Raw genomic sequence first — 144,179 nt, 5'->3', positions numbered from 1 at the left:
ATGAGGAGAGCAGATGATGCTTATCCAATCATTTTGGGTAGGCCATGGATTTTTACCATAGGTGCTAAGTAGGACTGAAAGAGCAAAGTTTTCAGCTTGCCTGACAAAGAGAAGGGGAGATAGATTGGGCTTGATTTGAAAACCAAGGAGAGTACCCCTCATCCTATGGAAGCTAAAGACGAGGGCGACACGACAAGATATGAGTACGAGACAGAGACGGGCTATGATGAAGGCTACAGTAGCACTGAGGAAGAGGAGAACAAGGACAACATGATGAAGATAGATGCAGCATTGTTTGGGTTCACCATAGATGGCTCCCCTCCTAAATAAAAAGGTATGCGGCCTCAATCTCATGGTTTAAGCATAGAGGAGGTTCCGAGCATGTTAAGTGAATATTTGACCAAGGGTGAGAAAGAGAGTTATGTTTAGTTGTGTGAGTGCTATCCAAATTTGTTTTTCACTGAATCTAAGCATGCCGTGGTGGAAAAGGGGTAGAGCACAAGATTGTTATGAAGGAGGGACATAGGGACAAAGCAAAGAAGCTGAGAAGACTAAGGGAAATCTAAAAGGAGGCCCTTGGCAGGAGATCAATAAATTGTTGGATGCAGGCATTTTATACCTTATAAAAGAGTCAGAGTGGGTCTCACCAGTGGTTATAACCCCTACGAAGAATGGGAAATGGATAGTGTGCATCGACTATAAGCCACTTAATGTAGAAACTAAGAGAAATCACTATCCATTGCCATTTCAGGATGAAATCTTAAACCAGATGGCTGGACAAGAGAGATACTTGAATATGGATGGCTTCTCGGGGTACTTTTAGATAGGGATTGCAAACGAAGACCAATTGAAGACCACATTCAGATCTCCATGGGGTTATTTTGCTTACTGTAGGATGCCGTTTGGATTGGTGAATGCATTTTCCACCTTCCAAGATTGGATGAATAGGGTATTTGGTCCATACATGGGCCGCTTTATTAGGGTCTTCATGGATGATATCGGCTACTACAGTTCAAGATTAGAGATCCTATTGAAGCTGCAGTTATGCTTTCAAAGGCTTGATGAAGAAGGAGGTCAACTAAACCCCAAGAAGTGCAATCTACCACATCCTCGAGCGCAGTTGGTGGGTCATCTAGTTTCACAAAATGGAATAGAGTGTGATCCCAAGAAGGTGAAGGAGTTGGTGTTGATGGAGCCACCATCAGATGCCCAAGGTTTGGCTTCATTTGTTTATAAGATAAAGTATATATCACGTTTCTTTTGCATGTTATCACAATATGTGCATCCTCTTCAAAAAAAAAATCAGTAGGTGCACGGTTATGAGTGGGATGAGGAGGCTCAAGAGGCTTTTGATAGGCTTAAGGAGATTTTTTGACAGTTACCAGTGGTGTGTCCTCCCAATTGAGAGGAGGACTTCTATGTGTCTATGATAGTGGGCACGGTTGCTGTTTGAGCAGTTCTATGGCAAACGGTAGAAAGGAGCTACAAGTTGATATACTTTGAGAGCAGGGTGATTAGGCGAGGAGAGGCTACCTACACCGAGGTAGAGCAATGGGTGATGGCTTTAGTCTTCGCTTGCAGAAAGTTCAAGGTGCATTTAATTGTATGCAAGTTTTTTGTGCTAACAACTAACAATCTACTACGTGAGGTGGACCACTGCCTCTTCAAGTTTGTATTTAAAGCTAACAGCTTACCAAAAGTAATGTTTTTGGTGGGATTTTTTATATCCATCTCCACTCCGAATTTGAAGCGGTGGTCCAAAGAGAAAATGTGGACCAAGACCTAAATAATCACCTCAAAACTTTTTGAGATTTTTGCAGTAACCACTGGTGACCTAGGATTTTTTCAGTGGACCCCAGTCTGTCCACTTTTCTCACAAATAGCCCATAGTCTTCTCTCACCTCTTTCCACACTTCTACACACACACACACACACCCATTCTTTTCAATCCCTCACTCAAAATTGCACCTTTCATGGTTTCTCTCACCTTCTTCACCATTCACCTCTCCTCTTACTTCCATGGCTCTCATATGAGCTCTACATGTACATACACCATCTCTATGCTTCTCTCTATTACTTACGAAGTACAATTCCATCTTACCCAATCTCTATATACATAAAATTGAGCATATAAACCATGCTTAACCTCTACAAATTGAGATATCTCATCAACCAAATTTCCATTTTCATCGCGATAATCAACCTTGTCACCGGTGGCGTAAAGAAGAGAAGATGAAGAAGAGGATAGATAGTCATTTTGGGAACCTACACAAGTAAGTCCAAAAATTCTTTGAGCTTCACCATCACAAGGATTTCCTCACTTCATTCAACCATCCACGTCATTCTACCCATTGTAAATATATCATTAGGTTTCTAGTGATTACTAACATTAACCACTAACATACTAACACAAAATCGACATTGACCTAACTATAAAAGACACCTCACCTCAAGACATGTGTATAGTAACTCTCTCTCTCTCTCTCTCTCTCTCTCTCTCTCTCTCTCTCTCTCTCTCTCTCTCTCTGTCACACACACACACACACACACACTCACTCACTCACTCTCTCCTTCCTTAAAACTCTACTTTCACCTTATCTACCATCAATAATGCTCTCTTTTGATCCCACATCCATGACTCAAGCAGACAAAGAAGGCCCTCAATGTTTTGATATTCAGAAAAAATCATAATCCTGATTTTTTAGCTTGTAAATTAGGATTTCCAATAATCATAATGAGGGGTCTCCAGCCTATAAATAGGCCCCTCTCCTTCTTGTAAAAAAACATCTAATATCTTACATAGCACCCCCAACACTCTATGTGTGAGAAGAGACTTAGGCGTAGCAACCACTTTGTGAGCTTCACTTTTGGTGTAAGAGAAGATTTCAAGCTACGCATTGCAAGTGAGAGAGTGTGTGTTCAAAAAATCTCAAAATCCCTATTGTATATGCTCCTTCATCATCAATAAATTGAGTTTTGGTGCATCAAAGGAGTGATCTGATGTTCAAATCTTTGTCCTTCCATTTGTGCAATATGGTTTGGTGAATTCAAGGTGACTTGTGTATCTTGAGTTTTTATCTGTTGACCTTGTTTTTAGAAAGTGTTTTAGTGTGTTTTCATTGCCAATTTTGTGTCCATTGTAATAGGGTATTGTGGTGAGAGGTCTCCCACACCCTAAGACAGTGTGTGTGTTTTGGTAATGTTTAGCAATCACTAAGCATTGAGTGAGTTTTCTACAAGCTCTACGATAGCATCATAACGAACCATCTCCATTTGCAAGTCACAAATAAGGTATTATGCAAGATCCATTTCTCTCTCTCTTCCCTTTACTCTATCTCTCTCTAGTCCGTGTGTCTCTTGGTATGAGGTTTCTTGTGTGTGTTTTGTAGTGCATCTTCTTGGTTGTGACAAAATCTCTCTTGCGTCCTAGTTCACATACCATAACTAGGTGGTGCCCCTATCTTGTTTGGGTTTGGCTGTGGGTTTGTTTTTGTGTTGTGGTTGTGGTTACCCGATGCCCAATTGAGCAATACGGGAGCCTTAAGGGGTGTTTAGAGGTCCCCTCTCTTATTGCTTGCCTCGGACCGCCTCAATTTTGGTGCCCCCACTGAGGACAGCTTGTGTATTTTTGTGTAGGATCAACCTTTAGCATAGTCAAGTAGCTTGCATGAATCACAAGAATTTGCATGATCCTTTCATTCCCATTGCAAGGCAAAAGGTACACATAATTATTAGTACTAAGTTGCAATTTCAACGTGTAATTTGTAGAATTTTAGGTCCTCTTAGGTTGGCCGAGATAAACGCTTCAGTAAATCCTTTTATTTTCTTCTCATTAGATACGACCTTAGTTTGGACGTCTATATTTTTGTTTTGTTTTAACCATTACGTCAATGCATATACAATGGATAATGGCCCAGGAATAGAGGTTTTTCCCCTTCATTTCACTCTACACATTAGAATAAACATAGCAACTAGTAGAGAAATCCATTTTCAACAACGTATTGTGTTCATGTTTGACGCCCAAAGAGTAGGAGAAATTCTCGCGTCACCAAACCCCGTCATCCTATCTCTTATTGATTATCATAGGTCATTTGATGTGAATATTTTTATTTTGTTGTATAATAGATTGCAATTTAGAAAATATTAATGTGTAAATATTTTTAAGAAAGAAAAACAAAAACATGCCGTCACTTTGAAACTGATTCAATGGAGACCCAACACCAAATGTCCGGATATCCTCTTTTCTTTCGAGAGCCTGGAGAGGATGCAAAATTATTTTTAGCAAATTTCAAGATGACTTGCCATATCAAGAGGATAGTAACTGATCAAGAACGTGCAGAAATGTTTGAGGTGGTCCTTAGGAAAGATTCTAGCACTTGGTTTGACTCTTTGTCTGAGGAAGTTAAAGGGAATTACACGGAAGTTGTGAATCATTTCAAAAGATACTTATTGGATCCCCAAAACACTCAAAAGCTATGGCAAGATATTGTTTCTCACAAATAAAAAGACTTAGATGACTACTACATGTATAAACAAGAGTTTCTATGTCTTTGTGCTGTATGGGTGAGAAATGTTACTAACCTTGGTGATTGTGTAGAGTTCCTAAAGAAGGAGAGGTTCATAGCCGATCTCTTTTCCACACTCAAGATAAAAGTTGAGGTGGGTGCACCTGCTACCTTTGACGCAACTGAAACTAGGGTTGTTGAGAAGTATAGGAAACTCAAGTGTATAAGAGGAGAGGTTCCAATAGACGGTCCTATACCTAAGGGAAGATTGTAAGCATCAACATCCAGAGAGATTCCTGAGGTAACGTCTGAAGTGATTGACAAGTTAAATGAATCTTTAAGCAACCTATCAATTCACCTTGCACAAGCTATAGGTCCAAAGGGACAAGCAAAGAAGTAAGAAGAGTGAGAGCCACCACGATCTAGGAGAGTCTTGCAATGTTGGAATTGTGGAGAGTCTGGACATGGGATGTATAACTACACTTGGTCCCGTGGGAAGCCAAGGAGACTTAACTTGAATTACCTAGTGATGAATGCAGGTGAAGGAACTAGTCAACAACCACGGCTTCTACAAAGGCCCAATGGAGCAAGACCACCTCCACGAGGAGTGGAAGGAGTCCACCTTTGCTAGACCAAAATGTGCATGTGGTAGAGGTGACAAATGCCAATCAGGTTGACCTGGAAGAAAATGCAATGAAGTGTGGCCGAGGAAAAGGTAAGGAGAAAGAAGGAGTTATGTCACAAAGTGACCATGGATGAGAAAAGAAGGCAAAGGAGACCAAGGAAACCGAGAGGACGCGACGTCGTATTCACCTCCAAGGCTTTCCTCTTGGACATGGTATAGCTCCGTACAACTTGCTGGAAGACATGAGAGGTAAGGATCCTGATATCTCATGGCCTCAATATCTTGCATTATGTCCACAAGCTAGGAGGGATTTGACAAGGGTATTTAGTACTGAGAGAAAGGTAAAAGAGAGTGTGTCTCTTGTAAAAATTACACAAGCTGAAATGAATGAAGACATTACACATGTGCTAGATTGTTACATCAAAGGGAGATTGGTTAGGAAAGGTCTAGTGGATGGGGGTGCACAAATTTGCATCATGATAGAGGGACTCATGCAAAGACTAGGCATACACATCCATGAGACACCTCAAAACAAAGTCAAGATGGCAAACAATAGCAAGGCTAGGTGTGTAGGCATTTGTAAAAATGTCTTTGTAGAGGTCTTTGGCATTAAGAAGATGGTGGATTTTTATGCTATGTCGACCAAGGGAAGTGGTTATCCATTTATCCTAGGAAGACCATGGCTAATGAAAATGCGAGCTTTGCAGGACTCGGAGAGTGAAAAATTAATTTGCAGGAATGAAAATCATAAGAAGGTTGTCTTCGACATGAAGGAGCAACGCCAAGAGGAGCTCCATGAAGAATCATCTCAAAGTGAGACGAAAGAATATTGGACGATAACACTTCAGAAGAAGAAAGTAGCAGCGGCATTACAGAAGAGGAGTCTTCCGTTGAAGTCATGGGGGTAAGGTTTAATCCAACCAACCAGGAGACCTCTTGCCCAGGCTTGGAAGAGGTAGTTCCAAGAGAACCAAAATGTGCAAGATGAAGGAATTTTAGAAGGTATGTTGTCTACAACACTTACAAAGGATGAAAGAGAGGAGTTCAAATGTGTGCTAAGGAAGTTTCCTAGGCTTTTTGCTAAAGACTACACCGATAAGCATGGAGTAGATGTTGTTCAACACAACATTGAGTTGAAGACAGAGGCCACACCTAAGGCTCAAAAGCTACAAAGGCTAGGAGTCACCAAGGAGCAGGATTTACTCAAGGAGGTAAGAAAGCATCTAGCAGCAGGTTTCATTTATCTAGTGGAGAATTTAGAGTGGGTCTCTCCCGTTGTTGAAAAACAGCAAGTGGAGAGTGTGTGTGGATTACCGTCTGCTCAATAAGGCAACAAAAAGATATCACTTTCCCCTCCCATTTCAGGATGAGATACTAAATGAGGTAGATGGTCATGAGTGGTACATTGTGTGTGATGGCTACTCGGGTTAATTTCAAATTGGTATTGCATTGGAGGATCAATTGAGAACAACCTTCATCACTCCTTGGGGTTGTTATGCTTTTAGAGTGATGCCATTTGGCCTGACAAATGCTCCTGCAACTTTCCAACGCTTCATGAACATGGTGTTTTGAACATTCTTTGGAAAGTCCATTAGGGTTTTTATTGATGATTTTTGCATTTATAGCTCAAAATCATTGCATCTACAAAAGGTAGAAGAAGGTTTAAAAAAACTTTACGACATGGGAGGTCAACTCAACCCCGACAAGTGTCACATAGATGAGGATGAAGTGATCTTGCTTGGTCACAAGGTTTCCTTTAAAGGTATTGAGGTGGACCCTTCAAAGGCAAAGGCTCTTATTGAGTTACCGTCACCGAAGAGTCTTAAAGAGGTCACCTCATTCATCCAAAAGGTGAAGTATATGTCATGCTTCATTCACTTAGCATCGGAGTTACCTCACCCTTTACAAAAGTTGACACAACAAGTCAATTTTGTTTGGTTTCATGAGCTTGAAGAATATTTTTGTAACTTCAAAGTCATTCTGTCAGAGCTGCCAACACTCATGCCTCCTGGTTGGGAGTACACATTCTTTGTTAGCTCTAGGGTTGGGAAAGAAACAATTGGTGTTGTTTTGCTACAACAAGATCCCCATAGTACCAGGATGCGACCCATCTACTTTGCTAGTAGGGTCATGACTGCTTCGGAGAGAGGCTACGCGGAGGTAGAACTCATGATGCTTTCTCTCATGTTTGCGGTGAGAAAGTTAAGGTCCTACTTGCTACAAAAACCTTTTGTAATTCTCACTGCAGAAAATTTGTTCCCTTGGGTGTCATCTCAAATGAATCTTAGTACTAGGATCTCTAAGTGGATTATGAAGTTGTAAGAGTTCCAATACTCTTTCAAGGTAGAAGATAGTGTGCGTGCACAATTGGCAGGGATTCTCACTTATAGGGTACATGAGAAGGATATTATGGTGCCTGAAGTTAAAAACCTACCATTGCCACCACCTAAAAGTATTCCTAATGCTTTTACCTTGTTCTTTGATGGAGCTTTTTGACGAGTCATAGGAAAGCAGGGGGAGGGCTAGTGTTTTTCAACCCAAGTCGCGAGGTGATCATGAAAGAGAAGGTCAATCTACCAGGTTCAACTAGCAACAATGAAGCAGAATACGACACACAACTTCATGGTTTAAAGATGTGCATTAGTCAAGGTATACAACATCTTATGGTAAAGGGGGATGCAATTCTGATTGTGAAGAAAATCTTAGGCATTTGGGCATGCAAGAATGAAAGCCTCAGGACAAAGGTTCATGCCATTTGTAGGTTGTTTGATCAGTTTGAAGAAGTGCAACTATATCATAATCCTAGGAAGCAAAATGAAGATGCCAATTTACTTGCACAACAAGCAGTTACATGTGTTGAGAAAGAAGTGCAGGTCATCATGGTGGCAACAGTTCTCAAGCCACCGAGATACCAGAGATTGGAGTCATTGGCTCCCATTATTGGGTACATTTTGGAGGGCAAGTTTCCACAAGACTTTACTAAAGCTCAGAAGAGGAAACTCATGAAGAAGGCAAGTTTCTATCTCTTCCTAGAAAGATCCATTTATCAAAGAGGGAAGGATCATGTGTGCATAAGAGTACCAACCATCGAGGAAATTCCAGTCACTCTAAAAGGTTTGCATGAAGAGGCATGTGATGGTCATTTTGCCCAAGAATTAACTGTGAAGAGGATTTTCCTGCGGGGTATGTTTGGCCAAGATTGCATGTGGATGTCCAACATTGGTGTAAAAGTTGTCACAACTTTCAAGTAAATGGAAATAAAAGGTTGGTGCATGGTCCAAAGAAAATAGTGCTTGCAAATGGACCCTTTGAAAAGTAGGGCATTGATGCTATGGGTCCTATGCCTAGAACAAAGAATGGTAAACTCTACATTGTAGTGGCTGTAGACTACATGAGTCGGTGGGTAGAGGCTCAAAGTGTGGCCATGGTAAATGGAAAAATAGTGAGCAGGTTTGTCTACACTAATATTTGTTGTAGATTTGGCACACCTCTGGAGATTGTTTCTGATAATGGTCCAGGGTTCAAGAAGGGTTTACTCACAGAAGTTTGTGAAGAGCTTCACATTCTACATCGTCATAGCACACCATACTACCCATAGTCTAATGGTTTGGTGGAGAAGCCTAATGGTGTCATTGCAGACATCATTAGAAAGATGGTGCAAAACAAAACAGTTATGGGATGACTTCTTAGATGGTGCCTTGTGGGAATATCAAACCACATATAGGGAAGCCACGGAGTTCACACCATTTCAATTGGTCTATGGTCAAGAGGCTTTGCAGCCTATCGAGCTCAATATTACAACAATGTGGCTTCATGGAAAAGGTTCACAAGATGATCAAGAGGTATGGATGGATCGACTTCTTACATTAGTGGAGCTTGAGTGGAAAGAGAAGTAGCTTACGAGTGATACAAGAGGAAATTCACACAAGCGAAAGAAAAGCTCGACAAGAAACTGAAGGAAAAAGACATCAAGGAAGGAGAGCTTGTGCTAAGGCATGACAATTGACTTGACAACTGTTTTGATGCCAAGTTTGAAACTAGATGGCAAGGGCCATACGTAGTTAAGAAGGCTTTCAATTCAAGTTACTATCATCTTATGGACTTGAATGGTAAAGAGCACTCCAGGAAGGTAAATGGGTATCGCTTGAAGCCCTATTTGACTCGCCTTCTACCAAAGGATCTACCGAAGGACTGTCAAAAAGCGACTATCTCATGTAAGTTTTGCTGCATGAAGCATGAGTGTGACAAGAAGCCACACAATGAAAATCCTGTCAAGGGACCAGATATCATAGAGAACTCAAAAGCACTCTCTTTGCAAAATATTCTCTATGATGGTACATGAATATACCATCATCCTGGGGGAGGGCTAATGATAGCTGTTTTTTGGCTCTCCATATTCACCATAGTCAGTTACCTCACCCTACCAAAATCACCTAAACACTATGGCTATTCTTACCTTTTTGCTGTACATAGGCGTGTGTGAGTTAGGGAATTTTTTCCATATCTCCTTGAAACCCTTAGCTAGCTAGTAATTTGGGCTAGTTGAGCCAAAAAAAATTTAAATAAATTCAAGAAATAAAATATATTATGGTCCATTTGTATGTAAATATTACATGTGTATATAGGGCCTAAATATAAGGAATTTTTATAATTATTTTGATATTTATTTAAATATTTCTACCTAGATATGCGTTATTTGCCTATGTATGCTATGTACATTGACTCACCATTACCACAATTTTCTTACCATTTTGCATACTCTTAATTCCATATAAAATTACATTCACACAAAATTCTCTTATTTTTGGGCGAGAATCCACTCCAAGGAAAAACCTCAAAAATAGGTCCCCTCATTTGATTCCTTTCATATATCTCTTTTTTCCGTTTTATATTTATATATAGCTGACACTATTCAAGATTCCATCAATTGTTTATATACACTAACCTGTTTTTTCCCATCTTTTCCATGTATTATATTTTGCATAATCCACAACCATGCATATTTTCAAACCCCTAAGAATCAATTAGGTCATGCTCTCATGCAAGGAGGGGCTCACCTTTGGAGCCATATGTAAATTCAACAAAAGGGGGGTCACTGAAGACTTTTTTGTGAAGAAAAACAAGTATTTTGGTGGGATTTTTATATCCATCTCCACTCCGAATTTGAAGTGGTGGTCAAAAGAGAAAATGTGGACCAAGAACTGTATAATCACCTCAAAACGTTTGTTGATTTTTGGAGCAACCACCGGTGAGCTATGAGTTTTTGAGTGGACCCCAGTCTCCCCACTTTTCTCACAAGTAGCCCATGGTCTTCTCTCACCTCTTTCCGCACTTCTACATACATACACACACACATTCCTCTCAATCCCTCACTCAAACCTGCACCTTTCATGGTTTCTCTCACCTTCTTCACCATTCACCTCCCCTCTTACTTCCATGGCTCTCATATGAGCTCTATATGTACATACACCATCTCTATGCTTCTCTCTAATACTTCCAAAGTACAATTCCATCTTACCCCTTCTCTATATACATAAAATTCAGCATGTAAACCATGCTTAATCTTTGCAAATTGAGAGATCTCATTAACAGAATTTTCATTTTCATTGTGATAATCAACCTTGGCGGCGGTGGCATAAAGAAGAGAAGATGAAGAAGAGGATCGATAGTCATTTTGGGAACCTACACAAGTAAGTCAAAAACTTCTTCAAGCTTCATCGTCATAAGAATTTCCTCACTTCATTCAACCATTCACCTTATTCTACCCATTATAAATATATCATTAACTTTCTAGTGATTACTAACTCTAACCATTAGCATACTAACACAAAATAGCCATTGACCTAACCATAAAAGATACCTCACCTCAAGACATTTGCATAGTAACTCTCTATCTCTCTCTCTCTCTGTCTCTCTCTCTCTCTCTCTCTCTCTCTCTCTCTCTCTCTCCCTTCCTTAAAACTCTACTTTCACCTTATCTACCATCAATAATGCTCTCTTTTGAGCCCACATCCATGACTCAAGCAAACAAAGAACGCCCGCAATGTTTTGATATTAAAAAAAACATAATCTTGATTTGTTAGCGGAGAGACTTAGGCATAGCAACCAGTTTGTGAGCTTCACTTTTGGTGTAAGAGAAGCTTTCAAGCTACACATTGCAAGTGAGAGGGCGTGAATTAAACAATCTCAAAACCACTATTGTATATGCTATTTCATCATCAATAAATTGAGGTTTGGTGCATCAAAGGCGTGATCAGATGTTCAAAAATTTGTCCTTTCATTTGTGCAATACTGTTTTGTGAATTCAAGGTGACTTATGTATTTTGAGTTTTTATCGATTGACCTTGTTTTTAGAAAGTGTTTTAGTGTTTCATTGCCAATTTTGTGTCCATTGTAAGAGGGTATTGTGGTGAGAGGTCTCCCACACCCTAAGACAATGTGTGTGTTTGGTAATGTTTAGCAATCACTAAGCATTGAGTGAGTTTTCTACAAGCTCTACGAAAGCATCATAACGAACCATTTCCATTTGCAAGTCACAAATAAGGTATTACACAAGATCCATTCCTCTCGCTCTTCCCTTTACTCTAGCTCTCTCTAGTCCATTTTGTGTGTCTCTTGGTGTGAGGTTGCTTGTGTGTGTTTTGTGGTGCATCTTCTTGGTTGTGACAAAATCTCTCTTGCGTCCTAGTTCTCATACCATAACTAGGTGCTGCCCCTATCTTGTTTGGGTTTGGTTATGGATTTGTTGTTGTGTTGTGCTTGTGGTTATCCCAGCCCCAATTGAGCAGCACGGGAGCCTTGAGGGGTGTTTAGAGGTCGCCTCTCTTGTTGCCCGCCCCGCCGCCTCAATTTGGTGCCCCGACTGAGGACGTCTTGTGTATTTTTGTGTAGGATCAACCCTTTGCATAGTCAAGTAGATTGCATGAATCACGCTAATTTGTATGATCCTTTCATTCCCATTGCAAGGCAAAAGGTACACATAATTGTTAGTACTAAGTTGCAATTTCAACGTGTAATTAGTAGAATTTTTGGTTCTCCTAGATTGGCTAAGATAAACGCTTCCGTAAATCTTTTAAGCCCACATCCATGACTCAAGCAGACAAAGAAGGCCCGCAATGTTTTGATATTCAGAAAAAATCATAATCTTGATTTGTTAGCTTGTAAATTAGTATTTCCAAAAATCTTAATGAGGGGTCTTCAACCTATAAATAGGCCCCTCTCCTTCTTGTAAAACAGCCTCCAATATCGCACATAATACCCCCAACACTCTATGTGTGAGCAGAGACTTAGGCGTAGCAACCACTTTGTGAGATTCACTTTTTGTGTAAGAGAAGCTTTCAAGCTATACATTGCAAGTGAGAGAGTACGAGTGCGAGGTTTGGTGCATCAAAGGTATGATTCAACGTTCAAATCTTTGTCCTTCCATTTGTGCAATATGGTTTGGTGAATTCAAGGCGACTTGTGTATTTTGAGTTTTTATTGGTTGACCTTGTTTTAAGAAAGTGTTTTAGTGTGTTTCATTGCCAATTTTGTGTCCATTGTAAGAGGGTATTGTGGTGAGAGGTCTCCCACACCCTAAGACAATGTGTGTGTTTTGGTAATGTTTAGCAATCACTAAGCATTGAGTGAGTTTTCTACAAGCTCTACGATAGCATGATAACGAACATCTCCATTTGCAAGTCACAAATAAGGTATTACGCAAGATCCATTCCTCTCTCTCTTTCCTTTACTCTAGCTCTCTCTAGTCCATTTTGTGTGTGTCTTGGTGTGAGGTTGCTTGTGTGTGTTTTGTGGTGCATGTTCTTTGTTGTGACAAAATCTCTCTTGCGTCCTAGTTCACATACCATAACTAGGTGGTGCCCCTATCTTGTTTGGGTTTGGCTGTGGGTTTGTTGTTGTGTTGTGCTTGTGGTTTCCCTACCCCAATTGAGCAACACGGGAGCCTTGAAGGGTGTTTAGAGGTCACCTCTCTTGTTGCCCACCCCGGACCCCCTCAGTATCTTTGGGAGGAGGTAGCCACCTTGCTTCCATCTACTCTCTTTTGCTCTCTTGCACTTGAGGGGGGAGGGGGGGGCATTACCGATTTCGCTATTGCCCCTAGGCTGTTTTAAAAAAAGAAAATTTTTTCTCTATTTTTTTTTCCCTTTGGGGAGCTTAGCTTTGTACTCTCCTTTAGATTTTTTCCCATTAGCCACGTCTATGCGGCTCCCACCAGTCCTCTTTTCTCTCTCTTTTTTTCCTTTACCCTCTCCTTGGTCCTGTCATGCTCAACCTTCGAAAGGCTTGCTTAATTTTTCACCTGGTGCCCCCCTATGGCTGCTTGCCCTTGCCTTTGATTGGTTGGCCTTGAAACGGCCCCGCCCTTTGCACTTACCCTGCCTCGGGCGCCCTTGGAATGAGCTCCCCTGGCGGCCCTTGAAATCTCTCTCTTCCTCTCTTTTCTTCCCATGGGACTGCCCGCCTACTTATGCATATGACCATTAGCGATAATGATAATGGTGCCTTGCTTTTTTGGTTCAAAAATACCCTCGCGGTGTGTGAATTGGCCCGCATCGGGCACCTGCCACATCACCAATCGACAATGGCCTCCCCCGCCAGTCCGCACCACTAGCGTAGGGCATCGTCACCTACCCTCTCAAAACTACCACATAGTACGTCCCTGGCTCCACCGATGCAACATTGGAAGCGCCGCCAGTTGTGCACACCATAGCCCATGGGGGGCTCCAATCTCCCCTCTCTCACAGTTATGCTCAAAGGGGCCACATGGCCGAGCCCTTATAGAGTAAGCACCCAAGCCCCGGTTGTGGATATGGGACTAGCCCTCCAACATGTGGCAGTTTGTGGATCACTGAGCTTCAAGGTATTGAAAACCCTTTTAAAAAATGCCTTCACATATTCTCCTTTTGGGCCCACCATTCCCATGCTCCCTCTTACTGCTCCGAGGTCAGAAGCTTGAACTGCCAAGCCCGCCGGATTCCCACCTTGCCGGTCCTAGGCCATGCAAACCTTGCCATCTTCTGTCCCTTTTGATCTCGCTATCCTAGACCGCCAAAAAACCAAGAAAATTACCTACATTGTCCTGCCTAGCACCTGCCGCCCGCCAATTTTGATTCGCCATATCTTACTGACCAATCATCTAATTGACGAGCTATCAATTTATGCTAACTCCACATGATGCATACTATCTTTGAGAACCTTGACAAGGCCAAAAAGATGCAAGATGGAGCATTCCCCAATGCGGTTGACTTGGCCCATAACTAGGCCCTAGAAAAATTTCAATTGACCATAGCTTGCTAACCAGAGCTCTGATTTGCAATTCAAGAAGACATGCATGCTCCATAATTTGAGCTCTATACATTTATCTAGGGACATCTTCCTGGGCCACTTGTTCCCAGTTGCCCTGCCCGTTCGGGATCTACACCACCTTCTAATTTGTACTTCAGTAACGTGAGAAACCGGGTTCCGTTTGATGAGCTTCTGGGACCGGCTTCTAGAGCACGTCAAACACTACATTCCAGAGCACTGAATTGGCACTTTGTACACCTTCACCTTCTATTGCATCTCAGCTCATCTTAAAGCTTTTTTGGCCTAAAGAACTGCTAACATACATTCTCGCTACCCTTTGGCTGCCTAGGACCTTGGTACCTGCCCTAGCCTTCAGCACTGCACCTTCCTGCTACCTCTGCTTGGCATAGACCACATCCTAGCTCATACCCACTTCGGTGGCACCAACATGTTCATAGGAAAATTTTAAGCGACTGATGGTACCAAAGTGAAGAAATCATATTACCAAGAGAGTTGTGGACATTGTACCACCAATAGAGGAAAGTGATTGAAGGATCCAAATGCTTGCAACTAGACACACTCTTTTGACTTCCACTATGAAAAGAATTCCAAAGAGCACACTTGCTAATGAGCTCAATTTAATTCAATGGAAAAGCAACACTACCTGACAAAGATGGAGCAATGGTCAAAGTCAGGATAATGGATGAGACGATAAACCAAACTCTACACATACTAGTAGGCAATCATAACCTACTCCACAAGACCAAGGACATTGAGAATGACAAGGACTTCATAAAGCAACATGGGCACAAGTTCATGTATAAGGATCTCATCCACACCAAGGCTCATCTCTCAACACTTGAAGGTTCATAAGACACCCCATTTACATAGAGCCCAACCTACACATAGCAGTGGTGATGGCTATGAGGTTAGGTGAGCAAAGAGTGATCAAGTGTCTTCTTGATAGTTACAGATTGTTGAGCTTTGTTAAAGAAAATATATAGGGTAGTGACTGCAACAAGTCGTGTATGAACATGGTCCCAATTTTAACAAGAATTGCCTATCAGGCACTAGGCATGATAAATCAACTACCACCTGCAAAGTCACAACTTGATTTACTACACAAGGCAAAGTACTCCATCAAAGCAATGGGCGGGTCTTCTTCTATTCCAAAAAAATAAGGTCAAGAGGATAGAGCTCCAAAGCTAAAATATAGCAAGGCAACAAAATCTGATATAGAGCTCAACGGAGAAATCAAGCGAAAGAACACAAACACTCCCTAAAATTTCCAATCAACAACCAAAGAGGGGGGAGAAGAGTATGACATTATTGTCCCTCTAGTCAAGGACAATTTCATAACCACCAAGCATATACCAATAATGCAAACCCAAAAATCCATGGAAGAAGCAAGGAGGATATGAGAAGATCAAATAAATAAAACGGTTGAAGGAAAGAAGAAATTCAAGGAAGTCGACTCAAACACAGACGACAATTATGATTTACAGTTGGATAAGATGTTCAAGAAAAAGAAATTTAAACAAATGGAAAAGATTTGAGTGTATAGAAGAAGGAAATTAATCAAAGAGAAAGAGCTCGTGAGCACTTTTTGTGAACGCATTCATAAAGGACTCAAAAGAAAATCCACATAGCAGGCACATGAGGACTTCAAAAAGCAGATAATAGAGGATTTAGTGTCTCCATTGGACTCCCCCAAGGGCCAAAACACAACACATGAAGAATCTCCCATGGCAGGAGATAGCTGTCAAACAACCAACAAGACACTCCTATTTAGATAAGGCAACAATTCTCACCAAGGCCAACAACACCACCTACTGCCAATGAGGACAAAGAAGAATCTAAAAGGAAAATTTAAGATCAAGAGGAGACTCAATCAAATCAGAAGGCCTTTGTGCAGGAAGACCACCACCAGACTAAAGAAAGAGATCAAGACCATGCACCTGAGCAGCAAAAAAGTAAAGAGTCGATACTTAGGACCTATCAAAGTAGACAAATCACGATAGAGGCTCAATATAGCTACACACCAGAGGTGTGATTGAAGATGCCGATAGGTTTATCCATGATTTGGACCTATAAGATTATCTAGAAGTGATCAAACTTTAATTCAAATGCTAGCGGACAATGTCTCAACTCAGGGAGATAGATTCTCAAGATGCCAAGAAATAGGTAAATGCGGCAAAATCAAAGAATGCAAGCCTGAAATAGAAAATATAATGCCTCCGAGTGGACACAAAGAACCTACAAGAAGTACTGGAATGAGTGACAAGGGAAGCGAAAGGTTACTTCCGTGATCTACAAGAGCACACTACATTCAATATTGAGATGCACGTGGAGCAACAAAGACTAGATAAACAGTTGGAGAGAGAGAAAAACGAAATGCCAAGCTGAGAAACTCATATGATTCTGTAGAGCATACACTCTCTCATTTTTTTCCAATGCAAGACACATCAACTCCAACCTCTACTTCACAAACACCAATGATATTGTTAGAGAAGCTCAAAATAGTAATGGTAGAGCTAAATCAAGAGAAGTATGATCGCTAGATCATGACAACGGGCCATATGGCCATATTACAGGCTCCAAAGGACTAAGAAATCAAGGCATTACATGAGTATCTAGCAAGGGCACAAACCGATTTAGATGCCCAAGCTAAAAGACATACACAAAAGCTTCAAGAAAAAGAACTGAAAATTAGTGCCCTAAGAGAAAAGACAGTAGTACCAGTTCAACGAGCACCAATACCAATGGTAGAAACAACAAAGGTAGACCTTTTAGTAGATCTACCACATACATCTACTTTGAAGAGCTCAAATGCTAGAGCGAGAGGAAGAATTGGATAGTGTAGATCACAGACCTATCACACAAAGAATTTACACTATACAAGCTTAGCTTAAGAGTAGATAAGTTCAGATTGGTCCCCAAGACACTGGAAAAGATAATTTTTGACTAATGAAGATAAATCCTAAGACAAATCCTGCACAAGGACATGTTATGTCTAGGAAGGAGGGAATGGTATCAGCTAAACCCGAAAGGCACCCTCCTAGTCGGCCACCCCTTCACAAAGCCATCATGTTATGTCTAGGGAGGGGGAAATCGTCTCAGCTAAACCAGAAGGGCACCCTCCTGGTCGGCCACCCCTTCACAAAGCTATCATTTTTTTACTCTTTTTTTTATAAATCCTTGTAATTAATAAAAACTATGATTATTGAGTAGAATGATTACCGAGTCGTAATCCTTGCTCCTCAGTTTTGAGCCTTGTATGCCGGTCACTAGCCAAAAGAGCCCCAGATATAAAGTTCAAATTTTGAAGTTTGAACACAACCGTTTGTTTTGTTATCAAAAGTTTTGGAGCTTTTTAGCATACAATTGAGAGCGGCTACTCTCAAGCACTTTGTAATCGATTTTTTTTGCAAGCAATGGTAATCCGAATTTGATTCAAACAATGTGCGTTATGTTCCTTTTCTTGTCCTCTTTAAGTTAAGTATAATCATTCTCAATTTTGTTGTGACTTGCAACCGCCTTTTGGTGAGCTAAATCTACTATTTTGAGTGCATAAATAGTTTTTTTTTTAATGTCTCTAACATGGGAGAGTTTTCCTAGACCATAGGGCAACCTTTTTGGATAGTTATATTGAAACTTTAAGGACCTTGATCATGATGGATTGTGATTTTGTTACCTTGTCCGATTGCAACTATATTTGGTAGGATAGTGCCCTTAGACCTCTTCTAGCCTGCTCATTCTTAGTCCTTTACTCATCAAGTACATCATGTACATCTACATCAGTAACATGCTGATCTGTAACATTTTCAAAAAACCCCATAGGTTGTGCATTGTTTCCTCATTGGAATCTACATTCAAACTCCCACCACTGAAAAGAGGCAACAAAGTGTCATAAATGTCTTGTGAGCTTACATTGTTGTCTCTAGTACATGACAGCAAGGGCTAAACAAAATATTCCACAAACACAACATCCTGTGAGACGAAGATACACTTTGTTTACGGATGATACAGCCTGTAACCTTTGCTTTCATCACTATAACCAACAAAAATATATTTGATAGATCATCGAGTTTTATGTGCTACATTTGTGGCACCAAAGCGTTTGCCAGATAGTCAAAAACAGACATGTGCTCGATAGATGGATTTCTATCATGCCATGCTTCATGTGGAGTGATAAAATGCAAAGCTTTTATAGGACACCTATTAAGTACATAAGTGGCACACATGATGGCCTCAAGCCAAAATGAATGTAGCAAAGCTTGGCTTTTGACCATACATCGTGCCGTTTTTGTAAGTGACTTGTCTTTCCTCTTGGAAACACCATTTTTGTGAGGTGTATAATGCATTGTACATTGGTGTTTTATCCCACAATTAGCCAAAAATGCATTAAATTCATGAGACATATACTCCCCCCTTGATCGGAACAAAGGGTGCCCACAGTAGATTTCAAGACATTTTCATCCATAGCTTAAGGCATATAAATACTTCGGACTTTGCCTTAAGAAGATAAACCCATGCATTTATAAAGTAATCATCAATGAAAGTCACGAAGTAAAGGTAATTGTTGTACCAAGGATGGAATTTACATGGGCCCACAACATCACTGTGCACAAGCTGCAATTGGCATGTGGCCTTGATCGAATCATCCTTTGAAAACTTTGAACGTTGTATTTTACTCAAAATATAGCCTTCACACAGACGCTTGACAGGTGCTTCAAGAGGTGCCAAAAGAAGCAACCATATCAGAATTTTGCAAACATAGCAAGTTGGTAAAATTCAAATGTCCAAAACGTGCATGCCAAAGTTTTGTATCTAAAATAGCCTTTGAGTCCACAAGTGCATTTGCAAAATTCTACCCACACTTGCCATACAAAGTGATCTTATACACCCCACGACATAAAATTCCATATGCAACAATTTCATCACCAAAACTAAGATCATGCACTATAAATCTATCATCCACAAATTTGACTACTAGTCCAAGTCTAGGAAGTGCAGACATAGACAAAATATTCTTCTTGATCCTAGGTACATATATTGCATCAATAAATGTGAAATAACTGCAATTTGTAGTAGTTGGCACAGTCTTTCCAACTCCCTTGACAGGATAAGAGTCATTGTTGACAGAAGTGACTGAATTCCCATGAGGGGCATCCTTGAGAGAGGTAAACAAGTCACGATGAGAGGTAATGTGGTTTGTAGCACCACTATGAAAGTATCACACTTGAGCATATGCAACAACTGCCAAGCATGCATCATGGACCAAACGATCATAAGTGCATTCTATGCTAAAAAGACCATTTTGCGTCAACATTAGTATCAAAATTGTTGAGCTTATATGTGAAGATACTAAATATATGGCTTCTCTATATATGGCACCCAGGTCCCTTCTATATATACATCATCTCATGTGTGTATTCTACACACTTTGGGGTTCTATTTCTGTGCTCTCTCCTTCTCTCTCAACATGGTATCAGAGCAGTACGTTTTTGTTTTTGATTTTTCTCCTAATTGAAAACGATTTTGCCAAAACAATGTGGTCTACAACTTTGCAGAAGAAAGTTTTTTTAAATTCTGCACCGATTTTGAGTTATCATTTGCGGACTGCGTACATACCAGAAAAGTAACTTTTGTTTTATGTTTTTGATTTTTCTCTTAAATGAAAATGATTTTGCAGAAACTATCCTTGCAAGGCATTGGAATCGATGTGGTCTACAACTTTGTAGAAGAAAACTAATTTAAATTCTGCACCGATTTTGACTTATTGTTTGCAGACTGCGTACATGCCTGAAAAGAAACTTCGCTTTTTGTTTTTGATTTCTCTTGATTGAAAACGATTTTGCAGAACATAGCCTCTATTGGCATCGGAATGGATGTGGTCTACAACTTGGCAGAAGAAAATTTTTCCAAATTCTGCACTGATTTTGAGTTATCGTTCGCGGACTACGTACATGCCTGAAAAGCAACTTTCGCTTTTTGTTTTTTGATTTTTATCCTAATTGAGAAGGATTTTGCAGAAACTATTTGCTTGAGCCATCGGAATCAATGTGGTCTACAACTTTATAGAAGAAAGTTTCTCTAAGTTCTGCACCGATTTTGGGTTATCGTTTCGGACTGCGAATGTGTTTGAAAATCAAAATTTTACCTTTTGCTTTTGATTTTCCTCATAACTGAAAACTTCTCAATTCTATTTTTTATTCATCAATCATATATTTGTTACTGACGAAACTTTGCTGCAGAAGCCAATTACATATCATTTCGATTCAGTCGAGTCGTTGATGATCATCCAGATTCTATCGAGCTACTGTAAGTACATGATCTTTTGTTATATGATATACTCGTTCATTGATTCTCGTATAATTATTATTCTTGATACCATAGTGATTTTGATGGTACCATGATGATGTTTCGTTAGTACTTTGGTCATGGTGATTTTCGTTGATACCATGATGATATTTCATTGATACCATGGTTATTCTCAGTGATACCATGATGTTGTTTCGTTGATACCAGGGTTATTCTCGGTGATGCCATGATGTTGTTTCGTTGATACAATGATTATTCTTGGTGATATCATGATGTTGTTTCGTTCATACCATGGTTATTCTCGGTGATACCATGATGTTTTTTCGTTGATACCATGGTTATTCTCCGTGGTGTCATGATGTTGTTTCGTTGATACCATGGTTATTCTCGGTGATACCATGATGTTGTTTCATTGATACAATGATTATTCTATGATGCTTTTCGTTGATACCATGATGATTTATTTATTTTTATTGATACAATGATGATATTTTGTTAATATTTTGACTATACTCATTGATATCACTATGTTGATAAATGTCATTTTATGTAGTATATACACATGTCATTTGCATCACGTAATCACACATCTTGTACTTTTATGTTCATACTTATATGTTGTCGTGCGTATATATGACGTCAAAAGAGTGGCGTCATGAACCATCTCTTATGGCATTGTGAATGTAATTATTTCACTAACGATGCTAATAGTTTTCATGACTATATATTTTTTTGAGTCTATGATCTATGTAGGATTGATCAAAGAATTGATTTCATGAAGACAAACTTGGTGACAATAAATGATTTATGAAGACATGTTTGGTGATGCCATATTGATGACAAGCTACACAACAGATTCACGGAGACACTTCTGATTACGAGCTAATCGATAGCCTTTACACCTCTTTATTGAACCTTTGTATTCATTATTGTATGTGATAGGATAGGAGTTATGTAACTCCTCATAAAACATTCATTGTAAAAGGAGTGATGTAGCTCCTTATGAACATTTCTACATTCAATGATTTTTATAATATAACGGTGGGTGTATATAGAGCTCTGGGTTTTTCCATTGATCCCCCAAGGGATTTTTCATCCACAGTTAGGGACCCTTATTTGAGCGGAGGTGTTGAGATTATATGTGAAGCTACTCAATATATGGCTTCTCTATATATGGCACCCAAGTCCCCTCTATATATACATCATCTCATGTGTGTATTCTACACACTTTGGGGTTCTATTTCTATGCTCTCTCCTTCTCTCTCATCAAAAATATCCTTTCACATAAGACTCAACAATAGTTGCATTTGTAGTGGAACCAGCATTTGCAGTGGAACCGACCTCTTTCTTCTTAGCCTCTTTGACCTTCAATTTAGGACATTGCTTGATCAAGTTATCATTAGCTTTACAATAATGGCAATGCATCTTCTTTTTGTCCTTATTATAGAATTTGCAGAGGAAGTGCTGCAAGTAGAAGCATTAGGAACATGTGATTTACAACTCACAAAAGGACCATGAGAAGTGGCTAAGTTATTGTTACCACCTTTTCTTTGAGTAGCAATAAAAGCCTATTCAACTACACGCTATCTAGTCTTGTTTTTTTTGGAAAGTGACTCTTGCAATAGTTATGTGCATAATGCATTAAACTTGATAACTTCTAGATCTCCTTCGGTCACGAGTCTCCAAGTACTAACAAAATTTGGGAAAGAATATGACAAATCTTGATGAACAATCTGCACAAGGGATCTGTCTACAATGACCACCTATAGAAATAAGTTTCTCATTTATATCCTTGATACCAGGAAGGAAAGTATCCATGTCATCTTCCTCTTGCATAATCTTTGACTCCAACTCTTTACGCAATAATGCAATTTTTTCCTCATTGTGCGACTTGCATAAAGACCGTTCAAAATATCCCAAGCCTATTTTGCAAATTTTGCTAAAAGAGTGCAAGGAGTATGTCCGTACGATTTCAAAAAATCGTAGAGTAGTTGGAATCTCAAGAAATTCTCATTCTCTCTCTCTCTCTCTCTCTCTCTCTCTCTCTCTCTCTCTCTCTCTCTCTCTCTCTCTCTCTCTCTCTCTCTCTCTCTGTGCATGCTGACTCAGTTAATTGCATGTCGAGAAGAAGAGTATTTTAACTTCGTGGAAAAATATACGGAGAGAGAGAGAGAGAGAGAGAGAGAGAGAGCGCTCTTCACGCATGATCGACAAACTTATAGGGCTGGCTGGAAGAATGGGACGCAGAGAAGAGTTGGGTGCAAAGGATGGCCGTTTGCCAGTGGGAGCAAGGGACGACGACGCAAGGACATAGCAAGGATGGTGGCAGAGAGGGAGCCTTGGGGGAGAATGTAGGCATGGGTGCAGGCGTTGTGGGCAGGATGGAGGGGTAATGGTGAAGGCGATGGTCAGAGGGAAGAGAGCACCTTCGACAACAAGGGGAGGGAATAAGAGAATCTTTAGGTTAATGGATTTTTTTAAAAAGTCTACGAGTATGTCTATAAACAATGTGAGGAGTAATAGTGCGCTTCACTAAGTACACAATCAATACATGAGCTTGCTATATTTTACATCCCAATGAGCTTGCTCAGCCGTAGGCAAAACAGCTCTGGTAGCAACAACCTTGCCACCAAAACCTGCAACATCCTTAACATTGCCTACATCCTTAGAACCAGGACATACTTCTATGCCCTACGAAATATTCCAAAATCCCTTTGACACAAGGAAATGTTGCATCATGTAAGCGCACATAGGGTAATTGTCCCCATCCAATCTATCCTCAACAACAAACATCTTGGACACATCTTTGTTGTTGTCATACATGGTAAATGTTGCACCTGATGTGAAAATTGTCCAAAAAGAGGATAAACAAAGTGGGAACAATACGTGCTATATAGCACAAACCGTACAAGACTATACGAGACCTGTTACGTAAAAAATGACACTCACAAAAATTTTGTACAAAATGATGAAATAGCCTCCACAATACTGCATGTAGTGGAAACGGAGGCCAAAATGAGTCCGAAACAAAGACAGTGAGTAGGCGTGTGCTGGAGCTATTGGTGACTCAGCCCGGGAGGATGAAACCTGCTATGATACCAATTGTTGAAACTAGGATTGCAAGAAAACAAACACAACTTGGAGAAGACAAAGAAATCTCAAGGCACACAAGAGAGAGTACATTACTTAGTGTGCAATGGAAAGATAAGATATCCCTAGAGTGATGGGTGTATATACAATGCATGGGGGGAGAACCTCCTAGTGAGGGAAAAAATCCCCCGACAATCCTAAGTGTGTTCACACACATCACTACCACATGTATATGGAAACAAGATAATGAAAATATTTTTTTTTAGAATTGTTTCTTTTAGGCTCTTGTGTGCCTCTTCTTTAAAGAGAGACATTGAATATTTGTTTTTTATACTAATAATCTAAATAGCAAATTGTTTTTACAAAAGAACATAATATACCACATGTTTTAGAATACTAATTTCACTCTTAGAACATTATTGCCACTTTCCAATTTTCTTCCTCACAAAGAAGTCTCTGATTATGAAATTCTTCTCATGAGATACAGGTCAATGAAATATGCATGCCACCCTACTGGTAGACAAACAAAGCTACAAAACTATCAATGATAAGACTATACAATCCTTCCAAAAGTTTTTTCTCCTCGTTGCATAGATCTTTGGGATAGTTTACTATGATATTAAAATTATTTTCTTCTCAAGTGTGTTTATATGTGTGCTAATAAGAAGAGGAAATGGTATATCCTTTCTATCACCGCAAATTGTGGTAGATTGGTTATGCCATTTCCCACTTGAATAACAAGTCTTGAATTCAACTCTCCTCATCAGATAGATCTTCAAGGTCTCTCGGGATAGTTTTCTATGACGTTAAGATTCTCTTCTTCTTCTTCTTCTTCTTCTTCTTCTTCTTCTCTCTCTCTCTCTCTCTCTCCCTCCCCCCTAGTTGGTGTAATGATACTTACATTTTAGTTTTTCAATAAATACTATCATTGAATACAAAGTATTTTTCATACTTTAAGATAGCTTTCCCATATTCTAAATACTGTTTATAATGTAATCGATCGCACTTGAGATAGCTTCATTTTTGTTAAATAGACAAGCCCCACAATCTTATCACACTACAAAAGGTTCTTCATATTAGCAACACTAGCACTATGACGCTCAAATGTGAAAATCCATGGTGTTGCTATGAGCGTCGCTGTCGCTGTCGGTGTCGTTGTATTGTTTGTTGCATAGTGATGCTCATAGAGACGCACAACATAGAGACGCTGATAGGGCTTTAAAAAAAATCGAGAGCGCCAAAAACTCATATCTCACATCTAAGTTTCGGTGCTCTAAAACACAGGTATACCAGCTCCTCTCCTCTCTTTGTTACCCCTCCCCCCCTCCCCCCCCTCCCACACACACACACACACGAGGAGATGAAGGAGAGCCATGTTACCTCATCTCTCCTCTCTCTCATGTTACCTTCCGCTCTTTCTCTCTCTCCCTCTCTCTCTCTCACACACACACAAACACACACACACACACACACATTGTGTATGAGAGAGAGAGAGAGAATGTATGCACATGCATTAAAAAAAAACATACACACACACATTGAATGTATAAAGAATGTACACACACATGCTGAGGCGGTCCGGGGCGGGCAACAAGAAGAGCAACCTCTAGACACCCTTCAAGGCTCCCGTGCTGCTCAATGGGGCTGGGGCACAACACAACACAAACCAAAACAACAAATCCACAGCCAAATCCCAACTACACAAGGGACACCACCTAGTTTAAGAGCGAACTAGGACACAAAAGAGGAGAATCATTAGAGCAACCCACAAACAAGCAAGGAATTTACACTAACCCTAACACCAATGGAACACTCACACACACTAAAACACGAGAGAGAGAGAGAGAGAGAGAGAGAGAGAGAGAGAGAGAGAGAGAGAGAGAGAGAGAGAGAGAGAGAGATAGTGCTCGGCTGCTTTGAAACGTATCGGCAATAATCAAGCAAACACAACTATATATTTAAGAAAGAGAGAGAAAGGGGGAGGGGGTGCTTGTTGCATTAATACCTTCTTACAAATCTGTCATGACAAATCAAAGTGAGATTAGTATTTGTTCAACATAGCTTGCGTAAATTTCACCACAACACATCACAAGAAAAGCCACCCCAATCACTGTCTTAAGGCCAGGGGAGTCCTCTCCACCTTGTCGCCTTCTTACAGTATGTGGGATTTATGGCTAGATTGATGACAACACCATGAGACAAGCTATCAAGAACTTAACAAAAAACACCAAGACACTTACGCATCATTGTTGTCCATTACTTCACGTTGGAAAGGAGACAAAGTATCCAAGCTTAGTCCAAATCCACCCTCCTTGATTCAGCAAACGTTGGGCTTACACTAGTAGGAGAAATGATAGATTTCCTACTCTCAATTGAATGATCACTCTCTCTCTTAAAATGGCATAGAGTTCCCTTGCTAATCCCCTATTACAACACATGCACATGCATAAGACAATGAGCTTCCACTCAAGAGCTCCTTCTAGAGAGGTTGAGCTTGGCTTCTCAAGCTATAGCATAGTGCTCTTGCTTATGGCTCCCCCTTTTTTGTGCTAGCTACACCCTCCTTTTATAGCAATTTTGAAGGCTAGGGTTACTCCTCTAACCATGGTTGGGTTAGATTTTCCGCAATTTATCTAATTTCTTTTGCTTGGAATTATCAAGAAGTTGGTGGGGAAAGAGAGAGGAGAGAAATGGAGGTGATAGGACTTTTCATAGTGGGTTAGTGTTAGTAGAGTTAGTATTAATTTACAAATGGAATTGGATATTTACAATGGGTGTATCCATGTAGGATACAAATAAGGAAGAAAAACTCTTAAGAGGTAAGAAAAGGTGGATTTCTTACAAGGTTGATGCTCCAAGTGTCTTGAGTAGGGCCAATTTTTGACGCTTGTTGACGGTCCACTAGCTTTGACGGTACATTTTTTCTCCACTCTTGACCTTCCTTGAGAGACAAGGTAATTGAAGCTGAGTAATCAACCACCATGATGCTGTCTTTTAAGAGAAGAGGCTGAATTTGTGGTTTTTTTGATAGATATGGGTAAATTGGAGGAGGAAAAATGAGACTAGGTGGTCAATTTTGGAATGGAATTGTGTGTGGGAGGTATGAGTTCACCATGGTTTCTCTTATTCTTCAAGGTTGAGGAGAAGGTGGGTAGTGTGCAGAGAGGAGTGGTGAGAGAGATGGGGATGATGAGTGGAAAAGTGTGTGTGAAAGAGGAAAATGATAAAGTGGAAGAGAGAGTGTGGCTGCATAGCATGGGAAAACTGGGGTCCACTAAAAAAATCATAGCTCACAGCTCGTAGCTCAAAAAAATATGAAAACATTTGAGGCAAAAGTTCAGCCCTTGAGCTACAACTTTTGTTTCTATCACCTTTTCAAATTCGGAGAGCAAGTGAACTTTCAAAATTCAGCAAAACCGACCGTGTTTTTCCACTGCACAAGGTCCTTGTGGGGTCCTTCTTTGGATGATTCTTTTGAATACCTCCAAGAGTGAGCCCTCCATAGTGCATGTATGCATGCCACCTACCCTTGACCTTATTTGGTAGGTCTATAATTGAAGATATTGTTGAGATTAGGATATAAGTGAATAGTACAACTAAGAAAATCAAATATTGAGGGGTCTAAAAAATATGTACATGTCAAATATAAATAATATAAGTGGAAAAAATATAAAGGGGTCAAAAGAAATCTCTCTCATTATGAGGCTACCATAAAAAGATAAATATTTTTGGTGTTCTAATTTTTTAGAAAAAAACAAAATAGATGTAGGAAGGGAAAAATCAAAATAGTGAAAAAATATACACATAAATAAAACTAGTTTTTTTGGATTTTTGTTGGGGTGGAGTTACACCAAATATAAGAGAAGCTTACATGAAAATATTTCTATATGGAATAAAGAGTATGAAAAATGGTAAGAAAAAATTGTGGTAATGGTGAGGCAATGTACAGAGCATAAATAACACACACCTAGGTAGAAATATTTAAATAAATACCAAAATAATTATGAAAAAAACTTTGATTTAGGCCCTATATACAAAGAAATATTTACATACGCATGGGCCATAATATACTTATATTTTTTATTTTATTTTTTTATTTTTTTTTGGCTCAACTAGCCCAATGACTAGCTAATTGAGGGTTTTTTAAGAAGATATGGGAAAAGTCCCGTGACTCACGCACGCCTATGTACAGTGAAATGGTAGGGATAGCCAGAGTGTTTGGGTGATTTTGGTAGGGTGAGGTAACTCACTGTGGTAATTACAAAGAGCCGAAAAACGGCTATCAGTACATGGATTGCAATCCATGATGGACAAACAAACTGGAAAACTTTTGCACAATTTGTCTCTAGAAATCTTGTATATCCCCTTTTTGCAAGTTTGGTTTAGCTTTGAGGCTCTGACCATCAATTTGTCAACTTTTTAGAGTTATGGCCTTCGGCACCAAAATAAGGTTTTGGAGAGTTTTTTCCCTGATAATTTTGGCCCAAATTGATGGTAGAAATTGTTAACCTACTCCTATAAATTGAAATAGATGCACAATCATAAATGAATTTTTAACAATACAAAAACGACAACAAAGTGTGTGGTGAAACATTCCTTTTCAAGCATTAGAAAATCAAATAACAAAATACTCTCTTGTACTTCACTCACGGCCTTCTTTGCTCGTAAGGAGTAGCACTGGCTAGTTTCGGACTCCGGTCTCTACTAAGCACTAAATTTACGTCTAGATACTTTACTGTCTATGTGTAAGCAAAATGGGTGTCAAAATATTTGGAGGCGATTTTTCATATACTGAGTCACTCACCACCTAAGCATCGACTTCCCCACCAGCGACGCTAATGTTAGCGGGTCGTCACTGATGACGGTCGTCTGCAGTGTAGCTTTTTGGTACTAACATAATATCAATACGCAAGGAAACGACTCGAGATGGGGCATGAATACTTAATGAGAGTGTCAATCTCACCAAAGTAAACTCAGAGGGCTATTCGAACTATAATAAAAGAAAATCAACCACTTCCTAGTCAGAAAATCAGTCTATGTCCGATCTCACCGCTCTAGGTTATCATGCCTTTTCGGCATTCAAACGAATTTGGAATGCAACAAAACTAAAGGAGAGGTATTACCACACCTAAGGGTACAATCCTACCAAGTTCTGCAGCCATTTGGAAAGGTACATAAACCACGATCCATCACAAAAAATGTGTAGAAAATTGAAAGAAAACTATACAAAAGGTCCCCCTTAACCCTAGAAACACTTATGCAAGGTCAAAACATAAAAAACAACCATTTAAATCAGTGCATTTAGCTCACAAGCAAGACTTTGCGAACCAACAAAATTGAGAATGATTATAGTTCGATTGTAGAGCAAGAGACAAGGAACACAATGTGCTATTGGGAAATGAATTCTCATTACCAGACAAGGAGAACAATGGATTACAAATTGTAGCAGCAAGAGGCTCTCATAGTGAACATCCAATCCTCCTTTTTACTAATGATAATGTGTTTTTCAAAAACTAAGGGTTTTGACTTAAAATCTAAGGGGACTTTCCGGCGGCCATTCGGCCACTTACAAGGGGTGTAGACTTAGAGAGGCTAAGAGGGCATGACAAAATATATTACAACTATTAATCCTCATTAGCTAGACTATCCCGCTTCTTTCAAAAAAAATGAGTGAGTATTACAAGGTTGGTGTACATCCACCTTTTACGTGTTAGTCTGCTATGTCCACCAAACACCAACTCTCTGGATATGAAATTGTGAGTAGAACTAGGGTCAAAGAGAATGAAAGCATCATGTTCGCTTACCATTCCCCAAGCATGGCATAGAGGAGATCCTTTGAGATGAGCATCCTCTTCTTAATTGAATTTCGACCAAGGTAGCTCTAGGACGCTCATTACATGTATTCCTGTGGGGGCAAGCACAATAAGCATGCCCTTTCTCCCCGCACTTGAAACAACGGTTATCTTTTTGATAATGCCCTAGCTCTTCATGAGAAAGTTTATTTTTGCCTTTATAAACTCCCTTCTCCTTAGCTTTGTTGTTGTTGGCGTTGCCTTTCTATGTGTGCTAATAAGAAGAGGAAATGGTATAACCTTTCTATCACCGCAAACTGTGGTAGATTGGTTATGCCATTTCCCACTTGAATAACAAGTCTTGAGTTCAACTCTCCTCATCAGATAGATCTTCAAGGTCTCTCGGGATAGTTTTCTATGACGTTAAAATTCTCTTCTTCTTCTTCTTCTTCTTCTTCTTCTTCTTCTTCTTCTTCTCTCTCTCTCTCTCTCTCTCCTAGTTGGTGTAATGATACTTACATTTTAGTTTTTCAATAAATACTATCATTGAATACAAAGTATTTTTCATACTTTAAGATAGCTTTCCCATATTCTAAATATTGTTTATAATGTAATCGATCGCACTTGAGATAGCTTCATTTTTGTTAAATAGACAAGCCCCACAATCTTATCACACAACAAGAGGTTCTTCATATTAGCAACACTAGCACTACGATGCTCAAATGTGAAAATCCATGGTGTTGCTATGAGCGTCGTTGTCGCTGTCAGTGTCGTTGTATTGTTTGTTGCATAGTGATGCTCATAGCGATGCACAACATAGAGACGCCGATAGGGCTTTAAAAAAAATGGGAGTGTTAGTAGAGTTACTATTAATTTACAAATGGAATTGGATATTTACAATGGGAGTATCCATGTAGGATACAAATAAGGAAGAAAAACTCTTAAGAGGTAAGAAAAGGTGGATTTCTTACAAGGTTGATGCTCCAAGTGTCTTGAGTAGGGCCAATTTTTGACGCTTGTTGACGGTCCACTAGCTTTGACGGTACATTTTTTCTCCACTCTTGACCTTCCTTGAGAGACAAGGTAATTGAAGCTGAGTAATCAACCACCATGATGCTGTCTTTTAAGAGAAGAGGCTGAATTTGTGGGTTTTTTGATAGATATGGGTAAATTGGAGGAGGAAAAATGAGACTAGGTGGTCAATTTTGGAATGGAATTGTGTGTGGGAGGTATGAGTTCACCATGGTTTCTCTTATTCTTCAAGGTTGAGGAGAAGGTGAGTAGGGTGCAGAGAGGAGTGGTGAGAGAGGTGGGGATGATGAGTGGAGAAGTGTGTGAGAAAGAGGAAAATGATAAAGTGGAAGAGAGAGTGTGGCTGCATAGCATGGGAAATGGGGTCCACTAATAAAATCATAGCTCACAGCTTATAGCTCAAAAAAATATGAAAAAATTTGAGGCAAAAGTTCAACCCATGAGCTACAACTTTTGTTTGTATTACCTTTTCAAATTCGGAGAGCAAGTGAACTTTAAAAATTCAGCAAAACCGACCGTGTTTTTCCACTGCACAAGGTCCTTGTGGGGTCCTTCTTTGGATGATTCTTTTGAATACCTCCAAGAGTGAGCCCTCCATAGTGCATGTATGCATGCCACCTACCCTTGACCTTATTTGGTAGGTCTATAATTGAAGATATTGTTGAGATTATGATATAAGTAAATAGTACAACTAAGAAAATCAAATATTGAGGGGTCTAAAAAATATGTACATGTCAAATATAAATAATATAAGTGGAAAAAATATAAAGGGGTCAAAAGAAATCTCTCTCATTATGAGGCTACCATAAAAAGATAAATATTTTTGGTGTTCTAATTTTTTAGAAAAAAAACAAAATAGATGTAGGAAGGGAAAAATCACAATAGTGAAAAAAATATACACATAAATAAAACTAGTTTTTCTGGATTTTTGTTGGGGTGGAGTTACACCAAATATAAGAGAAGCTTACATGAAAATATTTCTATATGGAATAAAGAGTATGAAAAATGGTAAGAAAAAATTGTGGTAATGGTGAGGCAATGTACAGAGCATAAATAACACACACCTAGGTAGAAATATTTAAATAAATACCAAAATAATTATGAAAAAACTTTGATTTAGGCCCTATATACAAAGAAATATTTACATACGCATGGGCCATAATATACTTATATTTTTTATTTTATTTTTATTTTTTTGGCTCAACTAGCCCAATGACTAGCTAATTGAGGGTTTTTTTAAGAAGATATGGGAAAAGTCCCGTGACTCACGCACGCCTATGTACAGTGAAATGGTATGGATAGCCACAGTGTTTGGGTGATTTTGGTAGGGTGAGATAACTCACTGTGGCAATTACAAGGAGCCGAAAAATGGCTATCGTCTTCACAGGCTTCTGTGAGCAATCCCTTTCTAAACCCTGGACCATTATCAGAAACAATCTCCAAAGGTGTGCCAAATCTACAACAAATGTGAGTGTAGACGAATTTGCTCACTGTCTTCTCATTTACCTTTGCCACACTTTGTGCTTCCACCCACCTAGTCATATAGTCTACAGCCACTAGAATGTAGAGTTTACCATTTTTTGTCCTAGGCAGAGGACCCATAGCATCAATGCCCCACTTTTCAAACGGTCCATTTGCAAGCACGATTTGCCTTGGACCATAAACCAATCTTCTATTCCCATTTACCTGACAATTGTGACAACTTTTACACCAATGTTGGACATCCACATGCAGACTTGGCCAAACATACCCCGCAAGCAAAATCTTCTTCATAGTTAATTCTTGGGCAAAATGACCACCACATGCTTCTTCATGCAAACCTTTTAGAATGGCTGGAATTTCCTCAATAGTTGGTACTCTTCTACATACTTGATCCCTCCTTCTTTGATAGAGGGAGCCTTCTAGGAAGAGATATGCGCTTGCCTTCTTCATGAGTCTCCTCTTCTGAGCCTTCGTGAAGTCTTGTGGAAACTCGCCCTCCAAAATGTAGCTAATAATGGGAGTCAATGACTCCAATCTTTGGTATCTCGGTTGCTTGACAGTTGCTGCCACCATGATGACCTGCACTTCTTTCTCAACACATGTAACTACTTGCTGTGCAAGTAAATCGGCATCTTCATTCTGTTTCCTAGGAATATGATATAGTTTCACTTCTTCAAATTGATTAAACAATCTAAGAATGGCATGAACTTTTGTCCGTAAGCTTTCATTCTTGCATGCCCAAATGCCTAAAATCTGTTTAACAATGAGAAGTGCATCTCCCTTTACCATGAGGTGTTGTATCCCTTGGCCAATGCACATCTTCAAACCATGAATTAGTGTGTCGTATTCTGCTTCATTGTTGCTAGCTGAACTTGGTAGATTGAACTTCTCTTTCATGACCACCTCTCCACTTGGGTTGAGCAACACTAGCCCTCCCCCTGCTTTTCCTGTGGCTCGACGAAAAGCTCCATCAAAGAACAAGGTAAAAGCATTAGGAATACTTTTTGGTGGTGGTAATGGTAGGGTCTTTACTTCAGGCACCTTAATCTCCTTTTCATGCACCCTATAAGTGAGAATCCCTGCCAATTGTGCACGCACACTATCTTCTACCTTGAAAGAGTATTGAAACTCTTGCAACTCCATAATCCACTTGGAGATCCTAGTACTAAGATTCATTTGAGATGACACCCAAGGGAACAAATTCTCTGCGGTGAGAATTACAAAAGGTTTTGGGAGCAAGTAGGATCTAAACTTCCTTATCGCAAACATGAGAGAAAGCATCATGAGTTCTGCTTCTGTGTAGTCTCTCTCCAAAGCATTCATGACCCTACTAGCAAAGTAGATGGGTCGCATCCTTGTACTGTGGGGATCTTGTTGTAGCAACACAGCACCAATTGTTTCCCTTCCAACACTAGAGCTAACAAAGAATGTGTACTCCCAACAAGGAGGCATGAGTGTTGGTAGCTCTGACAAAATGACTTTAATGTTACAAAAATACTCTTCAAGCTCATCAGACCATGCAAATTCTACTTGTTGTGTCAACTTTTGCAAAGGATGAAGCAACTCCGAATCTAAGTGAATAAAGCGTGACATATACTTCACTTTTTGAATGAATGATATAACCTCTTTGAGATTCTTGGGTGAGGGGAGCTCAATAAGAGCCTTTGCCTTTGAAGGATCCACCTCAATGCCTTTATAGGAAACCTTGTGACCAAGCAAGATCACTTCATCCTCAGCTATGTGACACTTTTCGGGGTTTAGTTGACCTCCCATGTCATAGAGCTTCTTTAAACCTTCTTCTACCCTTTGTAGATGCAATGATTTTGAGCTATAAATGCAAAAGTCATCAATAAAAACCCTAATGGACTTTCCAAAGAATGCTTGAAACACCATGTTCATGAAGCGTTGGAAAGTTGCAGGAGCATTTTTCAGGCCAAATGGCATGACTCTAAAAGCATAACAACCGCAAGGAGTGATAAAGGTTGTTTTCAATTGATCTTCCAATGCAATACCTATTTGAAAGTAGCCTGAGTAGCCATCACACACAGTGTACTTCTCATGACCAGCTACCTCATTTAGTACCTCATCCTGAAATGGGAGGGGAAAGTGATCTCTTTTTGTTGCTTCATTGAGTGGACGGTAATCCAGACACACCCTTCAATTTCCGTTTTTCTTAGGAGTGACAACAACGGGAGAGACCCACTCTGAATTCTCCATTGGATAAATGAAACCTGCTGCTAGAATCTTTCTTACCTCCTTGAGTAAAGCCTGCTCCTTGATGACTCCTAGCCTTCGTAGCTTCTGAGCCTTAGGTGTGGCCTCTGGCTTCAACTCAATTTTGTGTTGAACAGCATCTACTCCACGCACATCGGTGTAGTCTTTAGCAAAAAGCCTAGGAAATTTCCTTAGCACACATTTGAACTCCTCTCTTTCATCCTTTGTAAGTGTTGTAGATAGCATACCTTTTAGCATTCTTTCATCTTCCACTTTTTGGTTCTCTTGGGAACCTACCTCCTCCAAACCTTGACAAGAGGTCTCTTGGCTGGTTGGCTTAAACCTTACCCCCATGACTTTGATGGAAGACTCCTCTTCAGTAATGCTGCCGCTACTTTCTTCTTCTGAAGTGTTATCGGTCCAACCTTCTTCCGTCTCACTTTGAGATGATTCTTCATGGAGCTCCTCTTGGCATTGCTCCTTCATGTCAAAGACAACCTTCTTATGATCGTCGTTCCTGCAAATTAGCTTTCCACTCTCCCAATCCTGCAAAGCTCGCATTTTCATTAGCCATGGTCTTCCTAGGATAAATGGGTAACCATTTCCCTTGGTAGATATGACATAGAAATCCACTGCCTTCTTAATGCCAAAGGCCTCCACAAAAACATTTTTACAAATGCCTATGCACCTAGCCTTGCTATTGTTTGCCATTTTCACTTTGATTTCAGGTGTCTCATGGGTGTGCATGCCTAGTCTTTGCATGAGCCCTTCTGTCATGATGAAAATTTGTGCACCCCCATCCACTAGACCTTTCCTAACCAATCTTCCTTTTATATAACAATCTAGCACAGGTGTAATATCCTCGTTCATTTCATCATGTGCAATTTTTACAACAGGAAAACTCTCTTTTACCTTCCTCCTAGTTCTAACTGCCTTTGTTAAATCCCTCCTAACTTGTGGGCATAATGCAAGAAACTGAGGCCATGAGATATTAGGACCCTTACCTCGCATGTCTTCCAATAGGTTGTATGGAGCCATACCATGTCCAAGAGGGAAGTCTTGGAGATTGATACGACGTCGAGTCCTCTTAGCTTCCTTGGTCTCCTTTGCCTTCTTTCCTTGTCCATGGTCACTCTGTGATGGGACACCCTCTTTCTTTTTACCTTTTCCTCGGCCACGCTTAATGCCATTTGCTTCCATGTCAACCTCATTTGAGTTTGTCACCTCTACCACATGCACATTTGGATCTGGCAAAGGTGGAACTCCTTCTACCCCTTGTGGAGGTGGTCTTGGTCCATTTGGCCTTTGTAGAAGCCTTGGTTGTTGACCAGTTTCTTCACCTGCATTCATCACTGGGTAATTCAAGTTAGGTCTCCCTGGCTCCCCACGGGGCCAAGGACAATTATACATCCCATGTCCAAACTCTCTGCAATTCCAGCATTGCAAGACTCTCCTAGGTCGTGGATCTCGCTCTTCATACTTCTTTGCTTGTCTCTTTGGACCTACAGCTTGTGCAAGGTGAATTGACAGGCTGCTTAAAGATTTGTTTAACTTCTCAATTACTTCCGCCGTTACCTCAGGAAGATCTATCGATGTTGATGCTTGTGACTTACCTTTGGGTCTAAGACCTTCTATTGGAACCTCTCCCCTTAAGCACTTGAGTTTCCTATATTTCTCAGCAGCCCTAGTTTCAGCTGCATCAAAGGTAGCAGGTGCACCCACCTCAACTTTTACCTTAAGGTCAGGAAAGAGTCCGGCTATGAACCTCTCCTTCTTTAGAAATTCTGCACCATCACCAGGGTTAGCAACATTTCGTATCCATAGAGCCCAAAGACGTAGAAACTCTTGCTTGTACAAGTAGTAGTCATCTAAGTCTTTTTGCTTATGAGAAACAAAGTCTTGCCATAATTTTTGAGTGTTTTGGGGATCAAAGAATTATTTCTTGAAACGATTCAAAACTTCTGTGTAATTCCCCTTAACTTCCTCAGGCAAAGAGTCAAACCAAGTACTAGCATCTTTCCTAAGGACCACCTCAAGCATTTCTACACGTTCTTGATCAGTTATTATCCTCTTGATACGGCAAGACATCTTGAAATTTGCTAAAAATAATTTTGCATCCTCTCCAGGCTCTCCAAAGAAAAGAGGATACCCAGACATTTGGCGTTGGCTGTCCATTGAATTGATTTCAAAGTGACACCCGTTTTTGTTTTTCTTTCTTAAAAAGATTTATGTTTTCTAGCTTGCAATCTATTCTACAACAAAATAAAGATATTCACATCAAACGACCTATGATAATCAATAAGAGGTAGGATGACAGGGTTTGGTGATGCGAGAATTTCTCCTACTCTTTGGGCACCAAACATGAACACCATATGTTGTTGAAAATGGATTTTCCTACTAATTACAATGTTTATTCTAATGTGTGGAGTGAAATGGAAGGGGAAAACCTCTATTCCTGGGCCATTATCCATGGTCTATGCATGACCTAATGCTTAAAACAAAACAAAAATATAGACGTCCAAACTAAGGTCGTACCTAATGAGAGGCAAAATAAAAGGATTTACTGAAGCGTTTATCTCGGCCAACCTAAGAGGACCTAAAATTCTACGAATGTCACGTTGAAATTGCAACTTAGTACTAACAATTATGTGTACCTTTTGCCTTGCAATGGCAATGAAGGGATCATACAAATTTTCCGGATTCATGCAAACTACTTGACTATGCTAAAGGTTGATTCTACACAAAAATACACAAGCCGTCCTCAGTGGGGACACCAATTTGAGGCGGTCCGGGGCAGGCAACAAGAAGAGCAACCTCTAGACACCCTTCAAGGCTCTCGTGCTGCTCAATGGGGCTGGGGCACAACACAACACAAACCAAAACAACAAATCCACAGCCAAATCCCAACTACACAAGGGGCACCACCTAGTTTAAGAGCGAACTAGGACGCAAAAGAGAAGAATCGTTAGAGCAACCCACAAACAAGCAAGGAATTTACACTAACCCTAACACCAATGGAACACTCACACACACCAAAACACGAGAGAGAGAGAGAGAGAGAGAGAGAGAGAGAGAGAGATAGTGCTCGGCTGCTTTGAAACGTATCGGCAATGATCAAGCAAACACAACTATATATTTAAGAAAGAGAGAGAAAGGTGGAGGGGGTGCTTGTTGCATTAATACCTTCTTACAAATCTATCATGACAAATCAAAGTGAGATTAGTATTTGTTCAACATAGCTTGCGTAAATTTCACCACAACACATCACAAGAAAAGCCACCCCAATCACTGTCTTAAGGCCAGGGGAGTCCTCTCCACCCTGTCGCCTTCTTACAGTATGTGGGATTTATGGCTAGATTGATGACAACACCATGAGACAAGCTATCAAGAACTTAACAAAAAACACCAAGACACTTACGCATCATTGTTGTCCATTACTTCACGTTGGAAAGGAGACAAAGTATCCAAGCTTAGTCCAAATCCACCCTCCTTGATTCAACAAATGTTGGGCTTACACTAGTAGGAGAAATGATAGATTTCCTACTCTCAATTGAATGATCACTCTCTCTCTTACAATGGCATAGAGTTCCCTTGCTAATCCCCTATTACAACACATGCACATGCATAAGACAATGAGCTTCCACTCAAGAGCTCCTTCTAGAGAGGTTGAGCTTGGCTTCTCAAGCTATAGCATAGTGCTCTTGCTTATGGCTCCCCCTTTTTTGTGCTAGCTACACCCTCCTTTTATAGCAATTTTGAAGGCTAGGGTTACTCCTCTAACCATGGTTGGGTTAGATTTTCCGCAATTTATCTAATTTCTTTTGCTTGGAATTATCAAGAAGTTGGTGGGGAAAGAGAGAGGAGAGAAATGGAGGTGATAGGACTTTTCATAGTGGGTTAGTGTTAGTAGAGTTAGTATTAATTTACAAATGGAATTGGATATTTACAATGGGAGTATCCATGTAGGATACAAATAAGGAAGAAAAACTCTTAAGAGGTAAGAAAAGGTGGATTTCTTACAAGGTTGATGCTCCAAGTGTCTTGAGTAGGGCCAATTTTTGACGCTTGTTGACGGTCCACTAGCTTTGACGGTACATTTTTTCTCCACTCTTGACCTTCCTTGAGAGACAAGATAATTGAAGCTGAGTAATCAACCACCATGATGCTGTCTTTTAAGAGAAGAGGCTGAATTTGTGGTTTTTTTGATAGATATGGGTAAATTGGAGGAGGAAAAATGAGACTAGGTGGTCAATTTTGGAATGGAATTGTGTGTGGGAGGTATGAGTTCACCATGGTTTCTCTTATTCTTCAAGGTTGAGGAGAAGGTGAGTAGGGTGCAGAGAGGAGTGGTGAGAGAGGTGGGGATGATGAGTGGAGAAGTGTGTGTGAAAGAGGAAAATGATAAAGTGGAAGAGAGAGTGTGGCTGCATAGCATGGGAAAACTAGGGTCCACTAATAAAATCATAGCTCAGAGCTCGTAGCTCAAAAAAATATGAGTGGAAAAAATATAAAGGGGTCAAAAGAAATCTCTCTCATTATGAGGCTACCATAAAAAGATAAATATTTTTGGTGTTTTAATTTTTTAGAAAAAAAAACAAAATAGATGTAGGAAGGGAATAATCACAATAGTGAAAAAAATATACACATAAATAAAACTAGTTTTTTTGGATTTTTGTTAGGGTGGAGTTACACCAAATATAAGAGAGTATGAAAAATGGTAAGAAAAAATTGTGGTAATGGTGAGGCAATGTAGAGAGCATAAATAACACACACCTAGGTAGAAATATTTAAATAAATACCAAAATAATTATGAAAAAAACTTTTATTTAGGCCCTATATACAAAGAAATATTTACATACGCATGGGCCATAATATACTTATATATTTTTTTTAAATTATTTTTTTGGCTCAACTAGCCCAATGACTAGCTAATTGAGGGTTTTTTTAAGAAGATATGGGAAAAGTCCCGTGACTCACGCACGCCTATGTACAGTGAAATGGTAGGGATAGCAACAGTGTTTGGGTGATTTTGGTAGGGTGAGGTAACTCACTATGGCAATTACAAAGAGCCGAAAAACGGCTATCAATGCATAAACAAAGAATGCATACACATACGCATTGAGAGAGACAGAGAGAGAGAGACAGAGAGAGAGAGAAGGGGGGGAGAGAAAGCAAAGAGAGAACGAGAGAGAGATAAGGGGAGAAAACAAAGAGAGAGAGAGAGAGAGAGAGAGAGAGAGAGAGAGAGAGAGAGAGCGAAGGGGGGGGAGAAAACAAAGAGAGAGCGAGAGAGAGAGAGATAAGGGGAGAAAACAAAGAGAGAGAGAGAGAGAGAGAGAGAGAGAGAGAGAGAGAGAGAGAAGGAAAAAATAGAGAAAAGTAGAGAAAATATGAGAATAAAGACATATATAGATAAAGAGAGAGGGAAAGAAAGATAGAGAGAGAGAGAGTCGACATAGGTTTAAGACTTAGTTTTTATATTTAAGTAAGATTTAAGATTAGGTTAGATTTAAGACTAGATTAGATTTAGGCTTAGGTTAGATTTAAGATTATGTGAAGATTAAGATTAGGTTAGATTAGATTTAGGTTTATGTTAGATTTAATATTAGGCTAGATTTAAGATTAGGTTAAGATTTATGGTTAGGTTAGACTTAAGATTAGGTTAAGATTAGATTAGGTTAGACTTAAGACTAGGTTAGACTTAAGATCGGGTTAGATTTAGTGAGGCTTGGTGGTGAGGATCTGATGATTTTTCTTCTCAATTTTGAGAAGGCGTACGATAGAGTTGACTGGGAATTTTTGGAGGTCACTCTACAGAGGATGGGCTTCTCAGATGCTTGGATCAGAGGGGTGGCAGCTTCGTACAGACAAGCACACATTTAGGTACTTGTGTCAGACGTTAGAGGTGATTGTTTCATGCTCACACGTTCGGTCAGAGAGGGTTGCCCTCTTGCCCCCTTACTCTTTCTGTTCTATGATGAGGTGATGAGCAGGTTCTTGGTGTTGCAGTAGGTTGGTTTGTGGGGCTTAGCACTTCCTATTTGGGGAGGTAATCTTCTGGACGTTGAGTTTGCTTACGACTCATTCTTGTACTTGGATGGCCAAGAAGCCAAACTTCACATGTGTGAGTAGGCTCTTGAGACCTTCTGTTGTGAGGATCCCTGGAAGGAGTTCTTGCTACAGCGGCTTGGTGCTAAGGTGCCTCACGTTGGAGTCCCCTGGCGACCTTCGAATGGATGGATCTTCACAAAGATGCGCAGAGTTATTTTGAGCAGGAGAGTTATTTTGCACTGTGAGTTTGCTTCGATCTTGGGAGCACTTGCGGCGAGGCGTGGAGCAGTGACAACGTACTTGCACTAAGGAGCACCTACGACATTCCCTTGTTTGGAACCCCATGGTTCGTACTTAGAGAGGCCACCTGGTAAGCATGCTCTTTAGGTCTCTGGTTAGAGTTTTTAGGCTTATTGGAGGAGTTTTAGAGTTTCCAGCTACAGGGAATGAGAAGGGGTGCAGATCATGTGCCAGGAAATCTGAGAGGTGGTTCCAGCTGAGTGGCTCACACCTCTCGAGCCAATAGCACCCTGGTGGATGGGAGCCTTCAGATGACTGGAGATTCTTATCTCAGTCTGGGCCTGCTCAGAGACTATACCATCCCTTTTTTTCAAGTTACAGGGTGAGGGACGCTTACAGCGAGTTGCAGTAGAGGCTCGTAGGTGGCAGAGTGCTATTTTCAAAGGATCCAATGGTGGGCATCTATGGGAGGACTTGTGTCATCGATCCTGCCCCACCAGCTCTTGAGACTCGACATTGCAGACTGTGGTCTTGGGAGTGTTGTCCGCTGGCACGAGTACAATGGGATCCTAGAGAGTGGATTTGGAGGGACCCTTTCTCTTTTGCAGACCATTCAGGTGTCCCATTCTTTCAGTACACTGTTCGACTAGGACATCACATACTAGTAGCATAGAGAGAGGCTTGCCCCGCTGTAGCACCTCATTGGCAGGAGGAGGGTCTCACATCTGAGTTCTTGGAATCATTTTGGGAGAGGTTGTGGGACTCCAAACAGCCGAGGCGAGTCACCTTGTTTCAGTGACTGGTCGCACATATAACTACAGTAGTTGGGAGCTGGCTAGTGCATAGTGGTCTTGCATCCACATGTGCAGCTTGTGACCATCTTGTGGAGAATCAGTGTCACTGTCTTTGGGATTTTCCTTTGGCACAACAGGTGTGGCTTTGTGTTCTTCCGTTGATGCCTTCTCTTTCCATGGCTCAGCAGTTCACTTGGGGAGCAGCGGCTTGGTCCACCCTCATTGCCCCGCACTTCAGTTTGAGCTATCTTCCACCAACAGGGTGATAGTGATGGAGGGGGGGCAACCTACACTCCAGCCTACCACAGAGCTTACTCCAGAGGAGTGGTGTAGTGAGAGAGAGGAGTGTTGGGACCTCATCAGTGGCCTGACACTTTGGTTGATATGGTGGGCCCGTTGATTCCGCATCTTTGAGGCTCGCCCTGTGCTGCCAGCAGAGACTGTTCATGATCTTTGGCTAGAGATGATCCAAACTCTCATAGGACAGCTCAAGAGACTACAGGGCAGCTCCGACCACATGTCGGAGCGCTGAGAGGCTTTCCTTTGACTCTGGCGTCCTCGGCCTTTCTACACCATGGTCAAGAGGGTACTTCAATGGCACTACCGACCACCTGTGTGGCTTTTCCTTCCTTCCATCTCATGATTTAACCTCATTGTAAATATGTTGTTTTCTCATTGGGAGAGTCTCCCTATCATGGTTGTTGTAGCCCTCTCTTGAAGAGGTGGTTGTAGCCCTATGGGCAGTTTCATTAACTAATAGAAGGATCTTTTTCTCAAAAGAAAAGATTAGGTTAGATTTAAGATTAGATTAGATTTAGGCTTAGGTTAGATTTAAGATTATGCTAGATTTTGGATTTAGTTTTTATATTAAAGTTTACCTTTAGGACTGCAGTTTAGGGTTAGAGTTAGGTTTATGGTGATCCCTCTCTTCCTCTCCACGGATGTGGCATTAAGTTGGAAAGCTTTCAATGGCATGATACTCATAATGGAGCCAAACATGTAATGTGCACAGTAATCCCTCGAACAAGGAGTTGTTGTCAAGCTGTTGTGAATTGCTACAACTGAAAAAGAGGCAAAGGGGTTTTGTCCACTACATCCATTTTCATGTAGATGTGGGTGTGTAGATTTCTCATACCCACAAATATAGGCATTGACCAATAAAGACGAGATTATAACCCGATGGTTCTGATCTTCGTGCACCTCTAGACCGAGGTGTGTAGTGATCAGACAAGGCTGGAGAATTTGAGGTAGTTTACAGTGTGATGTATGATTTCTTGATTGTGACGGAGATTAAGAGATGGAGAATGCCAATAGAAGATTAAACTTATTTTTAGGTTATAAGGTTTACATTCATTATGAGTAGTGATGAAGATGTGGGCCGTCCAATCAAAATGCCTATCTCTCAACAAGGATCTAATGTCCTTGAATGAATGCAAACATGTTCTACGACGGACAAGACACGTTTCTTTGCAGCACGTTGTGAAGGATTTGGGGGTGGCCTCTATAACACCTCCATACTCACAAGATATATGAGGAAAAGTAAAGTAGCTCTCACAAGAGGATAGGATCCAATCTCCACTCACAAACACACTCACCCTTGCATGCACAAAACCCCGCCTACACTTGACTAGCTTCCCACCATACTGTCATAGCCCTAGCTATGATCAATTGCAGTCAAGGAAGCAAAAAAGGCACTAAATTTTGGGAAAACAAACCAATGAAAACAAAGAAAAATCTCTGCACTTTTGTTCATAAACACCATACCCTCGCACTATCTCAGCAGCCCTTGCATATGCAGGACGGGGCTCCAAACTCGCTCCCAACTATGCACACAAACCCATCAAAAACCATGCCAATCATGAGTTATAAAAAAACTCATGATGCTCAGCCAAAAAACTCAGAAAAAACCATGGAAAACATGGGGAAACAACCTCCCATTCTCAACAATAACAAGGGGCTTTCACTGCCAAACCTGAGTAGCAGGCACACGCGTACAAGAAAGCGTCGCTTCACGCAGCTTCCATCACCAAAAAGAGAGAAGAGGGGTGAAAGTGCAGAGGTCACCACCCATGTTCATGGCCTTCTTGATGAGAGACACACTCTCCAATCAAGGCTCCATGCCCTCGCACACACACACATGGGCATCTCCACTACACAACCCCCACGCACCACAGCAGACTGTAGCAAGAGAGGCTTTCTTCTTCACAGCTGAAAACTCCCACTCACTCACGACCCAAGATGATAAAAGTTCAGTTTTTATTCATATTTTTAAAGCACTGTGAGCGGGATGAAAACACACACAGCGCCTCTATAACGACCCGACACACACTCTTGGAATGATACACACACACGCTATGGGGCACCACTCGGCTTACACAACACACCTGGCCGAGACAGGGAACACACCTCTGGAGTGAGAGGAGAGAGACTATCCACTTGCCCACTCCACACACAGACACACAGACACACACACAAAAAAAACTCAGCTCAAAAGAGGAGAACTTCTGATGTTTAGATACAAATGAGCTTGGGCCAACACCAATGGGGCAAACAGCTCACACAATATGGGTAAAAGATACCAAATACAATCACAAATTGGAGATGAAGCTTCACTCACCGGAGAAGATTACACAGAAAAACAGCAGAAAAAGAGTGAGGAATTTGGAAAAATGGACAGCGCCATCGCATCCAGAACGGCCCAAAACCCCAGTCTACAATGTCAAAGTGCTCAAATCCGACCTCGGATGAGCAGTTTACGGTCAAAACAGGCTCCAAAATGAGCAAAAACACAGTTGCGGCTGTTCCTCCTCTCTTCTCCACGTTTTTTCTGGTCTTCTCTCAGTTTTTTCAGTTCCCACAGTTAGCTTTATTAGTTGGGCACCCTTGGCCTTTTAGATGACCTGAAACGGACCCCGAACAGGCCAAAAACTGACCTCGCAGTGCATAGTTGTCACCTTTTTGCATCATCCGCAGACCTGGCACTCAGTTTTTTTCCAATAATGCATCTCGCCACCACGTGAAGTGGCCCCAAAAAGTGGTCCTAATGGTGACCTTTCTGCATAACTCTCACAAGAAAACACCCACGTTGTGTCCGTCCTCATCCGCGTGCAAATATTGACCTCGTTCGCCCTCCTGACGCCACTAGATGCCATCTGACGCACCTGCTGACCTCACGTCGTCAGCCCGCGGATAGCTTCCTCGAGAAGTTTTACGCGCTACCAACTCCTCCTTATTGTAGAAAAAACACACTAGTATTGATAATAGTGAAAATCGCTGCACTATGTACATGTTGTCCTACCTGTACACATGTGGGCCCCACATAACCACCTGGCTCTGGAAAATGGGCAATCCTTTATTCCATGCACCATGCATGTGTATGTACATATGCGCAATTCCTTGCTCCAAAAAACTCCTGACATAATTTGCCCACCCCCTAGCCTGCTAGATCATTCATGATCAGCAGCAGCAAAGAGAGATATGAGACTCGCCGCATCAAAGGTCTCCTCATCCCTCACAGACATCACTCGCTCTTCAGAAAACTCATCTTGCTCCACCACCATCAACCTGGCATGATACAACTTAAGACGCAATCCATTTACCCTTGACGTATGTAAAATCCCATCCAGGTTAGCCAACTGATATGTACCATTCGGGAAACACTCCACTACCTTGAAAGGGCCTTCCCACTTAATTTGAAACTTCTTTTGGAAGGTGTTGTCCAGTTTGCTGTTGTAGCGCAAAACCAAGTCATGCTTCTTGATACCCTTACTTTTGACCTTTTCATTTATCTTTGCCAAAGCCTTATCCTGCATCTGCCCATAATGCTCCAATGCACTCATCCTATCCAACTGGACCTCTTGTAACTGTAAGAGCCTCTCTTTGAATGCATCACTAGGCGGCCCAAGCAACTTCTCCAACATTTTGACCGCAGGCAACTCTACTTCCACAGGCAATAGTGCTTCTTTTCCATACACCAAATGAAATGGAGTAAACCCTGTACCTGTCTTCACCGAAGTACGGTAAGCCCATAATGCACTAGGCAATTCCAAATCCCAATTCTTTCCTTGGTGCTCTGTCACTTTCGAAAGAATCTGTACCAACTCACCATTGAATCTTTCATTTAAGCCATTACACTGTGGGTAATAAGGAGTGGTATGCTGGTGCTTAATCTTCATCTTTGTGCATAAGAAGTCTAGCAGTTTAGCTCTAAATCCTGGCCCCTTATCTGAAAGTAGCTCTAATGGCACCCCAAACTTGCAACATATTTCATCATACACAAATTTTGCCACATCCTTTGCAGTGATCTGTTTTACTGCTATAGCCTCTGCCCATCTAGAAAGATAGTCCACTGCCGTCAAAATATAGCTTTTGCCCCTGCTTGTGATAGGTAACGGGCCTATTGCATCAATCCCCCACTTTTCAAACACATCAAACGCCATAATGGTTTTTCGTAGCTCTGGCTTCAACACTCTCTTCCCAAACGCTTGACACCTATTGCAAGACCTACACCAATGGTGAACATCCTTGTGCAAACTAGGCCATACATACCCCTCTTGCAAAATCTTATGCAAGGTGATCTTTAGAGCAAAATGGCCACCACATGCGCCTTCATGATTCTCTTCCAACACTCTGTAAAGCTCCTCCCGCCAAGGTACACGTCTCAACACGAGATCAGCCCCTTTCATGTATAAGACATCACCAATCAATTTGTACCTGTATGCTCTACGCACAAAGCCATACTTCTTAGACTTCTGAATCTCCTTTGGAATGATTCCTGTTAGCAAAAACTCCTCTTCTTGAGCCAAGCTTTCCCGGCCATGATAAAGAGGTAAATTGGTCCTCAACACGAATAGCTCCCCAATCATGCCTTGAGCTCCTTCATGTGCCTCTCCATTTAGAGCACGTTCAATGTGTCTGATGCTCCATGCTTCAAACTTTTTTAACAAGCCTTTAATTCTGAAACACATTTCCTTCAATGAGGTGTTCTTGCTCTTCCACACACCCAGCACTTGCTTCACCACTAACAAGGCATCACCTTTTATGCTCAACCTTCGAACCCCATGCTTCAAACAAATGTGTAATCCGGCTTCCAATGTATTATATTCAGCCTCATTGTTACTATGCGCATCCAATTTTAACCCTCTCTTGCATACTAGCTTCCCCTCTGGATCATAAAGTGCTATACCCCCTGAAGCTGCATCGTGGCTCTTTCTGTATGAACCATCAAAGAACAACACATGTGCATTGCTGATCTGTGGCACTTCTTCAACTACCTTTCTCACCACCTCTTCCTTAACAATAAGGGGATTCTCCTTGTAGGTCAACAAATCAGCTAGGGTAGCCCTTGTACTATCTTCCACTAGAAAAGAGAACTCAAACTCTTGCAGCTCAATTACCCATTTCTTCACCACATTTGACATGTTAGTACCATTAATTAACTGTGCCAAAAAGGCATAACTCGTCAAGAAAACAAAAGGCCGTGGTAGCAAGTAATGACGAAATCGTCGACAAGCAAATATTACACTGGCCATCACTAGCTCTACTTCGGATAACTTTCTCTCCGCTACCAACTTCACTCGGCTTGCACAATACACTGGCCTCATATAATGGCTGCCCTTCTCTTTTTGCAATAGCATGGCTCCAATGGCATCATCCCCTACTGATGGATTTACATAAAAAACTTTCTCCCAATCAGGAGCCTGCATGGCTGACAACCCCCCTAACACCTCTTTCACCTCTTGAAACACTTCTTCACACTTGTCATGCCATTGCAATGGATTATGCTTTGCCACTTGCTGTAATGGATAAAGAAGCTGCGAAGACAATGGAATAAACCGTGCCATGTACTTCACTTTGTGTATAAAGGTTGCCAATTGCTTCGTACTCGTAGGTGATGGAAGAAGAATAATAGACTTAACCTTGTCTGGATCAGCCTCAATGCCATTTTCTGACACCATGTGGCCCAATAACTTCACCCTTGGCTTTAGTTGTCCTCCACATTCATCATATCGAGCCAATACCATCTGCATCTTTTCATGGTGATCAACCCTACTGCTATAGACACAGAAGTCATCCATAAAAGCTTTAACACAACTACCAATGAATGGTTCCAACACCCAATTTGCTCTCTCTTGATAGAAGGAAGGTCCATTTGACAACCCAAATGGCAATACTGTGTAGCAATAGCAGCCCCATGGCGTAATAAAAGTTGTCTTTGTGCGGTCTTTAAGAGCAATCTTCAATTGAAAATAGCCTGAAAAACCATCACACACACTGTACCTCTCATAACCTACCACTGAATCCAAGATCTGATCGATGAATGGAAGAGGATATGGGTTCTTCTTAGTGGCTGCGTTTAAGGGTTTAAAATCCACACAAATTCTCCACTTCCCATCCTTCTTTGGACTAACTACAACTGGACTCACCCATTCTGTGGTCTCCACTGGAACTATGAACCCTGTCTTCAATAACTTGTCCACCTCTACCCGCAAGGCTTCCATTTGCTCTTGACCCATCCTTCTTAGCCTTTGCCGCACTGGCTTAGCACCTTCTTTTAGCTCTATATGCATCTCTTCACCCTTGAACCCTCTGATCTCTTCATATGAAGTAATAAACAAATCAGGAAAGCTACCCAGCATTTCAAAAAATATATCCTTCTCCATAGTTGAGAGGTCTCCACTGATCATTTGCGTCATTAATTCCTGCTTCTTTGACAACTCAACCTTGGTTTGCATCAGCCCTTCAATCACTTCATAAGGCCCTTCACTTTCATCCTCATTCGCAAATGCAACTAAACCATCCTCCTGGATTTCTTTGTCCATAAAAAGAAATGAAACATCAGCGTCCTCATCACTGCTGGTAGTACTATCACTGTCCTCATCTGTCACCGTGGAAGAGTCTTCATCACTAGACTCATCCTCATCTTCATAAAGCTCCTCTAATCGTTTCCTTGTGTCCATATTATAAAGCTTCTTGGTACCTGTCTTTCCATAGAGGCTAATCCTACCATGTCGCCAATCTTGAACAGCTCCCACTGCACGTAACCATGGTCTTCCCAGTATAATAGGATATGCTCCCAACCCTGCTGGCATCACATGAAAATCAACCACTGCCTTTGCATCATATGCCTCCACTTCTAAGATCTTTACAACACCCAAGCATTTTACTTTTTGATGGTTTGCCAATCTGATCCGAAAACCTGACACCCCAGCCACTGTGAGACCCATCTTCTCAACGCATGAGTGTGTTATGACGCATATTTGGGCTCCGCCATCCACATAACCTTGTCCCAAATTTTTCCTTTTATGCCACACATCTACTATTGGACAAATGTCTTGTAGCTCATCCATTGCCAACACCTTTACTGAACCTCTCTCTGGCTCTTTCTCCATTGGGTTAACCATCCTCTTCCACTGTCGCTTTAGCTTAGGCACCATCTCTATAAGCTGCCCAAAAGTAACATCTGCCTTCCTGCTCGTCAGATCCTCCTTCAAGTCATAGCTTAATTGCCCATCCCCTAGTGGAAAATCTGAAACATGAAACTTTCGACGAGCTCTCCTTTTCCTCTTCGCCTTGACATCCTCGCCTTCATGGCTCTTTCCTTTCTTCTTACTAGGACCTGAGGCACTTCTTCCTTCCTTTTCCTTTGTGGTCCTCTTCCCAATAGGCATCACTAATGTATCCTCTAGCTTTGATGCCTTCTCCAAGGTGACTACACTTAGCACTTTTGTCTTTCCCTTTTCCTCCTGGGTCAGTCCACTGGTTCCTTCGTCTCCATTAATTTCGATGCCATAATCATTTGACCTAGTTAGCACCTGTCTTGGCAATGGATACATGTCTCCCCCCATCCTTGGTGGCTTATCACATTGCGGGCTGATGTGACCCAACTCTCCACAATTGTAACATGTGGGCGTCTGCCTCCAAAACCTACCATTGCTTTGTCCAACACCATTCCTAGGCCTTTCTTCAACTCCTGGATGATTTGCAAACCTCCCTCGACCTCGATTATTTCCCACTTGACCTAGCATGTTTAGGCTGAGATTCTTCATCAAATCTACCATTTGCCTCATGTCTTGCCTTAGCCCATCATCTTGCACTGCTGTAGTGACCATTGCTGGCATAACCTGAGTAGTAACAGGAACCACTGGTTCGTGATGAACCCCTGACATGCGACCTTGTAAAGACTCTATAGGCTGAAATTCAGACCTCATGGGCAAAGACTCCACCCCTAACTGGCTCATTTTCCTCAACTTCCACTCTTTGTTCCTTGCTACCTCTAGTGCATCTTCATATGTCCTAGGCTTCTTTAGCTCCACTCTCCAACGTATATTCTCCCAAAGACCAGCCAAGAACCTGTCCTTCTTCATCATGTCAAGCGGGGGTACCTGTGGTGCTAAAGCCTTGCACATTCGCTCCCATGCCAATGAAAACTTACGTATGTACGCATCTACTGGCTCACCTTCCTTTTGCACCAAAGCCTGTACTTCTTGCCACACCTTGTCAGGATCTTCTATCTTCACAAACTCCACTTCCAACCCATGTCGTAGATTGTCCCAACTCAACCTTACAGGTGGATCAGCCACACGCAACTCCTCTTCAAATGCTTTAGACCAAACTCGTGCATCACTCTTCAAACAAATTTGGAGAAGGCGTAACATTTGCGTAGGGTCATGAATCTGGTTGCTAATGCAGGCAACCTCCATCTTTTCCAAAAATTCTTCCACATCTTCATCACTTCTTCCATGAAACTCGGGATAAGAGAAAGCCATGGCTACCCAAATTATGATGCTTTGAGAACCCCTTCAAACACACGTGCAAGAACCCAAAACTTTTCACTACCCAATCCCTAGAAACTTCAATGGAGCTCAGCTTTAGATAAGGACAAACACATGCACATCAAATGAGTTTTCATAGTTGATCATTGGAATTACAACAAGCAATGGACATTCCAGGATCTCTCTCAATCTTCTTGGCCCAAACATAAAGACTATGCGCTGCTGAAAAAAGATCTTCCTAGACACATGAACATGAATCTGAATTCTTTGAGTTAAATGAAAAGGAGTGAACTGAGGGCCATTTTGATCATCCATTAAAGCCAACCATGAAGTTCCCAAGAAAGCACACCTGTCTTATCCTCTGATTTTGCCAAAATTTCAGCAGCATAACAGCATAAAATGGCTCAAAAGACCAAAAGATCAGCCATCATAACTTGGAAAAATTTTGACAGAGTTTCCCCAGAAGTAGAGCAATGAGAACCCAAAATATAGACTGTATCTGTATGCATAAACTTCCAACAATAGAACCCGAGCATCAAATAGGACTCAGTAGTACATAGCCTATGGCGAGGTCACAAAAAGGGTGCTCCAGCTACCTGTATCACCGAAAGGATCTCTACATTTGAGAATCCCCCAGCTCAATAAAAACCTCACGCTATCGACCCTCACACGAAGGCTAATGCAAATCGCGTATAGTCAAGTCTCAGAAATGACTATCTTCCAGACCAAGTCTCAGAAATGGCTGGGACTGCCAAATACAACCAAGTATGGCTCCACAAATGCGTACAATGGCAGTTTCCACAAGTAACGTACAATCCAGCAGACAATGCGCTCAAATAGGCGCGAAGTGATGCATACCCACAACAACTGCAAGTGACATCACTGTTAGTATATCACTGTACTCCAGCTACTTGTACCTGTGTGAATCACTTGTACCTGTACCTGTACCTGTCCCTGTAACCTGTCACCTGTAACCTGTAATCTGCAACCTGTAATCCCGAATCTCGAAGCTTGAAGCTCGAAGCAGAAGGTACTCGAAGAAGATCCTCCGTGGGGGCGCCAAAAGAATGTGAGCGGGATGAAAACACACACAGCGCCTCTATAACGACCCAAAACACACTCTTGGAATGATACACACACACGCTATGGGGCACCACTCGGCTTACACAACACACCTGGCCGAGACAGGGAACACACCTCTGGAGTGAGAGGAGAGAGACTATCCACTTGCCCACTCCACACACAGACACACAGACACACACACAAAAAAAACTCAGCTCAAAAGAGGAGAACTTCTGATGTTTAGATACAAATGAGCTTGGGCCAACACCAATGGGGCAAACAGCTCACACAATATGGGTAAAAGATACCAAATACAATCACAAATTGGAGATGAAGCTTCACTCACCGGAGAAGATTACACAGAAAAATAGCAGAAAAAGAGTGAGGAATTTGGAAAAATGGACAGCGCCATCGCATCCGGAACGGCCCAAAACCCCAGTCTACAATGTCAAAGTGCTCAAATCCGACCTCGGATGAGCAGTTTACGGCCAAAACAGGCTCCAAAATGAGCAAAAACACAGCTGCGGCTGTTCCTCCTCTCTTCTCCACGTTTTTTCTGGTCTTCTCTCAGTTTTTTCAGTTCCCACACTTAGCTTTATTAGTTGGGCACCCTTGGCCTTTTAGATGACCTCAAACGGACCCCGAACAGGCCAAAAACTGACCTCGCAGTGCATAGTTGTCACCTTTTTGCATCATCCGCACACCTGGCACTCAGTTTTTTTTCCAATAATGCATCTCGCCACCACGTGAAGTGGACCCAAAAAGTGGTCCTAATGATGACCTTTCTGCATAACTCTCACAAGAAAACACCCACGTTGTGTCCGTCCTCATCCGCGTGCAAATATTGACCTCGTTCGCCCTCCTGACGCCACTAGATGCCATCTGACGCACCTGCTGACCTCACGTCGTCGGCCCGCGGATAGCTTCCTCGAGAAGTTTTACGCGCTACCAACTCCTCCTTATTGTAGAAAAAACACACTAGTATTGATAATAGTGAAAATCGCTGCACTATGTACATGTTGTCCTACCTGTACACATGTGGGCCCCACATAACCACCTGGCTCTGGAAAATGGGCAATCCTTTATTCCATGCACCATGCATGTGTATGTACATATGCGCAATTCCTTGCTCCAAAAAACTCCTGACAGCGCTTACTGACACTTTGAAGTCTTGACACTTCTATGTACAAAAACAGCAAAACTATGTACCCCGCACAACTGGCCCACATGCGTAGAGACAGCTGGCACACACCGCCTTTGTACACTTTGTACAAGCATGCTTTATGTACATATAAGGCCCCCAAAAGCATTAAAAAAAATATCTCAAAGACTTTGGGGTGGTCCGCACCATTTCGCCAAAACACGTCACATATTGCCCCCTCAACAAGCATGGAACACTTTCAAGTGTTTCATGTGCATACTTTCACATCATTGTAAACATTCTCCTATTTTTCATGCCATAAAAGACCCAAAATATAAGATGAGAGCCAAAAATCACATAGATTCTCTTACCATCCACCTCCATGTTGCATCCAATAACCATATGCATAACATAGTAGGAGCTTCTCCCACCGAAGAAAAATCCCATATGCTATTGACACGAGACACATGTCTTTTCCCTCTATTATACACATAATTTTGCATTGAATCCAAGCCAAAAATTTCATGCTTCAACTCATACAAATCACTGATTTCAAATATATCCATCAAAGCTTCTACATTATCAACCATAATTTGTCTAGTCAAGACATTCAAAGTGTCCTTGCATGCGAAACCACAAAAGAACACTTTCTCTTGCCTATCACAATTAAGACCATAAGGCATGCCATCATCCAGCTTGGAAAGCATATCAAAGGCACTAGCACAAAGCATATGACCATCTATATCATCAATATTTTCAAAGCAAATACCCTCTTTTATTAGCCTCAAAACTTCCTCTAATATTCTCTCGTGGTTGATATTAGAGCTTCCAACAACAAGTAGCTCACCAAGCAAGCCACTAACAGATATGCCATAATCAAGGACCACATCATCATGCAAAAATTTAGGCTGAAAATCAACAATGAAAGCATCCAAGTCATTACGTTTAAGCTCAACATGGGACTTCATAGAACCTTGTGCAACACAACCGTCCACATGATTGGCAACCATATGCATATCATCAAACATGCCACAAATGGAAACAAAGTCTTGGATATCATTCCCTCATCCTCACCAATGGGTTATTTGGTGACATTAAATGAATCCATATTGACGTCATTAACATCCAAGTGATAATCCAAATCACCAAAAGCATTTACATCATCATTGGCAGCCATAGGAAACTCATCAAACAACCTAGGAATAGAGGCATAGTCTTCATCATCAACCACAAGAGTAGCATGAGATTCTTGTAGACCATGAAACTCAACCACATCAGCATCCTCATACTCAAGAGGAGAGTCTATACAACCCACATCACATACATCTTCCATTGTAGATGCTCCCACAACTTCGCATACCAAAGCATTTTCATCAAATAAGCCACCTGTAGACACATAATCTCCATCCACATCAACATCACTCTTAACCATGGGATTTAAACCATTTTACAAAGCACAAGAATCATCATCTCCAACATCAAGAGAAGAATCCATATAATTGTTTATGTCTACATCATAAGCATTCACCACATGCATGTCATTTTCTTCCACGTGATCACATGCTGCAACATTTGCATGCTTTGTTTCCTCCTCATCAATAGAAAGTGTCTTCTCAAGTTCATGGCCATTTTCAACAACTTTATACAATAAATCAATCAAATGCATATCCTCTATCTTAGGTGGCGCATCCAAACCTACCATAAGCCTTATCTTCCTCTCTTTGTTGTAGGCAACCTGTAGTGCTTCTTTCATGCTTTTTGGATTCTTCAATTCCACATGTGAACGCAAGGTAGGTTTCAACTTGCCTATCAACATTTTCAACCTCTCAAATTGCATGTGTGTACCATGTAACTCTTTCACTGACATCAGATTAGCATACTTCACACACTTTTTCCATTGCATCCATACATCATTGAACCTCTTCCAAAAGCAAGAAACAAACTCATCTTCACGCATAGCTAAGCTCTTCACCCTTGACGAAGCTTCATTTGGATTTAGTCTCACTACATATCTTTGAAGAAATAATGCTTCCAAGAGTGGCCAACAACTCTTATTCGCATCATTCAAGCTCTTATACCAGACATAAGCATCACCCTCAAGAAAGAGAGGAAACATACGCAACCATTCTGCTTCACAATCATTCCCTGTCAGTAAACATTGCAATTGTACCTCTCTCAAGAACCTTCTCGGGTCCTTATCATCTTCACCTATAAACCTTGGAGAACTCATGAAAACAACTTACAAATAGAAGGTTGAGCTTGACTCCAGGGAAAGTGTCAACCGAAGAGCCAAAATAGATCCTCAGAAAGGGGGCACCAAAACATGTAAAGGATTTGGGGGTGGCCTCTATAACACCTCCATACTCACAAGATATATGAGGAAAAGTAAAGTAGCTCTCACAAGTGGATAGGATCCAATCTCCACTCACAAACACACTCACCCTTGCATGCACAAAACCCCGCCTACACTCGAGTAGCTTCCCATCATACTGTCATAGCCCTAGCTATGATCAATTGCAGTCAAGGAAGCAAAAAAGGCACTAAATTTTGGAAAAAAAAACCAATGAAAAAAAAGAAAAATCTATGCACTTTTGTTCATAAACACCATACCCTCACACCATCTCAGCAGCCCTTGCATATGCAGGAAGGGGCTCCAAAGTCGCTCCCAACCATGCACACAAACCCATCAAAAACCATGCCAATCATGAGCTATACAAAAACTCATGATGCTCAGCCAAAAAAATCAGAAAAAACCATGGAAAAGATGGGGAAACAACCTCCCATTCACAACAATAACAAGGGGCTTTCACTGCCAAACCTGAGTAGCAGGCACACGCGTACAAGAAAGCGTCGCTTCACGCAGCTTCCATCACCAAAAAGAGAGAAGAGGGGTGAAAGTGCAGAGGTCACCACCCATTTTCATGGCCTTCTTGATGAGAGACACACTCTCCAATCAAGGCTCTAGGCCCTCCCACACACACACGGGCATCTCCACTACACAACCCCCATGCACCACCGCAGACTACAGCAAGAGAGGCTTTCTTCTTCACAGCTGAAAACTCCCACTCACTCACGACGCCAAGCTGATAAGAGTTCATTTTTACTTCATATTTTTAAAGAACTTACTCACACTTTGAAGTCTCGACACTTCTATGTACAAAAACAACAAAACTATGTACCCCGCACAACTAGCCCGCATGCGTAGAGACAGCTGGCACACACCGCCTTTGCACACTTTGTACAAGCATGCTTTATTTACATATAAGACCCCAAAAGAATTAAAAAATATATCTCAAAGACTTTGGGATGGTCCGCACCATTTCGCCAAAACACGTCACAACGTTCGTGAATTTGGCGAGTTTGATTTATCTATTATAGATCCACTTGTTTCCATCATACGTGAGGCCACAAGATATAGCTTTTGACAACTCAGAGGATGATCATGTAGAACACATTCCCAAAAAGGCTATGTTTGAGCCCGAGATGATGAAATGATCGAGACGATCATAGATTCAAAAAGTCTTATCTATGATGACATGAAAAGTGAAGCCAATACGCCATTGTATGGTGGAGCACGTATGTCTAGATTGAAGGCACTCTTGGTTCTTCTCAACATACAGGAAAAGTTTAGATGAAGTGATACTAGCGTCACAACACTTTTCAGGTGATCTATTTCAATGTGTTTGCTTCAATAAAAAACTCTCCATGTATAATGATCTGATAGATTACAAGTGTACTGCATTTTTTTTTCTGTGTAGATTGCTTAAAGAGCACATACTACCAGTTGATAATGTGATTCCACACTCTAGAGAGGAAGCAAGAAAGATCTTACAAAACTTGGGATGGATTACAATTCTATTCACTCTTGCCCCAACGACTGCATTCTTTTCAGAGGGGAATATATAGACATGGAGAAGTGTCCGAAATGTGATTCTGAGAGATATCGAGTAGATATCTCTCCACGAACAAAAAAACCGCATAAGTTTTTGCGGCACTTTCCTCTACTGCCTCACATCAAACATTTCTTTGAATATAAGTCCATAGCCACCCTAGCATCATAACACAAGGAGAATAGATCTTTGGATGGTTTGCTGCGGATTCATGCAAACTGTGCAGCTTGGAAGCATATAGACAATATGGCTTGGAATCATATAGACCAAGGTATGTTTGCAGTGTATGACTCATGGCTTTCTAGATGTTTGGATGGCCACTCATAATATTTATTGGTTGTAGTATAAGTCATACACGGTAGAATGTTGTAAAGGTAGACATTTTAGGGTGCAATGGATTGACAAAAAGCGTTTGACACAAGATTGTGGAATCATGGCAGAATTTGAATAGTTTGGTCGAGGACGGTCCTCTGATGCAGATCCTATGGTGGTGGAACTCACTTACTTTGGCACGCTACAAGAGATTTTGAGGATTTCTCTTGGATGAAAAAGGCAAGAAGGTGATCTCGTGCTGTCGAGAAATTTCCGGTCTTGCAAGGAAAACACCGGCGTTGTGAGAGTTTGTGAGAGAACTCCAAAAACTATATGAAGGAGTTAAACTATAGATGCCTTGAAGTCTAGGGTTTGGAAGGAAGTACATTCAAAGAAGCCCCACTCTTTCTCTCTTGCACTCACACACACAAGGTGTTAGGAAATAAGACGTAGCTAAATAGATAATTGAATAGATTACTTAATGGAGAGAGACAAGTTTAGATACACGAGATTATAGAGTAGAGAGAGAGAGAGAGAGAGTACAAACGATATACGTGGTTCACCCAATGTGGGCTATGTCCACGAAAAAGCAGCCACTCAATGGCTTTAGTACTTCAAAACAAGAAGTAATTTACAAAGTGATTATACCCTTAATGGAGCTCCCGCCTTGCTTCACACTCACCTAGTTACATCAACTTCACACTACAAAATGTGTGTAGAAATGGCCTCCTTTTATAGGCCAAAAGGGCTTCCCTCTCTCATGAGAGGCAGCCATGTGTAGCCGCCCTTGTGTAGATAAGTCCAAATCGGACCCTCCAATCCGCCCATGTGTGGCCGCCCTTGAGAATACAAGTCCGCTTTTGAATTCGGCCCCCGGCCATTGAATTTGGCCACCGGCCACCGGCCATTGACTACCGGCTACTGGCCAACCGACGGTTATTTTCCGACCACTTTCCGGCCACCGTCCGGCCATAATATTCCAGCAAAAAGGAATATTCTGGCGAGGGAAAAAAAAGTCTCGGGGGCTTTCGCCCTCGAGGCCCCTAAAGTTGCCTCTAGTTTTTGGCCATGAAAATTTTGGTTTTCGACGAGTGATTTTCCTTCACGCACGATGGCTTCTCCTCATAATGGGGGCCTTATAAATGTGCGTTTTTACCACAAAAAATTACAAGGGTACTTAACACATACTTAACACAAGGAAAGAACACAAAAGAGAATATCAAAACAACACAAAGATGAAACCTTCCAGGCTATGTTCATATCATATCATGGATAACATGAAAGGGATAATAGATGAGTTAATGGCGTTCAATCTTTGCCGACCAAATAGGCTACAAATTGTTCTTTGGAATTGTAATTTTGTGCTTACCATAATATATATGTTTTGTCTAGTGATTGGGATTAATTGTGTGTAAAAATCTCCTTGGTTCATAGCAAGATAACTAGACTTATGTCAAAATAAAAATTATAGTCTATAAGGGGTAATATGATGGGATTCGATGAAAGAAGTATTTCATTGAGCCTTTCTGGGCCAGAGAGAAACATTATTCTTTGTTGAAAGTGTATTTTACGGCTAATCCATACGTTAATTCTAATAGATCACACAGAGTGGAAGAGATAGAAATTCACATCGTTTGGATTATTCATCTAAGATAGTATGTAAGAAATATAGATATGAGAGAAGTGAAGAGATGAGAAGTTTCCCTTCCAAGCCTTATTCTTGCCCGTAGGTGTAGAAGACAAAGGTAGTTTAAACAAGCAAGAACTATCTTTTGGAAGCCAAATAGTGGATCAGTCACGCGTCAGTAACTACCATGGTATTTACTATAGTAACTTTTGGAAGGATATGAATAGGACCCACTACATTGTAATTGGGCTTCTTATTTCTTACTGTAATCGGACTGCTTGCTTCTGGGGGGATCCACATTCCGAGCAAGCAAAACCGAGCAACACATTTTTCCGAGCGAAACTTGTCAAAAACTTGATACAAAATGCATACTTACTTAAGCTAACCAAACTAACAAAATGTAATAGGTACTACAAGAAACTTTGAAAAATTCTCCACCATAGGTTGGAAGAACGCCATGAAGAACACTAAGAAGAGCTTTCTCATGAAGAAGAACACCTAAACATGTCTCTGTTCACTACTCACGGTGACATCGCTAGTTGAGGGCAAAGCAAACAATTAGACCAAGTAAGCTTGCACGTCATCTGGGTAGATGACTGTGACAAGGTCTTAGGAGCAACAACATAAATGGTTCTCCTGAATTGATAGCTCTATAGCTAGTATGTCATACAATTTTTACAGAATAAAAGTAAGGAGAATCTCAAGAGATTCTGTGTGTGTGTGTGTGTGTGGAAAATGTAGCGGCGGCCACTTCCATGCCTCCCTCTCTTTATATTTTGGTTGCATGGAAGGCTACGACGGCATCTCTCACTCTCTCTCTCTCTCTCTCTCTCACACACACACACACACACACACACATGCACAATCCAACCATAGAAGCCTTTCTGTCTGCTTTCACCTTGTGCAAGATGTTAACCTGCAGAAAGCTGAAGATTTAGAGGGAGCCATGAGCGAGAGAAAGTTGCTTGATTACGAGTTGGACGCCTTCGGAATGCGGTGATTGTAGGACATGTCCAACATGATTTTTTGTGTGTTTGGGGCGGGGGGGGGGGGGGGGGGGGGGGGGGGAGGGGACAATTGACCATTGAGATCCGTTTTTGAGTGCTTAGCATGTAATTTGTCACAAATTTCATCACAAAAAAGGTAATTATGTCTAAAAATAACGAAGTAATTCATCTCCAAAGCCTACATAACCAACTCAAATTGTAGTTTTAGCATCTTGTATGATAGACAATCAGTCTTCTTATGAAGAGCTACAAAAAAAAAAAAAGCACAAAATTTACATTCACAACCATATTTTGGGAATTTTGAAGGGCATTTTGGGAATTTATGACAAAATACGTTTTTGGGAATTTTTGGAATCTAAGGGGTACTTCGGTAATTTTCCCAGAAAAAATGCAAGAGAAGAAGCAATAGCAATTCTGTGTGTGTGCCCGCTCATGAGGTCGGCTCTTTGGCCAATGACAAGAGAACCACTGATGATATTAATGTAGAGACCGGGAATATACGTAGTGGCATTTTGCGAGATGACACACGACGGCAAAGTTAAAGTGGCGATTGATAAACATCTCTCTATAGAGGCTGCACGACGTCGTGGGTTAGCGATGGGCTGGCCTTGGAGCATGCACAATCGAATTGCGGTGCTAGGTGCTATGCGCCCAACTGGATGGGAGAGATCAAGGAGGAGGGTGGTGGAGGGAAGCATCAAAGGAGGACGCGAACGCTGCCGCTAGGGTGCTTTTGCTAAATGTAGCAATTGATCACTTGGCCTTTCATTGCTGCATGCACCCATTGCCAATACCATACTTGCGGCCGCAGCACTTGTAGCACCAGGTATAGCAGCTTCGAGATCTAAGAAAGGATCAAAGATCCAAGAGAATAAGAAATTCAGGTCGTTGAACTGTGACCAACCCCACTCCAACTGAAGCTTCAAACCTTCCAAATGATTTCACTGCAGTGGTTGCACATCATTCAAGAACGAAAACAACAATTGCTACCTGAAAGGGCCTTTCTCAGGCTCTGATTGAAAGCTAGCGAGCTTGGGTGGTAGTCTGTGTGTGTGGCCGCAAGCTTGTGTTGCCTTGCCATCATCTCACCTGCCCGCTCCTTGCTGCCTCTCGCCTCCTGCACCTTCACTATGATCACGCCTGCACATGCATTCTGTCGCTCTGATCCTTCCTTCTCATTCACACTTGGGACAGTGCTCTAAACAGTCCCGCATCGGTGCGGGACCTTTTCGAGCACTATCCCAAGCATGAATGAGAAGAAAATCTGTAAGGAAGGAAAATTCATCTTACTTAAGCATGGCAATTTTCCTACCATGGATGCCTATCAGAAAGCGTGTCGCACCGGCATGGGACCGTTTCGAGCATTGTCCCAAGCGAAGGAAGTTCGTAAGGAAGAAAAAATCATTCTTGTTAAAAGTGACAATTGTGCCTGCCATTATTGCCTATTCAAAAGCGTACCGTGCTGGTGCGGAGAGGTTTTGAGCACGTAACGGGTTTTCCTATAAACTCCCTCTCCTCTACCCTCGGATCATCTCCCCTCCACGCTCCCTCTCACACGTTTCTTCTCCTTTCCTCCTCGCTGATCGCCCCTCTACGATACATCCCTGATTGGAAGCTACTCAATATTTTAAAGGGAAATTACCCAAAAACCTCTAATTTGTGGAAATTTCAAAAATACCCCTCAAATTCAAAAAAAATCCAAAATACCCCGGATATATTGTCATAAATTCCCAAAGCCCTTCAAATCTTCCAAAAATTCCAAAAAATAGCCCTCGTTGTGAGAGTAAATTTCTCCAAAAGTAAATTTTTTTGTAGCTCTTCATAAGAAGACTCTATCACACAAGAGGCTAAAACTACAATTTGAGCTGGTTGTGGAGGCTTTGGAAACGAGTTGCTTCATTATTTCTATACATAATCGTCTATTTTGCAAGGTAATTTGTGACAAATTACATGTTAGTAACTCAAAAACGGATCTCAATTGTAACAACTGAATAAAGATTAGAAAATCTTGAACAATCCAACCAGAATAGATACAAGGGTTTTTATGGGAATTTTCACAAATTGGAGGGGTAATTTGGTAACTTTCCCATAATTAAATGTACTTTTGTGAGGTACATGATTTACCTAAACTTGGGATTGTTCCTACCCATGACCCAAAATCATGTGATAAGCAATCCCCTCCTCAATTTTGATGTTAGAGAGAGAGAGAGAGAGAGAGAGAGAGAGGAGGGTTATCGCCGAAGGCTTTCTTGCAGTAGGTTGACCATGGTCCACCATGCAAGCACTCTTTATCTACCTTCCCTCGTCATCCCTTCTGAAAGACCTACGCAACAACATGCCTTCTCCTTTTGCCTCTAAATAGAGGGCATTGGTTTCTCCCTACTCTATGATCCTTGTCCTTCTTTGTTTCTAGGCTACGACTGTGAGTTAGTAGCTCCTTTCACTTCAATGGGCATCCTTAAAGATTCATGCCAATTTTGGATTAAAAATGATTGGTCCCCCCACTCTCTTGATCCTCAACATGACTTTTCTATTCTCTCTTCTTGTGATATGTTTGAAAGTGTGCCATGTTAGTGATGTAACGTAAAGTGGAGCGCAAAACAAGAGGGATTCATTCCACTTGTCATGGTTCTCAATAGGACTCCTTTTTTTCTCTGTTTCTGTACTCTATCCCAATATATGTTGCATCGGCACGAAGATGTTTCAAGAATAAAACAAGGCAACACTTAGATATCGTGCTTATATGTCTTCTCAGTAACCACTTCATTTCAAGCGCTTGATTAATAGCCTTTCGTGGATAGGAGAGGATGCGTAGAGCTTGTCAAGGGCACTTGAGGTCTAGCTCGGTTTTTCCTTTTGCTCCATAAATTTTGCTCGGTGTATGGTAAGACTCCTTGCTTCTTAATTCTCTTGGCTTAGCTTTCAAGTATTTCTGAGCTACAATCTCTTCGCCTTTAACTTCACCTTGTAATCATTACTGTTGTAACCATTTTGAGCTTCAATCCGTTACATCTTGTACTGATTGTCCATGAACTTTGAATATGAAACTACAAACACTTTTCTAGTTGTCCAGTATGTCTCTCATATCAGTATCTTATTTTAGTTTAGATAACTATTTCAGTCCAGTCTCCGTGCGCTATTGCAATTTCACTAACTGAATTAATGACTTACCAGTAGATTTAAATTCTAACACTAGAATCAGCTATCTAAAGAGATTAGCTCCAATTCCATTTTGGTGATTACGGTAGTTAGAGCTATTTGCTCGCTGACCAGAAAACTCTTATCTCCTAGTTGGAATTTTGAGCTAAAGTGATGGCTACCAAAACCAGCCATGGTTGTAAACCATCACACCGCGTTGACCGTATTCCTGAGGAATGAGAAAGAGATTCTGATCCTAAGAAATACCCGGTGATTGAGACTGAGGCTCGGGAGGAGCACAATTAGGCTGATGAGGCCAAGGACTCTGGTCACTCCAGTCAATTCGGGAGGAGAAGGGATGAGCATGAAGAACGCAAGGCCAGGAGTTCTTGGACCACACACAAGGATGTTGGGGCCAAAGGGAGCAAGGGTAGTCACCATAGTTCTAGTAGAACAGCTAGGGAGGGGACAAAAACTAAGACTGACAAAAAAATTGATTGGGATTCTGATATAGATCATTAGAAAAAGTCTTTAAGACAGAGTCAAAAATCTAAGGTCAAAAGAAGCAGAGACGATGCTGATCAACTTGTTTATACCTCTTCATTGAAATTTTATTTTCCAGTGCTCAAAGGTGGGAAAAAAGATGATCTAGATGCTCATATCCAATATTTTGGATAGTATGCTGAGTTGAAGAATATTGATGAGGATGACTGGGGGGAATAATTTTCTCAGACCCTAAAGGATGCAGCAAGGAAATGGTACTATCACTACCCGGCTTGCCAACTCAGATCATACAACAAATTCCTCAAGGCTTTCTGACTGGAATATTCATATAATAGAGGCGATGAGGCTCTGTGAACTGGATAAGATAAAGCAAGGGAAATTATTAGCCAGAAGTTATGTTGAGAAAATCAAGGAGCTAACCAGGTAGCTGCAGGAGCCACCATCAAAAAAGAGGTTGCGAACATGGTTTTTAAATGGGTTCCATAGTAAAAATCTTAGGGAACAGGAGGTGCCTGCACCAACAAAGATATTCAATGATTTGGTGCAACAATCCCTAAAGCTTGAATATCAGCCAAAGAAGGAGAGGATTCACAAGAAGATGAGGTCTAGTAGCAGCAGTTCTTCCACTGAGAATTTTGATTCCAGTAGCTCTTAAAGCATCTCAGATGAAAAGAGAAAAGAGAAGGCCAAGAAAGGGTCTTGATCCAGAAATATTGATGAGGTGGCCCGACTAAAATCAGCCAGACCAGGTGTTCTAAGTGTAAATCTAAAGATCATGTTTTCGATGAATGTCCACATTGTACCTATTGCAAAGCATATGGTCATTTATTGAACAATTGTGGCATTCACATTCATCACTTCAAGAAGGGAAAATATTTGTTTGTGGAATTTACCAATATTGAACCAACCAGAGCGGAGACATTTAGTGTATCCCAAGAGAAGAAATTAGGTACCAGTGGTATTGTTACTAAGCGTAGCAGGTACTAGGCAGGTACTAGCTGGGGCTTGGGTCGTGGTAATTTCCAGAGCTGAAGCCTAAACTGTTATACTCGTGGTAAGTATAGGCATTTTGCGGCTCATTGTTCAGAAACACCTACTACTATGGCTATTGAGGCAAAGGCCCTAAGCTAGTTCATGTACAAGCAGTTACATGCAGCAAAGGGGTAGTCATTGAGGAAATTCCAGATGAGTTGGCAAAACCAGTTAGTCCTAAAAGTAGCAAATGGGCTTAACAGAAAGAGGGGTGGAAGGCGAAGGGTAAAGAAAAGGTAGTTGATGAATGGCAGAAGTAGAGAGAGCTAGAGGCTAAGATCATGGAAGATTTAGCCAAGAAGCTGCTAGGGCAGCCAAAAAGCTTTGTTGCCTAGGTCATTCAAAAGATAACAGCCCAGTCTTTTGAGAAAGCACAACCAGATCAGTCAGGGTGTAAAATTCGTGAGACCATGTTGACTGCAGTTCAAGGATTGGTCGAAGATAGCCCCGATTCTTCAAGTTCTAATAATAACTCTGATCAAGAGAGAGAAGAAATTCATGTCAAGATTTGTGAAAAAATTCAAAAACTCACAGTTGAACTAGATGACATTATAAAAACTTTACCTGAAGCAGCGAAATTCATCAGACAGCGAAGGAAGGTTGAGGCGAAAGCTAGAGAAGTTGACTTGGCTGCTGTTAGAGATGATGAAGTGCCACTGATCCAGGTAGACTACAAGGTTAGAAAATAGTCGGAGCCACTATCTTGTGTCATACTAGATGGAGGATCAGGAGTAAATATCTTGGGGGCACACCTTCAGCAAAGAATGGGTATTACAAACCTGAAACCTGCACCTGTCAAAGTTTGAATGGTGGATCATCGAGTGGAAATTTGGATGATAGAGAGTATACAGATAAGGGTGAAAAAAGAAAATTTCAAGACCAACTTATTAGTAATAGATGTGCAAGGCGCATATGGGATGCTAATGGGACGGCCATGGTTATGAACAACAGAGGATGTTCACGACTATGCCAATCAAACTCTGACAAAAGAAGGTGCCAGTAGAGTAGGATTAAAGCTCATTCGAACAACACTAGGAGATGGAGAAAAGAGCTACAACCAGCAGAGATTTTTGAGAAGTATAGGGCAAAGAAAATTGAGAGGATGCTGGCAGCAATGAATATTTTTCCACTAGCTGAAATAGATCTCAACGCAGTATTATTAGACAAACACCAGGATGAGAAGCAAGAGAATATATATCTAGATCAGTTCACTTTACTAAATTCTAGGGAATGACCAGCTAAGCTAACTAGAAGGACATAAGTGCGAGTTGATTCTAGTATGCCAGCAGCCTTTGAACAAGAATACTCTAGGGAAGTTATTGAAAATCAAAATAGCAGTTCAAAGCTCAGAGGTCCATCTTGGGATTATGCTGAGGAGTCAACCAAAAGAAAGGATGGTGGGAATAACTGGTTACTTCTAGGTGATCAAGAAATAGAGGAATGGAATCTAGGTTATAAGGAAAATCCTAAATCGATCAAAGTCAACAAGCATCTGAATCTTGTAATGAAAGAGAAGGCCCGACATATGTGTTTTCATGGAAACATATTGATGTGTTTGTATGGGAACATACTGACCTCAAGGGAGTAGATACAAAGGTATGTCAACATTGAGTACCATTGAAACCGGATGCCATACCAGTGCAGTTGCAACAATATTGAATGAATCCAAACTATGCTAAGAAGATCAATGAAGAGATCGATAACCTTTTGAAGTCTTGGTTATTACTGGAGTAGCCAATAGTGACAGGCTATTTCTTATTGTAGTAGTACCCAAGAAGAATGGACAGCTTAGATTCTTTGTGGTCTATCAAAAGCTGAATGCTTAGACCATCAAGGATCCCTTTCCGTTTCCCCCTACGGACATGCTACTTGACTAAATTGCAGGTTATGAGATGTATAGCTTTATGGATGGTTATATTGGTTATAACCAGTTACAGATTGCTCCTAAGGACCGGAGTAAAACTATTTTTATTAGTGAGGGGGGAGCATTCATGTATTTGGTTCTGCCATTTGGTCTCTGCAATGCTCCAATGACTTTTTAATGATGTATGATGGAAATATTCAGTGAATTTATCCACCGATTCCTTGCCATATTTATGGATGACTTCACTATATATTCAGCAGAGAAGAAGCATTTACTTTTTTTGGAAATGGTTTTCCAGCATTGTCAGAAAAAGCGGATCTGTTTAAATCCATTCAAATATGTTTTCTTGGTCTAGAGAAGACAACTACTGGTACATGTAGTGTCCATAAATGATATAGAAATGGCCAATGACAAGATTCAGTGTGTCCAATAGGCCAAGGCGCTCTGCAATGCATCAGACCTAAGTTCTTCATAAGGCAGACTAATAAGATGGATGATGTTTCTGATGGAATTTGAATTTTGAATTTTTCATAAGCCCGGTAAAAACCTATTGTGGTGTTGATTTCCTATCCAGGAGTACCGATGGCTACTCTGAGGCATATTTGAGAGATGAGCCAAAGGGGATATAGAACTGTTTTAGATTATAGGTGGGGACAACTGATCCAAAGTTATATGATGTATATCAGCTCCTTTCTAAGGGAGGATTTCGAGAAAACTGGACTTGGATTCAGAAGAAGTTCCTGATTATTAAGATTCTCAAGCTCACCATCTTTGGTAGATCACTTTACAAACTAGGAGTAGATGGGGTTCTTCAAAGATGTGTGCCTATGGAGTGGAGAATGCAAGTTACTTCAGAGGCAAATAATGGGGATTATGGAGGACATTTATCCACTAATATTACTTCCAAGAAGATTCTACAGGCTGGATTGTGGTGGCAAAGTTTAATATCTGATGTTAGAAGATTTTGTAAAACATGTGATATATGCCATAGGATGGGCAAACCCACAGTAGCAGATATGAATCTTCTAACTCCAGTCCAATCACTGGGGGTATTTATGAAATGGGGTCTAGATTTCATGGGTCCATTCAAGAAAATTACTCCAAGGAAGAATCGGTATGTATTGATGGCCACTTGTTATGTCTCCAAATGGGTGGAAGTAAGGCTCTTCTTGACAAGACCGCAAAGTCCACTTCTATATTTTTATTTGAAAATATAAACTATCGATATCGATGTCCTGTGGAGATTGTGTCTGATCAAGGAACACACTTTATAAATGACACTATGGACATTCTATTGGAAATGCTATCAGTAAAGCATCGTAAATGAACAACATATTATTCTAGATGCAATGGGCAAGCAGAGAACAGTATCAAAACTGTCAAGACTATTCTCACTAAGATTGTGCAAGAAGAGCCACATCATTGGGATTTGAAGCTCCATACTGCTCTCTAGGCATATAGGATAGCCTATAAGGTCACCACTAGACTAACACCATTTAGAATGGTGTGTGGCACTGAAGCTGTCGTGCCCATGGAATTTGTCATACCCAGTCTCAAGATGGCAGTAGAGTATGGATTGGATTTTAATCACAATCTGAAACAGAAACTGAAGGGGTTAACATAGCTGGATGAATTCAGACAGAGGGCTAGACTAGAACAGGAAATTGTTCAGCAAAGAAGGAAACACTGGCATGATAGACAAATCAAAGTCGGGGAGTTTCAAAAAGGAGATTTGGTTCTGCTATATCAATCTAAATTGGGTCCTAATAAAACAAACTTAAAGATAGCTTGGGCTAGTTCATATGAAGTTGATTGGGTGTTTTCCAATTGCACAGTAATATTGAAAGATCTATTTGGATTATTACTGCCAGGTGTTTATAATGGGGCCAAAATCAAGCTATGTTATTCGAATGACAAAGAGACTTCTAGAGACAATGATACTGGTATTTTGGGTAATGAAGGCCAGGAAAATTCAGAATCAGCTATTTTAAGCCTTTTCCATATACAACTAGTACCAGAGCCAGTCAAAGGGTCAGAAAATTCTTAGTGCCAGTGGGATTGTCTGTGGTAATCATTTCAAGGAACATGGAGATTATTGGCCAATGCATGTATGCCATGTCATTAGTGGTGTATAGAACTCTAGGAACGATAAGTAGTGGAGATTTTCTGGCACGAACGGGTATAACAGTAAGGTGAGTAAGCATTTTTCCTCATAAGTCTCTTGCACAATGTTTGCCTGCTATTACACATTCGCCATCACCAAGCTCCGAAGCTTCTTCACTACAGCCACAAACTTCTTCATCCGAATCATCTGTCAATTGCTATCTGTCTTTACCAACAACATCTGGATACAGGATTGAATATTCAAGTAAGTCTTCTTCTTCTACAGATTCATTGTCTTCACCGTGTATGGAGACACTGTAGATGAAACTACGGCACTTATCACTTCTATCAAAGCTTCTCTACCACTTATTACATATAGTAAGATACAACAGTATGTGTTTATCGAGCAAGAAGAAGCATTTTTGTGACTGTGGGATTTTCATGTGGTTGTGCAAGCCACAAGAATCAAGTTTGAACTCCGGACAACATTGCTTATACTTTCAAGATGCCAAATGAGCCGGAGCCAACCATTGCAGCTGCAGAACAAATAAGTGTAGCCCTTAAGGAAGATGAGGCAGCTAAGAAAAAAATGCAAGGCCAATGCACAAGGGGTTCCAATAGTAGGTTTGGATGTCCCCGTTGCTTATCGGTTTGTGGTTGAAGCTGTGAGTCTGAAAAATAATCCCACATATGTCTCGGAAAAACTGGTTGCTATGTTGTTGGCAAAGAGACTAGATGCCACCACTTTGATCAACTTATGTCAGATTCTGTCTCATAAAATGCCTCAACAAACTACGAAGTTAAAGTCTCATACTATTTTTAAAGCCTGGTATGTCTGGCAGTTTCTTTACTAGGAAACTTCTCCTCATGCTCATGACCAGGTACGGATGGCTTGGAGTCAGAAACCCATCCCATTGACTAACAATGTTGACTTATCTTTAAATGAAGAAGCCCGAGGTACTCATTTGGCCCTCACTAGACAGAAGAGAAAAGCCACACATGTGGAAGCTGGTAGCTCAAAGCAACCGAAAACTACATTGGCTAAGAGTAGTGCTTTCCTGAAGGAGTTAGAAAGTCAGGTTAAGCCTTTGCCTACTGCAAAATTTTTGGCTGGACAGACTTCAAAATCTAAGACATCTGAAGAACAAGCTCAAGCACGGATTATTGTTGGGACCAGTCCACCAAGCAAAGAAAAATCTACCAAACACCATTGTTGAAAAAGACCAGCCAAAAAGAACAAGTGCTAAGAAACTAGCAGCTCATACTGATAAAGGAAAAGGTCCAGAACCTGCCAGTAAAATTCCTATTCCTTTTAGTGAATTGGCTTTAGCTTTAACCAAAAAGGACAGATTAACAACTACAAAATCACCCTCTCAAAGGACGATTAGTTCTACAAAAACCTGACTTTACCACATTACCATATATGGCTCATGTTACTGTTTACGAGTTAGTTGCCTCTGACCGAGTGAGAGTAATGGATGATTGCTTAGTGCTTATCAAGTCACCCTGGAATACAATTGTCAATGCTTTGAGACAAATGGTGGATGCCTAAGCATCCATTGATGAAGTGAACAAGTTAAAAGAAGAATTGAGGATCAGTGAGAAGTAAGTTCAAAAGTTGAAAAAGGATATAGGAGCACAATCCTCACGGCATAGTGTTCTTAAAAATCAGTCAGCCACAAAACAATTTAGCCAATGGAAACAATGTTGTCAAAGCTTGAAATTGAGGATAGGAAGCTAACTGAAGACAAGGCAAAATCTGAGAGAGCTGCTGACAAATTTGAGACTATGTTGAGGATAAAGAGAATTGATCTCAACACCTTACTGACCAGCCACACTGCATTAAAAGCCTCGTTAACAGAAAGATACATATATAATAACTTGGCTAATATTCTTAATCCAGAAGGCAATGCCATTTTTAATATCGATAATTTGAGGGATCTTATGGAAACAATGGAGAGTGATTTGCAGGATAAGTGATTTGGCGAATCAAGCCATTCTGGACTACATTGGTAAGCAGAATATCGTTGATGAGGATTCTGAGAAGGCAAAAGAAAAGGATGAAGAGAGGGAGGATGAAGAGAGTGATTTGCAGGATAAGTGATTTGCAGAACAGTGATTTGGCGAATCAAGCCATTCTGGACTACATTGGTAAGCAGAATATCCTTGATGAGGATTCTGAGAAGGCAAAAGAAAAGGATGAAGAGAGGGAGGACGAGGAAGAACCAACAGATAAACATGATGATGATGATGATGACTCCCTCCCATCTCCACCTTCAGGCTCTAGTGTTGGTGGATCAGTTGCCACAGGGGGCCGCCGTCACCCCAACCCAAACCATCCAGACCAGTACAAGGATTAGCAGGCAAGAGACTAGGGATCAGAAACAAGGAAACACTAAAGACTCCCCAGTACAGCAGTCACATCACAATGCAAATGTGAAAGTAAAAGCTAAAGTTGTGACTAAGGCTTTGAAGGGTGATGAACAACACTCATTGTATCTCATCACATTGAACAAGAGGCTAAGACATCAGCAAGATCCTAATACGAGGATGTATCTAGAGGATGATGCACTTCTGTCTGATCAAGAACGCTTTCGACGACTATATTTTGGCGCTAGAGAAATGATCCAAAATTAAAATTTAGCAGCTTTCCATGATCAGTACTTGTGCCACCTATCGGTGCATCCTAGCAGCATCTAGCTGTTTGCCTGAGTGGGCACTAACTTCTGATGACCAGATAGTCAATCCACACTGGAAATGACACTCTAGTGCAGAAAAACACTCTTTAGTCCTTGAATTGGATCTCCTACTTGGGAATAGACCTATAAGTGCATGAAGGAAGGGAGGAATCAACTGAAAGAAGTTCTACTTCAAATGCAAATTTCTGGAGAAGTTATAGACCAGAGGGTACAAGCTATTCTCAAAGATCAAACTTTGAGCAATAAAGGTTTGCAAATTCAAATGATAGTAGGGAAACATGCAACTACTCTCCGAAAACTCTTTAAGTTAGTTTGTGTAACTCGAAAGATGATGCAGCAGGAGAATCAGATTGTAGTTAATTTCTTAGAATTTGTGCTTGATTCACCAGTTCTCCTGTATGCATTACCTTCTAAGGAAGCTGAATTTCCCAGATTTTTCCCAGCAATGTATCCTTAGCATCCAGAACTAGTGGATTGGCTTACATACTTTAACATCACTGATGATCTTCAAGATTGGTATGAGCAAGCCACTACAGAATGGAAAACCTGGAAAACACTGATCAATGATGCTCTCCAACTAAATGATGGGTTGAAACTGAAAGGAGAGATGTAAAGGGTTGATCTTTGTATGGGACAATGGAAGGTCCATTTCAAAGGTCTCACCAAGATCACAAACCTGCTGCTTCAACTTACTGTGGAGTCCTCTAAGATTCCTGAAAATCACATCACAGCTAAACCAAGGCTGGGACCACAGTACAAAGAAATGGTTAAGATCCTTTTTAAGGCCAGGATTAAAAAAAATCAGGCTCTTTTGAAAGAATGGATTCATACAGCTTTGCATTGTCATAAATTGGCTTGAACACGTCTGAGAAAGGGTAAACGCATGCTCTATGATCCCGACACCAAAACCTATAATCCTCTCACGTCTTATGAATTTGAGATGTCCACTGAAAGCATGTTTAGCTTGAGAAGGAGGCCATTTATAGACTCATCCAGAAGGAAAATGCTAGCATTGGGACTTCTGAGGCACCAACATATAAGAAGGGCAAGAGGAAGCAGATTTAGTGAAAGGATACTAGGTAGTTCCATGTCAAAATTAGACGGTGGATTTTGCGAGTGAGGTGCTAGAATTTCTTTGGCTGGGCACTCTTGGAATTACAATTATAGGGGTGTCAAGCACTCAACAAGCATGAAGTAAGGCATAAATCTAGAAATACCAAAAGAGCTAGAAACTCCAGAGGAGTACTATCATGAGGAACATAGGTCAACTCATGAGGAACATCGGCCAACTCACTAAACGAGTGAAGGGATTTTCCTCAACACCAAATGAGAATCAGAGGATGGATTTTTTGGAAATTTTGGAGTTATACCAAAATTCAAGAAAGGAGGGAAGGATGTAGAAGGCAAAGACAATTTCAGCAGGCGAGAACTATCTCATGGAAGCCAAAAAAGGAATCAATCACACGTCAATAATTACCACGACAGTTACTACAGTAACTTCTGGAAGGCTATAAATAGGACCCATTACATTGTGATTAGGCTTCTTGTTTCTTGCTGTAATTGGGTTGCTTGCTTCTTAATTGTCTTGGCTTTCAAGTAATTCCGAGCTACAATCTCTTTGCCTTTAACTTCACCTTGTAATCATTACTGTTGTAATAATTTTGAGCTTCAATCCCTTACATCTTGTACTGATTGTCCCTGAACTCTGAATCTGAAACTAAAAACACTTTTCCACTTGTCCAATATGTCTGTCATATCAGTATCTTATGATAACTATTTTAGTCCAGTCTCTGTTCTCTATTTCAGTTTCACTAACTGAACTGACGACTTACTAGTAGATTTAAATTCTAACACTGGAATCAGCTATCTGAAGAGATCAACTCCAATTCTAGTAGTCAATAAGGATAGTGTGGAGAGAGATGTACCTGTAGAAGCAAGGAGAACCTAGAATTTGTAGAGAGAATGAATTTCTAGAGTGAGAGAGATAGGTTTGGTTAGAGAGCAAGTTGAAATTAGAGATATATGTTGGATTAGAGAAGAAAAATAAAACAACAAGAAATAAACAAGATATCAAAGTACAGCACATCTTACTTGACAAACCCTTTGGGAATTATTCACCATTTTTTATGGAGAGAGAAGAAGAGGGAAGACTTCAAGCCTTGATTGATGCACCAAGTTCAAGTCCTTCTTTGATTAGAGATTATATTCCAAGGATGGCTTACAAGTTTGGCTAGTCTTCCTCTAGGAGTAAGTGTAGGCTTAGGCTTATGTTTATGGCTAAGTGCAATTAGGCATTACTACTCTCACTCCCTCATGAATTGCTTGAATGGTTTTCAAGGAGGAAGAGCTCCCCTTTTATACGTCAAGGGAACCCCCAAGGGTTTACACCAGGAAAAAAGAGCCAGTGTAAACAGAAACTAAAAAAGTTTGAAATGAGTTGTCCCTCCATGATGTGGGCAGACTAGGGTCGAGTATTTTGATCATATCTCCTCAACTATGGCTGCAAATAAAAAAGTAAAAATATGGGAAAAACATTCAGCTCATAAGCTACGAGTCCTATTTTATATACTTCTTTCAATTTAGATTGGAGCCTTGTGTAAACAAATCATCAAAATAGGGTACAGTTTTGGCATCAAAAGTTATATTGTGGTTCCCTTAGCGTAGACTTTCATTTGATTCCAATGGACACCTCATGCAATATGAAAGCATGACATTGCTCCTTGATAAAGTTTTTGTTATCATGCTTACAAAAATGCATTAAAACAGCTGTATCTTTGAGAATCGTGCAAGCTAGTGCTCCACTAGGATTTGATTCGTTCCTAGTAGCTATTAGAAAGAAATATAAGAAAAATATGAAAAATACATAGAGTATATATATATATATTGAAAGTTACCCTAGATATAAGATCTATCTAGGGTGTGAGATAATAATGAGATAGTAGAAAGAAAGAACCAATGATTTTTTACCCCTAGCTAAAGAGGTGGAAGTATTGACGCTTTTTCCCATAGTATTTTTTGATGATAAAGTAAGAATATGCTACCATTGAGATAAAAAATAGGATGAGATATAAATATTTTTATTATATTTAGATATACATATACATATATATATATATATATATATTATAGGAAATATAATTATGTATTTAAAAAGTTGCAAGATGGATCTTATAGCATGCATTCCCACTATGTACGTGTCATAGCAGGATAGCGCATGCGTGATCTTTGATCTCAAGTGTTTTGACACTACATACTAAACACCTAGAGTGAAGTGCCAAATGAATTAAAAGACATAGTCATCAGTATATTGCATGATGAGTTTCCCCTATCAAGTTGGGATGATCGCTTCAATGAAGACCTGATGAAGGTGCGAATGCGCGAATACTGCAAGCACAAGCGTTCTAAAGTACAAAAAACAATAAAGCATGGGTGGGACAAGCCAAGTTGACTAGCTAAAGAAGATTGGAAGAATGCAAAATGAGCAGCGCGTGAGAATCTGGACAAGTGGAAGCAACAAAAGGAGGCAGCCAAAGCGTGAGTAGAGGCAGGGAGCTCGCACCACTTAGGGAGTGCCAAGTGGACATCATTTGAGGCCAATTTTGTAAGTGTTTTTTGATTGAACGTTTGGTTTGGTAGTTATGGATAATTATACTTTTAAATTCTAATATAACATATTCTTTGTATATTTTGAAGAGTGGTTGATGACAGGACGTGACTCCACACTGTACGAGCGCGAGTATGCGGGCAGAAAGGACTTAAACGTCATTATAGCCATTCTCAGTTCTCGCGCCAGCATGGTTAGTATTTCACTTTACTCTCTTACATTTGTTGTATTTTAATGATAAGCTAAGAAAATAGATTGTTCTATAATTATATGTTTATACTTATAGAGAGTCTTATTTCTTTTTCCTACAGAATCCGACAGATACGCCGCTTGGATGCAATGCGACATTTGATTAGACGAAGTCAATCTAAGCGTAGTTAGATAGCACCAGTTTTCTTTTGTCATAGCATGTATAATGAGATGACGTGTATAAGTATTTTCTGTAACTATTAGTCAACGATGTATTTTCTCAATAATGATAATTGTGTTCTAACTATTACATTTTTGTCAAAGCAATCAAGTAATTTTGCCTATGATGTGTATAATTTTTTCATTGTATCACTTTCGTCAATTCACTTTCGTCAGTCAGTTTTGCATCTTTATTTTTGGAAACAATGTTCATTATGGTTGATGGGTGACAGGGCATTCAGTGCTCTACCACCCAATCTTTATTATTCTAGGACGTCGTTATAGGCGTCGTTATTCTTGGACGTCGTTATAGGCGTTGGTGCACCCAAAACATGTTGATGCTAGATATGGGCTCATACAAGGATATGGGTGCATACGGGTGCACATGATGGTGCTAGGGCATGTGTCTAAAGCTGTTGTGGCCAAGTGGAAGCGGAAATGTATGTCCAATGCAGCTTTTTGGGCCAACAAGGCTCCAGACGGGCTGACAGTCAAAAGGTATCCAGACGGTGGCCCGAGCTGGTGCCAGTGCACATGTGTTTAGTGCTCGAGTTGTGAAGCATTCCTGTCCTCTCGGATTGTGAATTGGAGCTCTGAATAGCAATTTATGGCCATTTGAAGATTTTCCGAGGGCCGGGTCTGAGCCCACTTGGCCACATGTGAAGATGTGCCATCTGGCGGTTTTTTAGCCTCGCCAAAGCTCTTGGTGATAGCATGTACCAGGTGAAGCTAGCACAAATTAAAGACACTCCAATCGGAGCTCCGAGCACTGAGATAAAGCAGTTGGAAGCCGAATGTTCGATTCGACCATGGTAGCTGTGAAGTTTTCTTTTCCGTTTTGGCGGCCCCCGCACAAGGCCATTGAAGACCCGGAATGTGGATCAAGTTGGTGGTGTTGAAGCCCGAGATATGAGGCTTTGGCCGGGCTTGACAGAGTGATCATGTGATCATCGAGTAGAGAGTGGCATCAGGGCCAAGCCAAGGAAAAAAAATGTGTTCCAAGTGAGTTTTTTGGTGAACTTTTGAAGCTTTGAGGTGGTCCCTTTATGTGGAGCCGCCACGTTGCTGGGGAGTAAACCCACATGCGAGAAGGAGGGCCGAATTGGCGTAGTATATGAGCTGGGCCGTGAGGCCCCATTAGTATCACAAAGGGAGAGAGGGGCTCCTTGGGAGCTCGTGGCCATGGCGTCCGCGCATTGCGCTATTGTGGTGGCGCTGCAGGCGGCGGCACAGTGGTTTTGGGTGGCTTTGCCCGTGCAAGGAGGGTGGTGACATGGCATCCCACCCATGGGGGGGCCGTTTCCCACGGACAAATTTGGTCCAAAAATTTTTTGAGGACAATGTGGGCCCTTAGGGGCAACGACGGCGCCGTCGTTGCTCCCTAGAGGGTGCTTGTGTGTAGAGTAAAGTGTGAAGCCTCAGGATGAGCACCAAGCTAGTCAAAGTCAAGCTGAGCCTCCTAAGGGGAGTGCCACATGTTGGACTTCCACGAAAAATGCCTAAAAACTCCAAAAACGAGCCCAATAAGGGGGCAAAACTTTTTGTGACAAGGGGCTTCTGAGTTTTTTTGCACTATACATGTAAGGAGGAGAGAGAGAGAAGCTCAGAGAAGCATTGTAATGGGGTTTTGAAGCTGTTAATGAACAACCATCTTGGCCAAGTGTGTCGTGTTGCATCCCCCTTCCCCTTTTCTCTTTGTCGTCTCGTTCGTTGCCAGTCGCGATGCCGGTGAAGCGTGTGTACATCCGGATCATTGGTGCTTTTCAAAAAGAGAGAGAGAGAGAGAGAGAGAGAGAGAGAGAGAGAGAGAGAGAGAGAGAGAGAGAGAGAGACAGAGAGAGAGAGAGTAAGTGTATGTGTGGAGGGAGGCAGAGCAGGTGTAGTGAGTTGTGGAGTCATTTTGCAATCTTGGAAAGCGCGTGTGCGCTTGGGAACTGCGCAAGTGAAACGGATTATGCGTAAATTGTCGTTTTTGAAGGTTTTTTCGAGTGGATTGGGGTGTTGTGTTGACCTTGGGCTATAGAGAGGCGCTTCTGATCGTGCCGGGTATCGTCCCCCATTCCCCCTCTCCAGCGTCTTTATATAAGGTTCTGTAACGTCGTTAAATTAGGACTGTATGCGTGGCTAAATTAGGAATATATTCATAGCTATGAGAATCTCTATTTAAAGACGCATATAACGACATCCCCGTTGCAACGCTTTTTGGGACGCTTTTAGCAACACCGGGGGGTAAAAAACCCATTGTAGTCTCGTCTCGCTACAACCGTCACAAGTGGATCTAACCTCTTGTAGTGTCCCTTGTTTAACACTAGGTTGGTAATGGGACACTTTTATGTCCTGTTAAGTGACCATTTTCCTTGAATTATGTCAAGAGTTTCAAAATGGATTTTGAGGTGCTATCTGTCTAGAAAACTGTCTCATAAGCTGAAAAAAACTTGACATTTTTTTGGAAGATCAATTCCATCTTTAACCTTGTCCTTGCACAACATTTCACAACCTAAACTGTGTGAAAAAACGGGTCCTGTTTTTGGCTTTTTTCAACTTTTTACAACTATACCACTCTAGAATTCATGTTTGTGAGGTCTATAATGCTAGAGAACTATCTTTAGTAGTCCTCAACATGTCCCGATGCTTCTAGGGAGAAATAAATGTTAAAGTTGTAAGTAATGACCAAATTACAAAAATTGTCAAATCCTTTTTTTTAGCCAATTTTAGCTCTTCTATGATTTTTTTGGTGGCTTTCATGATATCCAAATGCAGTTTTGATTTTCTATGTCGCATATTGTAACATAAAGCTAATATTCTTGAGTTTTGGGACACCTAATACCCTATTTTGCATAGTAGAGAACGATGGTTGATTTTTTCAATTATAGAAGAAAACGAAACATTCTAGTATATCAAGTATAGCTTTTTCAATATTGTTAGTTTCTTGTGACAACTACATGCATTTTGTAGGTAGTAACCATATCTAGTCATAAGGATCAAATTTGGCTAGATATTGAATAGTTTCTATGGGATTCTACAACTCATAATGTTGAACCCACGTTTTTCATGTTTGCTGTATTTAGCACCTCATCTTTGTCCCCAAGATTCCCCTTGGTAAGAGATGTATTATTCTGTTGACATGCTCCATGGCTCCTTATGAACCTAAAGGACACTAGGGAACTAAGAAAACATGCATATATTATTTGTATTGAGCGTGGCTATAGAAACTTTGATGATAGGTTTGCAGAATGGTAAAAATTCAACTTTTTTGTACTTATTTCTTTTGGAAAAACAAAAAATAGTGAGTGAGAAGCAATCATATGTTCTGATCACCAACCCATTGAAGTTAACTAGGGAATTTATCTCAAGTCCTACAAAAATCCCTAATCTTATTTTTATGCAACAAAACGTAAGAAATGACTGTTTTGATGAAAATGTAGTGGTCCATCAACTTTGGAGGCTTGGTGTGACCAAAAGATGAGAAATTTTACAACTTTCTTATTTTTTCCATGTGTAGTAGGCCTTGAACTATAACCTCATGAAAGGATTTTACAAAATGAGTGGATCTACTATGGTTTTGGAGGTTTTTTTCAAAACCCTGAAAGGACACTTTTATGTCCTGTTAGGTTACCAACCTAGTGTTAACCTACATAAGGGCTCAATACAAAATTCAACTCTTGAGAGAAATTGTGTATTGTAGATAAAGCTTGGTGATAAGTGTCGCATGGCAAGTTAATGGTAAGAAAAATTTATTTCTTTCTATCTCTTACAGGAGGGACATTAACTAAGGTTGTCTTGTGTAGGCCAACCTCCAAAGTTGGTCATTAAGTAGTGGGTCAACACCCTCTTTCCCATCCTTATATGTAGACCATTGTGATTTTCCACCTTGTTTCATTTTAATGGTGAAACATCATAAAGACTACAAATTATTTTTTGAAACATGGCAATGTTTGATAAAGAATATATATAAAAAAAAGTGTTTGGTGAACAATATTAATGAATTTTATGTTACAAACTGACATAATACGGGTCCAAATAAAACCTTTTCATTATTTTGTTGTGAAGATTCAAGCATTCAGATACAATCACTCACAATTAAGTCTTCCCAATCTCAAAAAAATAAAAATTCTTTCAAAACATATTAAATACGTAAGTGAAAGGTGAGTTTAAGAATTGAAAAGACAAAGGAAAGTGGAAAATCAAATGACAAATGAAGATGGAAAGTCAAAAGATCTCAATTGTATCCATATAAATAGGTGTTTCTATTCTCATTCATTTTTCATTAGGGTTTTTTTATTCGCACGTGCAATGTTGTATCCGTCCTTTCCAGCTAATATTGTTGCAAATCTATGTGCTTCATTATTGCCTGTTATTACATGCTATAGACTAACATGTGTTTTTCTTGTTGTTTTTTTTTTGGTTGCTGAGGGAAATCTTTGAATTAGGAACACCTTTTAAATTTTTTGAAGCCATTAAGAATACCTTTTATTTGTGAGTTTAGTAAAAAATTTAATTAAAATCCTAAGCTTCCACAACCCTCAAGGCGTTGTTCCCACCACCTGCCGTTTGCTACCACTAGACATCGTCGTTCATTACCACCCCGACACCCATGGTTGGCTTCAATTAAAGTGCTTCCTCTATGCAAGGGAAGAAGATGAAGCAATAGCATGCGCTGGTCATTCCCATTCCAGGTGTAGTCACCATGGCAAGCAAGCAAGCAGGCACAGAGAGAGAGAGAGAGAGAGAGAGAGAGAGAGAGAGATTTCTACTCTCTTGTATACTCCTCAACGTCTCGCCCTCCCGTCTCCGGCTTCTTGTGTTGGGTGAGCCCTGCGCACTCCCCACCTGGCTTGCAGCTGCGGCTCCACACAAGACCGTCATGGTGCATTCCTGCAGAAGGTATCGAGCGAGGGCGAGCATGGGAGAGATGCTCAAGCCGCCAGCAATATCGTAGATACAGGGCAGAGCCAGAAGACATGCGGTAGCAAAGTTCAAGTGAGATAGAGGCGGGTTTTTTCGGCCTGTAGACCTCGCGTCGTTCTCTCTCTCTCTCTCTTTCTATCTAGATCTCTCTCCGTCCGCATGCTATCTCCCAGCTCGGCTCTGCCGTCCTCAAATTCTCTCGCTGGAGCTGGCTACTCCTGTGCATTACTTCGCATCGAAGCTTTCCAAATTAGATGATATATGGAAGTTAGACTGACACTGTAGAGCTGGTACCAGACGGCCAAGCCGGAGGTTCAATTTATAGAGACCTTTGTGGAGGAACTGCTTGACAATCCTTCCCTGCTTTATGCAGTCGCACCTGCGATGGAGTGCCCTACCTTGACTACAGCAAACTTGCTTTCCCACTCTCTCTCTCTATATCTCTCTCTCTCTCTCTCTCTCTCTCTCTCTCAAGCCCTTCATAGACAGGCCTTCACCGAACCTCTGCTCCTCTCGGACTCGTACTAACAGGGGGAAAAAAATCTTCATCTCGCTCGTTGCTCACGCTGATGCATGAAACCTCCTCTCTTTTTCCCCTTCAAGCACCCGTCTGCCCTTCCCCTTCTCTCTCTCTCTCTCCTCCATGTGCCCCCCTCCTCTTTTTCTACTCAAAAACTTTACTTTCCCTTCCCACTCTAATCCTTTTCCCTTACTTTTTCTAATGGAATTTGCCTATGATTCTTTCACAACTAAAAAATAAAAAAAATGAATATATATAAATACTAGTACGGTCGACCGCATTCGGCAGCCTCTCTCTGCCTCTCTCTTTCCCCCCGCCCGAAATCCTAAAGCCCAATAAGGATTGGATGGATGATGCCACACTGGAAGCAGAAGGGATCATATATTTCAGTCATCAACATATGCTTAATGACTAGCAATGCATCTCCCTTCACTACCAACCTTGAAATGCCGAATTCTATACACTGTTTTAAACCCAAATGCAGAGTGAGATACTCCGCCTCATTATTGGTGTGGACATCCTCTAGATCATACGCCTTCAAAAATATATCTTTTCCATGTGGGTCATGTATCACCACACCGCCTCCTGATTTTTGTACTACCCTTCGATACGCTCTGTCAAACCACATCGTAAAAGCATCCTGCAAGTCCGGTTCCTCCTTAGCTTCATCTGGCACCACCCTTGGATACGACGGTAGATCGATGGCCTTGCTGACAAGAATGTCTGCCAGGTGAGACTGACTCATGTGAACTACCTTGAACTCGAACTCGAACTCTTCTAGCTCCAACACCCACTTCATACTCCTCCTTCCTGGCTTCAAATGTAGCACTACCTCTGGTAATAGATTATTAGCTGTCAACACAAAAAACTTGCACACAATCAAATGCACCTTGAAATTCCTGCAAGCAACGACCAGAGTCATCACCCATTGCTCTGCCTTGATGTAGGTAGCCTCTCCTGGGCTAATCACCCAGCTGCTCTTAAAGTATATCGGCTTGTAGCTCCTCCCTACCATTTATAGTAGAACAACTCCAATAGCAACTATGCCCACTCTCATAGACACATAGAAGTCGTCCTCTTGATTGGGAGGGCATACCGCTGGGAACTCACACAAAATATCTTTGACCCTATCAAAAGCTTATGGAGCTTCTCCATCCCACTCATAGCCATGCACCTGTTGAGCCCTCTTTTGAGGAGGATGCACATATTGCGACATCATCCAAAAGAAACGTGATAGACACTTCAACTTATGAACAAATGAAGCCAAACCTTGAGCATCTGATGGTCGCTCCATCACCACCAACGCTTTCACCTTCTCAAGATTAGCCTCTATATCATTTTGCCACACCACATGACCTAACAGCTGCGCTCGAGGCTGTGCTAGCTTGCACTTCTTGGGGTTTAATTGACCTCCTTCTTCATTGAGCGTTTGAAAGCATAGCTATAGCTTCGATAGGTGCTCCAATCTTGAACTGTAGTAGCCTATATCATCCATAAAGACCCTGATAAAACGGCCCAAGTATGGACCAAACACCTTGTTCATCCAATCTTGGAAGGTGGCAGATGCATTCACCAATCCGAACGGCATTCTGCGGTAAGCAAAACAACCCCATGGAGATAAGAATGTGGTCTTCAACTGGTCTTCGAGTGCAATTCCTATCTGAAAGTACCCGGAAAGGCCATCCAAAAAGGCATGCTCCATATATAACTCGAGCTCTACACATGTATCCACTGACACTTGCCTGGGCCACCTGTCCCCAGCTGCCCTGCCCATCAGGGATCTGCAACACACTCTGCCTTTAAACTTGAGTATCTTGCACACCAAGGCTCCGTTTTACGAGCCATCTAGATTGTCTTCTAGAGCACACTGAACACTACATTGTAGAACCTTGACTTGGTATTTCGGACATCTTCATTTGTCATCCCATCTGGACCATCTTGCAGCTGTTCAGGCCTAAAAAACCACTTCAGACATATTTTTCCGCTATCCGTGGGTTGCCCAAGTCCTTGGCACCTACCCTAGCCTTCTGCACTACACTTGCATGCTGTCTCTGCCTGGCATAGACCACCTCCTAGCTTCGACCAACTTTGGCTGCACCAACGTATTACATTATTTTTGACTTTAAGAACTTCAAACATTTGTCTTATTACAATAAATAAGAACCGGTGTCACCAATGCATCAAAAAGGTACTTCTTGAGAACCCAACACTTGATGTTTCTCACCTTACACATGTTTTCAAATGCATAATATTCTCTCTTTAATCCCGCTTCCAAATGACGCATAGCACATTCATGCCACTTGCGATTGGACGAAACCTCAAGGCCAAGGTACTTACAACTCTCAACAACTTCAAGTGTTTCATTGTTGTACACAATGCATGGCTTCTCCTTATGGTTGGTTTTCACAAGCATAACGTTTGTTTTGGATTCACCCGCAATCAGCCCACTTTGCAAGAAAAAATTCTCAAGGACAAACATATGCTTTTGTGAATCTTCTAAAGTGTGTGCTAGAAGCACTACACCATCTGCATACAACAAAAGCATGATTACCGCATTGCAAATTGTGACCTCTTCAATGCCTTCTTCTTGCATAAATTCAAGTACCATTTGTTCCAATTAATTGATGCATAGACCAAAGAGATTTGGTGACAATGGACATCCTTGCTTAACCCGAATAGTGCTTATAAAAATTTTCTTCCCATGCGCAAGTGACAAATCACCTTCTCATAGATTCGAGAAACTACAAACATAAACTTGTCACTTGGAGTTCTTCCATCCTTCTCCACAAATTGTTACATGAAATCATATCAAAGGATTTCTTAAAGTCCACGAAACAACAATACAATCACTTGCCTTTCAATCAACTTTCCTCCATGAGAACACAAAGAGTGACAAGATGATCAATGGTGTTATGCCATCGATGAAAGCCGCTTGTACTTTTGTATACTAATCAGTCTGTGCAGCCCAATCACTCAATTGTATCTCCATTATACACCCAAACAACTTTTCCATAAGAGACCCAATCATTATAGTTCGATAGTTGTATATATATTTTACATCCCCTCCTTTATGCAAAGGCTTAACCGAGTTAGTACTCCAAAGATAAGGCATACCATGTTGAAGTGCAAGGTTGAACATATCACACATCCACTCATGGGTAAAATCTCTCGTCCATTTGACCATCTCCACCTTGATACCTTGAAGATCGCCTGCTTTGTGAGTGGCCAGATTTTCAAGCCCACCGCATACATCCTCAATAGTAAAAAAAGAGGGCATACATGGGAGTGAACCATAAAATGACATTTTTTCAGCATTTGCTTGCTCATATAATTGCCTACAATGTTTGTACATATCCACAAGACTCAAGTTACCAAAATTCTCAACCCACTTGCTCCTCAAGTTTCTTAAAAATCCTGCACATGTATGTGCCTTTTCTTGAACTTGAAAAAGCTGTTACTTTACCTCCCATCTTCTTCTCTTATTTTGAATGAATGCCTTGTATGTATGCAAACGACTTTGATAGTTGTCTTTGTCAATAGTTGCATCGAGCTTTATCAAGGACGTTCGAGCATCTTGACATTCTTTATCAAATCACCTTTTGCGTGATCTATCTTTGTTGATACCATGGAGATGCTTTATGGAAAATCATTCTATTCTTCGGCACAAGAGCAACTAACTTTCTTAAAAGATTCCTATTTAGTTTCCAATGGTGCATCATATTGAAGCTTTTTCATCGATAACTTTTGCTCAACCATTTCAATGTACATTGGTGCCGGTTTGAAATCCATACATAGTGATATTTTTTCTTCTCTTTGGCTGAGCCTAATATCATGCTAAGTTGCTTCTCCATATGAAAAGTCAATACATAAGGTCCGATGGTCATATTCTGGGGTCCATTGGCCAAACATAAAACTCTTTAGGTGATACATGATGTCTTTCGAGAGTAGCATATAGTCAATCACACTATCCCCATTATGTTTCCTACATGTAAATCCCTTGGTTCCACTCCACAAAGATACACCATTGTAAATGAGCATACATGTTCTATTACACATGTGTAAAAATAACTTTCCATAGTGATCTGGCTCTTTCTCATCCATTGAAACACGATCATACAAGTGAACTTTCTCCAACTCCCTTGAAATGTATAGCATATCAAATTGTTGAGTATCGTGTTGCAATGTTTTTGTGCGAGCACTCATATCCCTAAATACAATAACATTACCTTCTCCTTTGAAATAAGAAATATCTTCTTCTAAATCAAAAAATGGCTAATCTCTATCCATGCAAGCATAAAAGGGGGAATCATGATGAGGAATGTAGAAACATGCTACAAAAATGGGTGCTCTTTTTGGTGTCATAATTTTCAGTCACACATAATGTTTATACTTGTCATCTTTCACAATTGATACAAAATCTTCCAATCCTTTCTTAACCATACATGCCACCCCTCCTTGCTCTCTTTGTTGCTTAGTATTCTTTGACCACATCAATGAATGCACATTGTAATCCTCCAAGCCATTAATCTTTTGTGTATCATGCTCCCAAGTCTCAACAAGAGGTACAAAATTGGCTTTGCTTGTTAGTTCATCAATGCCAATCCCCGCATTCCATGGATATCCATTACAATTTCTAAAGCATATTTTAAATTTTAACGCCGTCTCATAGGTCATGCATCCCTATTTTATTGAGGGACTTGTCTCCTCCTTGGACAAATTTTCTTCATGACAAGTCTCCTTGTTTTTCTTATTCTTTTTCTCATATGCCTTGCGACGCATATTTTGTTGCTTAATAGTGCGATCTTCATATACAAAACATTTTATATCCCTCTAATAGATCAACTATTATGAAGGATAATCTTTCATTTGGTCTCATCCGGCACGGTGCATATAATTGGCCGTTCTCCCAAGCAAGGAGCTCCTTGCTTACCCACTCTATGTGCTCCATAGACCATAACCCCGAACATTGCAAAGTGGGTTTTGAAGAAATGTTCAATAACAATGTCAAGAGAAGGAGGTATCTCTAACTTCTCTTTGAGAATTCCATGAATAACAATGTTCTTGAAACGTCGCTCCGGTTCCTTTAACTCCTCCATATCCACATCCTCAAAATTCTTTGTTTGAACCATAGCTTGCATGAGTGAGGAATTATGAACCACATTGTTACCACATACATCAGCCTAAGACTTGTTTGTGCATACATTTTTCATGTTGCATACATCGCAGCTCATGGTGTCAAATTTCTCCTCTTTCAATACATGGGCATCCTCTACGTTTCTCATGTGCTCCTTCCAAGCATTCAAGTCCACAAGAGAGCGTTTACATTCCTTGAATTCCTCTTCAAGTTGCATCAAACGTGTTGTTTGCATCTCAAGTGTCCTCTTGAGATTCTCATTCTGAACCACATGTACCCTTAATGTGCCATTGTCCATTGCAAGTGCCCCTAAGTCTTCACCTTGTTTGTTACGGTCTCTTGCAAAGATACCAAGTATGCCATGATCATGGTTTCTGATGTCGTTGGTTGGGTAGTTATGTTGCTATCTCTATACTTAGGAGATTTTGGATCATTTTTCACAATGGTTGAAGAAGAAGAACCCTTGTGAGTGCCGGAAGACATTGTATGTAAAATAAGAGAGAACTCAAGACCTATTATTGAAGAGGAAAATGGCATAACCAATCTACCACGCTTGGCTCATAGAAAAATGGTGGAGATGCACGTGGAGAGAGAGAGAGAGAGAGAGAGAGAGAGAGAGAGAGAGAGAGAGAGAGAGAGAGATGACATGTGCCATGATGTTCGTGGACAGCGGGGTGATTTTCTGTAGCTAATGAGAATTTTCTGTAGCTAAGGTGGAGTTGGCTTTTGTGTGTGTGGGTGTGACGAGGCGACAACCCTATACGTCTACACCCTCCGCCTGCTCCATCCGGATAAAATGGCTTCCATGCTATTAAGCCTTCTGTATTGTGCTCCTTGTTGTGTAAACCCACTATGAAAGAGAAGGCAAAGATGCGGAGAGCAGCCATGTCAACTCACGAGGGAAGGCAGAGCAAGGAAGGTCTACATAGTAGAGATAAGACGGAGGAGCTGAATCTCCAAGCGATGAGAAATTAATTTCTTTTTAAACATAAAGGGAGGCCTCCCTTGGAGAGCGACATTTTCTCTGTGTGTGTGTGTGTGTGTGTGTGTGTCTCTCTCTCTCTCTCTCTCACTGAGACTCTCTTCCTATCGGACCATTTGTCTCTCCCCTGCCCTTGTTTCTTTGTAGATAGTCTTTGAGTGGATATGCAACATGTATCTTTGACCCTCTCGTTTCTCTCCAGGGGTTGTTGTGCGTAGGCCAGGTTGTGGATGGCACGTAGAGAGAGAGAGAGAGAGAGAGAGAGAGAGAGAGAGAGAGAGAGAGAGAGAGAGAGAGAGAGAGAGAGAGAGAGAAATGACATGTGTCAAGATGCTCCTAGAGAGAGATGTGAGTTTTTGTAGCTAAGGAGGAGTTGGCTTTTGTGTGGGTGTGGGTGTGATGAGGTGACATCCTCTACGCCTACACCCTACGTATGCTCCATCGGATAAAATGGCTTCAATGCTATTAAGCCTTTAGTGTTGTGTTCCTCATTGTGTAAACCCACTATGAAAGGGTGGGATAATATTCTGAGAGCAGCTAGGTCAACTTGCGAGGGAAGGCAGAGCAAGGAAGGTCTGTGTAGTAGAGATAAGTTCGAGGACCTGATGCTTAAGGCAATGAGAAATTGATGTTTCTTTTTACATGATGGAGGGCCTTAATTAGAGAGCGACAATTTCTCTCTCCCTCTCTCTCTCTCTCATGCGCACGTGCACATGCGTGCATAGACTCTCTTCCTACCGGACCATCTGTCTCTCCTTTATCTACGGGAAGTCCACGAGTGGATGTGCAACATGTATCTATGACCCTATTGTTTCTCTCACAGGGCTAGTGTGTGTAAGCAAGGTTATGGCAGCTGCTGATCAACCTGCATTTTGCTCACATGTTAGGCCAATGGCAGGTAAAGCGCGATTCTTTGAATCATTGGTTTTTTTCCATCAAGAAGATGCTAAAGTCTTTTGAAGAGGTCCAATTCAAGCATGTGAGAAGAGAGTAGAACCAAGAGGCGAATCAGTTAGATAGCAGCAAAGTACAGGTGCATGTTGCAGGTTTATACGTGGCCCCAGCCACTTATGTAGGTAGGGAGACTCTTAAGGAGATTGAAGGTTTTTTGGGTCCAAGGCAATGTTAAGAGGGTTTGTCCAAGCTGCAAAAGAGAAGAGTGGTGCAAAAGGCCTGCAAATTCACAATGATAGGTGAGGATATCATGAACTATGGGCGTGACGGAGTGCTTAGAGGGTGTTGTGCAAAGAAGAGATAGGAATGGTGTTGGAGCAATGCCACGAAGAAAGTGGAAATTAGGGAAAAGACCAGGTTCTGTTTTGAGTTCTTAGAGAAGGCTTTTGGTGGCCTTCCATTGTGAACGATGTGCATTACTGGTGCAAGACGTGCCACGAGTGTCAAACTATAGGTTAAAGATGAATGGTAGCGGAGTCACAGGACGCCATCATCGCACAAAGTGCTTTTGAGAAGTGGGGTCTGGATGCGATAGGCCCTCTTCCAAAGTCTGCTAGTGGTAAGAAGTACGTGGTGGTAGCCATTGACTACCTTACAAGGTGGGTCAAGGCCAAAGCAGTGAAGGAACTAAATGCTAATGTGGTGGCTCAGTTTGTATTTGATAATATCTGTTGCCGTTTTCGTGTTCCATGGGTGTTAGTTTCTGATAGGGTCAAGGGTTTAGAAGCAAGCTCATGAGTGCATTAGTGGAAAAGCTAAAGATTCAGCATCGGTTTTCCTCACCCTATCACCCCCCAATGCAATGGTCCAGTTGAGAGTGCTAATGGGCAAATTGTCAATTTGTTTACAAGGTACGTGTATAAGCAGGAAGCTGAGTGGGAGACAAATCTAGAGAAGTGTCTGTGGGCGTATAGGACATTCTATAAAGTAGCTACAAATTTCACTCCATTCGAGCTAGTCTATGGTAAGGAGGCTGTGTTGCTAGTGCATGCACAAATAAGTGCTTTGAAGGGTATGTGACGTGTGAATGCCACCCAACAAGGAGTTCTACAAGATCGGATAGCTAGTTTAGAGGCTTTGCAGATGGATAGAGAGGCAGAGGCGGACTACTATGTGAAGCAAAGGGAGAGACGGGTTGCCAAGTTCAGTCAAAACCTGTCGGAAAAGAAGATAGAGGAAGGAGACCTGGTCATGAAGTACGAAAGCTACCTGGATTTCAAATTCCAGAAGAAGTTCAAGAGGAAGTGGACAAGTACGTATAAAGTGAAAAAGGCCTTTCCGAACGGGACCTATCAGCTAGTAAGAGCAAATGGCAAGCTTCTTAGAAACAGGGTGAATGGTGTGCGGCTCAAACTGTATTTTGAGAGGGATTTAGTGTCTGAAGTGCAGTAAATTGTACTCAAGGGGGGTGGGCAACCCACCTAAAGCATACGGTGTGTGAGAGAAAAGGGATGAAGCTCCTGTACATACAGTTATGGTTTTGCAAGTTCTTTAGATCGTCAGTTTGGTGTGCCAGTTTTAAAGTTTTGTACATATGCTTTTGGTCAAACATAAATGTTCAACGAGGGGGTTGGCCAATGATGGTGCAACCAAAGTTGGTCGAAGCTAGGAGGTGGTCTATGCTAGGTAGAGGCAGAAGGCAAGTGCAATGTAGAAGGATAGGGAAGGTGCCAAGGACCTGGGCTGCCCAAGGATAGCGAAAAAGTATGTATGAAGTGATTTTTTAGGCCAGAAGAGTTGCGGGATGGTCTAGATGGGATGATAGATGAAGGTGTCTGAAATGGCAAGTCAAGGTTCTAGAATGTAGTGTTCATTGTGCTCTAGAAATCGGTCCAGACGGATCATCAAACGGAGCCCCGGTGTACAAAATAGTGAAGTTTAAAGGCAGAGTGTGTAGAAGATCCCTGACGGGCAGGGTAGCAAGGGACAGGTGGCCCAGGAAAGTGTCAGTGGATACATGCGTAGAGATCCAGTTACGGACCATGCGTGTCTTGTCGGATTGCGAATCAGAGCTCTGGATAGCAAGTTATGGTCAATAGAAATTTTTCAGGGAACCGGTGGGTCTGAGCCCACATGCCCGCATTGGAGGATGCCCCATTTGGCATTTTTTTGGACTTGCCAAGGCTCTCGATGATAGTATGCATCATGTGGAGCTAGAACAAATTGACAGTGCATCAATTGGATACTCGGTCAGGTAGATGCAGCAGGATGAGGTCGGGAGGTAATGCCGAGAGAGAAATTGCCAGATGTTTTTTCACCTTTTTGCGGCCTCAAAATCGCGAGCATGGGGACTCGGAGTGCGGTGAGCACGGGGAATTTTGAAGTCGGAAACCAGTTCTATCGGTCGGGATTTACAACTCCAAGGTCCAATCATCGGACGAGGCACTGATGGAGATTACAATAAGCATCCAAAGGGAGTATTCTATGAGGTTTTTGAAGTTTTTTAAAATAAATTTGGAGGCCAACAACCCACAGGATGCCACTGATAGCTGTTTTTTGGCTCTCTATAATTTCCATAGTGGGTTACCTCACCCTACCAAATTCACCCAAACACTATGGCTATCCCTACCATTTCACTGTACATAGGTGTGTGTGACTTAGGGGACTTTTCCCATATTTTCTTAAAAACTCTCAACTAGCAAGTCACTGGGCTAGTTGAGCCAAAAAAATAAAAAATAATTAAAAAAGGTATATTATGGCTTCTTTGTGTGTAAATATTTCATTATATATATGGCCTAAATATAGGGATTTTTATAATTATTTTGATACTTTATTTAAATATTTATACCTAGGTGTGTGTTTTATTAAACTTATGTATGCCTTCTTTCATCCTCTTGCACCATAAGTGTATTTTTTGCCAATGTGTACATACTCTAACCTCATATTTTTCTTTTATACAAATCACCCCCTCATTTTCACCCTCACCCTCGTGAAAACAAAAAAATTGATTTCTACTTTCTTAGTCATGTTTATTATATTATTTTCACTTACTTGCATACCTTTTTCTCTTTCACCCAAAATAATACAAAGAGGGACCATATCATATGATTCCAATATCTTTCCATATCCATAATTCCTTCATTTTTTAAAATTTATTTTTACTCAATATTCTAACACCATGTGCTCATTGAGCTAAAATCCATGAATAGTCCATACACTAGTCCCACCATGTATATATTGCTTTATTTACCAATAATCCTCCTCCATGCATGTGTAAAGGGCAACTTGGATGCTTTGTATTATGATATGACAAAGGAGGGGCTCACTCTTGGATGCATTGTACAAATTCAACAAAGAAGGGGGCCACTAAAAGACTTTTGCAGGCATAAACAATAGGCTTTTTGGTGAGATTTGTGGCACCCATCTCCACTCCGAATTTGGAGTGGTGGTCAAAAGAGAAAATGTGGAACAAAATCTGAATAATCACCTCAAAAAGTATGGTGATTTTTGGAGCAACCACCGGTGAGCTATGATTTTTTGAGCACACCCCCGTCTGCCCACTTTTCTCACAAAGTAACCCATAGTCTTCTCTCACCTCCTTTCCCACTTCCACACACATACACTCATTCCTTTCCATCCCTCACTCAAACCTGCAACTTTCATGGCTTACTTCATCTTCTTCACCATTTCCATCTCTCCTTACTCCATAGGTCAAAACATTATCATCTCTACACACATATAGCTCAATTTCTCTCTCTAGAATCAAATTCATATTACCATAACGTCTTCATCCTTTCATAAAAAGAGGAAAAAAAAAAAAACCAAGCTCAAGCCCTGCAAAAGGAGAAGTTTGATCATAGAGCATTAAACTTCCCCATGGTCACAAGAACTGCACCGGCAAAGTTCTACAACCGCTTCATTCACTGGAAGAGAAGGTGGAAAATTTCATTTACATCTTGTAGTTTCCACCAAATTGTGTATATTCTCATCCTTCTCTTACTTTTTATCATTTTATAAATCATATAATGCACCTTGAGTGCATATACCATGTAATTTTACCCCATCGTACTAACTTCAAACTACTCACACTAACTGCTAACCTTTTTTTTGTAAATTGCACCCACTCTACTCTCCCGTGGAGTAGGCAACCTTACACAAAAAATCACTCACCTCTCTAGAATCTTCTCTATTTCACCTCAATAATTCTCTCCTCTTGAGCCCACATCCATGTGACTCAAAAGACAAGAGAGCCCCACTCTCATAAGAACATATAAAAAATTTCATAAACATGATTTTCTATGAAAATGTTGATTAGGTATAATCCTAATTAGGGCTCTCCTCACCTATAAATAGAGCCCTTTTCCCTTTGTAATGGAAGGATCCCTACACTATTGCTCACTACTTTGAGCGTGCCATTCACCATCTTAGTTTTAGGGAGTGAGAGTGAGCTCTCTATGCGCCATTACATGTGGTGTATATGAAAGCTTCTTTGAGCTAGTTGTAACATTGCAAGGGAGTGAGTGATTCATAACTTCCAATCAAGGTTGTACCTACTCTTGTGCATCAATTTAATCAATAAGTTGGGTGCAAATCGCGGGTCAAAACTCTCTTGAGTCTCTCCAATTCACACTTGGCAACCTCATCTCGTTGGTTTAAGGTGACGCGTTTTCATTTTGAGATTCTTTTGTAGTATCTGCTTGTATGTGACTCAAGAGCTCTTGTGTTTGTTTTTGTTGCTTGGGAAAACATTATAAGAGGGTTTTATGGTGAGAGGTCTCCCATAACCCTAATATAATGTGTAGATTGCAACATCATCAAACTTAGTTGTGTCTCTTGACTCTCCTCCAAGTTGTTCATACATCCACGTCAATCATTAGAATTGAAGCTGAATTCTTGCACAAAACTCTCTCTCTCTCTCTCTCTCTCTCTCTCTCTCTGTTTGGTGTGTGTATTTGTAGCATTGAAATTAGTGATAGTGTACCATGCCTTCTCGCTTGTATTGCTAAGGGATTCTCCTCTTTTGCGTCCTAGTTCGCTCTCTAACTAGGTGGTGCCCCTATCTTGTTTGGGTTTGGCTGTGGGTTTTGTTGTTGTGTTGAGCTTGTGGTTGCCCCATCCCCAATTGAGCAGCACGGGATCCTAGAAGAGTGCTTAGAGGCCACTCTTCTTGTTGCCTGCCCCGGACCGCCTCACCACGTGGCATCCCCATGGCCCCACATGTAGATGCTCAGCAGTCAAAATATGGGGTATATAGGCTAGGCGGAAACCCATGTGAGGGTATAGCATTGAGGGGAAGATCTCCTGGTGCATGGCGATGGGGAGTCCTCACGGGTGCTGCGAGTTGGCACTGCGTAGGCGGGCGCGGCCCTGCAGGGCGCAGACGGAGGAGGTTTTTGCCGGCAAGGCGGCACCAGGGGCCTTGCGTCCGCGTGGGGGTGAGCTGGCCTGTAAGGCATGTGATGACATGGCCGCCCAACAGGGGGCCCGATCCCATGGCCACTAAAGGGATCCTTTTGAAGCCCATTGGGGGGAGAGGCATTAGCGACCTCCCTAATGCCCCCCTCCCCGAGACATGAGATAGGGGGAATGTGCTGCGAGAAGGAAGGCACCAGGCGTACAAGGCGAAGCAAGGAAACTCATTTCAAGGGCCGTACGGGCAAAGCAAAGGCCATCCAAGCAAGGGCCAGCAGAGGTAAAACCAAGGCAAGGGTAAAGTCGGGTCCGGAACCAAAGCAAGGAGAGAGGGAGAAATAGAGGAGGGGAGGAAGCAGGTGTGAGCCGGACAGATGAGTCAAAAAAGATCAGTGAATAATGGTAGCCCCAAAGGGGTAAAAAATGAAGGTGAAAAATAGTAAAAAATAAAGATGCCTAGGGGGCAATAGCGACATCGCTAATGCCCCTGCTCCCCAAGTACAAAAGAGAGAAGAAGAGAGCAGATAGAGCAAGGCAGTGCCCCCTTTCCAAAAAAATGAAAATCAAGATGCCAAATAAACCAATGAAAATGCAAATTCCCAAATTAAGCCCCCCCCCCTATAAAAGTCAAAATTGGATCAAATTGGGGGCTTCTTTCTTGGTTTTTTGGTGCTGTTTAAAGACTGCAAAGTGGATTTCTCTAGCAAGCTAGCCCCTTTGTAACTTTTCCTAAAATATGCCATGGGGATGACAATGCAAGGTAATGTACATGTTTTTTGAAGTTCAATAATCAACCCACAATTGCCCTCTTGCTGTTGTGTTCCCCTTCCCCCCTTCTCTTTCTCATGCTTTCATGTTTCCCCTCTGTGCCGTCTATGTGGATGTGTGTGCCCCTCCGGACCGACGGTGTTTTGTGTGAGAGAGTGAGATTGAGTGGCTGTGAGTGTGTGTAAGGGTGGACACTGGCCGTGGCTATAGGTGTGCGCTGTGTGGTGGATTTGTGGAGTGTGTAAGCATTAGAAATTGAGCAAGTAGTGGTGTGCTAGTGTAAAGTGTTTCTTTGAAGTTGTTTTCTGAGAGGATAGGGGTGTTGTGAATACCCTGAGCTATAGAGAGGCCCTTGTGTTTCTGTCGGACGTGTTCTCCCATTCCCCCTCTCCAACGTCATATCTTTCATTAAGCACAATTTGAAAGATTGTTGAATAGTCTATTAGATAGAGAGTATTAGTCTTATATAAATGACTTTAAGATATTGAGAGAGACAATATATTATCTTCTTTTTTAAATAATACACAAAGACATATTTGATAAAGATTAGTGTATAACAGATAGTCTACCTATGAGCAGTACAATAGAAACGTAATTAAATTTGATGTTTTTATTGATATCAATGTTTTATTTTTATGTGTTCTAGCTTAAAATACATGAGTAAGGTTAAAATAAGTGGAAAAATTTGTGGAGATCCAAAAATAGAGGTTTATGAGTTACGACTAAAAGTTGCGTTTTTAGCCAAAGAAAGAGGTTTTTTGCAATTCTGTCTGCGATGCCTTGTAGACCATACTTGTTCCTTTCGTTTTGAGTATCTTGACACTTATATTATGAGTTTTTTTTATAAAGTTATGAAAAAAAGAAATTACCATCAGCACAGGGTAGACTACAAGCAACAACAGGTTAGCTTACAAAAAGATATACATAGGTAATATCTCTTTTATTTCATTCAATCAAGAATTGGTTGCACTCTTTTATGATGGTATAAAATGATGTTTTGAAGTTGATTATCATGTCGAATCGGTTGCACAAGTATGTTCTTTTGGCTATTTTGTAGACGATGCAGAAAAAAGCCAATGTGAGAAACAAAATCAGTGCAAGGTGTCATGATGTTGGGATTGTGATCGTGTTGCGATTTTGATTATGAACGTTGTTGCCATCAGAGTGTGATTGTGATTGAGAGTGAGAGTGAGAGTTTGATTGAGATTGAGATTGAGATAGCTCGGAGGTGGTTGGGAGGTTATGAAGTGAGCTATGGTCTTCTTGTAATTATTATCCATACAGACTCTTTACTTCATCTATTTATCCTGCATACTTTGTAATTTTCATTATCAATGTAGTTCACTCTACCATGTCGCATCACAAGTGGTATGAGAGCAGTTTCAATTCTGCGACATCAATGAAAGAATACGAGAAACAATTGAAGACAGAAGAAGATAAAAGTGGAGGTAAAAGATCAAAGAAGAATAAGTGAAAAAAAAATGATGACGATGATGAGGATGACGACACGGGAGAAGCGACAATTACCAAATCATTCTTAAAGAAGGCTAAGTTTAAAGCGTTTGATGGCATAAGGAATACATGCAAAGATTTAGAAGTGTGGACCGAAGAACTTGAAGATTTGGATTATGCTTTTAATATCGAGAACACACCACTAGAGTTTTGAATGCTTGAGCAAAGTGATCGATAAGGCAACACGTACCAAGATGGCGACTTTTGGCAATGCGGATGATAAAGGTAAGTCAACTATCCCTTCTTTGTGATGCTTTATGTCTTTGGTACGTCATTTGAAAGCTTTTGTGATTAAATTTCTGCGTAAAATTAAAAACTTGAAACTAAATTTCTTAATTGATTCGGGTAGTACACATTACTTCTTGTCCTTTGAATTCACTAAGAAATTAAAAGACTTATAGACTTAACTACTAATAATAAGAGGTTCACAAAAGAACTAACTAAAAATCTGTCTTTTTCTTTGAATGGTCAAAATCATAGATAAATTTTTTATGTTATAGACATAGGTATGCATGATGTAATTATTGGCATTATTTGATGATTACAAATCATCTTTTGATTGATTGTAAAGAAAGAAAAATATATATTCTTTAATCATTTGATGAGGATAGTCACACTCTTCGTGAGAAAGAAAGAGATTCTAAATCTAGTTCTAGCCATGAAATTGATAAGGTGATTTAGACACGAGTATGAGACTTTTATAACTTTTACAAATGAGTTAAAAGATGAACCTAAGAAAAATAATATTAAAAGTGATTGTTTGTATAAAAGGTTCTTAATGAATTCAAGGATATTTTTCTTGATGACCCGCTATATATGCCGCCTCCTAAATCACTAGACCATGGGGTATGTCTGTTGGGTGAAGAAGGGAGTGAGGGAAGCTATAGAGACGCGCACACACACCCGTAGATGCACACACATACACAGCAAGAAGCTTCTTTATACATGGCACATACAAGGCATTCTTGAGAGTCACAACACCCCCATTTGCAGCCGTAAGCTTTATGTTCCCAGCTCCAATGATAGGGTTAGAGGCATTATTTACGCAAACAACATGCCCCCCATTGTTGCATCTTGCAAGGACACAAAAAACTTCTTACATGATGTTATGTGCTTGGAAGCACCAATATCAAATTACCAATCAAGATTAGCCTCACGCACTGTCATACATGTAGAATGTAATGAAGAATCATATGTGCATGTAACAACACAAGACCAAACATCTTGAGCAAGATTAGCTTCATAGTCCTTTGCATTACTCGTGCTCTCAATGATAGACATGTCCGATGCTTCTTCTTATCATTACGCTTTGCAAGTTTTCTATATTCTTCAATGGTATGTCCCAAATTTCGACAATACTTGCATCTCTTCTTTTTTTGTGAATTACCATCACTAGAAGAATCAGTGGAAGAGGGAGTTTGGGGCTTTGGTTTTGATGTGCCCAAAGCTAGTCCGGACTTGCTTTTACCTCTTTGAGAGATAGCAAGTGCCTGAGTTCCCTCAATCAAACCACTTCTATTCATTCTAGATTGCTCTTCTTGTAAGAGAAGTGACACAACCTCATCAGAAGTATACTTGTTGGGATTTTGTTTTTCAACCAAACGAAGAGTAGTAGCAAAGCTTTGAAAAGAATCTGGAAACCCTTTAAGCAAAGTGGAGATGAGATAATTGTCCGAGATAATCTCATCTATGTTTGCCAATTGCTCTTTTAAATCCTTAATTTTTGTAACATACACATCAACGGACTCACCTTTAGACATATGCATTTCCTTAAGTTGCTTCCTCAAGTAAGCCACACGTGCTTCATTGCGCCTGGCATACAAAGAAGCAAAACATTTCAAGCTTGCATGGATGAAGTGCAAGACCGAATGTGCGAAACAATATGACGCTTCACGGAAAGAGCAATCAAAGAATGTGCTTGGGCATCCTTTCTATCCCATTTAAGCTGATCGTGTGTAGGTGGAGAAAATGAAGAAACAGCTCTTGAAGAGCTACTTACATCTATAAAAGTAGAAGTAGAATTGCCAAGTCTCTTATCTACATATGCCACAATGTTTCATAGTTTCTTTGCAACAAGCACATGTTTCATCATGTAAGACCACATCGGATAATTGGTCCCATCAAGCTTATCCTCAGCTTAAAGCATGCCAAACAAGTCATTGTTGCTTGCCATAGCACCCACAAACAATAAATTGGCAAGAAATGCACTCCCGACGAAACCTGTAAATGCTGTTAGAGAAAAGACTTAATGTGTCTAGAAATTCCAATCCATGATATCATTGCATGGTAATTGTTCTTATCTTTGTTTTGAGTCCTAGTTTGAGAAAAACGGACACCTAGAGCACCCATGGCGAGCAATACAGTGACTAGCTGTCATGAGGCTGCACCTCCTGCAAAACCTAATATGAGGTCTGGAGGAAGGAGACTTCTTGTGGGAGCTAAAGAGCCTGCTCTAATAATGTCTATATCCACAACCTGAATCGTACTCTTGATCTCCTTACAGATACAACATAGATGAACTTAAGGAACGTAAACTCAAACTAAAGGACTTGTTGGAAAAAGGCTAATCAGACCTAGTGTGTCTCTTTGAGGTAGCCCTATTCTTTTCCAGAGAAACAAGGATGGGACGTATAGGCTGTCCATTGACTATAGGATCTTAATAAACAAACCATTAAAAATAAATATCTCCTTTCGTACGTTGATGAGTTGCTAGGTCAAGTTAACAGTGTGCAAATGTTTTCAAATCTTGATCTTTGATATGGATACCACTAGATCAGAATCAAGGAAGGAGTTATTTTCAAAATTTCTTTTCGTACACAATATGGGTTCTTCGAGTTTATAGTTGGCTTTTGGTTTGAATAATGAATCTGTGATATCCATGTGTTTAATGAACAATATCTTTCATCCATATCTTGATGACTTTATTTTGGTGTTTTTGAATAATATATTTCTTTATTGTAAGAATGAAAAAGATCATGAATTGTATATATAGGAGCAGTAATCTCCAAAGAGAACATTTATAATGATTTTGATAAGGTCTAGACAATTAAGAAATTGTCAATACCAAAAATTATGAGAGATATGAGGAGTATTTTGGATTTAGTACAATATGAGTGAGCACATATTAAGATTTTTTCTAAGATTGCGAGATGTCTGACTGAATTAATAGAGAAAATTAAGAGATTTGTATAATCTGAATCATGTAAATTTACATTTGAAGCACTGAAAGAAGAGGATTGAAAATTATATTTTGAAGATTCTAGAGTTGGAAAAACCTCCTTTGGTTATATGTGATCCAAGGGGAGAACAATTGAGATGTGTTTTATATTAGAAGAACTGATTTGTGATATATGAATATAGAAAGTGGAGAAGACATGATTTGAACTATCATTGAGAATTAACTAAGAGTATATCTTCACTCATTCATTACTCAGTAATCGCTAGAGGTGATGGCTTAAACTATTATGTGAGTACAATTTTGATTTGAAATATTTGGCTAGAAAAGAGAAAAGGTCACCAATATCTTGAGTCGAAGACCGATATGTAATATAATTGATGTGGTCCGTAGAAATTTGATTGATTAAGTTTCATATGAAGTGAGAATAATGATCATTTCTACTTTAGCACTATCTCTTATCGAAATCCTCATATGGGAGAGATGTTTGAGAGAATTTTTTTTTTGCACGAGGATAACTTATATTATCATGATTGCTTATCATATTTTGTGAGAATGTCAAAAATATTCTTTAGATAATTTTTTTTCCACTAAAAGATATGAGATGGTGAAATAGTCATTCTAAAGGCAGAACTAGAACTCATACTGATTGTAGAGTTAGGCAGCTTAGAAGAAAGACTCTTCTTGTAGTTTTGGTTAAGCGAGATGTATCCTATAAAAGTTACCTTTTCGATTGACTTTGATATTTTGTATGCTAAAAAACTCTCCTTTGAACTCTGAGGAAAGAGTTAATTTTGTCAAGGGAAGAATGTAATAGGACAAAATTTTGAAGTTTTTAAAGTCAAAAAGAATGTAATACGCCATATTTTTCATTAAGCATGATTTGAAAGATTGTTGAATAGTCTATTAGATAGAGAGTATTAGTCTTATATAAATGAGTTTAAGATATTGAGAGAGAATATATATTTTCTTCTTTTTAAAATAATACACTAAAGACATATTTGATAAGAGTAATGTATAATAGATAGTATGCCTATGAGCACTACAATAGAAACGTAATTAAAATTGATGTTTTTATTATTATCATTGTTTTATTTTTATGTGTTTTAGCTTAAAATACATGAGGAAGCTTAAAATAAATTAAAAAAATTGTGGAGATCCAAAAAAAGAGGTTTTATAAGTCACAAACTAAAAGTTGCGTTTTTAGCTAAAGAAAGAGCTTTTTCCCAATTCTATCCACGCTGCCTTGTAGACCAAACCTGTTTTCATCATTTTGAGTACCTGGAAGCTTATATTATGAGTTTGTATGATAAAGTTATGACAAAAAAAATTGCAAGTAGCAGCAGGGTAGAGTATAAGCAACAATAGGCTAGCTTACAAACAGATATACACAGGTAATGTCTCTTTTGTTTTATTACATCAAGAATTGATTGCACTCTTTTATGATGGTATAAAATGATGTTTTGAATTCTATTATCATGTTGAATCGATTGCACGGTATGTTCTTTTGACTATTTTGTAGACGATGCAGAAATGAATGTGTGAAACAGGATATGTGCAAGGTGTCATGATATTGAGATTGTGATTGTGTCATGATATTGGGATTGTGATCGTGTTGCAATTCTGATTATGATCGTTGTTGCCATTAAGATATTGAGAGTGTGATTGTGATTGAGAGTGAGAGTGAGCGTGTGATTGAGATAGCTTGGGGATGGTTTGGAGGTTATGAAACGAGCTATTTTCTTCTTGTAATTATTATTCATACAGACTCTTTAATCACCTATTTATTTTGCGTACTCTGTATTTTTCACTACCAATGTATTTCTCTCTCCTATGTCGCATCAAATTTATGGAGTTGAAGTGTGGAGTGGGAGCATCTCAAAGTCTACTTGGAAAGAGTTTGAAAATGTCCAAAAGCATTTTCCTACAAACTTTCTCCAAGTTAAGACACAAACACCATATATACTTCTACTTCTTAAGTCGGGATCTCTTTCAATTGAGGTTATGGACATGGAAAGGGTTGTGGAATACATGATAAAGATGCATTAAAACCCCTCACATTGACTTTCTACAATTGCATGGGAAGCAAGCAAAAAAGTTCAAAAGGTGCATAAATGCAAGATTTTGAGCACGAGATAAATGCAAGACATAAAGAAGTGTTTGGGAGATGGGATGCATTACACTTGCTACATGATTCTTCAACTGACTCCCAAGTGATTGAAGCTTTTCTACAATGCCAATGTATTACTGCTTGACAGAAATCCGGTGGGTCATGCTTCATACATTACACCACCCATATTGTTTTAACAAAATTTTAACATTATTTTCATTAATTAATTAACATTGAAGATTCCTTTGACCCCAAAAGCTAATGGATTTCAACACTCAAATCTAAGCAAGAGGTGGTCAATGTGTGTGATTCCCCTTTCTCCTCCGCTCGGTCTCACCGCTTCCAATCTCATCGCTCTATGCCTTGGAGATGGATCCCTTCCCTCAACACCTTCAATGGATCTCACTCCCTAGCAACGCTACATCAGCACAAGCATTTATGCCTAAGCTCCGCAGGAAGTAATCACCATAGCGTGGCCATCAACATGCGAGCAAAAGGCAGGCATATCAGTAGCCCACACAACCTGGCCTACGCACATCACCCTTCGGAGAGAAACGAGAGGGTCAGAGAGATATGTTGCACCTCCACCCAGAGACTGCCTATAGAGAAAGGAGAGCGGAGGAGAGAAAGATGGTTCAACATGGAGAGAATCTCTATGTGCATGAGAGAGAGAGAGAGAGCAATTGTCGCTTTTCAAGTGAGGCCTCCCATTATTTATAAAACAACATCAATTTTTCATCGCCTAGAGCATCAACTCCTCTCCCTTGTGTCTACTATGCAAACCTTCCTTGCTATGCCTTTTCTCATGAGTTTCCCTGGCTGCTCTTGAAATCTTTGCCTGCCCTTTCATAGTGGATTTACACAACAAGGAGCACAACACTGAAGGCTTAACATTGAAACCATTTTATCCAGATGGAGCAATTGTAGGGTACAGTTGTAGAGGGTTGTCACCTCATCACACCCACTCACCCACAGAAGCCAACTCCTCCTTATCTACAAAAAATTACCTCTCTCTCCACGAACATCATGACACATGTCATCTCTCTCTCTCTCTCTCTCTCTCTCTCTCTCTCTCTCTCTCTCTCTCTCTCTACGTGCCATCTCCGATGTTTTTCTTCCTATAAGTCATACCAGCATCTTCACAGATTCCTATCAAAAAAATGAAAACAATGTTTTAGCAACATACTAAAATTGTAGGTACATACTCGATCTACATTACTTTCATTAATTCATTAATGTTGAAGATTCCTTCGAACCTAAAAGCTAATGGATTTTAACACTCAAATCTAAGCCCAAGGATTTACTCTATACATAAAACGGGACACCACCTGTGAGCAAAAAAAACTTTGATATAACCCCTATGTACGACTCATATTAGGGAGTATGATCCCACTTTCTACGCTTATACAACAATCAATGAAGAAAACTATCATACGCCTATCTTACATTTGGAATTTAGGTCTCACATGGTCTAACTGAGTAAAACTAGTCAAAGAGTGTGTAGATTAGTGATTGAGAATGTACTAAGGAACCACTTCTATTGATAACTAGATGTACCCTCAATGTGTCTTAGTCTGACTTTCAAACTATTTGCCCAATTAGCGTGCACTCTGGCTACTTATCATATTTTGACACATCCAAATCCAGTGTTGTAAATCAACCCTTGACCTGCTTCAGATAAACCCTTATCTATGATCCACTTGATGCAAAATTTGATGTGTGAGATGATAAATAAATTCCCCTAAATTCATATGAGTTCTAGTTCACATCGGTGACCAATTGTCACAAGTAATCAACCCGGCTCAGTCCCCCCCCCCCCCATAAATATGATACCCCCCTCCCTTATTTTTAAGCTTGGGGGATAAATTATTGGGGTCTATCCCTAGCTTAGACGCTTATGTAACTTGTTGAAAAAAAATCCTCCCTAGTACTTACATGGTGCAATAAGATCTCCATGGTGAATCCCCCCGGAATATCAGCTAGAGGTGATCCAAGCGTGTGATTCCCCCTCCCCCTCTGCCCGCTCTCATCGCTTCCAATCCCATTGCACTATGCCCTGGAGATGCACCCCTTCCCTCAACACCTTCACTCCCGAGCACCACTACCTCAGCACAAGCCTAAGATCGGTGGGTAGCAAGCACCATAGCATGGCCATCAGCATACAAGAAAAAGGCACCTCGATTAGAAATTTCCACATCTTGGCCTATGTATAGAGCCCTTGGAGAGAAACGAGGGGGTCAGAGAGACATGTTGCGCATCCACCCAGGTATTTGATGCAAAGAAACGAGAGCGGAGGAGAGACAAATGGTCCGACAAGAAGAGTCTCTACACGTGCACGAGAGAGAGAGAGAGAGAGAGAGAGAGAGAGAGAGAGAGAGAGAGAGAGAGAGAGAGAGCAATTTTCCCTATCTGAGTGAGGGATCCCATTATTGTTTTTAAAAAAATCAAGTTCTCATCGCCTCGGGCATCAGCTCTGCTGTCCGCATCTTTGCCCGCCCTTTCATAGTGGGTTTACACAACAAGAAACAAAACATTAAAGGCTTAATAGCATTGAAGCCATTTTATCTGGAATATGGAGCATGCATAGGGTGCAAGAGTAGAGGGTTGTTACCTCATCACACCCACACACACACACACACAAGCCAAGTCCTCCTTAGCTACAAAAAGTCGCCTCTCTCCACGAACATCCTGACACATGTCCTCTCTCTTTCTACATGCCATCCCATCGTTTTTCTTGATCCAAGGCATACCAACATCTCCACAAATTCCTATCAAAAGAAATGGAAACAAGTGATGATAAGATCATGAGGCATGCCTAAATTTAAAGGGTGAGTGTAATTTGAAGGCCTTATCAACCCCCCTTTCTTTTTACACAAAATGGAAGGGCATATAGTTAGTTTTCCAATAAATTTCAGTTAAACAATACCATTTTCATAACCTTTCTCTAACAAGGACTATGTGGATAGAACTTTGGTAGGATAGATAGGTGGTAGTTAGGCCATCTCCATAGTGTAGGGCCTCCTTGGCTTAACACTAGTTCTGTAATCGGACACTCAATTACCTGAGACACTAAAGTGTCCTGTTTTTTTAGCAACTTGTCATAACTATTTGGTGAATCTAGAAAAGGAATTCATAGGTCAGCTATGAGGTGAAAAACATAGCCAAATTTTACTTCTACCAAAATTAATACCAAATTAAGATTATAATGATAAGTTTTAAGATGAGAAAATCATAGAAATTTAGTGCAGTTTTAATAAAATTTTCATAAATTGAATATAACTTCTCATCAAAATAAGATTTTGCATAAATTTCAAGGTGTATGGATAGGAAAAAACTTATTATAGCAAGAAATTGAGCTTCATAATCTAGTTATGGGACTACCTTGAGCACATGTTCTTCTTATTGTTCCCGCATCAGTGGCATGGTCTATTCTTTGGGATTGCTCTAGCTTTAGCTCGAGTTTTAGTTCCTTGTTTTCCTTTTCCAAATTTTTTTAAACTTCATATGTACATTCTATGGAAGCGACAACAGGATCTCATCTCTCAGCTCTTGTATTTTTCTTTGCAGATCTGAGATGACATTCATCCTGTCATCTAGCTCTCTTTGTAGAGCATCGATGACCATCTCCAACTCTCTAGCCTTAGCACTGTGGCTAAGTGTTGTTGTTAGCATTTTCTCTGTCATCACCTCCATCTGTTTGGCATATTCATTCACCTATATGATGACTTCATTAATTGTCTACCAATCTTCATGCTCTATAGGTTGTTCGAGTGTCTTAGCTATTTGAGCTTGTAGCTTTGTGGTTCTACTGTAGTTTCTTGCGGTTGTGGTGGGGGTTCTACCTCTCCTTGAGGCTGTGCGATTGCCTCGGATGCTTTGTCTTCTTGAGGCTTAGTGGGTGCTTCAATCGTTTCTTGTTGGGTGGTTGTAGAAGGTGTGGCCTCTGTCTTTGTTTATTTGGGTTGTTCAAAACTGGTTGCTTGCTGTTGAGGCTCCTTTTCTTTGGCTTCCTCACCCTTATTAGGTCTATTTGTTGGTGAAGGGAGAGGGCTTGCCATTGGGTGGTCTGCCTATTTTGTAGCGGGTGAAGTAGGCTTTGGAGACATTTCTCCTTGGTCATGCTATGTCTCGTTTTGCTCTGTAGCCTCCGCTTGTCTTTGTTGTTCTACTACATCTTCTCTTTCTTTTCTCTCGGCTTCCTGAGCTTGTTTTAGCTTTAGTGCTTCTCCCTCTGCATACATTCTTTCAAGAAAATCTGTGAGGTCCTCTGCTTCTTTCCTTGCAGTGTTGTTTGTTGTAGGACCCCTTATCTCTTTTGGAACCCACCTTTCCAGGCCTTCACCTGCAACTTGGAAGCTTCTTTCATAATTGTGCTTCTCTCTTTCAAAACTCACCTTCTTTTGTTGAGGTTCCTCTTGGTGTGCAGCTACTGCTTTCTTCTTCATCTCTTCAATCCTAGCTCGCCTTTCCTTGTTGTCTGAGGTCTAACTACTGTGAGCTTCATGGGAGCTTTCAGTAGATTCTCCATCAGATTTATAAACTCTCTTTGACGACCGTGTGGTTCTGGGAGAAGGCTGTGCAGATACAATTCATGTGTTCTAATCTGGGATAGGTGGTAAATTGCCGGCCATGCCAATAGCATGGTATGCTATTCTTCTCAGTATCTTAGGTGCACCCAGATAGATGATCTTACCTTATTTCTTGGTGCCCTTTAGTATTGATAACAGATACCAACCATGATCAATTGGTTGCCTGGTTGTTGACTTCAACACTTGGGTGAATGTTGTCGCAACTGCATGATTTGATTTGGTGTATCGTGGCGGTTTTTTAATCTAGAAAGTGAAAGTGCTAATGATACAAACATGCTGGTTCTTCCACTTGACTCTGAATAAGCTTAGCAAAGGTTGCAGTAGCAGTCTCCTTGGTGAAGGTGCCTATGTCTCGGGCCCTCATTGTCATCCTTTCAGTTGGCAACTTCAGTGCCTCGGCCACAATTTCCTTCGTGATAACCACTTCTACTTTCTGCCCTTGTTGGTCGGTGATTTGGGATTATCCATCCTCTTTAATTGTAACCAACAACTCATAGGCTTTCTGGAAATCTATGCCGCATGGTTCCTGGTCATAGAAGTCCTTGAGGGCGAGCCTTTTGTTGGCTTCTTTTGTGTCTATCTTTGCCGCGACATCATTGATCTCTTTTGGTAGCAGTTGTAGCTCTACTTGGTGTCCTTCTTCACTCTTGAACCTGCCTGTGAAAGTTGCTGTTTTCTTTTCCTCAAGCTGTTCTTTTGACAAGTAAGTTGCTTTGGCTATTTTTACTGAATTTGGGTCTAGTTGGTAGTGTGGCAGCTCTTGCAACTTCTCTTTTTGCGACACCCTCTTCTTGGCCTTCTCTGCCAGTTGCATTGCTCCTGTTAGGGGAAGTCCGTGCCAAAGTTAGAAAATTCTGCAGATTATGCTTTGAAATGCCCTTTAGTTTGAATTGCTAACAAATTGAGTCCAATTTGCTTCAAATCAATTTTGGAACATGCATAGATGCATAAAACATGTAAAGATCAAAATCATAAAGTTCAAGCAAAAAATTGCAACAGAAGTAAATAATCACGATTATTTACCTCAAAAAATTTTCCAAATTTTTGCATTTTTGACAGGACACGCTTGAATTATATAGCAATTAGATACTCTGAGTGAAGTGTAGGCTCATTTGAGTGCACAGGGTGGAAATGGTGCCAAATTTAGGCCTCCGTCTCTGAAACAGTAGATATAAAGGGGTTTGGATATTTTGAGATCCAAATTTGCTCAAACTTGGTCAATGGGCTTGGGACATCATGTGCTTTGGTCCCATAAGGTCAAAGTTGCAATTTCCCCCCATCTTGCAAAAAAGTGAATAATCGTGATTATTAACTTTTTTATCAAAATGAAGATTTTTTGGTGCAACTTGGTTCTAGGAATGATGTAGACTGCATGTATGAGATATGAGGTGATTTGGATCAAAATGTAATAGATAAGTAAAAGATTGAATTGAAAGGACTTCTTTGCGTTTTTTGACAGTTTTCCAAGTTATCATTGATCATTTTGGCTCATAGTTGAAATGTGGCATGTATTAGATGTGCACAAGTGATAGATGATATGAAGGTACCATTTTCAAGCCAAAAATGTGCAAAAGTAAATAATCACGATTATTTACAGGAGGCAACTTTTTTTTTAAACTTGACAATTTTTGACCTAAACATATTGAATACACCTAAAACAAGTTCTACATTAAATTTGGTAGAGTTTTGTTCTATCGGGATCACTTCATTCTTTGTCGACTTTGAAATCATTGATTTTTGTGACTACATGGCCTGTGGAGTTGGTTAGTCACTTTTGAAGCTATGGACTTGTCCGCTACATAGTCCAGAAGCTACCCATCCATCTTTGGCTCATTTGGAGTCAATTTGAGTTCATATGTCAAATTTAACGCTTTGTAGCTTTCGAGCCATTTTTTGCTTTTTGAGAGCTTGCCTTGATTGTTTTCATGAAACCATTCATATACTTTGTGTACAGACCCAGTCTACAAGCTGTCTGTAGAGTCAGAATCCAATTCTGGCATCTGCCAAAAACCTAGTTTTTCAACTTGGGACCCCCATCGACCCCTGCCAAATGGTCATCTGGTGATATAGAAGTGTTCTATTACATAGGGGCATGCTACAATTCAAGTTTCGTCCAATTTGGTCGAGCTGACAGGCTGCTATAGTCAATTTTTGGTCGTAGTACTTCGTGCACTACTCGAATTCTAGGGTTTTTTCCTTGGGCTTAGACTAGCTATCGGCCATACAGAATGGATCATTGATAAGTATAGAACTTACCCCTCATGTCTCGTGTGAGACAGAACTGTAAACGGGTGATTGTGGACTCCAAAAATCGCGTGCGAAGAGTCCTACCGTATGGCGAACGAATATTTTCGAGCAAGGAGAAAACCGAGTGAGCAACGTGTGTGTGTGTGTGTGTGTGTCTGAGAGAGAGAGAGAGAGAGAGAGAGAGAGAGAGAGAGAGAGAGAGAGAGAGAGATGCTCTAGTTGGATGAGTGGATACCGCTTGATTTTGAATTTCTACTTTTAAGAATAAGTAAGTGGATACCAAGACTCTCTGCCTCAACAATATTTCTTGCCCACTCTTGCTAATAGCTTTTGATCCTTCTCAAGTAGGCTTCCCACATAATCTTCATAATTTGCAACATCTATATGCAAGAAATTTATAAGCTCATCTTGCACATGCATGAAAATGAGAGCCTATGTGCTTATTCTATAGCATAGATCATCAATATCAATATAAATAGTTACTAATCGCTATATTCTTTTCAAAAAACCATCAAAATTTAATGTGACATATCAACTCAAAAGTTCATGCATTGCAAAATAAAAGAATTGCAATTTTGGGCACTTTTTTGGGTCAATTATAATGATAAAAATCACCCTCCAATTTTTTCATCCATAATATTAGAGAAGCTTTTTGTAATCATTGTTCAGCAAGAAATAGTCCTATTATTAGCATCCAAGTTATAAAGTATGTTTTTGGCCAAGGCTTGCAATGGAGGTTTATACATGAGCTTAAGCTCCAATGCTGTTTTAGCATCAATCCATATTGGATTTGAGTTGACCATCAACTTATCTAAGCCAACATGAAAGTGATCTATTCAATTAAAATACAAATTTTTTAGAGCTTAACCCCGGAATATTGTTAGGCAGGCAACAACCTACATGAACATATGAACTGCATAACCCAAAAAAAAATCATCTCTTTCTATTACTTGTAGGTATCCGTGCCAACACGGATGGGTACATGCAATGAAAGGTGGAAAAAAAGGGAAATCCATAAACACTAGCTTTGGTTTTTGGATGGAGAGGATTTGGCAACATGGATGGCTACATGAAATGCTTTGTGAGAAAATCATGCCATACGAGGTCAACTTAAGTCATTAAAATTAGGTCAAATCTGTAGCTTTTGGTGTGTCAATTGATTAATATCCCTCTATTGCTATTTATTTAGTGTAAGTGCTCGCATGATGCTTGCAATGGTTGTGTCTCTAGCCATCAACTAAGTTGACATTGTGGGGTACAAATAAAGTCTTAGTAAGCAAGTACATTAGAATAGCAACAAGACATCTATCATCATTCAAATTATGTGAATGAAAGATTGTGGGTCATGTCACATATGTCTGCTCCTTGGACATGCCCAATTTTATGTTTGTGCACAACTTGTGGCAAGAAGCTACATTGCAAGAGATGTTTGTTGTTCAGGGCAACCTCCTTGAGAAGAAAAATACATTCCTTTTATTAGAGGCAAGAATGACACTTAAATGTCTTGAACTTTAGATCACGAGGAGGCATCATGAACACTTTATAGTTAGATGAGACCTTCATTTTCTTCGGCTCAGTGCCTATGTGTGTTAACTAGGGTGTTCAACTTGCCTTGTAAGAGTACCCACATGTGACAAGAAAGTTATTTGGTACATAATGGAAGTGTGTGTAGCCATCTAAACCGGTGCGAATGGCTACATGCAAGTTTCTAATGGAAATCCTTACCTATGAGTTTCTACACGACGTAGCTAGCGGGGTTGTTTCATTTGCCTTGCATGAGCGCCACATGTAACAAGGAAATTATTTGGTGCATAATGGAATTGCCTATAGCCATCCGTGCCGGTGTGGAATGGAAATCTCTACCCATCACTCCTGCAAACATTGGCTTGATTGGTCAAAAAATGAAGGGAAAATCACCAAAATACCCCTCTAATTTGTGGAAAGTCCCAAAATACACCTCAAATTTCAAAAATTCTCAAAATACCCTTGTATCTATTTTAGTTGGATTGTTCACAATTTCCTAATCTTTATTCTTTTTTGACAACGGAGATCCGTTTTTAGTGCTTAGCATGTAATTTGTCACAAATTACCTCCCAAAAAAAGACAATTATGTCTAAAAATAATGAAGCAATTCATCTCCAAAACCTACATAACTAGCTCAAATTCTAGTTTAAGTATCTGGTATTGATAGACAATCAATCTTCTTATGAAAAGCTACAATTTTTTTAATCTTTGGATAAATTTACTCTCAGAACTAAGGGTATTTTGGAAAATTTGAAAGGCATTTTGGGAATTTATGACAAAGTAGGGGGTACCCACCTGGGGAAAATCGGGATAAAAGATAGAATCACGCGAGATCCGTTTCGAAGCTGAATGGGAGGTGTCGAAGTTTGCAGACAAACATTTGAGCAAGGGGGGAGATGGAAGGCGAATTCGACTGCTCATGCTCCAGCCACATGCTGCAGCTGCTCTGCATCCTATCGCACACAGAACTGGCAGCTATGGGGGTGCAGGAGGTTCATGCTATTTTTTATATGCAAGGAATTGTGCTCAACATCGCAACACCTATTGCATGCTATGTTGGCTACGAGAACATTGTAAGGTCGTACCATAATTATGTCGTGCGTTCGAACTCCTCATCCGCCTTTTACAGTGAGAGAGATGTCAACTCAGAACTAGAATCTAAGGAGTATCCGATGAATATAATATCAGCGGAGCCAGTGGCATTGGGATTTTTTTTTTTTGAAAGGTATTTTGGGAATTTCCACAAATTAAAGGGGTATTTTGGTAATTATCCCAAAAATGAACTGCCTGTAGCCATCCACGTCTGCGTGGATGGCTACAAGTAGTTTCACGTCAATGTTTTTTCTTGCCTATTCCCATGCTACAACCTGAAAGGCTACTTCTCTCTCTCTCTCTCTCTCTCTCTCTCTCTCTCTCTCTCTCTCTCTCTCTCTCTCTCTCTCTCTCTCTCTCGCTCTCTTCCTTCTTCTTCTTCTTCTTCTCCTCTCTCTCTCTCTCTCTGTCTAGCGACGGCTCCATATCGATCTGTTCCATATTGTTCTTGGCTATGGCAAGAGTGAGCATGAAAGGGGGCCTCTGACGATGGAGCTTGCGCTCCCCATCCTCTTGACAAATGGGCAGCCTATAAACCTAAGCGACCCAAGCTTTCCATTACCGCCTCCTCTTCCACCGCCATCATCCACTGTAGCCCAACCACTCACAACCTATTCCTCTCTCTCACATCCAGATAGATGTTCAGCGTTGTCCACAAGTGAGTAGTGGAAAGGCCTTACGCTATAGATTAAATATCTCATCATGGAATTAGTTGATGCAGTGAGAATAGATCTAGGGTATCTCAGCCTCTTTTGAACTTGAAGTCTCTCACGGTATGTGGTTGCTAATTTGAGTTGGAGTTGGAGATTGAAAATTTGAGTGAGCTGCAGCCGGGACTTGTGTGCCTGAAACCTTTCTACTTGGCATCCCAACCTCTGCTCATTTGGGACGTAGAAGCCACCAACCCTCTTAACCTAAGTACCAGCATTACCATCCACTACAGCTTCAATTACTTCAGGAGCTGATCCCACTACTCTTTGCAAGTATAGAATCCAGCTTGATTGGTCTTCTGCTGATGATGAGGAGTAGATTTCCCTCAAGATTCAATCTCAGCTCATGATTACCCTCCCTGCCCCACATGACCATGTAAGTTGCATTCTTTCTGTCGATGAAGTATCTTCCTCTACAGTAATTGTCAAAGTTCATTTTACCGTTGCCAAGAAGAGAGAGCAACTTAAGGCCATCTCCGTTACCAGAACACTTGGTGGCTCTAACCCGCAAGGTGAAGTCTGGGGTGTACCTAACCGCCTAATGGGTGGGTCATCTTTGCCTCCACCTTCAATTTCAGTTCGGTATATTTTCTCTCTCTCTCTCTCTCTCTCTCTCACACACACACACACACACACACAGCTTTGCATTGCGTAAAAATAAACCCTGGAATAGTAACAATGATATAAGTGGGGAAAAAACCCATTAAATCAAACCATAAAAAATAATTTTATAATTAGTGAGAAGTGGCATGAAGTCAAAGAGAGAGAGAGAGAGAGAGAGAGAGAGAGAGAGAGAGAGAGAGAGAGAGAGAGAGAGAGAGAGAGAGGAAGAAGAAGAAGGAGAGAATTTTAACTTCGTAGGAAACTATCCCAAGAGACCTTAAAAATCTATCTGACGAGGAGACTTGAACTCGAGACCTCTTATTCAAGAGGGAAATGGCATAACCAATCTACCACACTTTGGTGAAAGAAAGATTATACCATTTTCCTCTTTACTAGAACACCCACACACCCACACACACAAGAATTTTAACGTCGTAGGAAACTATCCCAAGTGACCTTAAAGATCTATCCGACGAGGAGAGTTGAACTCAAGACCTGTTACTCAAGAGGGGAATGGCATAACAAATCTACCACACTTGTGTGATAGAGAGGTTATACCATTCTAGTGGTCCCCATTGTCAAGCTGCATTCCACGTACTCTCTATCGATAGAATTAGAGCCAGGGCCTAAGTATGTGTCCATTGAGAGAGAGAGAGAGAGAGAGAGAGAGAGAGAGAGAGAGAGAGAGAGAGAGAGACGGGCAAATAGTGAGGGTCACCTCGCGTGAAGTCCATGGTTTCTCTCAAGCTGCAGAAGTGCCTGGTAGCCAGCATTCTCAAATGTGTGATGGACCAATTCCATCGAGTTCAATGAGATTTCCTTGGCCAATTCACTTTCCGTATGGCAAGAAATCACCAAGATCATCAAAGATGGTTTTGTAATTTGGAATCTAGCCAATATTTACTATAAGCCAAGGGTGAGGTGTGGTTCCATCTAAGGTCTTGTGGTTGAGATACATGCGTGTTCAACGTTGACTTCTTTGTGGAGAGTATCCACATGTCAAAGGCTAAAAAGGCACGCAAGAATACATTTTCAATTCAATTTGAATATCAGAGAGCCCAAGGAAAGGCTATTTGTTAGAGAAAGGGTGCAAGAAGGGAAGAGCTATTGGTGTTGAAGCTGCTCTAGTTATAGTCGCGTTTAGCAAGACCACAAAGATATCCAAGAACTAAGCCATATTTTTTAGGACTTGAATTTTGTAGGGATTTTACATTCATACGCGCATGTGTCTATCATCAATGCAAATGACATTTGAGTCTTTGACTATGGAGAGGGAGAGAGAGAGAGAGAGAGAGAGAGAGAGAGAGAGAGAGAGAGAGAGAGAGAGAGAGAGAGAGAGAGAGAGAGACGGATATTAATCAACTGACACACCAAAAGAGCCATCTAGTTTTTGGATAGTTGACTCTTCAAAACCATTACGTGACTTTTGATTTTTGGAAAGTTGACCATAGATGGCCTATGGGAGACCATGTATATTTGCGTCCATTGACATTTTGGAAGCACAAGTGATGTTTGGAGGCCGTAAACATAGATGATGGAGAAGATGCATATGTGAAGTTAAAAATCGTAAAGATGTACTTTTGAATATGATTTCTTGCTTGATCATGAGCTGCATCAATTTTACAACATGGATATGTTCAAGGTTCTTTGCTAGATGTCGCTCGATTTTGTATTAGCTCGGAAACACTTGCTTGCAGTTTGGGATTCCTCCGCACGAAGAAGGTCAAAAGCTCTATCTCCAAGGGCGACAAGTGGAAATGAGGTGGTTTTAGACTACCTTGGATATCTATACTCGGACTTCCCGAACCATTTTTCACCAAATTTCCTTATTAGTCCTACTAGGTCGTGAAATCTATGTTAGACTCAAAAAATTCTTCTATCGGACTCTTGTAGCTCATTCTACAAGAATTTGCGAAAGTAGCTTGGCCGGCTAATTTAGGCTTCTCTCTTCCATCTGCCAATTTGATTGAAATTTTTTGTGCCTATCCGCCTTGCACTTGTGATCATCAACGTATCTTCAACTTTTCCATCTAAGCTCATTTGCTATTTATTATTAATTTTGACCTGTTTATTAAAAAAGTCAAAGAAAAGAACAAAATGCGCTAAAGAAAAGAAAATTGAAAATCAAATAATTAAAAAACTCCATTGAAAAACACAACTTTATTGTTTTTTGTTGGATTTCTCTATTTTTAAATCCCAATATCAAGAAAAATGATGAAAAATAACCAGAAAATACCATTTTTTGATGATTTCCTAATGGTATGTACACTATTTACACTCATCGGGGAGATGTTATCAGTTAAATTTTCCCTGTTGATGATTTGTAAGGACATGATTAGGTAATTTTGTTAAAAATCACACGTTAACATCAAACTTTTTCCTCCCTCTTCAAACATTGCCCTTAATTACTTAGTTCCCTTCGACCCTCCTAGATGGGGTACTCCGAGACGACTATGTGCATGGGTTGAACAATCCTGTCTATGCATAGCTTTGGTTGGCTCTACCATGCTTTGAAGATCAATGCAGTTAAAACCATTATGTTGTGCAAGAGTTGGGTCTGATGTTGAGGTTTTCTTAAATCGTGTAGCTTGTGTGCTCTTTGCTTGATTCTACCCTCAGGATGCTTTAGCACGCTGATTTCTTGAGCTGTTGGTATCAATAATGATGGTTGTTGAGCTTTTATCCGCCATTGGTATCTTGGTTTGTCTTGGTCGGAATGTTGTGGTTGAGTCTTCTGAGACTTAAAACTCTCCATTGCTTCATCGGTTTTACAGTTTGCAGAGAAGATAAGTGCCCTTTATCTTCCAAATCCATTTCATATTAGGTTCCCTGTTCAAATATGCTCCTCTTTGTGTCTTTAATCTTGGAACCATCTTTTGTACCGTAGATGATGTTTTGGGCACTCAAATGTGAATCAGCTTGTCCTTAAGCTGTGCTTTTGGTACCCAAATTTGCATGACTCCTTGCATGTTACTTGTAGCATTTGCTTTTCTATAGGATAGAGAAGATTGATTGCTCTGTGATTTGCTCTGCTGGTAACCTCCTTTCCATTCCTCCTTGCTTAGTGCAATTGGAACAATGAGTTGTCCTCCTTTGGGTGATAGCTTGAGCTTATTGGTATCCCAATCTGGTACTACCTTGTAAGTCTACATCCATGAGATTCCAAGAATCATTATATCATTCATGTGTTCATCTAGTAAGCATACAAATTGATGAGGGCATGAATATCCATGTACTATCACACTTAAACTGACTATTGCCAATGTTGGTGTTGGGTTCTTGTTGCATCCTTTAATAGTCACTACACATGTTGTCAAAGACTGTTAGGAAATAAGACGTAGCTAAATAGATAATTGAGTAGATTACTTAATTAAGAGAGACACATTTACATACATGAAATTATAGAGTAGAGAGAGAGAGTACACACGATATACGTGGTTCACCCAATGTGGGCTACGTCCACGGGAAAGCATCCACTCAATGGATTTAGTACTTCAAAACAAGAAGTAGTTTACAAAGGGATTAGACCCTTAATGGAGCTCCCGCCTTGCTTCACTCTCACCACCTCACACTGACCTTGTTGCATCAACTTCACACTACGAAATGTGTGTAGAAATGGCCTCCTTTTATAGGTCAAAAGGGCTGCCCTCTCTCATAAGAGGCAGCCATGTGTAGCCCCCCTTGTGTAGATAAGTCCAAATCGGACCCTCCAATCCGCCCATGTGTGGCCGCCCTTGAGAAGACAAGTCCGCTTTTGAATTTGGCCACCGGCCATTGACTTCCGACCACCGGCCACCGGCCAACGGACGATTGTTTTCCGACCACTTTCCGGCCGCCGTCCGGCCATAATATTCCAGAAAAAAGGAATATTTCGGCGAGGGAAAAAAAAAGTCCCGGGGGCTTCTGCCCCCGAGGCCCCTAAAGTTGCCCTTGATTTTTTACTGTGAAAATTTTGGTTTCTGGTGAGTGATTTACCTTCACGCACGATGGATTCTCCTCATAATGGGTGCCTTACAAATGTGCGCTTTTACCACAAAAAATTACAAGGGTAAATCAGGCTCCATACTTAACAACCTCCCACTTGGAGACTGATCTCCAAACCAAACCTATAACTGCTTTCCATCGTGGCTTCTTATCCTTGAATGCCGATTGAAGATGAGCAAATACTCAACTTCTCCTTGTTGACCACCTTTGTAAACATGTCTGTAGGATTTTCACTTGTATGCACCTTTCCTAGCTCTAGCTGTCCCTCTTCCAAAAGAGTGCGTATGAAGTGATATCTCACCTCAATGTGCTTTGTCCTTGAATGAAAGGCTGAGTTCTTTGCAAGATGGATAGCGCTTTGGCTATCACTGTACAAGACACAATTGTCTTGTTTGAATCCAAGCTCTTCTAAGAATCTGTGAAGCCACAAAATTTCTTTGCTTGCCTCCGTCATTGCTACATACTCTGCTTTCGTGGTAGAAAGTGAAACCACTTTCTGCAGCTTTGAAGCCCAGCTTATTGTTGTGCCTCCAACCGTGAACACATAGCCAGTAGTGCTCCTTTGAGTATCTTTGTCACCTGCCATATCTGCATCAACATACACTTCTAGAAAAATATCAGTTCCTACAAAACACAAACCATTTGTTGTTGTTCCTTTTAGATACGTAAGTATCCACTTCACAGCTTGCCAATGCTCTTTACCTGGGTTGTCCATGAACCTACTCACAACTGCCACTGCATGTGCAATGTCTGGCCTTGTCCAGACCATAGCATACATTAGAGAACCTACCACTGCAGCATATGGAACTTTAGACATATAGTCTATCTCCTCTTGTGTCTTTGGACACATATCCTTCATTAGTTTAAAATGACCAGCCAAAGGTGTAGAAACTGGTTTTGCATTTTGCATTGCAAAACTTTCTAGTACCTTCTTGATGTAATCTGCTTGAGATAGCTTTAATGTCTTCTTCGTCCTGTCCCTTGATATTTTCATACCAAGTATCCTCTTTGCAGCACCTAAATCTTTCATTGAAAAAGATTTAGACAGCTCCTCTTTTAGGTCTTTGATGTCCTGCATGTTAGCACTTGCAATCAACATGTCATCAACATACAACATTAGGATGATGAATTTCCCATCTCCCAAATTCTTCATGTAGACGCAGTGATCCGAGTTTCATCTTGTGAATCCATGATCCAACATCCATCGATCAGACTTCAAGTACCATTGTCTTGATGCTTGTTTTAAACCATACAAGCTCTTCTTTAATCTGCGAACCATTTTCTTCTTACCTTCTACTTCATACCCCTTTGGTTGAAGCATGTAGATTTCCTCCTCTACGTCACCCTGAGGGAATGCCGTATTTACATGCATTTGCTCGAGATTTAGATCATGAGCAGCCACAAGGCTTAAGACAAGCTTAATTGAGTTCATTTTTACAACAGGAAAATATTTCATTGAAGTCAATACCTTTCTTTTGAGAAAACCCTTTTACCACAAGCCTAGACTTGTACCTTTTCTTCCCACCTTCTTCTTCCTTCAGCTTGTACACCCATTTGTTTTGAAGTACCCGCTTACCTTTAGGCAACTCAACCAACTCCCATGTTTGGTTGCGATGTAGTGAGTCCATCTCCACTTGCATGCTCTTCGTCCATTCTTCTTTGGATTCATGTTGCATAGCTTCTTCGTATGATTCTGGCTCTCCAGAATCTGAGATCAAGAGATGGTTGAAGGAAGGAACAAACCTTTCTGGAGGTCTACTTGCTCTTGTAGATCTTTGGGGCATAGGTTGAGGCTCCTCATTTGGTTGACGTTGTTGCACATTGTCACTGTTTGCAGTCCTTGAGTCTTCACCGTCCTCAAGCTCCATGTACCCATCACCTGTTTCTTTTGTTTGTTTTCTTTCCAAGTAATCTTTGTACATAGTTTGTTCGTTAAAAATTACATCCCTACTCCTTAAGATTTTACCATCTTCAGGATTCCATAGGCGATATCCAAAGTCACCTTCTCCATATCCAATGAAGAAACACTTTTTAGAGTTTGCATCTAGCTTTGATCTTAGGCTTCTATCTATGTGCATGAAAGCCTCACACCCAAACACTTTGAGAAATGCATAATTCACTAGTTTACCTGTCCATGCCTCTTCTGGAACTCCCCCATCCAATGCCGTTGAGGGTGACCGATTGATTAAGTACAGAGACGTACTTACACCTTCCGCCCAAAGCTCAAGTGGTAGGCCTACATGTAGCCGCATGCTTCGTGCTCGCTCCATGATTGTCCTATTCATCCTTTCTGAAATCCCATTTTGTTGAGGTGTCCTTGGGGTTGTCCTTTGCCTCCAAATTCCATTGCTAGCACAAAAGCTTTCAAAAGCTTGGCTGCAATATTCGCCTCCATTGTCGGATCTGAGGCATTTAACCTTGGTACCCGTTTCATTCTCCACAAAGGCTTTCCACCTTTGAAATATGGAAACTACATCGGATTTATTCTTCATGACATAAACCCATGTTTTTCTAGTCGCATCGTCTATGAATGTTACATAGTACAATGAACCACCAAGTGATGGTGTACTTGCAGGACCCCAAACATCAGAATGAACCAACTCAAGTTTTTTATTTTCTCTTTCATTTCTTGATTTTTGAAATTTTACCCTCTTTTGTTTACCATAAACACAATCTTCGCAGAACTCTAAGTCCACTTCTTTCGAACCTAGTAGAAGCTTCTTTGTTTGAAGGATTTGCATTCCTTTGGCACTCATATACCCAAGTCGGTAGTGCCACACCGCACTGTCAACTTCTGTAGTTGTTGCACAAGCTGAAGGTTGCGTGCTAACAGTACACAAGTAAAGTGTACCGACCTTTTCTCCCTTTGCACCCACCAAAGATCCCTTTCAGATCTTCCACCGTTTGTTTCCGAATGCAATGTTGTGACCTTCATCGTCCAATTGTCCTGTAGAGATCAATTTTTTGCGAAGAGAAGGAACATGCCTAACATCTTTAAGCTTCCATTCATTTCCGTTAGCAATTTTGACAGAAACTGTACCTTTGCCGACAATCTCACAAGCTTCATCATCTCCCAAGTATACATACCCAAAATTACCTTTGGTGTAGTCTTGGAAATGTTGCTTGTGTGGTGTCGCATGGAATGAAGCCCCGGAATCTACTATCCAGGAATTAGACACATTGTCTAATGAGAGAATTAGAGCATCTTGCTCTACTTTACCTGCCACATTGGCCTTCGATGTTGGCTTTTTGTCTTGAGACTCAGTCTCCTTCTTCTTCTTGGACCATAAATCCTTCTTGACGTGGCCCTTCTTGCCACAGTTCCAACATTCAAGAACTGACTTTCTGCGTGACTTGCTCCGCCTTGAGCGATCACGACCCTTTTGGTTTTTGAACCTCTCCTTAGGCCTTCCTCTTGTTTCTACTGACAGTGCAGCACTTGATGATTCTCCTGTGCTTCTCCTTTGTATTTATTCACTTACGAGAACCCCCACAACATCATCAAACTTAAGAGTATTTGTACAAGAGATAGAATTACTTACAGCCATCACAAGGTTGTCCCAACTATCCGGTAGAGATGATAGTATAAGGAGAGCTCGCACTTCATCATCAAAATTGATTTTCACCGATCAAAGTTGACTTATGTTTGTGTTAAAGTCATTTAGGTATTTTGCAACTGAACCATTCCATGCTATCTTTAGATTGAACAAGCGCTTCATAAGAAATACCTTATTGGATGCGGATGGTTTCTCGTAGAAGTCATCAAGTGACTTTATCAAGTCCTCCGTGGTCTTCATCTCCGTAACATTGAAGGCCACCGTTGACGCCAAGCTTAACCAGATTTTTCCCAGTGCCTTTCGATCAAGGACAATCCATGCTTCATCTGCCATTGTTGCGGGCTTCTTCACAAGACCACCTAGTGGCAAATAGAGGTCCTTTTGGTAGAGATAGTCTTCAGTCTGCATCTTCCAATGTCGGTTGTTTCTGTTGAGCTTATATGTGAAGCTACTCAATATATGGCTTCTCTATATATGGCACCCAGGTCCCCTCTATATATACATCATCTCATGTGTGTATTCTACACACTTTGGGGTTCTACTTCTGTGTTCTCTCCTTCTCTCAACATGGTATCAGAGTAGTACGTTTTTGTTTTCGATTTTTTTCCTGATCAAAAACGATTTTGCAGAAACTACTCTCTATAGGGATCGGAATCAATGTGGTCTACAACTTTGTAGAAGGAAGTTTCTTCAAATTCTGCACCGATTTTGAGTTATCGTTCGCGGACAGCGTACATACCTGAAAAACAGCTTTCGCGTTTTGTTTTTGATTTTTCTACTAATTGGAAACGATTTTGCAGAAACTGCTTGTCGGTGAGCCTGGAATCAATGTGGTCTACAACTTTGCAGAAGGAAGTTTTTTCAAATTCTGCACCGATTTTGAGTTATCGTTCGCAGACTACGTACATACCTGAAAAACAACTCCTGCTTTTTGTTTTTGATTTTTCTGCCAATGTGGTCTACAACTTTGCAGAAGAAAGTGTTTTCAAATTCTGCACCGATTTTGAGTTATCGTTCGCGGACTGCGTACGTACCTGAAAAGCAATTTTTGCTTTTTGTTTTTTATTTTTGTGCTTATTGAAAACGATTTTGCAGAAACTACCCACTAAAAAGACCGGAATCCATGTGGTCTACAACTTTGCAGAAGAAAGTGTTTTCAAATTCTGCACCGATTTTGAGTTATCGTTCGCGGACTGCGTACATACCTAAAAAGCAATTTCCGTTTTTTGTTTTTTATTTTTCTGCTTATTGAAAACGATTTTGCAGAAACTACCCGCGTGAGAGACCGGAATCGATGTGTTCTACAACTTTGGAGAAGAAACTACCCGCGATGGGGATTGGAATCGATGTGGTCTATAACTTTGCAGAAAAAAGTTTCTCTAAATTCTGCACCAATTTTGGGTTATCGTCTCTGACTGCGAATATGTTTGAAAATCAAAATTTTAATTTTTGCTTTTGATTTTTCTCATAATTGAAAACTTCTCAATTATATTTTTCTTCATCAATCATATATTTGTTACTGACGTAACTTTGCTGCAGAAGCCAGTTACACATCGTTCCGATTCAGTCGAGCCGTTGATGATCGTTCAAATTCTATCGAGCTACTGTTGGTACATGATCTTTTGTTATATGATATACTCGTTCATTGATTATCGTATAATTATTCTTTTAGAGATATAGTTTACGTCGTTTTATTGATAATTTCTCATTGATACCATAGTGATTTTGATGGTACCATGATAATGTTTTGTTAATACTTTGGTCATGGTGATTTTCGTTGATACCATGATGATATGTCATTGATACCATGGTTATTCTCGGTGGTGCCATGATGATATTTCGTTGATACCATGGTTATTCTCGGTGATTCCATGATGATATTTCGTTGATTCCATGGTGATTTTTATTGATACCATGATGATGTTTTGTTGATACCATGGTTATTCTCGGTGATACCATGATGTTGTTTCATTGATACCATGGTTATTCTCGGTGATGCCATGATGATATTTCGTTGATACCATGGTTATTCTCGGTGATGCCATGATGTTGTTTCGTTGATACAATGATTATTCTCGGTGATATCATGATGCTTTTTGTTGATACCATGATCATTTATTCATTTTTATTGACATAATGATGATATTTTGTTAATACTCTGATGGTATTCATTGATCACTACATTGATAAATGTTGTTTTATGTAGTATATACACATATCATTTGTATCATGTAATCACACATTTTGTACTTTTACGTTTATACTTTATGTACCATATGTTGTCGTGCGTATATATGTCGTCAAAAGAGTGGCGTCGTGAACCATCTCTTATGGCATTGTGAACGTAATTATTTCATTAACGATGCTAATAATTTTCATGACATGTTTTTTTTTTGGAGTCTATGATCTATGTAGTATTGATCAAAGAATTGATTTTATGAAGACAAACTTGTTACCATATACATGTGGTAGTGATGTGTGTGAACACACTAGGACCGCCGGGGCATTTTTTCCCTCTTTAGGAGGTTTTTTCCCCCGTGCATTGTATATACGCCCATCACTCTAGGGCTATCTATCTTTGCATTGCACACTAAGTAACACACTCTCTATTGTGTGCCTTGAGCTTCCTTCGTCTTCTCCAAGCTGTGTGTGTTTCTCTGCAACCCTAATTCCAACAATTGGTATCAGAGCAGGTCACGTCCTCCCGGGCTTAGTCGCCAGCTGCTCCAGCACACGCCTGCTCACTTTCTCCGATTTCAGTGAGCTCTGCTCAGAATTTTGATTTGGGCTCATTTCGGCCTCCGTTTCCACTACGGGCAGTACTGCACAGGCTATTTCGTCATTTTGTGCAGATTTTCTGTCAGTGCCGTTTTCTGCATAACATGTGCCTTATAGTCTTCTACGATTTGTGCTATATAGCACAAGTTGTTTTCGCTCCATTTCTCCTATTTTCGGGCAGTTTTCACATCAAGTGCAGCATTTACCATGGCTGACAACAACAACACAGATGTGTTCAAGATGTTTGCTGCTGAGGACAGGTTGGATGGGGACAACTACCCTATGTGGGCTTATATGATGCAACATGTTCTTGTGTCAAAAGGTGTCTGGAACATTGTGCAGGGCATTGATGTACGTCCTGGTTCTGAAGATGTAGGCGATGTTGAGGATGTTGCAGGTCTTGCTGCAAGGATTGCAGCTGTTAGAGTTGTTTTGCCTACGGCAAAACAAGCTCGTTGGGATGTTAAGGATGCGCAGGCTCATGCATTGATTGCGTTGTCTGTGAATCGCACCATTATTCCTCACATCCGTTCAGCAAAATCTGCAAAACAGGCTTGGGATATTCTAGTAGGTCTTTATGCAAGCCGCAATGAGGCTAAAATTGCTTTGCTGCGTAAAGAGCTAGAGTCGAAGATTATGCATGAGGAAGATGATATGGACACTTTCCTTGCTAGTGTCAAGGATATCAATGAGCAACTCATTTCTGCAGGTGAAGTCATTTCGGACAGTTCCCTTGTGCAGACTGTTCTTGATGCCTTACCAGATTCCTACCAGACTTTTGCTAGTACTTGGAGACTCATGACCCAAGGAAATCCTGAAGTTGTCAAGTTTTATGCATTATGCACATTGCTGTTGCAAGAGTCACTTTCTAGAAAAAACAGGACTAGGCAGCGTGCAGTTGAACAGGTTTTTATTACTTCTCAAAGAAAGGGTGGTGACAGTAATGCAGCCACTTCTTATGGTTCTGCTGCGAGTGGCAAAAATTCTGTTCGTAATGCTTCTGCTGGCAGCACTTCGTCTGGCAATTCTGGTGATAAGGGCAAAAAGAAGATGCGTTGCCATTATTGTAAAGCCAATGATCACTTGATCAAGTCGTGTCCTAAGTTGAAGGCCAAAGAGGCTAAGAAGAAAGAGGGTGGTTCCACTGCAAATGCTGGTTCCACTACAAATGCAGCCATTGTTGAGTCTTCTGTGAAAGGAGATTGTGATGCTGATGTTGATGCAGAATGGGCTTTTAGTGCAGAGTGCACTTACAATCCTGCTGTCCATGATGCATGCTTGTCAGCTGCTGCAGATTCACATGTGTGGTATTTCGACAGTGGTGCTACAAAGCACATTACCTCACATCGTGAATTGTTTACCTCTCTCGAGTCTGTCCCTCATGGGAATTCAGTCACTTGTGCCAACAACGCCTCTTATCCAGTTCAGGGAGTTGGAAAGATTGTGCTCACTGCTGCTAATGGCAGTTCCTTCACACTTGTTGATGCACTTTATGTACCTAGGATCAAGAAGAATCTCTTGTCTGTATCCGCACTTGCTAGACTTGGACTTGTAGTCAAATTTGTGGATGACAGATGTACAGTTCATGATCTCAGTTTTGGTGATGAAATTGTTGCATCTGGGCTTTTGTGCCGTGGGCTGTATAAGCTCACTTTGTATGACAAGTGTGGACAAAATTTTGCAAATGCTGTTGCAGATTCAAGGGCTATTTCAGATGCAAAACTTTGGCATGCACGTTTTGGTCATCTGAATTTTGCCAATTTGCTGCGTTTGCAGAAATCTGATATGGTTGCTTCTTTGCCGCCTCTTGAAGCACCTGTCAAACATGTTTGTGAAGGCTGTATTCTGGGTAAAATGCAGCGTTCTAAGTTTCCAAAGGATGATTCAGTTAGGGCCACATGTAGGTTGCAGCTTGTGCATAGTGATGTTTGTGGGCCCATGCAAACTCCGTCCTTGGGCAATTACCTATACTTCGTGACTTTCATTGATGATTACTCCAGGCATGCATGGGTATTTCCGCTTAAAGCGAAGTCCGAAGTTTTTATGTGCTTCAAACAATTTTTGGCTATGGCTGAAAATGTCTCAAAATGTACTATGGACACCCTCCGTTCCGATCGAGGGGGGGAGTATATGTCTCATGAATTTAATGCATTTCTGGCTAGTCGTGGGATAAAACACCAATGTGCAGTGCCTTATACACCTCAACAAAATGGTGTTGCTGAGAGGAAAAACAGGTCACTAACGGAAATGGCACGATGTATGGTCAAAAGTCAAGCTTTGCCGCATTCTTTTTGGCTTGAGGCCATCATGTGTGCCACTTATGTACTTAACAGGTGTCCTACGAAAGCTTTTGAGTCTATTACTCCATATGAAGCATGGCATGATAGAAAGCCTTCTATTGAGCACATGCGTGTTTTTGGCTGTTTGGCATATGCTTTGGTGCCACAAGTGCAACGCAGAAAATTGGATGATAAGGCTGTCAAATGTATTTTTGTTGGTTATAGTGCTGAAAGCAAAGGTTACAGGTTGTATCATCTGCAAACAAAACGTATTCTGGTTTCACGGGATGTAGTGTTTGTGGAAGATTCTGTTCAGCCCTTGCTATCATGTACTAGAGACAGTAATGTAAGCTCACAGGACATTTATGACCCTTTGTTGCCTCTTTTCAGTGGTGGAAATACGAATGTAAGTTCCAATGAGGCAAATGTACAGCCTATGGGGGTTTCTGAAAATGTTTTAGAACAGCCTATTACTGATGCAGATGTACATGATGTACTTGATGAGGAAAGGGCTGAAAATGAGCAGGCTAGAGGTATGCCAAAATGGCTGGTGCACACTTTGCGTGACAGTAAATTGGATGCACCTTTCTCTAGTCGTACTCGTTCAGGCTCTCGCCATGCATCTTATGCATCGGATTGTTATGCTTTGGCTGTGTCTAGTTTACATGATGTTGAGGAGCCTCTGTCTTTTGATGAAGCACAGAATTCAGAAAATTGGATTACTACCATGAAATCAGAATATGATACACTTATAGAGAATGACACATGGACTTTATGTGATTTGCCTCCTGGCAAAAAGGCCATTGGTACGAAGTGGGTTTACAAGTTGAAACGCAAGCCGGATGGTGAGATCGATCGCCATAAGGCTCGACTTGTTGCAAAGGGTTATGCACAACAAAAAGGCATAGATTATGAAGAGACTTTTGCTCCCACTTGTCGTATGACTACTGTGCGTTTTCTATGTGCATTGGCAGCTCATTTTGGTTGGGATGTACATCAATCAGACATTGTTACTGCTTTCTTGAATGGTGACATATTTGAGGAAGTTTATGTAACGCAGCTTCGCGGTTTTGTCATAAAAGGACAAGAGGACAAAGTGTGCAAATGTAAGAAGGCTTTGTATGGGTTGAAGCAATCTCCTCGTGCTTGGTATGAGAAAGCTGACACTCATTTGGTTAAACGAGGCTTTCGTAACAGTCCAACAGAAAGAACATTGTATGTAAAGCGTGAGGATGATGTATTTCTCATTGTGATTCTTTATGTTGATGATTTGCTGATCACTGGACCAAATGAGAGACATATTGCTGAATTTAAGGCTGATTTGAATGCTACTTTCAAGATGAAAGATTTGGGGCTGTTGCATCATTACTTGGGTATACAGTTTAAGCAGTGTGATGGTGGTATTGCCTTGTGTCAGAAAAGTTACATAGAGACATTGCTATGTAAGTTTGGACTTGAGGATTGCAAACCTATTGCCACTCCCATGGAAACAGGTTTGAAGTTGAGTCTACATGATGCTGGCGATCCTGCTGATGTCACTCTTTACCAAACTGTTGTTGGCTGCCTCATTTATGTATGCAACACGAGGCCAGATATTCAGTTTGCAGTCTCGAAGGTCAGCAGATTTATGCATAGCCCAGGGTCTAAGCATTGGCAGGCTGTCAAGAGGATTTTCCGCTACCTTAGTGGCACTTTACATCTTGGCTTGTTTTATCCCAAGGGGGGATCATTGCCGCCATACTTACATGCTTTTTCAGACTCAGATTGGGCTGGTTGTTTTGACACGCAAGTGTCCACAAGTGGTTTTTGTTTCATGCTTGGCAGTTCATGTATATCATGGTTGAGCAAGAAGCAACCTATTGTGGCCACTTCGAGTTGTGAGGCTGAGTAGAGGGCAGTCTTCACAGCTACGGTTGAGTGTGTATGGCTCAGACGCCTTATGGCTGACTTGGGTGTTGGACAGGACACTGCCAACACTATCTACACTGACAGTCAGAGCGCATTGGCAGTTGCGAGGAACCCAGTTTTTCATGCTCGCACAAAGCACATTGAGGTGCATTACCACTATGTCAGGGAGAGGCTTTCAGCAGGAGAGATCAGCTTGGCTTATGTGCCAACACAGGACAACCTTGCAGATCTTTTCACAAAGGCATTGTCTCGTGAGAAGCTTGAAGCTTTCCGCAAAGCTTTGGGCTTACTCCCCTTTGTGGACTGATCCTGTCCTCAGGGCATGGCACTTCCCTTTACTCATGTGCCAGCTCTCGTTCACCGCATCACTCCAGGGGGGATTTGTTACCATATACATGTGGTAGTGATGTGTGTGAACACACTAGGACCGCCGGGGCATTTTTTCCCTCTTTAGGAGGTTTTTTCCCCCGTGCATTGTATATACGCCCATCACTCTAGGGCTATCTATCTTTGCATTGCACACTAAGTAACACACTCTCTATTGTGTGCCTTGAGCTTCCTTCGTCTTCTCCAAGCTGTGTGTGTTTCTCTGCAACCCTAATTCCAACAAAGCTTGGTGACAATAAAAGATTTATGAAGATATGTTTGGTGATGCCATATTGATGACAACATGAAGACATGTTTGGTGATGCGATATTGATGACAAGCTACACAACAGATTCACGGAGACACTTTTGATTACAAGCTAATCGATAGCTTTTACACCTCTTTATTGAACCTTTGTATTCATTATTGTATTTGATAGGAGTAATGTAACTCCTCATAAAACATTCATTGTAAAAGGAGTGATGTAGCTCCTTGTAAACATTTGTATATATATTCAATGATTTTTATAATACAACGGTGGGTGTATATAGAGCTGTGGGTTTTTCCCTTGATCCCCCAAGGGTTTTTTCATCCACAGTTAGGGACCCTTATTTGAGCGGGGGTGTTGAGCTTATATGTGAAGCTACTCAATATATGGCTTCTCTATATATGGCACCCAGGTCCCCTCTATATATACATCATCTCATGTGTGTATTCTACACACTTTGGGGTTCTACTTCTGTGTTCTCTCCTTCTCTCAACAGTTTTTGCCATTGAACTTGTCAATCTTGAGCTTCCCTTCCTCCCCCATAACTCCCACTCAATTCAAGGAATCCTTTCCGTGAGATAATTTAGCTACGAGCAAACCTTGCTCTGATACCAGTTGTTAGGAAATAAGACGTAGCTAAATAGATAATTGAGTAGATTACTTAATGGAGAGAAACATATTTACATACACGAGATTATAGAGTAGAGAGAGAGAGAGAGAGAGAGTACACATGATATACGTAGTTCACCCAATGTGGGCTACGTCCATGGGAAAGCAGCCACTCAATGGCTTTAGTACTTCAAAACAAGAAGTAGTTTACAAAGGGATTATACCCTTAATGGAGCTCCCTCCTTGCTTCACTCAGAGTCTTACCATACACCGAGCGACATTTTTCGAGCGAACCAAAATCCGAGCGAATATTTATATGGCATGGGCCTAGTTGTTGAGCCCTCTTCTCCATGCGAGAGAGAGAGAGAGAGAGAGAGAGAGAGAGAGAGAGAGAGAGAGTTCACAGTACTCTTGAATGAAAAGAGCAATTTGTCTTATGTCTATGTCACACTAGGGTAGGGAAGCAAAGGCCACGCGGAGGTGGTAGCCAATCATTTGCAGATGAAAAGGAAAAATTTAGCTCCATCCCTTGTCAAAGGGATGGCCTTGCACCCTTGGCCAAGTTTTCAAAGTAGTGGCAAAAAACACAATGTACACGTGGGAGTTCATTTTAGAGGCGTGGAACCTTTGGAGATAGCATCTAAACCGGAGGTTTAACCACTTGGGCTACTCCTTTGAGAAAAATGTGCAGCTTTTGTTTTCAACTCCAATGTGACAATGGAGTTAATAACCATTTTCAAAAGGGTGCGACAGGTGCCCTTGTGTGACAAGGGACTTGGAAGCCATTCCTTAATACGAAAGTAAGTGGACCTTAAAAAAAAAAACTTTGATGTGTATAAAAATTGAAAAGAAATAAGTGAGATTTTCTCTCAATGTTAGAAAAAAACCGGGGTCCAATGTATTTTAAGTGTTGAAATTACAAAATCTCGGCTATATTTTGAGCTTGCCTTTACAAAAGTCAAAGTTTCAAATGGCTTTAAGAGAGAAAAAGCAAAAAAATTACACAAGCTTTAGTGTCATTACTGGCAAAAGATTCAATTTTTCACCTAAGAATTGAGAGCAATCCAAGTTTTCCCTTATTTTCATCGGTTAGAGAAAATGTATTTTTCTAGCCCTACTCTCTCTCTCTCTCTCTCTCTCTCTCGTATAAACTTCCTCAAAGGGTGTGCCAGACGTGCAACCCTTTCAGGGAGAATTTTTTTAAAGCACATTGAAGAGCTTTAAAAAAAAGGTGTATTCACTTTTGCATTTAGTACAAATAGAGAGAGATAGTTACGGTACCTCAAGTACTTTCTTTTTGACAAGTAAATTTCTCCGTCCCTACCCGCCACTTGTGTGTATCGGTCCGACCTACGACCCCACCTACATGTTCGACGTTTGTCGTCTTTCCATTTTCTCCCCATCGAACATGGCTCTACATCACCCTAAGATTCATTAACTTCACCATTCACTTTTTATCAAACAAAATGGGATACCCGCCTATTCGGTCTCCACTCATTAGCTAGAGTCTCCTCAGATTCCATCGAAGATGGAGTTGGAGATTTAAGCCTTCTAAATAATATGCACTTTGTTTCATCAGACAACGATGATCGAGCATATCACCAGTCGCGGATCCACAAAGCATTTCTCCCTGAGACAGTCCACCACAATTAGATGCTTGTTGGCTCCACAAACCCATGCATATTAAAAAAAGCATGGCCTGTTTAACCTCCCCTACATGTGCCACATCTCAACACCTACCTTCCTTGCATTGCGCAATAATTGACAGCTTAGGCCTTCCATTTAAGTTAAACACAACTTCCCTTTTAAAATAAAGGAGCACCTCTTCATATTCGCCATTAAAAAACATGGGTATTCCCCAATTCACTTTGTGTTCACTTAGCACTACAAGAACACATTTTATTTTTTATTTTAAAGCCTTACTAAAGGACTATAACAAAAAAAAGTCTTTAGACAAAAGAACCTTCCTAAAGGGATCTGCGCCGGCGCAGATCCTTTAGGGAGGTTTTTTTAAAAAAAAACTCTCTCTTTTTTTATAGTTCTTTAAGAAGACTTTTTCTTTTTTTAAATTGTGTTTTTGTAGTGAACACAAAGTGAGGAGAGGAAGAGGGGGGGAGGGGTAGTTTGCAAAGCTAGTGATGATGGTGGACGTATTCGATTTGTCGATAGCTTATCCGATTTATTTATGTACTAGAAGATTTTGTTTATGTTGCGGTCTCTTACTTGCTCGTGTACAACTTGGTGTATGTATTGGAGACTCTTGCTTGTTTGTCGGCTACTCGATGGATTTGGTCTTGTTGTCGTTGGTTTGGTCCCAAGTTTTTGGCACTATGGTGGATGTGGCACGGGTATTAGTAGTAGTGGCATCTTCTGCTCTTGTTTTGTCGATGATAGACTCCCCTCTTTGATCGGGTTTGTTGTTGATGGCGGTTCACGAACTTGATGTATAATTTTGGGGATTTTTGTGCTTGATGTATGGCTACCTGCTATGGTATCCTAGCTCGGCTTATGAGCAAGGTAAGTCTTGTATTTTTTTTGGTTATTTTTAATACAATACTACTCACTTTTGTGAGTTTTGCCAAAAAAATATATCTCTATTTTTGTAATCCTTTAGGGAGTTTTTTTCTATTAAAAAATCCTCTTTTAGGGGTTTGAGGTAGCATCTCTTATTGAGCATCAAACATTGATTGGACAAGAAGGCCTCCAATTAATGATAAAGTGTCTCTCATTAACTCGCTCGATTTTATCATCGCTCGGAGTTTGGGATTCCTCCTTCACTCTCACCACCTCACACTCACCTTGTTGCATCAACTTCACACTATGAAATATGTGTAGAAATGGCCTCCTTTTATAGGTCAAAAGGGCTGTCCTCTCTCATGAGAGGCAGCCATGTGTAGCCGCCCTTGTGTAGATAAGTCCAAATCGGACCCTCCAATCCGCCCATGTGTGGCTGCTCTTGAAAAGACAAGTCCGCTTTTGAATTTGGCCATTAGCCATTGACTTCAGACCACCGACCACCGGCCAGACGACGGTTGTTTTCCGACCACTTTCCGGCCGCCGTCCGGCCATAATATTCCGGCAAAAAGGAATATTCCGGTGAGGGAAAAAAAAGTCCCGAGGGCTTCCGTCCCCGAGGCCCCTAAAGTTGCCCATGATTTTTGACTGTGAAAATTTTGGTTTCCGGTGAGTGATTTACCTTCACGCACGATGGCTTCTCCTCATAATGGAGGCCTTACAAATATGCGCTTTTACCACAGAAAATTACAAGGGTAAATCAGGCTCCATACTTAACAAAGACTGACTTGTTGCTTTCTGGTATGTGGAATAACTGACTGCATTTACTCAAGCTCCTATATCAACCAATACATTTGTGCTATGATTTTTCAGTTGTACTTTGATGCAAAGGTCCATTCCATCTAACCATTAATCATCTGTTGACACCGCATCTTTCTGTAATTCCCATTGTCGGTCATCTGAATTCACGGTGTTGATGGGAATAGGTATTTGCTGATTTTTGAGAGAAGCTTTTCTTTTGAGTACTCGAAGCCGAGCTTCTTCTTGGGCTTCATCACAATAACCTGATGTTGTTTTATCTCTCTTTTCTTTGTTGCATGTATCTTTTCTAGAAATTCATTGGTTAGTGGCAAATTGTACTTCTTTAAACGACATCCACTAATCCAATTAGCCATTGGTTCGCCATCTAGGGTGGACAACTTAACTATTCCACTTGGAGATACATCGTCAATGATAAACGGTCCATTTTCCTTTTTCTTAAACTTGGGAATGTGTTGCTGAAGGGAATAGACTAAATCTAAGTCCCCTTTTTTGAAGATTTTTGTAACTAGATGGGAATCAAAAAATTGTTTTTGTTTTTGCTTTTGTGCATAGATGTGAGCTACAACTCTTAGCCTTTTCTCATCAAGATTTTCTAGATCTTCAAGCTCTCTGACAGTTCATGTCTAGTCCTCTTGAGATCCTTAGCTCTACTTAGTGTCAGCAATTTAAATTCTATTGAGAGTATGGCATCAAGACCATAAACAAGGTTAAAGGGTGTAGCATTTAAAGTTGGTTCGAATGAAACTCGATAAGCCCATAGAGAAGCATGGAGATTCATTTTCCAATCTGTCGCTCCTAAAGTAACCACTTTAGTCAATACCGAGCTAAGAATTTTATTTGTATGCTCAGCTTGTCCATTTTCTTGTGGGTGATAGGGAGCGGTTTTGTTATGGATGACCATAAATTCATTAAGAAAATACTCAATTACCTCATTCAAGAAATAAGTTCCCCTATCACTGACAATTTCTATTGGCAGTCCATACCTTGTGAGATGTACTCATATAAGAATGCGGCTATTGTTCTAGCATCATTCTTTTGAGTTGCTTTAGCCTCACTCCACTTGGTCAAATAGTCCGTATCTACAATGATATATTGATCTTGGGTTCCATAAGCACGTGGCTGTATTGGCCCAACAAAGTATATACCCATTTTGCAAAAGCTCTATCCCCCATGATTGGTCTTAAAGGCATGCTATCTACACGGGTTGGCATTTTAGCTCATTGACATGCATCACATCTTTGACATATTCCTTGGCATCTTCAAAATGTGTTGGGCACCATATGCCTGCCATTAAGATTGCTCTTTGTTGGCGGATACGCCGCGACGGACGTCAGCACAGCCAGAACTCACCTAACAAGATTCGTCAGCTAAGGACGAAGCTCGATCCGCACGCACGTGGAAGCAAGCATAGGGTGTCAACCTACACTCGATCAACTATTAACTACTTCCTATAGAGGTCTCTACCCAATGTATAAGTTACAGCCTTCAAGAGTACACAAGAGGAGATTTCTTACAACGCTTTCAAGAGCCAAATACCCATCAAACGTTCTCAAAACGCTATGGAACTTGAGGGAAATCCTATAAACACCAATAGGTCGCTCTCCCTAAGGTCCATGAACCAAAACCTGAACCCTAAACACCCGGTGCAGAATCACGTAGGATGTCTGGTCAAAATTTGCAGGTCAAGGTTTCTAAAAACTAAAGTGCCTAATGCGTAGCTCTACTCATTGCGAATGCATGGATATGCTGAAATGCAAAAACGGCCAACGCATGCTGACCGAATTGCCAGATATAGCTCGTGGGTGGATCTAGAAAATCCGGGTTGTACACCTGCAATGTAGGTGTTGGCACGTAGCTCTCTTTGGAGGCAACACACTTCACTTCTCCGCACTTGATTCCGACCACCAGTGTGCGTGTAGCGTCAAGATAAACTCTCACTCTCTCTCGTACACAAAGTACGCTCAACTCACACAGACAAAAACTTATAAAAATGACAAAGGGTTTTTTTTGCATTAAGGTCAAAAGTGGTATAAATACCTTACAATCTCAAACCCTAATGTTTCCAATTTAACCATTTGCTAAGTTTAAATGTCAAAAATGGGATACAATTTGGAAGATTTTGCAAGCCCCGCTATTTACAAAGGTGAAATGATGGTTTCTTCTGAATTAAGGAATGATTACAAAGGAAATTAGTATCCCACGGGGAAATTATCCTCCATTGAGTGTGTCCAGCCGCTAACACTCTCCCCCTCCTAGATCATGTCGTCCCTGACATGATAGTAGAGATGCTTCTTCAGTGGAGGCTTTCGTGCATCTTCAGAACAGACTCATACCGTGCATGCTGGGCCAGTAATGTAGGGCCGAATATATCTGTATCGATGGTGAAGAAACCGGTGGAGAAGTCTTCTTCAAAGGCTTGGAGATGGTACGAGGGAAAAAATATTATTCGCTGATAGAGGGCATGTATCACCTCATGGGAAGGTTAAGCAGACAGTTCATACGCACATCTATATGTGTCTTGGAAGAAGAATATTCTGTTTGTTGCGTGTCTAGGTTTAAAGATCTCAGAAACTGCTAGAAGGGTTTTACATATTTTCCTGAGCGTAATGCAAGATAGGCCAGGCGAGCCAGTGAACGATTTAATGGCGCCCGTTAGGGTTTTCACCATGTATTTCTCACTCATTCTCTCACCTGCCTTCAACCTGGTAGATTTGGGTAGTTGAGCCACGTGGGGTGGCTTTTCTTCAACAGCTCTTGTTCTTTCCAGGTTTGCATCCTTGGTAGAGGGCAAAAGCTAAGGTTGTTTCTGATTATTTTAGGCGCCTCTACGAGATGTACTAAATACTATGGGTATTTAGTTAGCCATGCCTTTCTCCATTTTGGTTGAGAGTCCACAATAAGCTTAACACCTTCTGGTTTGGAGATATCTTCTTCGTATAGTGGCACTATCAGATCCTCTTTAATCCTCTTGTTTATTGTAGCAGCTTCATACTTGAGAAGAGGATATGGGAGAGAATCCATTCATGTCGAACGACATTTGCATCTAATTTTTGAATGGTCATAGACTTCAATACCCTCTGCTCCGATTGCATTGGTTCTTTGGCCATTTCTTTTATGGTCGCTTCTATTGCCTTTTGTGATCATATTATTCTTCTTGTGTCACATCCCGGGGCTCTTGGGATGGTCTCACCAGGATGTCCTCTTGCATTGTTGTGTCCACTGGATCTGACACATTGTCTATATCAATTCCTTCCATAGTTGTTGACCATGTGCTCCAGTGTGGCTCTTCAGTCTGCTGTTGGGCTTTTAGCTCATCAATCTGCTTTTGATATGCTTTCTTTTTCTGTTCAGCTTGATCCCCCATGGTCACTAAAAGGTCGTTCAATTCAGCATTGGCTTTCTCAGGCTCTTCCAGCTTCTTCTTGGTGTCTTGATTTTCAGTTTGCATCTTCCTGAGATCCTCGTCCATCTTCTTTTTTAAGGCTGCTAGCTCATCTTTCATGGTCTTGTTCTCATCCTCCAAGCGGCTTTGCATCACTAGGGAGCCCTCGGCCAGCATAAATCTTTGTCTCTTCTCTAGTGTCGACTTTTTTTGGAGTTCCTTCATCTGTTATTCATACATATCCTTCTCTGAAGCAGTGCTAGTTGAGGTAGCGGCTCTGAATCTACCCGGAGATGCCCTTAGCCTCTAGTTTGTTTGATCTTTCAGCTCTATAACTTTGTCATGGCTGGCCTCATGTTCTAGCTCAGCTTTTTCCTTATCATTCCTCAAAGTCTCCACTTCTTTGGTCTCATCAGCAAGCTGGAGTGTCAAGTTATCCCTTTCTTTCTCCGCATCCGTCAATGATTTGCTGATTTTCTTATACTCCTCAGCTACTCTTTGAAGCTTTTGGTCTGCTTCCTGACTCTGACTTTCCAGCTCTTGCAATCTTTTTAGTGCCGCGTCCAGATCAGCTTGTAGTTTGTCTTGCTTCTGTGTGTTCTCTTGGTCGTGCTTTTGCAGCGAGTCCACCTCGGCTTTGATTTGAACTTCATTTGTTTTGAGATTATCATACTCAATCTCAGTGGCCATAGACCTTGCTCTAAGCCCAGTGAGTCTTTGCATCACTTCATCCCAATCATTGGCTTGTGGCTGTAAATCCATTGTATCTGTGGCCATTTCCTTCAACTCCACCAATCGAGGGCTCAGCATATATTCTTTGGGCCTAGTGCTAGACAACTGAAAAGTTGCATTAGCTGCCTCTTCTCGAGAGTATCCAGCAAAGAGTAGATCAAGGAATATTCTATAGTTTTTTTCTTCTAGATCTGGCTTCTCATCTTTTGGTTCAATTTATGCCTTCTTCTCTTCCTCTTTGTTTTCCTCTTCCTTGGAGTCTTATTGCCCATCAGATTTGTTCAACTCCTTAGTTTGTCGGGTCTGAGGAGGACTAGGAGGAGGTGGTGATGGTGGAGGGTTGGATTCTCGGCTTGATGGTGGGGTTGGTTGCTTCTTCTTGAAGTCCCAATTAGCCTTTGTTTTCCTCTCTCTTTATTGCCCTTCTTGCTCTTCTAGCAGCTTCTATTTCACATCATCAACTTCTTCTTCGGTAAAAGGTATGTTTGGGATATTCTCAACTGTAGCATCTATGATCTCAAAATTCTTTATATAATCTTCAAAGCAATCCCTTTGAGTTCTTCTAGAAGATCCAGACATAGCCTCAAGTGAGGGATTCCATAATTTGCTCAGATCCCCTTTTAGCATCCTCTCAGCTGTGAAACTCTCCATTAGTCTTTCCAACCTTGCTGCCTTCTGTGACTTTGTTTCCTTTACTGGTACTTGTAGAGTTTCTTTCTTCCCATTCTTGGGCTATAGTGGCTCTTTTGGTACTGTCTCTAAACGGCGCTTCAACCTTGTGGCTACACTTGGAGCCTTAGGAGGATCTTCTTTTTTGTCTTCCTTCAACTTGAGCCAATCATTTTGGGAGGGAGGTAGAGGCAAATTTCCCTTGGCATGCAATGCTCCATAGATGACTTTGGTTATCAACTCACAAGGCACAATATAAGTGGGATTTGTGGTCCCCATTTTCACAAGGTTGTCATGAATGTAAGAGGCATAGTTTATCTCCCTCGGGCGGCTCTTTTGCATCGCCCAAGTGAAAGTGGTGGCAATAGATCCAGGTGGCATCCTGTATTTTTGTGGCCGCTTGGTACACATGTGGAAGTACTGGTTGTATAATTGGCTCATGATGGCCACCTTCGGGTTTGCAATATCTTCAAATGTATAGTTATTTTTTTTCTCTGAGTAGACCTTAATGTTATCCCCCCTCTTAGTCACACTGTCTCCTTTGTTAGAGAGGTCAAGTGCTACTGCCATCACCTTCTCTGTGATGAAAATCATCGTATTAGGCTTGCCTTGCAGATCTATAACTTTGGCTATGCCATCCTCTTTGATTGTGGTAACAAATTCCCACACTCTTTTAACATCAATCCCTGCTGGCAAGGCTTCAAAGTAATTGTGTAGATCCAATTTCTCCAAGTAGTCCCTCATCTTGCTCCTGAAAAATTCATTGAGCTCTTGAGGGATCATGGGTAGCTCCACTGCATTTCCCTCCGGATCTTTAAACACTCCTTGGTATATTCTCAGATCATTGGTTTCTAGTAGGTCATCTTGAATCCAAGTGCTTGTGGGCTTCAGGGCTCCCTCTGGGATAACAAAAGGCTCCACTTCTTCTAAGTAGTCCTTGATAGTCATCCTCTTCTTATTTGCAGGCGACTTTGTGGCTGCCATGGATCCTGTTGCACTCAGAAGTCCAAAGTTAGCATTTTTTACAGATTACCTGATAAACTGAGTTCTGACTACCCAAATGACTTGAAAATTGAAATTAGAACTCAAAAGGGACTAGGGAAGCCATGCATGTGCCCACAGTAGGTTTTTGGCTGAAAAATAAGCATGTAGACATCCTACGCGTAGGATGTCTACCTTCTCTGATTTTGATGAAACTTGACATGCTTGTGGCCCTTGATCTGTGCAACATGGCTATGTACTTGAAATTTGGTTTGGAAATAAAAAAAGTGCAATTTTGAGCAGATTTAGGCTTTAAGAAATATTTACGAATTTTGGGAAAAATGCTCAAATTTGGGACAAATCTTATGTCTTGAAGCTATTCCAAAAGCTTTAGGTTTTAGCACCAAGAAAAAGTAATAGGAGACATAAGCCCGGTTCACAGATAGGTGGTCATGTCAAAGATGATATGGAATATCCTACATCAAGTATACATGCCATATACAAATTTGGCCTATAATCCTCTATGTTCTTAAGCTTTACCTCAACATGTTACTCAATAGCTTGGATACATGCCGTCAAGATGAAGATACCCAATTTGAGCACCAAGAAAAATTATTAACATGAAGCTTAAGCGTGTTGTGTAGCTAGGTAGGCATGTTAGAGATGCCATGGAATGTCCAAGTCGAGTTTAGATGACATAGGCAAGTTTGGCCAATATGTTCTCAAGATTTACGTCAATGTGAAGACCACCCAATATGTTACTAAATAGTTTTGGTTGTGTTTCATAAATATGAAGGCAACCAATTTGGCATATTTTAAATGGAAAGTCCTTTAAGTCAACTTGGGCCTTTGATTGAGGTGAAACCACTTGAACACTCCACAAGGACTTGCAAAAGCAAAATATGACTTGATTTTGACCTCAAGAAAGCCTCAAAAATTGTGGTGAAAACTTACATTTAAATTTGACTACTCCACAACAATGGCTTACAAAAGAAACCCTTAGATGACCTTGAGCTCAAGAAAATTTCAGGTCTTGCAATGTGAGGTGACATTCACTAAGACAAAAACTTCAAACCAGATCATAACACAACTACACACATAAGCTTTGAGGACTTCATACCAATAGGCTACAAGACCAAGTCATCGACCAAAAATGAATATCTACCTAGCCTAAAAAAAATTTAGTCCCTATTTCAATGTGACCAATACTACAAACTTGAACTTGAGTGCAAGATTTTTCACATTCATAACACAATACCACAATAGATTCCATTGTGAGCATGCTCCCATACTATCGTACATTTGTTAAGTGTGAGTTGCAAGTGAGAACATGACCACAATGTAGTAAAACAAAAGCTATTATAGTCAATCCAATCAATGCACATTCATACCAAGTCATTGAGAAACATGCTAGAAACTCAATCAAAACTCCTCATTCAAACTGCAACTCTATCCTTAGACTATAATGCTAGAACCGATGTTCGAAAAAAATGTGTCTCAAGTTAATATCGTGTTGTTTTCAATTCAAAAAATGCCGGTTGAGAGCACAAGGAAGAGGAGAAATTCCGCCCCACAACAGAGAAAAATAGTGCAAAACTCCAAAAAAACAACCTCATTTTCTAACATTTCATCTTGGCCAATTCTTGGAAGTTAGCTTCAAACTCTTATTTGGGACTTGAACCAACAAAGCAAAGAACTCGAACCTAAGTTTGAGGCTGAACCAAGGTTCCCTTTGGTTAAGAAATGCAAGAGTGACATTGCATTTAAAGGACGATGTCCAGATGTAAGCCAACTCAAGATTGAATTTGAAATTTGAAAGTGATCGGTGGCCGCTATCAACCAGTTTAAATATGAATTTGAAATTTGAAATTGACGGCCATCAAGTTGGCCGTCAATCATGCCGGCCTCAAGCCTCCTACTACCTGTAGAAGCTTGCTTTTTGTCTGCAACCAAGTACTCCGTGTGAGTGACGGCCATTGTTAAGAGCTTCCCTGAACTGCAATACTACACCAGATTCAACACACCCAACAAGGTGAACGATAGCAAGACGGCATTGGAATTTTGTTGGACCTAGAGTTGGAGACGAAGGAGGGATGCTCAAAAACAAGGGGACATGACGTTTTTGAGAAGGTGAGTTATTGCTTCCAATGCAAAGAGGAACCTCGTCATCTGCTAAAAAACATAAGCAACACCTGATAAGGGGCCCCGGCGGATTCACTCTATATACAAAACGAGACGCCACCTGCGAGCGGACAACTTTGATAAAACCCCTATATACGACTCATATTAGGAAATATGACCCCCCTTTCTATGCTTATATGGCAATAAATTCAGAAAACTATCGTACCCCTATCTTACATATAAACTTTAGGTCTCACATGATCTAAATGAGTAAAACTATTCAAAGAGCGTGTAGCATAGTGACTGGCAATGTACTCAGAAACCAGTTCTGTTGATCGGATTTTGACCCATCTAAATTACTCAAAAAACATGGTTATGTTGTGCTAGGTTCTCTATATAAATTTTCATCTATACAAACTCTTTATAGCTTTTATCCCTCACAAAACAAGCAAATGATACAAAGAAATGATAGTTCTTGCATGTATCTTTGTAGCTATTGAGGGAAGAGTCTTTTGGGAAGCCATGATTTTGAAACACAAAAAAAATCCTCTCATTTTTCCCTTTTCTCACTTCTCCCCTCCCCCCCCCCCTCCTCCCCCACCCCATAAATATGATACCCCCTTCTTTATTTTGAAGCTTGGGAGATAAATTACTGGGGGCTTCCCTAACTTATACGCTTATGTAACTTGTAAAAAAACCCCCCTCTCCTGCTCTTACGTGGTGCGATAAGTTTTTCATGGTGAATCCCCCAGGTAAGGGGCACTGACGAGAAACTACATACCTTCTCACAGGTGAATAAATAGCTGTTCACAAGCTGCAGGGATAAGAAAAGCCAGGAGTGGTGTACAATAGTATTGCTATCATTTCTCCCTATAATAGTGGCATTGTCTACAGTATTACTATTGCTGTCGTTTCTGCTACCGTATCGTTGCTTCCACTTTTTCTACTGTCATGTTGCTCTAGTTGGGGGATTGTTGCATGGCTGACTAGTGGGGTGTTGCCTCTCAGTTTGCACGTCACTTCGCACAACCATCTGGCATCATAAGCCTAATAGGCACACTTCTTCAATGCCAAATCTCGTGATGGTGCATGTATTACAACCAGCATGTGAGCCTCTCATGGTGCTATCATTCTAGGCCACTATTGGGCCACGGCCACCCAATTGGCCCTCATCAACCCTGAAGTGATCAAGAGCATAGCTTAATGCCCCCTTTGCCCTACTTTAGAAAATTTCTAAAGCTATGTACGCATTGCAAGGAGCTCACACATTTTTATTTGAGGGGCATGATGTCGAGGTCCATCTTCGTGCTGGCATGCGTACATTCCTCCATGCCTTGTATCTATGCTTGCATGTTGTACTATGAATTTTCAATAATCTATGGTCGTTTAGTATGCTTAGAAAAACCAAGGTTTTCTGAATGAGTCAATAGCCTTAGCCTCATTTTGAGGATAAGGTTGGCGTGATTTGATCTGCTTTTGCATTTGTACGTTTACTCTTTATTGAATTTTTTTAATGGAGTTTCTAATAAGGTTGATTTATGTGGATGGAGAGAGAGAGAGAGAGAGGGAGAGATCAGCTTGTACAACTATATAATGTATGTTTGTGTCATAATTAGAAAAAAAAAACTTTAGAGTGAAGGATTAAGACAATGTCAAAGGCACACGAAGGTTTGAGCTTAAGTTCAAGCCTCCGTGTACCTCCACCTAGTTAGGTAGGAATCGTCATGAGGCTCGAACTTAAGAATCTTCATGAGGCTCGAACTTAAGTTCGAGCCTGAGCCATGATTTTGATCTACCTACTAAGACAAGGAATGCAAGTTTGGGCCTCTAAATACCTATACCCACTCATATAAGAAATATTGTGAGGCGCGAACTCCTTTATGTACCTCCGCCCACTTAGGTAGGAATCATCATGAAATTTGAGAGTCCGTGTACCTCTACTCACATAGCTAGGCACCACCTTGAGGTTTGAACTAAAGCTCGAGCCTTAAAGTGTTTGATCTACCTACTAAGATAGGGAATGCATCTTTGAGCTTCTATGTACCTCTACCCACTCATGTTGCAAACACGGTGAGGCTCGAACTTAAGTTCAAGCCTCTATCCACCTTTACCCATCTTTGAGCCTCTACCTCTACCCACTCATGTAGCAAACACGACAAGGCTCAAACTTAAGTTTGAGCCTCTATCCACCTCTACCCATCTTTGAGCCTCTACCTCTACCCACTCATGTAGCAAACACGATGAGCCTTGAACTTAAGCTCGAGCCTCTGTCCACTTAGATAGGAATCACCATGAGGCTCTTTCAACCCCCATTTATTTGATCTACGTATTGAGATAGAGAATGAAAACTTGAGCTTCTCTGTACTTCTATCCTTTCATGTAGAAAACATCGTGATAATTGAACTTAAGCTCGAGCTTCCGTGTATCTTTGCCTAGTTTGCTAGGAATCACCATGAGAATCAAACTTGGGCTCAAGCCTCCATGTGTTTGCTTTGCCCAGGTTAGGGAATGCAATGACCCATAAGTGCAAGCATCTAATTGGGTGGAGGTTTGCACTAATGTTTGAATCTCCGTGATTGATTGACCCTCTAAATTTGGTCCTCAGCACATGATTTTTTGGTCAAAATGGGTTGGAGGCTCGAACTTAAGTTTGAGCCTCAAATACTTGTTGATCTACCCCCTAGGATCTGTGGAGCCACATAATTGTTTTCTTAAATAGGGTGGAGGTTCGAACTTAATGGAGCCACATAATTGTTTTCTTGAATAGGGTGAAGGCTCGAACTTAAGTTCGAGCCTCAAGTGCTTGACATATGCTCCTTGGCATAGGTGGAGCCATTGATTCTTTTGTTATAGTTGAGGAAGAGGCTCGCACTTAAGTTCGAGCCATTGCTTGGCCCTCAAATTAAGATGGAACCTAACAATGTTTTTCTTCTAAATAGGATAGAGGACCCAAATTTAAGGTTGATCATTTGCTGCTTAACCTTCCAAAGGATGCCAAAAATGAAATTTCAATCTCGGGTAAAGTTTGAGCCTTAAGGCTTGAGTACTGCATCTCTTACCCATAAGTGAGAGCCTCTAATGGGGTGGAGGCGTGCACTGATGTTTGTGTCTCCATGCTTGGTTGGCCCCCTGTGTTTGGTCCATAGCCACATGATTTTTTTGCCAAAATAGGTTGGAGGCTCGAACTTAAGTTTGAGCCTCCAATACTAATCTACCCCTATGATTAGTGGAGCACATTATTTTTTTCTTTAATAGGGTGGAGGCTGGAACCTAAGTTTAAGTTTGAGCTTCTAGTGCTTGATATATGCTGCTTGGCATCAATGAAGGCATCAATGTTTTTTCTATGAATGGGGCAAAGGCTCAAACTTAATTTCAAGCCATTGGTTGGCCCTCCACTTAATGGGTCGATGAACCAAAATTAAACTTGATCCTTCACTGCTTGATCTTCCCTTGGGATCAGAGGAGGCCCAAAATAAAATTAGAATCACATGTGAATTTTGAGTCTTAACGCTTGATTATTGCCTCTCTTACCCATAAGTGCGAGCCTTGAATGGGGTTGAGGACTGCACTAATGTTTGAGCGTCCATGATCGATTGGCCCCGTAAGTTTTGTCCAGAGCACATGATGTTTTTTTCAAAATGAGTTGGAGGTGTGAAATTAAGTTACAACATCCAACACTCGTTGATCTACCCCCTAGGATCAATGGAGCCACATATTTTTTTCTTGAACAGGGTGGAGGCCCTCAAACTTCAGTTTGAGCCTCGAGTGCTTGACATGTGCTCCTTGGGATCGGTGGAGCCATCAAATTATTGCTATGAGTCGGGCAATGGCTCGCACTTATGTTCAAGCCATTTATTGGCCATCAACTCTGAGATGAAAACCTAACAATAATTTTCTCCTAAATGAGGTGGAGGGCCCAAAATTAAGCTTGATCCTTGAGTGCTTGACCTTTCCTTGGAGTAAGAGGAGGCTCAAAGGGTTATTTCCAGCTTAAGATTAGGAGGAATAGCTGGCGAGATCATATGAAAGTGTACAAGAGCTATAGAGTCCCTAGAATGGGAAGAGGAGCAAGGTTCTTCCAAAAACATTGGTCCCCTTCACTCTCTAAATTTGGAAGGATCTAGCTTAACACATTTTGGAGAAAAAATGGCTAAAAATATTAACAACAAAGGACTCTGACATTTGGGCCATTTCTTGGACAACATTAACAGGAGCTAAAAAGGGGTAGACCACCTAGCCACACGATTCCACCTCAATGGGATTGAAGGATACTAGCCAACAGAGTTTTGGATGGGCTAGAAAATTATTGTATGCCAATGTGTGAGTTTGTGTTCAAATGAAAGGCCTGGCAGTGGCCCAAGGATAGACATTTTTGCAATTTAACCAAAGACCAAAGACATCTACCACTATTTTTTGGTTGCATCTTATTGGTTATGTCCCCTAAACAATCTCTAGGGAAAATAATGGCCAAAGGCAAGGTGAATGGTCGTAATAAATAACATTCAGAAGACACACCGGCCTCTGACGATGAAGATCTTTCTATAGAAAGTGCTATAGGGGGGCCTTGCCATCGGGAGTGAAGATCTCTACCAGAGGGACTGGATCTAATAGATGTTTGGCATTATACAAAGAGGCTAGTGAGAACCTTGTTCACCTCTTCAAGAATTGCCCCACTATAAGTGGGCTAGCTAGGAAGACGTGCAAATGGGTACAAAAGACCTAGAAGATAGGGTTCTTTAAGAACAACCTACTCCTTGGAGGGATGGGGATGAAAATACAAGTGCTAGTGATTTGCATGCAAATTATTAGATCTTTCTATATCAAGCAAGTATGGAAGGGCATGAATTGTTGGGTCTTCAAGAATTGTCTCTCTTGTGGTAATTTTTTGAGATCATGCAAGAAAGCAGGGAATTGATTGTATCAATTGGTTGAAAAATGGTATTGTGGCATCAATGTTGTTTCGTTAGTTTAGGGCTAATCTAAGTCTGTGGCTTTCTTTGTTGGCTTCTCTTTGAACCCTATGATGTCTAGTATATCTCTATGGTCCTATGGGTGCCTTGGATTGGACTGTGAGTAGCACTGTGAGTAGGTATAGTATTGTGATGTTTTGATATGTTTAATATAACATCACTCACTTTTGTGGTTTTTGCAAAAAAAATAAAAAATAGAATCTCAGGTTATGTCCAACTCGTAATTGTGGTCCCTGTTTTAGGCTCCATGCATTGTGAGTATGCTTGACGTGAGAATTGGTGGTATATCATTTTATAGCTAATTGTGATCCTTGTTTTAGGCTCCATGCATTGTGACTATTCTTGAAGTGAGAACTGGTGGTATATGAGTTATTGGATCTAGGGATCAAGGTTGATGGAGCTCTAGATTTGGATTAAGTTTTGATTGATAATGAAGTCATGAAAGGGATGAGAACTTGTATGTTAATGCAAAGATTTATTGTAAATTCTTAAACTCTCACCACTATATCCAATGTAATTTGCTCAAATTCTCCACAAGTTGGAGATAAATATGCTCTAAAATTACCTTTACTTTAATGAATAATAAGTGAGCTTACATAGACCAATGGTTTAAAAATGCACCTGATTGAAATCCAACATACCGCAATATGCTTAACACTGCTAAGATTCAAGTTGCACTTTTGTAAAATGGGACTTGAATGATTCCCAAAATTCCTAAATTGGTGTTCTTTTGGCTCACAAAATGGGTAGGATGTCCTATATGATTGGGAAAATGATATCCAATTGGATTGAAATTTGATATATAGGCTTCTTATACCATGTAAAAGACTCCCATGATGTCAATTCCTACATATGAGGTCAACTCTTGTCCAAATGTGATGAAATTTGATGGCTAGTATGTATAAGCTATGTAGAAGTTGTGTATGATGTGAGATATTGATTTCGGTGCCCAAACATAGCCTTGAGACATCCTACGCTGTCGAGAAATTTGCGGTCTTGCCAGGAAAGCACCGGGCTTATGGCTATGAGATTTTGTGAGAGAACTCAACAAAAACTATATGAAGGAGTTAAACCATAGATTCCATGAAGACTAGGGTTTGAAAAGAAGTGCAATCAAAGCAGACTCACTCTTTCTCTCTTGCACTCACACACACAAAGAAAGAACGCAAAAGAGAATGTCAAAACAATACGAAGATGAAAACATCAAGGCTATGGTCATATCGTATCATGGGTAATATGAAAGGGTTAATGGATGAGTTAATGGCATTCAATCTTGGCTGACCAAATAGGCTACGAATTGTTCTTTGAAATTGTAGTTTTGTGCTTACCATAATATATATATTTTGTCTAGTGATTGAGATTAATTGTGTGTACAAATCCTCTTGGTTCATAGCAAGATAACTACGCTTACATCAAAAGAAAAATTATAGTCTATGAGAGGTAGTATGATGGGATCCGGT

Source organism: Adiantum capillus-veneris, chromosome 14, assembly GCF_014529385.1.
Source record: "Adiantum capillus-veneris isolate H3 chromosome 14, ASM1452938v2, whole genome shotgun sequence".
NCBI classification, from domain to species: domain Eukaryota; kingdom Viridiplantae; phylum Streptophyta; class Polypodiopsida; order Polypodiales; family Pteridaceae; genus Adiantum; species Adiantum capillus-veneris.
Note: the sequence above shows the minus strand (reverse complement) of the source record.